Genomic DNA, 144,179 nt, shown 5'->3' on the forward strand with positions numbered 1-144,179 from the left:
TAACCAATGTAGATTTCTAGAAAGTTCTTTATAATCTTTAAGTTTATCATGCTCCCCACTAGCAAAGCTCAGGTTTGTGTATAATGATCATCTTGTACGACTGAATATTTTTTGGTTTAATATAATTGCTTTTGTGGAAAACTAGGCAGAAGCAATTAAAAAATGTCTGGTAGTTCGATGTTTGAATCATTGCAAATAGTCAGTGCGATAAATTTTATCCTGACCTCTATATTGTCAGTTCAAACTCAACTTCAATATTAGTTCAAACTCATTTTTTAAAAGTTTCTTAAGAAGATACTTTTAACTTAAAACACAAATTTTTACCACTTTTTATTCAACTCTTTCAAGTATATTTGAGGATAGGAAATAAATTCTTTAAAAACATAGTTAAGGTACATTCTTAATCTTGTGTGAAATTTTTTTTAACCTCTTATGTAACAAAAAATTACTAATATATTTATGTAATAATTGATATAACATTAAACTTAAACTGGCCTTGACTTTTGATAAAGCATTAAAATACAGTGGATTAAATTGACTCAAATTGGAACAAGAAAAACTTTTTTTTTTCTGTTTCTTTTGGTGATCAGAACGGTTTCTTAGACTTTGATAATTTATTATATACTCATTAGAAAATACAAGTAAATTGTTTGTGTAATACAATTAATGACAATCGTTCTGTATCAGCCTCCCGTTATGATATCAATATCAGTCACTGTTGCAACATTTTATCAAACCCCTTATCTCTATTACGTCGTGTCACACCTGCTTGAGATATATAATAATGTGTATATAATATGGCTTTTTCAATATCAAACACCATATCAACCCTCAACTAATATAATTCCTTGAGCAGAACTCTTGGGATAACAAATGTAATTTGGTGACTTGGGTTGATACGGATGGGATATGGAAAAAGTAATAATGATAACAATAGTAGCAGTGTCAGATCCAGAAATTTTCATAAGGGGGGCCCACTGACTGCCATAAGAGGGGGCCCGCTCCAGTCATGCTTCAGTGGTCCTTAAATAATCAACCAAATTTTTCTCACAAAAGGCCCCCTAAATCCGCCTCTGAATAACTGAAAAAGGTGTATGCTATATGATATTCTCTATGTACAGCTTCTCTATGCAAAGTGGTCTAGATACCTATCTTACACATTACTACAACCTATGGTAATAATCACATCAATTGTCACTTAATAAGAAAATAAGGAGATATGGTATGATTGCTAGTGAGACAAGTATCCATTAAACAATAAGGAACAAAAATGTAAACTTTGGCATGACACGGGTTATGTTCTTCTCATATATTTTATGACGGTATAATACTAAACCCCTAACAGGAGGGATTGTGCCTGATATTCATATGATGAAGACATAATCTTTCAATCAGTTTAATTGAGGTCTGGAGCTGGCATGTCAGTAACTGCTAGTAGTTTGTTGTTATTTATGTATTATTGTCATTTTTGTCGAGCCTGCGACTTTTGTCGCAGAAAGCTCGACATAGGGATAGTGATCCGGCGGCGGCAGCGGCGGCTACGGCGGCGGCGTTAGCTAACTTCTTAAAAGCTTTATATTTTAGAAGGTGGAAGGTCTGGATGCTTCATACTTTGTATATGGATGCCTCATTTTACGAAGTTTCCGTCAGTCACATGTCCAATGTCCTTGACCTCATTTTCATGGTTCAGTGACTACTTGAAAAAAAAGTTCAGATTTTTTGTAATGTTAGATTCTCTCTTATTATAAGTAATAGGATAACTATATTTGGTATGTGCGTACCTTGCAAGGTCCTCATGCCCGTCAGACAGTTTTCACTTGACCTCAACCTCATTTCATGGATCAGTGAACAAGGTTAAGTTTTGGTGGTCAAGTCCATATACTATAAGCAATAGGTCTTGTATATTCGGTGTATGGAAGGACTGTAAGGTGTACATGTCCAACTGGCAGGTGTCAAGTGACCTTGACCTCATTTTCATGGTTCAGTGGTTATAGTTAAGTTTTTGTGTTTTGGTCTGTTTTTCTTATACTGTATGCCATAGGTCTACTTTATTTGGTGTATGGAATGATTGTAAGGTGTACATGTCTAGCGGGCAGGTGTCATCTGACCTTGACCTCATTTTCATGGTTCAGTGGTCAAAGTTAAGTTTTTGAGTTTTGGTCTTTTTTTCTAATACTATATGCAATAGTTCAACTATATTTGGTATGTGCGAACCTTGCAAGGTCCTCATGCCCGTCAGACAGTTTTCACTTGACCTCGACCTCATTTTATGGATCAGTGAACAAGGTTAAGTTTTGGTGGTCAAGTCCATATCTCAGATACTAAAAGCAATAGGTCTAGTATATTCGGTGTATGGAAGGACTGTAAGGTGAACATGTCCAACTGGCAGGTGTCATCTGACCTTGACCTCATTTTCATGGTTCAGTGGTTATAGTTAAGTTTTTGTGTTTTGGTCTGTTTTTCTTATACTGTATGCCATAGGTCTACTTTATTTGGTGTATGGAATGATTGTAAGGTGTACATGTTTAGCGGGCAGGTGTCATCTGACCTTGACCTCATTTTCATGGTTCAGTGGTCAAAGTTAAGTTTTTGAGTTTTGGTCTTTTTTTCTAATACTATATGCAATAGTTCAACTATATTTGGTATGTGCGTACCTTGCAAGGTCCTCATGCCCGTCAGACAGTTTTCACTTGACCTCGACCTCATTTTATGTACATGTCTAGCGGGCAGGTGTCATCTGACCTTGACCTCATTTTCATGGTTCAGTGGTCAAAGTTAAGTTTTTGAGTTTTGGTCTTTTTTTCTAATACTATATGCAATAGTTCAACTATATTTGGTATGTGCGTACCTTGCAAGGTCCTCATGCCCGTCAGACAGTTTTCACTTGACCTCGACCTCATTTTATGGATCAGTGAACAAGGTTAAGTTTTGGTGGTCAAGTCCATATCTCAGATACTATAAGCAATTGGTCTTGTATATTCGGTGAATGGAAGGACTGTAAGGTGTACATGTCCAACTGGCAGGTGTCATCTGACCTTGACCTCATTTTCATGGTTCAGTGGTTATAGTTAAGTTTTTGTGTTTTGGTCTGTTTTTCTTATACTGTATGCCATAGGTCTACTATATTTGGTGTATGGATGATTGTAAGGTGTACATGTCTAGCGGGCAGGTGTCATCTGACCATGACCTCATTTTCATGGTTCAGTGGTCAAAGTTAAGTTTTTTGAGTTTTGGTCTTTTTTTCTAATACTATATGCAATAGTTCAACTATATTTGGTGTATGGAAATATTTTATGATCTATTTGGCAGTCACGCAGGTTTTATTTGATCTTGACCTCATTTTCAAGGTTCATTGCTCAGTGTTAAGTTTTTGTGTTTTGGTCTGTTTTTCTTAAACTATAAGCAATAGGTCAACTATATTTGTTGTATGGAAGAATTGTTAGCTGTACATGCCTGCCTAGCATGGTTCATCTGACCTTGACCTCATTTTCATGGTTCATTGGTCAATGTTTAGTTTACTTGGTTTATGTTAAGTTTATGTGACAGTTGTAATAAAGCTTTATATTTAGGACTATCAACATAATATCAATGATTAGTAAAGAAGGCGAGACATTTCAGCGTGTGCACTCTTGTGTTTATTTTCTTTTGTTTCCTATTCTGACATCGGACTCGGACTTCTCTTAAACTGAGTTTTACTGTGCGTACTGTTGTACGTTTGTTTTTTCTACATTGGCTAGAGGTATAGGGGGAGGGTTGAGATCTCAAAAAACATGTTTAACCCCGCCGCATTTTTGCGCCTGTCCCAAGTCAGGAGCCTCTGGCCTTTGTTAGTCTTGTATCATTTTTAATTTTAGTTTCTTGTGTATAATTTGGAGTTTAGTATGACGTCCATTATCACTGAACTAGTATACATATTTGTTTAGGAGCCAGCTGAAGGACGCCTCGGGGTGCAGGAGTTTCTCGCTGCATTGAAGACCCATTGGTGGCCTTCGGCTGTTGTCTGCTCTATGGTCGGGTTGTTGTCTCTTTGACACATTTCCCATTTCCATTCTCAATTTTATTGTCGAGCCTGCGACTTTTGTCGCAGAAAGCTCGACATAGGGATAGCGATCCGGCGGCGGCGGCGGCGGCGGCGGCTACGGCGGCGGCGGCGGCGGCGTTAGCTAACTTCTTAAAAGCTTTATATTTTAGAAGGTGGAAGGTCTGGATGCTTCATACTTTGTATATGGATGCCTCATGTTACGAAGTTTCCGTCAGTCACATGTCCAATGTCCTTGACCTCATTTTCATGGTTCAGTGACTACTTGAAAAAAAAGTTCAGATTTTTTGTAATGTTAGATTCTCTCTTATTATAAGTAATAAGATAACTATATTTGGTATGTGCGTACCTTGCAAGGTCCTCATGCCCGTCAGACAGTTTTCACTTGACCTCGACCTCATTTCATGGATCAGTGAACAAGGTTAAGTTTTGGTGGTCAAGTCCATATCTCAGATACTATAAGCAATAGGTCTAGTATATTCGGTGTATGGAAGGACTGTAAGGTGTACATGTCCAACTGGCAGGTGTCATCTGACCTTGACCTCATTTTCATGGTTCAGTGGTTATAGTTAAGTTTTTGTGTTTTGGTCTGTATTTCTTATACTGTATGCCATAGGTCTACTATATTTGGTGTATGGAATGAGTGTAATGTGTACATGTCTAGCGGGCAGGTGTCATCTGACCTTGACCTCATTTTCATGGTTCAGTGGTCAAAGTTAAGTTTTTGAGTTTTGGTCTTTTTTTCTAATACTATGTGCAATAGTTCAACTATATTTGGTATGTGCGTACCTTGCAAGGTCCTCATGCCCGTCAGACAGTTTTCACTTGACCTCGACCTCATTTCATGGATCAGTGAACAAGGTTAAGTTTTGGTGGTCAAGTCCATATCTCAGATACTATAAGCAATAGGTCTAGTATATTCGGTGTATGGAAGGACTGTAAGGTGTACATGTCCAACTGGCAGGTGTCATCTGACCTTGACCTCATTTTCATGGTTCAGTGGTTATAGTTAAGTTTTTGTGTTTTGGTCTGTTTTTCTTATACTGTATGCCATAGGTCTACTATATTTGGTGTATGGAATGAGTGTAAGGTGTACATGTCTAGCGGGCAGGTGTCATCTGACCTTGACCTTATTTTCATGGTTCAGTGGTCAAAGTTAAGTTTTTGAGTTTTGGTCTTTTTTTCTAATACTATGTGCAATAGTTCAACTATATTTGGTATGTGCGTACCTTGCAAGGTCCTCATGCCCGTCAGACAGTTTTCACTTGACCTCGACCTCATTTCATGGATCAGTGAACAAGGTTAAGTTTTGGTGGTCAAGTCCATATCTCAGATACTATAAGCAATAGGTCTAGTATATTCGGTGTATGGAAGGACTGTAAGGTGTACATGTCCAACTGGCAGGTGTCATCTGACCTTGACCTCATTTTCATGGTTCAGTGGTTATAGTTAAGTTTTTGTGTTTTGGTCTGTATTTCTTATACTGTATGCCATAGGTCTACTATATTTGGTGTATGGAATGAGTGTAATGTGTACATGTCTAGCGGGCAGGTGTCATCTGACCTTGACCTCATTTTCATGGTTCAGTGGTCAAAGTTAAGTTTTTGAGTTTTGGTCTTTTTTTCTAATACTATGTGCAATAGTTCAACTATATTTGGTATGTGCGTACCTTGCAAGGTCCTCATGCCCGTCAGACAGTTTTCACTTGACCTCGACCTCATTTCATGGATCAGTGAACAAGGTTAAGTTTTGGTGGTCAAGTCCATATCTCAGATACTATAAGCAATAGGTCTAGTATATTCGGTGTATGGAAGGACTGTAAGGTGTACATGTCCAACTGGCAGGTGTCATCTGACCTTGACCTCATTTTCATGGTTCAGTGGTTATAGTTAAGTTTTTGTGTTTTGGTCTGTTTTTCTTATACTGTATGCCATAGGTCTACTATATTTGGTGTATGGAATGAGTGTAAGGTGTACATGTCTAGCGGGCAGGTGTCATCTGACCTTGACCTCATTTTCATGGTTCAGTGGTCAAAGTTAAGTTTTTGAGTTTTGGTCTTTTTTTCTAATACTATGTGCAATAGTTCAACTATATTTGGTATGTGCGTACCTTGCAAGGTCCTCATGCCCGTCAGACAGTTTTCACTTGACCTCGACCTCATTTCATGGATCAGTGAACAAGGTTAAGTTTTGGTGGTCAAGTCCATATCTCAGATACTATAAGCAATAGGTCTAGTATATTCGGTGTATGGAAGGACTGTAAGGTGTACATGTCCAACTGGCAGGTGTCATCTGACCTTGACCTCATTTTCATGGTTCAGTGGTTATAGTTAAGTTTTTGTGTTTTGGTCTGTATTTCTTATACTGTATGCCATAGGTCTACTATATTTGGTGTATGGAATGAGTGTAATGTGTACATGTCTAGCGGGCAGGTGTCATCTGACCTTGACCTCATTTTCATGGTTCAGTGGTCAAAGTTAAGTTTTTGAGTTTTGGTCTTTTTTTCTAATACTATGTGCAATAGTTCAACTATATTTGGTATGTGCGTACCTTGCAAGGTCCTCATGCCCGTCAGACAGTTTTCACTTGACCTCGACCTCATTTCATGGATCAGTGAACAAGGTTAAGTTTTGGTGGTCAAGTCCATATCTCAGATACTATAAGCAATAGGTCTAGTATATTCGGTGTATGGAAGGACTGTAAGGTGTACATGTCCAACTGGCAGGTGTCATCTGACCTTGACCTCATTTTCATGGTTCAGTGGTTATAGTTAAGTTTTTGTGTTTTGGTCTGTTTTTCTTATACTGTATGCCATAGGTCTACTATATTTGGTGTATGGAATGAGTGTAAGGTGTACATGTCTAGCGGGCAGGTGTCATCTGACCTTGACCTTATTTTCATGGTTCAGTGGTCAAAGTTAAGTTTTTGAGTTTTGGTCTTTTTTTCTAATACTATGTGCAATAGTTCAACTATATTTGGTATGTGCGTACCTTGCAAGGTCCTCATGCCCGTCAGACAGTTTTCACTTGACCTCGACCTCATTTCATGGATCAGTGAACAAGGTTAAGTTTTGGTGGTCAAGTCCATATCTCAGATACTATAAGCAATAGGTCTAGTATATTTGGTGTATGGAAGGACTGTAAGGTGTACATGTCCAACTGGCAGGTGTCATCTGACCTTGACCTCATTTTCATGGTTCAGTGGTTATAGTTAAGTTTTTGTGTTTTGGTCTGTATTTCTTATACTGTATGCCATAGGTCTACTATATTTGGTGTATGGAATGAGTGTAATGTGTACATGTCTAGCGGGCAGGTGTCATCTGACCTTGACCTCATTTTCATGGTTCAGTGGTCAAAGTTAAGTTTTTGAGTTTTGGTCTTTTTTTCTAATACTATGTGCAATAGTTCAACTATATTTGGTATGTGCGTACCTTGCAAGGTCCTCATGCCCGTCAGACAGTTTTCACTTGACCTCGACCTCATTTCATGGATCAGTGAACAAGGTTAAGTTTTGGTGGTCAAGTCCATATCTCAGATACTATAAGCAATAGGTCTAGTATATTCGGTGTATGGAAGGACTGTAAGGTGTACATGTCCAACTGGCAGGTGTCATCTGACCTTGACCTCATTTTCATGTTTCAGTGGTTATAGTTAAGTTTTTGTGTTTTGGTCTGTTTTTCTTATACTGTATGCCATAGGTCTACTATATTTGGTGTATGGAATGAGTGTAAGGTGTACATGTCTAGCGGGCAGGTGTCATCTGACCTTGACCTTATTTTCATGGTTCAGTGGTCAAAGTTAAGTTTTTGTTGTCTTTTTTTCTAATACTATGTGCAATAGTTCAACTATATTTGGTATGTGCGTACCTTGCAAGGTCCTCATGCCCGTCAGACAGTTTTCACTTGACCTCGACCTCATTTCATGGATCAGTGAACAAGGTTAAGTTTTGGTGGTCAAGTCCATATCTCAGATACTATAAGCAATAGGTCTAGTATATTCGGTGTATGGAAGGACTGTAAGGTGTACATGTCCAACTGGCAGGTGTCATCTGACCTTGACCTCATTTTCATGGTTCAGTGGTTATAGTTAAGTTTTTGTGTTTTGGTCTGTATTTCTTATACTGTATGCCATAGGTCTACTATATTTGGTGTATGGAATGAGTGTAATGTGTACATGTCTAGCGGGCAGGTGTCATCTGACCTTGACCTCATTTTCATGGTTCAGTGGTCAAAGTTAAGTTTTTGAGTTTTGGTCTTTTTTTCTAATACTATGTGCAATAGTTCAACTATATTTGGTATGTGCGTACCTTGCAAGGTCCTCATGCCCGTCAGACAGTTTTCACTTGACCTCGACCTCATTTCATGGATCAGTGAACAAGGTTAAGTTTTGGTGGTCAAGTCCATATCTCAGATACTATAAGCAATAGGTCTAGTATATTCGGTGTATGGAAGGACTGTAAGGTGTACATGTCCAACTGGCAGGTGTCATCTGACCTTGACCTCATTTTCATGGTTCAGTGGTTATAGTTAAGTTTTTGTGTTTTGGTCTGTTTTTCTTATACTGTATGCCATAGGTCTACTATATTTGGTGTATGGAATGAGTGTAAGGTGTACATGTCTAGCGGGCAGGTGTCATCTGACCTTGACCTTATTTTCATGGTTCAGTGGTCAAAGTTAAGTTTTTGAGTTTTGGTCTTTTTTTCTAATACTATGTGCAATAGTTCAACTATATTTGGTATGTGCGTACCTTGCAAGGTCCTCATGCCCGTCAGACAGTTTTCACTTGACCTCGACCTCATTTCATGGATCAGTGAACAAGGTTAAGTTTTGGTGGTCAAGTCCATATCTCAGATACTATAAGCAATAGGTCTAGTATATTCGGTGTATGGAAGGACTGTAAGGTGTACATGTCCAACTGGCAGGTGTCATCTGACCTTGACCTCATTTTCATGGTTCAGTGGTTATAGTTAAGTTTTTGTGTTTTGGTCTGTATTTCTTATACTGTATGCCATAGGTCTACTATATTTGGTGTATGGAATGAGTGTAATGTGTACATGTCTAGCGGGCAGGTGTCATCTGACCTTGACCTCATTTTCATGGTTCAGTGGTCAAAGTTAAGTTTTTGAGTTTTGGTCTTTTTTTCTAATACTATGTGCAATAGTTCAACTATATTTGGTATGTGCGTACCTTGCAAGGTCCTCATGCCCGTCAGACAGTTTTCACTTGACCTCGACCTCATTTCATGGATCAGTGAACAAGGTTAAGTTTTGGTGGTCAAGTCCATATCTCAGATACTATAAGCAATAGGTCTAGTATATTCGGTGTATGGAAGGACTGTAAGGTGTACATGTCCAACTGGCAGGTGTCATCTGACCTTGACCTCATTTTCATGGTTCAGTGGTTATAGTTAAGTTTTTGTGTTTTGGTCTGTTTTTCTTATACTGTATGCCATAGGTCTACTATATTTGGTGTATGGAATGAGTGTAAGGTGTACATGTCTAGCGGGCAGGTGTCATCTGACCTTGACCTCATTTTCATGGTTCAGTGGTCAAAGTTAAGTTTTTGAGTTTTGGTCTTTTTTTCTAATACTATGTGCAATAGTTCAACTATATTTGGTATGTGCGTACCTTGCAAGGTCCTCATGCCCGTCAGACAGTTTTCACTTGACCTCGACCTCATTTCATGGATCAGTGAACAAGGTTAAGTTTTGGTGGTCAAGTCCATATCTCAGATACTATAAGCAATAGGTCTAGTATATTCGGTGTATGGAAGGACTGTAAGGTGTACATGTCCAACTGGCAGGTGTCATCTGACCTTGACCTCATTTTCATGGTTCAGTGGTTATAGTTAAGTTTTTGTGTTTTGGTCTGTATTTCTTATACTGTATGCCATAGGTCTACTATATTTGGTGTATGGAATGAGTGTAATGTGTACATGTCTAGCGGGCAGGTGTCATCTGACCTTGACCTCATTTTCATGGTTCAGTGGTCAAAGTTAAGTTTTTGAGTTTTGGTCTTTTTTTCTAATACTATGTGCAATAGTTCAACTATATTTGGTATGTGCGTACCTTGCAAGGTCCTCATGCCCGTCAGACAGTTTTCACTTGACCTCGACCTCATTTCATGGATCAGTGAACAAGGTTAAGTTTTGGTGGTCAAGTCCATATCTCAGATACTATAAGCAATAGGTCTAGTATATTCGGTGTATGGAAGGACTGTAAGGTGTACATGTCCAACTGGCAGGTGTCATCTGACCTTGACCTCATTTTCATGGTTCAGTGGTTATAGTTAAGTTTTTGTGTTTTGGTCTGTTTTTCTTATACTGTATGCCATAGGTCTACTATATTTGGTGTATGGAATGAGTGTAAGGTGTACATGTCTAGCGGGCAGGTGTCATCTGACCTTGACCTTATTTTCATGGTTCAGTGGTCAAAGTTAAGTTTTTGAGTTTTGGTCTTTTTTTCTAATACTATGTGCAATAGTTCAACTATATTTGGTATGTGCGTACCTTGCAAGGTCCTCATGCCCGTCAGACAGTTTTCACTTGACCTCGACCTCATTTCATGGATCAATGAACAAGGTTAGGTTTTGGTGGTCAAGTCCATATCTCAGATACTATAAGCAATAGGTCTAGTATATTCGGTGTATGGAAGGACTGTAAGGTGTACATGTCCAACTGGCAGGTGTCATCTGACCTTGACCTCATTTTCATGGTTCAGTGGTTATAGTTAAGTTTTTGTGTTTTGGTCTGTTTTTCTTATACTGTATGCCATAGGTCTACTATATTTGGTGTATGGAATGAGTGTAAGGTGTACATGTCTAGCGGGCAGGTGTCATCTGACCTTGACCTTATTTTCATGGTTCAGTGGTCAAAGTTAAGTTTTTGAGTTTTGGTCTTTTTTTCTAATACTATGTGCAATAGTTCAACTATATTTGGTATGTGCGTACCTTGCAAGGTCCTCATGCCCGTCAGACAGTTTTCACTTGACCTCGACCTCATTTCATGGATCAGTGAACAAGGTTAAGTTTTGGTGGTCAAGTCCATATCTCAGATACTTTAAGCAATAGGTCTAGTATATTCGGTGTATGGAAGGACTGTAAGGTGTACATGTCCAACTGGCAGGTGTCATCTGACCTTGACCTCATTTTCATGGTTCAGTGGTTATAGTTAAGTTTTTGTGTTTTGGTCTGTTTTTCTTATACTGTGTGCCATAGGTCTACTATATTTGGTGTATGGAATGATTGTAATGTGTACATGTCTAGCGGGCAGGTGTCATCTGACCTTGACCTCATTTTCATGGTTCAGTGGTCAAAGTTAAGTTTTTGAGTTTTGGTCTTTTTTTCTAATACTATGTGCAATAGTTCAACTATATTTGGTATGTGCGTACCTTGCAAGGTCCTCATGCCCATCAGACAGTTTTCACTTGACCTCGACCTCATTTCATGGATCAGTGAACAAGGTTAAGTTTTGGTGGTCAAGTCCATATCTCAGATACTATAAGCAATAGGTCTAGTATATTCGGTGTATGGAAGGACTGTAAGGTGTACATGTCCAACTGGCAGGTGTCATCTGACCTTGACCTCATTTTCATGGTTCAGTGGTTATAGTTAAGTTTTTGTGTTTTGGTCTGTTTTTCTTATACTGTATGCCATAGGTCTACTATATTTGGTGTATGGAATGAGTGTAAGGTGTACATGTCTAGCGGGCAGGTGTCATCTGACCTTGACCTCATTTTCATGGTTCAGTGGTCAAAGTTAAGTTTTTGAGTTTTGGTCTTTTTTTCTAATACTATGTGCAATAGTTCAACTATATTTGGTATGTGCGTACCTTGCAAGGTCCTCATGCCCGTCAGACAGTTTTCACTTGACCTCGACCTCATTTCATGGATCAGTGAACAAGGTTAAGTTTTGGTGGTCAAGTCCATATCTCAGATACTATAAGCAATAGGTCTAGTATATTCGGTGTATGGAAGGACTGTAAGGTGTACATGTCCAACTGGCAGGTGTCATCTGACCTTGACCTCATTTTCATGGTTCAGTGGTTATAGTTAAGTTTTTGTGTTTTGGTCTGTATTTCTTATACTGTATGCCATAGGTCTACTATATTTGGTGTATGGAATGAGTGTAATGTGTACATGTCTAGCGGGCAGGTGTCATCTGACCTTGACCTCATTTTCATGGTTCAGTGGTCAAAGTTAAGTTTTTGAGTTTTGGTCTTTTTTTCTAATACTATGTGCAATAGTTCAACTATATTTGGTATGTGCGTACCTTGCAAGGTCCTCATGCCCGTCAGACAGTTTTCACTTGACCTCGACCTCATTTCATGGATCAGTGAACAAGGTTAAGTTTTGGTGGTCAAGTCCATATCTCAGATACTATAAGCAATAGGTCTAGTATATTCGGTGTATGGAAGGACTGTAAGGTGTACATGTCCAACTGGCAGGTGTCATCTGACCTTGACCTCATTTTCATGGTTCAGTGGTTATAGTTAAGTTTTTGTGTTTTGGTCTGTTTTTCTTATACTGTATGCCATAGGTCTACTATATTTGGTGTATGGAATGAGTGTAAGGTGTACATGTCTAGCGGGCAGGTGTCATCTGACCTTGACCTTATTTTCATGGTTCAGTGGTCAAAGTTAAGTTTTTGAGTTTTGGTCTTTTTTTCTAATACTATGTGCAATAGTTCAACTATATTTGGTATGTGCGTACCTTGCAAGGTCCTCATGCCCGTCAGACAGTTTTCACTTGACCTCGACCTCATTTCATGGATCAGTGAACAAGGTTAAGTTTTGGTGGTCAAGTCCATATCTCAGATACTATAAGCAATAGGTCTAGTATATTTGGTGTATGGAAGGACTGTAAGGTGTACATGTCCAACTGGCAGGTGTCATCTGACCTTGACCTCATTTTCATGGTTCAGTGGTTATAGTTAAGTTTTTGTGTTTTGGTCTGTATTTCTTATACTGTATGCCATAGGTCTACTATATTTGGTGTATGGAATGAGTGTAATGTGTACATGTCTAGCGGGCAGGTGTCATCTGACCTTGACCTCATTTTCATGGTTCAGTGGTCAAAGTTAAGTTTTTGAGTTTTGGTCTTTTTTTCTAATACTATGTGCAATAGTTCAACTATATTTGGTATGTGCGTACCTTGCAAGGTCCTCATGCCCGTCAGACAGTTTTCACTTGACCTCGACCTCATTTCATGGATCAGTGAACAAGGTTAAGTTTTGGTGGTCAAGTCCATATCTCAGATACTATAAGCAATAGGTCTAGTATATTCGGTGTATGGAAGGACTGTAAGGTGTACATGTCCAACTGGCAGGTGTCATCTGACCTTGACCTCATTTTCATGTTTCAGTGGTTATAGTTAAGTTTTTGTGTTTTGGTCTGTTTTTCTTATACTGTATGCCATAGGTCTACTATATTTGGTGTATGGAATGAGTGTAAGGTGTACATGTCTAGCGGGCAGGTGTCATCTGACCTTGACCTTATTTTCATGGTTCAGTGGTCAAAGTTAAGTTTTTGTTGTCTTTTTTTCTAATACTATGTGCAATAGTTCAACTATATTTGGTATGTGCGTACCTTGCAAGGTCCTCATGCCCGTCAGACAGTTTTCACTTGACCTCGACCTCATTTCATGGATCAGTGAACAAGGTTAAGTTTTGGTGGTCAAGTCCATATCTCAGATACTATAAGCAATAGGTCTAGTATATTCGGTGTATGGAAGGACTGTAAGGTGTACATGTCCAACTGGCAGGTGTCATCTGACCTTGACCTCATTTTCATGGTTCAGTGGTTATAGTTAAGTTTTTGTGTTTTGGTCTGTATTTCTTATACTGTATGCCATAGGTCTACTATATTTGGTGTATGGAATGAGTGTAATGTGTACATGTCTAGCGGGCAGGTGTCATCTGACCTTGACCTCATTTTCATGGTTCAGTGGTCAAAGTTAAGTTTTTGAGTTTTGGTCTTTTTTTCTAATACTATGTGCAATAGTTCAACTATATTTGGTATGTGCGTACCTTGCAAGGTCCTCATGCCCGTCAGACAGTTTTCACTTGACCTCGACCTCATTTCATGGATCAGTGAACAAGGTTAAGTTTTGGTGGTCAAGTCCATATCTCAGATACTATAAGCAATAGGTCTAGTATATTCGGTGTATGGAAGGACTGTAAGGTGTACATGTCCAACTGGCAGGTGTCATCTGACCTTGACCTCATTTTCATGGTTCAGTGGTTATAGTTAAGTTTTTGTGTTTTGGTCTGTTTTTCTTATACTGTATGCCATAGGTCTACTATATTTGGTGTATGGAATGAGTGTAAGGTGTACATGTCTAGCGGGCAGGTGTCATCTGACCTTGACCTTATTTTCATGGTTCAGTGGTCAAAGTTAAGTTTTTGAGTTTTGGTCTTTTTTTCTAATACTATGTGCAATAGTTCAACTATATTTGGTATGTGCGTACCTTGCAAGGTCCTCATGCCCGTCAGACAGTTTTCACTTGACCTCGACCTCATTTCATGGATCAGTGAACAAGGTTAAGTTTTGGTGGTCAAGTCCATATCTCAGATACTATAAGCAATAGGTCTAGTATATTCGGTGTATGGAAGGACTGTAAGGTGTACATGTCCAACTGGCAGGTGTCATCTGACCTTGACCTCATTTTCATGGTTCAGTGGTTATAGTTAAGTTTTTGTGTTTTGGTCTGTATTTCTTATACTGTATGCCATAGGTCTACTATATTTGGTGTATGGAATGAGTGTAATGTGTACATGTCTAGCGGGCAGGTGTCATCTGACCTTGACCTCATTTTCATGGTTCAGTGGTCAAAGTTAAGTTTTTGAGTTTTGGTCTTTTTTTCTAATACTATGTGCAATAGTTCAACTATATTTGGTATGTGCGTACCTTGCAAGGTCCTCATGCCCGTCAGACAGTTTTCACTTGACCTCGACCTCATTTCATGGATCAGTGAACAAGGTTAAGTTTTGGTGGTCAAGTCCATATCTCAGATACTATAAGCAATAGGTCTAGTATATTCGGTGTATGGAAGGACTGTAAGGTGTACATGTCCAACTGGCAGGTGTCATCTGACCTTGACCTCATTTTCATGGTTCAGTGGTTATAGTTAAGTTTTTGTGTTTTGGTCTGTTTTTCTTATACTGTATGCCATAGGTCTACTATATTTGGTGTATGGAATGAGTGTAAGGTGTACATGTCTAGCGGGCAGGTGTCATCTGACCTTGACCTCATTTTCATGGTTCAGTGGTCAAAGTTAAGTTTTTGAGTTTTGGTCTTTTTTTCTAATACTATGTGCAATAGTTCATCTATATTTGGTATGTGCGTACCTTGCAAGGTCCTCATGCCCGTCAGACAGTTTTCACTTGACCTCGACCTCATTTCATGGATCAGTGAACAAGGTTAAGTTTTGGTGGTCAAGTCCATATCTCAGATACTATAAGCAATAGGTCTAGTATATTCGGTGTATGGAAGGACTGTAAGGTGTACATGTCCAACTGGCAGGTGTCATCTGACCTTGACCTCATTTTCATGGTTCAGTGGTTATAGTTAAGTTTTTGTGTTTTGGTCTGTATTTCTTATACTGTATGCCATAGGTCTACTATATTTGGTGTATGGAATGAGTGTAATGTGTACATGTCTAGCGGGCAGGTGTCATCTGACCTTGACCTCATTTTCATGGTTCAGTGGTCAAAGTTAAGTTTTTGAGTTTTGGTCTTTTTTTCTAATACTATGTGCAATAGTTCAACTATATTTGGTATGTGCGTACCTTGCAAGGTCCTCATGCCCGTCAGACAGTTTTCACTTGACCTCGACCTCATTTCATGGATCAGTGAACAAGGTTAAGTTTTGGTGGTCAAGTCCATATCTCAGATACTATAAGCAATAGGTCTAGTATATTTGGTGTATGGAAGGACTGTAAGGTGTACATGTCCAACTGGCAGGTGTCATCTGACCTTGACCTCATTTTCATGGTTCAGTGGTTATAGTTAAGTTTTTGTGTTTTGGTCTGTATTTCTTATACTGTATGCCATAGGTCTACTATATTTGGTGTATGGAATGAGTGTAATGTGTACATGTCTAGCGGGCAGGTGTCATCTGACCTTGACCTCATTTTCATGGTTCAGTGGTCAAAGTTAAGTTTTTGAGTTTTGGTCTTTTTTTCTAATACTATGTGCAATAGTTCAACTATATTTGGTATGTGCGTACCTTGCAAGGTCCTCATGCCCGTCAGACAGTTTTCACTTGACCTCGACCTCATTTCATGGATCAGTGAACAAGGTTAAGTTTTGGTGGTCAAGTCCATATCTCAGATACTATAAGCAATAGGTCTAGTATATTCGGTGTATGGAAGGACTGTAAGGTGTACATGTCCAACTGGCAGGTGTCATCTGACCTTGACCTCATTTTCATGTTTCAGTGGTTATAGTTAAGTTTTTGTGTTTTGGTCTGTTTTTCTTATACTGTATGCCATAGGTCTACTATATTTGGTGTATGGAATGAGTGTAAGGTGTACATGTCTAGCGGGCAGGTGTCATCTGACCTTGACCTTATTTTCATGGTTCAGTGGTCAAAGTTAAGTTTTTGTTGTCTTTTTTTCTAATACTATGTGCAATAGTTCAACTATATTTGGTATGTGCGTACCTTGCAAGGTCCTCATGCCCGTCAGACAGTTTTCACTTGACCTCGACCTCATTTCATGGATCAGTGAACAAGGTTAAGTTTTGGTGGTCAAGTCCATATCTCAGATACTATAAGCAATAGGTCTAGTATATTCGGTGTATGGAAGGACTGTAAGGTGTACATGTCCAACTGGCAGGTGTCATCTGACCTTGACCTCATTTTCATGGTTCAGTGGTTATAGTTAAGTTTTTGTGTTTTGGTCTGTATTTCTTATACTGTATGCCATAGGTCTACTATATTTGGTGTATGGAATGAGTGTAATGTGTACATGTCTAGCGGGCAGGTGTCATCTGACCTTGACCTCATTTTCATGGTTCAGTGGTCAAAGTTAAGTTTTTGAGTTTTGGTCTTTTTTTCTAATACTATGTGCAATAGTTCAACTATATTTGGTATGTGCGTACCTTGCAAGGTCCTCATGCCCGTCAGACAGTTTTCACTTGACCTCGACCTCATTTCATGGATCAGTGAACAAGGTTAAGTTTTGGTGGTCAAGTCCATATCTCAGATACTATAAGCAATAGGTCTAGTATATTCGGTGTATGGAAGGACTGTAAGGTGTACATGTCCAACTGGCAGGTGTCATCTGACCTTGACCTCATTTTCATGGTTCAGTGGTTATAGTTAAGTTTTTGTGTTTTGGTCTGTTTTTCTTATACTGTATGCCATAGGTCTACTATATTTGGTGTATGGAATGAGTGTAAGGTGTACATGTCTAGCGGGCAGGTGTCATCTGACCTTGACCTTATTTTCATGGTTCAGTGGTCAAAGTTAAGTTTTTGAGTTTTGGTCTTTTTTTCTAATACTATGTGCAATAGTTCAACTATATTTGGTATGTGCGTACCTTGCAAGGTCCTCATGCCCGTCAGACAGTTTTCACTTGACCTCGACCTCATTTCATGGATCAGTGAACAAGGTTAAGTTTTGGTGGTCAAGTCCATATCTCAGATACTATAAGCAATAGGTCTAGTATATTCGGTGTATGGAAGGACTGTAAGGTGTACATGTCCAACTGGCAGGTGTCATCTGACCTTGACCTCATTTTCATGGTTCAGTGGTTATAGTTAAGTTTTTGTGTTTTGGTCTGTATTTCTTATACTGTATGCCATAGGTCTACTATATTTGGTGTATGGAATGAGTGTAATGTGTACATGTCTAGCGGGCAGGTGTCATCTGACCTTGACCTCATTTTCATGGTTCAGTGGTCAAAGTTAAGTTTTTGAGTTTTGGTCTTTTTTTCTAATACTATGTGCAATAGTTCAACTATATTTGGTATGTGCGTACCTTGCAAGGTCCTCATGCCCGTCAGACAGTTTTCACTTGACCTCGACCTCATTTCATGGATCAGTGAACAAGGTTAAGTTTTGGTGGTCAAGTCCATATCTCAGATACTATAAGCAATAGGTCTAGTATATTCGGTGTATGGAAGGACTGTAAGGTGTACATGTCCAACTGGCAGGTGTCATCTGACCTTGACCTCATTTTCATGGTTCAGTGGTTATAGTTAAGTTTTTGTGTTTTGGTCTGTTTTTCTTATACTGTATGCCATAGGTCTACTATATTTGGTGTATGGAATGAGTGTAAGGTGTACATGTCTAGCGGGCAGGTGTCATCTGACCTTGACCTCATTTTCATGGTTCAGTGGTCAAAGTTAAGTTTTTGAGTTTTGGTCTTTTTTTCTAATACTATGTGCAATAGTTCAACTATATTTGGTATGTGCGTACCTTGCAAGGTCCTCATGCCCGTCAGACAGTTTTCACTTGACCTCGACCTCATTTCATGGATCAGTGAACAAGGTTAAGTTTTGGTGGTCAAGTCCATATCTCAGATACTATAAGCAATAGGTCTAGTATATTCGGTGTATGGAAGGACTGTAAGGTGTACATGTCCAACTGGCAGGTGTCATCTGACCTTGACCTCATTTTCATGGTTCAGTGGTTATAGTTAAGTTTTTGTGTTTTGGTCTGTATTTCTTATACTGTATGCCATAGGTCTACTATATTTGGTGTATGGAATGAGTGTAATGTGTACATGTCTAGCGGGCAGGTGTCATCTGACCTTGACCTCATTTTCATGGTTCAGTGGTCAAAGTTAAGTTTTTGAGTTTTGGTCTTTTTTTCTAATACTATGTGCAATAGTTCAACTATATTTGGTATGTGCGTACCTTGCAAGGTCCTCATGCCCGTCAGACAGTTTTCACTTGACCTCGACCTCATTTCATGGATCAGTGAACAAGGTTAAGTTTTGGTGGTCAAGTCCATATCTCAGATACTATAAGCAATAGGTCTAGTATATTCGGTGTATGGAAGGACTGTAAGGTGTACATGTCCAACTGGCAGGTGTCATCTGACCTTGACCTCATTTTCATGGTTCAGTGGTTATAGTTAAGTTTTTGTGTTTTGGTCTGTTTTTCTTATACTGTATGCCATAGGTCTACTATATTTGGTGTATGGAATGAGTGTAAGGTGTACATGTCTAGCGGGCAGGTGTCATCTGACCTTGACCTTATTTTCATGGTTCAGTGGTCAAAGTTAAGTTTTTGAGTTTTGGTCTTTTTTTCTAATACTATGTGCAATAGTTCAACTATATTTGGTATGTGCGTACCTTGCAAGGTCCTCATGCCCGTCAGACAGTTTTCACTTGACCTCGACCTCATTTCATGGATCAATGAACAAGGTTAGGTTTTGGTGGTCAAGTCCATATCTCAGATACTATAAGCAATAGGTCTAGTATATTCGGTGTATGGAAGGACTGTAAGGTGTACATGTCCAACTGGCAGGTGTCATCTGACCTTGACCTCATTTTCATGGTTCAGTGGTTATAGTTAAGTTTTTGTGTTTTGGTCTGTTTTTCTTATACTGTATGCCATAGGTCTACTATATTTGGTGTATGGAATGAGTGTAAGGTGTACATGTCTAGCGGGCAGGTGTCATCTGACCTTGACCTTATTTTCATGGTTCAGTGGTCAAAGTTAAGTTTTTGAGTTTTGGTCTTTTTTTCTAATACTATGTGCAATAGTTCAACTATATTTGGTATGTGCGTACCTTGCAAGGTCCTCATGCCCGTCAGACAGTTTTCACTTGACCTCGACCTCATTTCATGGATCAGTGAACAAGGTTAAGTTTTGGTGGTCAAGTCCATATCTCAGATACTTTAAGCAATAGGTCTAGTATATTCGGTGTATGGAAGGACTGTAAGGTGTACATGTCCAACTGGCAGGTGTCATCTGACCTTGACCTCATTTTCATGGTTCAGTGGTTATAGTTAAGTTTTTGTGTTTTGGTCTGTTTTTCTTATACTGTGTGCCATAGGTCTACTATATTTGGTGTATGGAATGATTGTAATGTGTACATGTCTAGCGGGCAGGTGTCATCTGACCTTGACCTCATTTTCATGGTTCAGTGGTCAAAGTTAAGTTTTTGAGTTTTGGTCTTTTTTTCTAATACTATGTGCAATAGTTCAACTATATTTGGTATGTGCGTACCTTGCAAGGTCCTCATGCCCATCAGACAGTTTTCACTTGACCTCGACCTCATTTCATGGATCAGTGAACAAGGTTAAGTTTTGGTGGTCAAGTCCATATCTCAGATACTATAAGCAATAGGTCTAGTATATTCGGTGTATGGAAGGACTGTAAGGTGTACATGTCCAACTGGCAGGTGTCATCTGACCTTGACCTCATTTTCATGGTTCAGTGGTTATAGTTAAGTTTTTGTGTTTTGGTCTGTTTTTCTTATACTGTATGCCATAGGTCTACTATATTTGGTGTATGGAATGAGTGTAAGGTGTACATGTCTAGCGGGCAGGTGTCATCTGACCTTGACCTCATTTTCATGGTTCAGTGGTCAAAGTTAAGTTTTTGAGTTTTGGTCTTTTTTTCTAATACTATGTGCAATAGTTCAACTATATTTGGTATGTGCGTACCTTGCAAGGTCCTCATGCCCGTCAGACAGTTTTCACTTGACCTCGACCTCATTTCATGGATCAGTGAACAAGGTTAAGTTTTGGTGGTCAAGTCCATATCTCAGATACTATAAGCAATAGGTCTAGTATATTCGGTGTATGGAAGGACTGTAAGGTGTACATGTCCAACTGGCAGGTGTCATCTGACCTTGACCTCATTTTCATGGTTCAGTGGTTATAGTTAAGTTTTTGTGTTTTGGTCTGTATTTCTTATACTGTATGCCATAGGTCTACTATATTTGGTGTATGGAATGAGTGTAATGTGTACATGTCTAGCGGGCAGGTGTCATCTGACCTTGACCTCATTTTCATGGTTCAGTGGTCAAAGTTAAGTTTTTGAGTTTTGGTCTTTTTTTCTAATACTATGTGCAATAGTTCAACTATATTTGGTATGTGCGTACCTTGCAAGGTCCTCATGCCCGTCAGACAGTTTTCACTTGACCTCGACCTCATTTCATGGATCAGTGAACAAGGTTAAGTTTTGGTGGTCAAGTCCATATCTCAGATACTATAAGCAATAGGTCTAGTATATTCGGTGTATGGAAGGACTGTAAGGTGTACATGTCCAACTGGCAGGTGTCATCTGACCTTGACCTCATTTTCATGGTTCAGTGGTTATAGTTAAGTTTTTGTGTTTTGGTCTGTTTTTCTTATACTGTATGCCATAGGTCTACTATATTTGGTGTATGGAATGAGTGTAAGGTGTACATGTCTAGCGGGCAGGTGTCATCTGACCTTGACCTTATTTTCATGGTTCAGTGGTCAAAGTTAAGTTTTTGAGTTTTGGTCTTTTTTTCTAATACTATGTGCAATAGTTCAACTATATTTGGTATGTGCGTACCTTGCAAGGTCCTCATGCCCGTCAGACAGTTTTCACTTGACCTCGACCTCATTTCATGGATCAGTGAACAAGGTTAAGTTTTGGTGGTCAAGTCCATATCTCAGATACTATAAGCAATAGGTCTAGTATATTTGGTGTATGGAAGGACTGTAAGGTGTACATGTCCAACTGGCAGGTGTCATCTGACCTTGACCTCATTTTCATGGTTCAGTGGTTATAGTTAAGTTTTTGTGTTTTGGTCTGTATTTCTTATACTGTATGCCATAGGTCTACTATATTTGGTGTATGGAATGAGTGTAATGTGTACATGTCTAGCGGGCAGGTGTCATCTGACCTTGACCTCATTTTCATGGTTCAGTGGTCAAAGTTAAGTTTTTGAGTTTTGGTCTTTTTTTCTAATACTATGTGCAATAGTTCAACTATATTTGGTATGTGCGTACCTTGCAAGGTCCTCATGCCCGTCAGACAGTTTTCACTTGACCTCGACCTCATTTCATGGATCAGTGAACAAGGTTAAGTTTTGGTGGTCAAGTCCATATCTCAGATACTATAAGCAATAGGTCTAGTATATTCGGTGTATGGAAGGACTGTAAGGTGTACATGTCCAACTGGCAGGTGTCATCTGACCTTGACCTCATTTTCATGTTTCAGTGGTTATAGTTAAGTTTTTGTGTTTTGGTCTGTTTTTCTTATACTGTATGCCATAGGTCTACTATATTTGGTGTATGGAATGAGTGTAAGGTGTACATGTCTAGCGGGCAGGTGTCATCTGACCTTGACCTTATTTTCATGGTTCAGTGGTCAAAGTTAAGTTTTTGTTGTCTTTTTTTCTAATACTATGTGCAATAGTTCAACTATATTTGGTATGTGCGTACCTTGCAAGGTCCTCATGCCCGTCAGACAGTTTTCACTTGACCTCGACCTCATTTCATGGATCAGTGAACAAGGTTAAGTTTTGGTGGTCAAGTCCATATCTCAGATACTATAAGCAATAGGTCTAGTATATTCGGTGTATGGAAGGACTGTAAGGTGTACATGTCCAACTGGCAGGTGTCATCTGACCTTGACCTCATTTTCATGGTTCAGTGGTTATAGTTAAGTTTTTGTGTTTTGGTCTGTATTTCTTATACTGTATGCCATAGGTCTACTATATTTGGTGTATGGAATGAGTGTAATGTGTACATGTCTAGCGGGCAGGTGTCATCTGACCTTGACCTCATTTTCATGGTTCAGTGGTCAAAGTTAAGTTTTTGAGTTTTGGTCTTTTTTTCTAATACTATGTGCAATAGTTCAACTATATTTGGTATGTGCGTACCTTGCAAGGTCCTCATGCCCGTCAGACAGTTTTCACTTGACCTCGACCTCATTTCATGGATCAGTGAACAAGGTTAAGTTTTGGTGGTCAAGTCCATATCTCAGATACTATAAGCAATAGGTCTAGTATATTCGGTGTATGGAAGGACTGTAAGGTGTACATGTCCAACTGGCAGGTGTCATCTGACCTTGACCTCATTTTCATGGTTCAGTGGTTATAGTTAAGTTTTTGTGTTTTGGTCTGTTTTTCTTATACTGTATGCCATAGGTCTACTATATTTGGTGTATGGAATGAGTGTAAGGTGTACATGTCTAGCGGGCAGGTGTCATCTGACCTTGACCTTATTTTCATGGTTCAGTGGTCAAAGTTAAGTTTTTGAGTTTTGGTCTTTTTTTCTAATACTATGTGCAATAGTTCAACTATATTTGGTATGTGCGTACCTTGCAAGGTCCTCATGCCCGTCAGACAGTTTTCACTTGACCTCGACCTCATTTCATGGATCAGTGAACAAGGTTAAGTTTTGGTGGTCAAGTCCATATCTCAGATACTATAAGCAATAGGTCTAGTATATTCGGTGTATGGAAGGACTGTAAGGTGTACATGTCCAACTGGCAGGTGTCATCTGACCTTGACCTCATTTTCATGGTTCAGTGGTTATAGTTAAGTTTTTGTGTTTTGGTCTGTATTTCTTATACTGTATGCCATAGGTCTACTATATTTGGTGTATGGAATGAGTGTAATGTGTACATGTCTAGCGGGCAGGTGTCATCTGACCTTGACCTCATTTTCATGGTTCAGTGGTCAAAGTTAAGTTTTTGAGTTTTGGTCTTTTTTTCTAATACTATGTGCAATAGTTCAACTATATTTGGTATGTGCGTACCTTGCAAGGTCCTCATGCCCGTCAGACAGTTTTCACTTGACCTCGACCTCATTTCATGGATCAGTGAACAAGGTTAAGTTTTGGTGGTCAAGTCCATATCTCAGATACTATAAGCAATAGGTCTAGTATATTCGGTGTATGGAAGGACTGTAAGGTGTACATGTCCAACTGGCAGGTGTCATCTGACCTTGACCTCATTTTCATGGTTCAGTGGTTATAGTTAAGTTTTTGTGTTTTGGTCTGTTTTTCTTATACTGTATGCCATAGGTCTACTATATTTGGTGTATGGAATGAGTGTAAGGTGTACATGTCTAGCGGGCAGGTGTCATCTGACCTTGACCTCATTTTCATGGTTCAGTGGTCAAAGTTAAGTTTTTGAGTTTTGGTCTTTTTTTCTAATACTATGTGCAATAGTTCATCTATATTTGGTATGTGCGTACCTTGCAAGGTCCTCATGCCCGTCAGACAGTTTTCACTTGACCTCGACCTCATTTCATGGATCAGTGAACAAGGTTAAGTTTTGGTGGTCAAGTCCATATCTCAGATACTATAAGCAATAGGTCTAGTATATTCGGTGTATGGAAGGACTGTAAGGTGTACATGTCCAACTGGCAGGTGTCATCTGACCTTGACCTCATTTTCATGGTTCAGTGGTTATAGTTAAGTTTTTGTGTTTTGGTCTGTATTTCTTATACTGTATGCCATAGGTCTACTATATTTGGTGTATGGAATGAGTGTAATGTGTACATGTCTAGCGGGCAGGTGTCATCTGACCTTGACCTCATTTTCATGGTTCAGTGGTCAAAGTTAAGTTTTTGAGTTTTGGTCTTTTTTTCTAATACTATGTGCAATAGTTCAACTATATTTGGTATGTGCGTACCTTGCAAGGTCCTCATGCCCGTCAGACAGTTTTCACTTGACCTCGACCTCATTTCATGGATCAGTGAACAAGGTTAAGTTTTGGTGGTCAAGTCCATATCTCAGATACTATAAGCAATAGGTCTAGTATATTCGGTGTATGGAAGGACTGTAAGGTGTACATGTCCAACTGGCAGGTGTCATCTGACCTTGACCTCATTTTCATGGTTCAGTGGTTATAGTTAAGTTTTTGTGTTTTGGTCTGTTTTTCTTATACTGTATGCCATAGGTCTACTATATTTGGTGTATGGAATGAGTGTAAGGTGTACATGTCTAGCGGGCAGGTGTCATCTGACCTTGACCTTATTTTCATGGTTCAGTGGTCAAAGTTAAGTTTTTGAGTTTTGGTCTTTTTTTCTAATACTATGTGCAATAGTTCAACTATATTTGGTATGTGCGTACCTTGCAAGGTCCTCATGCCCGTCAGACAGTTTTCACTTGACCTCGACCTCATTTCATGGATCAATGAACAAGGTTAAGTTTTGGTGGTCAAGTCCATATCTCAGATACTATAAGCAATAGGTCTAGTATATTCGGTGTATGGAAGGACTGTAAGGTGTACATGTCCAACTGGCAGGTGTCATCTGACCTTGACCTCATTTTCATGGTTCAGTGGTTATAGTTAAGTTTTTGTGTTTTGGTCTGTTTTTCTTATACTGTATGCCATAGGTCTACTATATTTGGTGTATGGAATGAGTGTAAGGTGTACATGTCTAGCGGGCAGGTGTCATCTGACCTTGACCTTATTTTCATGGTTCAGTGGTCAAAGTTAAGTTTTTGAGTTTTGGTCTTTTTTTCTAATACTATGTGCAATAGTTCAACTATATTTGGTATGTGCGTACCTTGCAAGGTCCTCATGCCCGTCAGACAGTTTTCACTTGACCTCGACCTCATTTCATGGATCAGTGAACAAGGTTAAGTTTTGGTGGTCAAGTCCATATCTCAGATACTTTAAGCAATAGGTCTAGTATATTCGGTGTATGGAAGGACTGTAAGGTGTACATGTCCAACTGGCAGGTGTCATCTGACCTTGACCTCATTTTCATGGTTCAGTGGTTATAGTTAAGTTTTTGTGTTTTGGTCTGTTTTTCTTATACTGTATGCCATAGGTCTACTATATTTGGTGTATGGAATGATTGTAATGTGTACATGTCTAGCGGGCAGGTGTCATCTGACCTTGACCTCATTTTCATGGTTCAGTGGTCAAAGTTAAGTTTTTGAGTTTTGGTCTTTTTTTCTAATACTATGTGCAATAGTTCAACTATATTTGGTATGTGCGTACCTTGCAAGGTCCTCATGCCCATCAGACAGTTTTCACTTGACCTCGACCTCATTTCATGGATCAGTGAACAAGGTTAAGTTTTGGTGGTCAAGTCCATATCTCAGATACTATAAGCAATAGGTCTAGTATATTCGGTGTATGGAAGGACTGTAAGGTGTACATGTCCAACTGGCAGGTGTCATCTGACCTTGACCTCATTTTCATGGTTCAGTGGTTATAGTTAAGTTTTTGTGTTTTGGTCTGTTTTTTGTCGAGCCTGCGACTTTTGTCGCAGAAAGCTCGACATAGGGATAGCGATCCGGCGGCGGCGGCGGCGGCGTTAGCTAACTTCTTAAAAGCTTTATATTTTAGAAGGTGGAAGGCCTGGATGCTTCATACTTTGTATATGGATGCCTCATGTTACGAAGTTTCCGTCAGTCACATGTCCAATTTCCTTGACCTCATTTTCATGGTTCAGTGACTACTTGAAAAAAAAAATCAGATTATTTGTAATGTTAAATTCTCTCTTATTATAAGTAATAGGATAACTATATTTAGTATGTGCGTACCTTGCAAGGTCCTCATGCCTGTCAGACAGTTTTCACTTGACCTTGACCTCATTTCATGGATCAGTGAACAAGGTTAAGTTTTGGTGGTCAAGTCCATATCTCAGATACTATAAGCAATAGGTCTAGTATATTTGGTGTATGGAAGGACTGTAAGGTGTACATGTCCAACTGGCAGGTGTCATCTGACCTTGACCTCATTTTCATGGTTCAGTGGTTATAGTTAAGTTTTTGTGTTTTGGTCTGTTTTTCTTATACTGTATGCAATAGGTCTATTATATTTGGTGTATGGAATGATTGTAAGGTGAACATGTCCAACTGGCAGGTGTCATCTGACCTTGACCTCATTTTCATGGTTCAGTGGTTATAGTTAAGTTTTTGTGTTTTGGTCTGTTTTTCTTATACTGTATGCAATAGGTCTATTATATTTGGTGTATGGAATGATTGTAAGGTGTACATGTCCAACTGGTAGGTGTCATCTGGCCTTGACCTCATTTTCATGGTTCAGTGGTTATAGTTAAGTTTTTGTGTTTTGGTCCGTTTTTCTTATACTTTATCCAATAGGTCTACTATATTTGGTGTATGGAATGATTGTAAGGGGTACATGTCCAGCTGGCAGGTGTCATCTGACCTTGACCTCATTTTCATGGTTCAGTGGTTATAGTTAAGTTTTTGTGTTTTGGTCCGTTTTTCTTATACTTTATCCAATAGGTCTACTATATTTGGTGTATGGAATGATTGTAAGGTGTACATGTCCAACTGGCAGGTGTCATCTGACTTTGACCTCATTTTCATGGTTCAGTGGTCAAAGTTAAGTTTTTGAGTTTTGGTCTTTTTTCTTATACTATTATGCAATAAGTCAACTATATTTGGTGTATGGAAATATTCTATGATGTACATGTCAGTCTCGCAGGTTTTATTTGACCTTGACCTCATTTTCACAGTTCATTGCTCAGTGTTAAGTTTATGTGTTTCAGTCTGTTTTTCTTAAACTATAAGCAATAGGTCAGCTATATTTGTTGTATGGAAGGATTGTAAGCTGTTCATGTCTGCCTGGCATGGTTCATCTGACTTTGACCTCATTTTCACGATTCATTGGTCAATGTTTAGTTTTCTTGGTTAAGTCTGTTTCTTAGAAACTATAAGCAATAGGTCAACTATATTTAGTGTATTGAATGATTGTAAGGTGTACATGTATTTCTTGTTTGGTTTATATGACCTTGACTTCATTTTCTTGGATCATGTTAAGTTTATGTAATAGTTGTAGTAAAGCTTTCATTTAGGACTATCAACATAATATCAATGGTTAGTAAAGAAGGCGAGACATTTCAGCGTGTCCACTCTTGTTAATTAAGTCATCTTCAAAAATTGCAAAGTACACTAAATCTAAAAGGTTTTTCTAACATGAATATTTTGTTTCTAGTATTCATGAAATATTTGTTACTGCACATTAAGCAAAAACACTTCAATTAACCTTACAACAATTTTCAGTTTATTGTCTCCTGCGCAACACGTTGCCGGGGACATAGAAATAATAAACCGGGTGTCCGTCCGTCCATTCAGTCTTGTTAGCGCTCATACGTGAACAATTCTTAAATAGGTTTATATCAGCAATGTCTTGGACAAGTTCCAAAAATGGTGCAGATTATTTATTTTAAAAAGAGGTATGCCCCTTGGAAACATTAATTATATTGAAAATTGCATCGTTAGCGCTCTCATTTGTACAATTCTTGCCAGACTTTTATGAAACTTATATCATAGGTTTAAATTAGCAATGTCTTGGACTATTTCGGAATCAATGTGCGAACCAATTATATTTAAAAGAGTTATGGCCCTTGAAAACATTAATTATATGGAAAATTGCATTGTTAGCGCTCTCATGTGTTCAATTCTTGTCAGAATTTTATGAAACTTAAATCATAGGTCTATATCAGTAATGTCTTTGAGGAGTTCGAAAATCAGTGCCGATCGATTATTTTTAAAATATTCATGCCCTTGGAAATATTGATTATAGGGAAAATTGCCTTATGAGCGTCTAATGTGTACAATCTTGCCAGCTTTTAATAAAATTTATATTATAGGTTTATATCATCAATGTCTTTGACGAGTTAAAAAATCAGTGCTGATTAATTATTTTTGAAAGAGTTATGTCCTTTGGAAATATTGATTATATGGAAAATTGCATGGTTAGAGCTCTCTGAAGCCTTCATTTCTCTAAGATATTATTATTCCAGTTTCAAATAATTCCTTGTTTTAACCATAAACCTCATTATTTTAATTATACAAAATTGAACACTTTGTGATTTTAGACTAGATTCAAGTATCTATTAAATAATGTCACCTAGTGCATTGTGTATCTAAGATTGGTAACCAATTTCTCATGAATGGGAAGGTTCTTTTGTTTTAGATCATTCATTTACCATAATGAGAATTTTAAGGGTATTTTATGTCTATTTAAAATTCATGAAGCATGTTATAGGGCTGATTTGTTAATTCTATTGAATGAGGGTGGGCCATACATATACATTTCAGAAAAGTTCTACATGGTTTCCCTTCGGGTATAAAGTTTTACAATAACCTTGGTTAGTAGATAAAAAAAATTTGCAAGACAGAAACATTCTTTTTTTTTTATTGCTGTGACCTTAATTTATTATTTATTGGGATTTCTTTAAGTTAATCTTTGGAAAGTTCATTTAAAGTTCAAAATTCTAATTATATTAGGTAAAAATGTATTTTGAAAATTAGTTCTAAAACATTCATATTTTGTAAGTGTAGTTTTATTTCGACTAAATCTGTTTACATTATATAAACATATATACATATTAATATTTGTGAAAAAGATCAATTCAGAAATGTTGTAAGCTAGTTATCATAAAAGTGGGGGATATAAAGTGACGCACATGGCCATCCATCCCTTAATTTATAACCCCAATAGTGTGGTTTTTTTCCATTTCCAGATGATAATAATATTACAGCTTGACCTAATCTTTTGAAACTTTTACAACATGTTCATGGGACCATTAAATATGGATGAAATTTCATTTTGATGGTTTTGACATACTATTGACTTAATTCCATTAAAAGTAACACAAACCCCATTAAAAACCTGGTGTGAACTGAGGTCCACAGGAGAGTAACCAGTTCCTGCTTCACTCGTCAATTAGGTGCAAAACTAAACACATAGAGCATGAAGATTAGATTGGTTTTTTTTTCAGTTATATGTTCGTAGTCTTGACTCTTGTTTTGTGTATACATATATATTGAAAGTGGATTATAATGCCGAATTGCAGAATTTATCTAGTGCAAAAAGAAGGACAAACTTCTATGTATGTTCCCAATTCATGATATAATAAAATATTCCCATATGATCAGCTCTATATTTGTAGCCAACGGAATATACAATGAATAAGTGTTTTTGTGTGGGAGTCTTTTAAAATGCTATATATATACATGATCTTATAGTATAATCTGCCTTAATCCACAGTAATTAACAGTTATTGATTAACACGGTACCACAATGGAATTACCTTACTAATAAGACAAATATCTCATAAAGTTCCACAATGAAAGTACTAGCAAATAATCCATAAATCCAAAGAACATCTCTTGTATTGGTGTCTATGTAGTCTTTTGGTACTCACTTTGAATATGGGAGATGATGGGATTGATACCCAGCTAGGTCAACACATAGACCTTAAAATTGCTATTTCCTGGGTCTCCTCCATATACGCAGCATTTCATAGTAAAAGCAAAGGCAAGTGGGGTTAGAGTCAAAATAAGTGTATGCACAATCTTACTGCTGACTGTTACCTTGTGAGTTAGCACATTTAAAGCCAAGTTCAACATGTCAGTCTAGTATAAATCAGTGTATATTCATAGCTGATTAACATGCTATCATCCTGATTTATACGCATATAATATTTACCACTAGATGTTTAAGTCCAGCATCATCATTCTAGTATAAAGCTTGGTATTTTCATATCTCATTAAAATCTTATCCTGAGTATCCATGTAATATTTGTCACTAGATGTTTAAGTCAAGCATATCAGTCTAGTATAAAGTAGGGTATATTCATATCTATTTTTAAAAAATCTTATTCTGAATATGTATGTAATACTTGCCACAAGTCATATAAGCATCCTTCAAGAGGGTCCCTAACTTTTATTAAGTGGGCATAAAAGGGGCTAAATAACAAAAAAATTAACCTACAGCAACTTTTCATTTATACCTCTCCTGCTGAGTTAAATTGTTAACTTTTAATCTATCACTTTTTGAAAGGTCAACAATTTGTTTATTTTGTAAATTACGGTACATAAAACCAGACATAAACTTTTTTATGTATCTTTTATATGTAAGTTAAGTATAAATTGTTTATTTACTTAATATTTTTACATATTTAATTTACTTGCTATTAAAGGGTATCATGCATTTGATTTGGCTTTTAATTCAAACTAAGTAAACTAGGGCCCAGTTTTTCATTCATTAAGGTGGTCATGTTATTATTCACAGTTGATAAAAAAGTAGTTTTTAAAAATATCAGAAAAGGGTTTTCTTTTTGTGAGGACTAAATTTTATAACTAAATCTACTTAAAAAAAATAAAAATGGATGATTTTTTTTTTTTTTATAAATTTTTTTTTCTAATTATACTGTAGTCATAATAGAGAAGGGAATCCGGGAATTTTTCACTCTCTGAAGAATTTATGTACTTCATAAAAAAAAAGTTTGAAATAAAAATTTTGGAAAATTATTTTCATTGACCTGTGTTTAAAATAATTGCAAATGGCTGATATTTTTGTTCGAGCATATTGTTTTTATACGACCGCAAAAAATTTTTTGGGATCGTATAATGGTATGGTGTCGTCGTCTGCGTCGTCGTGCGAAGACACATTTGGTTTCTGGACAATAATTTTAGTTTAAATGAATGGATCTCTATGAAATTTTTTAAGAAGGTTCAATACCAGAATAGGGAGGTTGGGATTGATTTTGGGGATGATGGTCCCAACCGTTTAGGAATTAGGGGCCCAAAAGGACCCAAAACAAGCATTTTTCTAGTTTCAGGATAATAACTTGTGTAAAAGTATTTTGATTGCTCTGAATTTGTACCACAATGTTTAATATCACAAGTAAAAGGTTGGGATTCATTTTGGGGGTTATGGTGCCAACAGTTTATGAATTAAAGGCCAAAAAGGGGCCAAAAACAAGCATTTTTGTAGTTTCAAGACAATAACTTGTGTGTGAGTGTATGGATCTCTCTGACATTGTACCACAAGGTTCCATATCACAAAGGGAAGTCTGGGATTGAGTTTGGGGGTAATTGTCCCATACATGCAGAAATGAGGGGCCAAAAAAGGGCCAAAAACCAGCATTTTTCTAGTTTCCAGACAATTACTTGTGTTTAAGTGAATGGATCTCTCTGAAATTGTACTACAAGGTTCCATACTACAAAGGAAAGGCTGGGATTGAGTTTGGAGGTAATTGCTCCAAGGAGGGATTCAAAAATGGTGGGGGGTTCCAATTTTTTTAAGGGCTTCATATTTTGTTTTCAAAATTTTTACAAATTTCAAATTTTTGAAAAGTTTCAAGAAGAAAGAAGAAACCTTAAATTTCACAGTATTGCGCAATAGATTTGTAAGATCTTTGACCACATTTATTTTGTGTCAGAAACCTATTTAGTATAAAAAATTTGATCACAATCCAAATTTAGACAGTATCAAGCTTGAATATTGTGTCCAAATTTGCCCCAACTGTTCAGGGTTCGACCTCTGCAGTCGTATCAGGCAGCGCTCAGCGAAGCATTTTTTTCTAAAAATTTTTTAACATTTCATACCGATATAACATGTTACTTTTATTATTCTCCCCTTAGTTTATTTATTTTGTATTTGCATTGTATCATAGGTCAAATTTATTTGTTCATTGTATGTTCATTGGTGTTAATATGTCCTTTGAGTTAAGCTATTTCAGTTGATATTTTATAGTGTGATTGAGTTAAGCTATTTCAGTTGATATTTTATAGTGTGTCTTTCTATGTTGTGATGTTACACTATTGTTTCATAAAAAGGGTGAAGGTTTGGTACCATTAAAACGTTTAAACCCGCTGCATTTGTTTGCACCTGTTTTAAGTCAGGAATCTGATGTTCAGTAGTTGTCGTTTGTTGATGTGGTTCATAAGTGTTTCTCGTTTCTCGTTTTTTATATAGATTAGACCGTTGGTTTTCCCGTTTAAATGGTTTTACACTAGTAATTTTTGGGGCCCTTTATAGCTTACTGTTCGGTGTGAGCCAAGGCTCTGTGTTGAAGACCGTACTTTGACCTATAATGGTTTACTTTTTTAAATTTTGACTTGGATGGAGAGTTGTCTCATTGGCACTCATACCACATCTTCTTATATCTATAAGCTCTCTGCTGCTCTCTCATAATAGTGTGAGATTTTTGTTAGGAATTGAGATTCCATATCATCAAATTAATATAAAAAGGATGTTTTCAAAAAGTTAAAACTAAAAATGCCTTTTTTAATATATGTATTTCAAGATTTAAATGACATGTAACGGTATGAGATAAGATCATAAGATTACGACTAAATATATATATATATATAAATGATTGGTCATGTTTGGATTATCAGAAGGTCATGGTTCTCTCTGGGCACTCCTGCTTCTTCCAATAAAAACTGGCAGCCACAAAATGGCACAATAGTACTGAAAGTGGTGTTAAATACCAATAAGTCAATCAATCATTCAGAACAAAAGACTATTTATCAATTATGGACTTTTGACAAGGTCAATACGTTATATATATGGACCTGTTCAGACTATATTATATATCATGATTGCTTGTTCTTGTCCAGAGTATACAATATATATTTTTTGCTGCTGCATGATTGATAAGCAGCAATCAGTCAATTATTTATTATTAAAACTTATTTCCTAATATTCATGGTTGAATTTGTTTGTGTCATTCCAGAATATCAGATAAAGGTGGAGGTATCGCTCATGACATTGTAAAACAAGTGTGGGACTATAACTTCACTACATCTGGAACAGACGAGAGGGTCAACACAGGACTGTTTGATGAGATTACAAGTCCTCAACATATGAGTGGTTCTGCTCCTGGCAGAATGCATGGGTAGGTATCATAAGTCCTCAACACCTGAGTGGTTCTACTTTTGGTAACACAGTTGCTAACAGGAATCTCCAAAAAGACAGCACATCAATCACCGACTCTGAACTCCTCAGGAAGGGTAAGACATAAAAGACATGCAACATCACAGCACAACTTTGTACATACACTAAATGTAAAATGTATGTGTATAAATAAAAAGTCCTCAGTGTATGAGTGGTTTTCTTGTTGGCAGAATTCATGGATATGTATCAAAAGTCTCAGACATACAAATTGTTTAGTCAATACAGAATACAGGATTTTGAATCACAAATTCCAGACATACATGAAGGCAGGTGTGTGTATCAAGTCCTAAATATATGAATGGTTTTGGTGTCTCTGGAGTGTAAGGGTATGCATCATAAGTTCTAGACATAAAAGTGGTTATGGTACCAACAGAATCTATTAAAAATCCAAGATATATAAGTACATCAAGAAAATCTCTAAAATAAATCCCTGCCATTAGTCAGCTAGAAAGGGCTTTACAAAAAGTAGAGAGTTTTATCAGATGGCATGGTTTACAGTGAATCATGCCAATACAGGAGAATTGGTTACTTCTAGAGGAGTTGTGTAAAAATTATTTGATTAACTTTTCATTAATTATCATTTTAGAGAAGTTGTGTAAAAATTATAACAAGTGATAAACTTCATATTAATTATCCTTTTTAGATATGGATTTGGGTTACCAGGTTCCAAAGCCTATGTGGAGTTCTTAGGAGGATCCCTAACAATAGAGACGATGCAGGGAATCGGTACAGACGTGTATCTACGGTTACCTCACATTGACGGAGACAGAGATAGTGGACATCGGGAACCATTCAGGATATAAATATTTCATCACATGCTTTTCACATTCTTGGTAACCATGGGAACACATTTAATATTGCTGCTGTATTACTTTTTTTCATGCAAATTTTGTTCATAAACTGTTCATCGTCAATGATTTCATATAGTTTGTATTTAAAAAAAATGCACTAGGAACAAAATGTTCAAGGTAAATTGTAGAAACCTGTAATATTTGTTCAATTTATGTGTTCCTTCAGTTTAATTTGTATGAATATTATAATGAAGCTAGTCGTGATTAGTTGATATGAAAAAAGAAAAATGTAGTCTAATACAATGTTGTCTCATAGTATCACATGTTGATGTCTCAATGTTTACATTGTCCTAAATTGACATCCTCTTGGATCACAACTTATTACACTTTGGGATTTAGTTTGGTGGATATTTTCTGACTAATCCTCCACCAAATCTTGTTCCAGCTATGTATAGTCATTTTTGGAATAATTTGATGCAAGACAAATGTAACCCAGGTATTTTTTTCAGTGCTGAAACTATGTCAAAATGAAAGCAAGGATCATTCAATAAAAAGATATTTTTTTCCTCAATAATTTAAAGAATTTTCTGCTTTGAATACTTCTTGTATTGTCATTTGTAAAAATGTTCCCTTCAAAACTTTTAACCATGTTTTTGTTTTGTTCTTGTGCATTTTCTGCCAAGGTCAGAAGATCGTTTAAAATGGATTAAATACTGGTATATTTAGTGTTGATAATTTAAAATCTAATTATAACTTTGATGATTTGTAACTGTTCGGTCAGTGTAATCATTTTCCGTCCGAAATTCAGTGAAAAAAGTGAATCTCCGGAATTTATAAATGAATCTCATTATAGAAAGAAATTTGAAAAGCTTGGTACTGAAATCCTTTTGTAAATCAGTACATTATTTATTGAGCTTATTTTGTTGTTTACATCCATCATATATATATATAGCTTTCTAACTTTTCATTTATTTACAAGACTTTTTTTTATGCCACTGTATATTTGTCATTCATAAATTCGCATAAAATGTTATCTGATTTTAATGTAAGTTTGTCTCCCCTTAGTAGACCTTGATATAATTTAACTTTTTACAGATGTAAAGATCTTGATCCTTATAAATAAAATTTGCTCCTTATTTCTTCATGAAGTTGGCATTTTTTTTAAGACAATAGCCTTAAAGTGCTGTTGAATTGTACAAGTTTTTACAAGGACATCCTGATAGTGCTTTCAAATAGTACTAGATTTTACATCCGTGTTCAAATGTTAGGTGCTTTGTTTGATGTGTGATAGGCTTAAAGTGTAAATAATCACAATTTTTTTCCCAGAAGGATCATAAAGTTTACTGAATTAGTATGTGTGGAATCTCTTTGAGTTTTTGTCTATTCACTGCAGTTATTTGTTTAAAATTAATCATTTTAGATTCAATATGTATAAAAGTTTATTTATATTTATTTCACATTAACAAATTTTACTTTATACAGAAATAAAGAGTACTAGTTGTATTGAATTTATATTTATTATTTATCAGTCAAATTGAAACTTTAGTTGTGGTTTTAATAAAGCTTAAAAAGCAATGAAGATGAATTTCATTTAATTTTATGTAGCAGTTACATATATTTTCATCCTAAATCATACATATGCCATGAATACTCCAAGTCTTCATTTGCTATTGACGTGTATTTCATCAATGTGTCAATATGTCTGTCTTTAATATTTATATTTGCTTGGTCAAGTTTATTTATAATTTTACATAAATAAGTTAATTTCCTGTAGATTTACACAGGAAATATGTGCTTAACACTTACTTGCTTTGCTTTGATATTGAAGATGAATTTCATATATTGTATAAATGTTAATGTTAACATTGATCTTTGATGGTATTTATGGTATTTGTCTACATGACTATGATTTGTGTTAGTTATAATATATTTTACGAATTTTCAATGTTGGCATATTGTCAATTGTTTTAGTCAGTTATGAATGTAGATTTTGAGTGGAATTATGCCATGAATATAGATGTGGGCATTAAAATTCACATAAAACTGTTGGACAAACAAGAAACCAAATGATATTGTAATGTTATTGTTAAATGTCAAGACTTGTATGAAGGGGGAATCACCACTGTAGCATGAAAAAAGGACAATTTGTGTCAACTCAGTATTTGAAAGGATAATGAAGATATAACTTGATACTGTACAGTGAGATGGACAGGATTCAGTGAAAATTTACAAATGAATTTTAGAATTTGTAATGATAGCACATGTTTATATGTTAAGCCTAATATGTAATGTTTCATTGTTTGTTAATTGTCTGAGGTAAGAGGGACATATGGAATCTTCAGGTATGAATAAACTCCAGCATTTCACTACTTCACTGTATTTTTCTTTATGCTACTAAAATGTACTGCCTTACTGGTCTCGCGGGAACATGCTGGCCTTGAGTGCAGGAGGTCATGTGTTTAATTCCAAGCAATGTAAACCAAAGACTTGAAAATTAGATATTTGCAGAAGAGGGGCCTTTTAGGGTACTGATCATCATTTTATCAAAGTTATAATTTTATTCTTTACCTCATTTGCAAAACATTATCTCATAAAAAGGGTTTTAACTTTTACATCATTGGAGAGTTGTCTCATTGGCAATCATATCAATTTCTTATTTTTATATTCAAAAATGGTATTTGCTGCTCCTTCAACCTAGCACCTGACAGCCAGGATTCTACTTCGTCAAAATTATCACCCCATTTTGTGGTCATATATTGGTATGACGTTGGCGTCGTCGTCGTCCGAAGACACATTGGTTTTCGCACTCTAACTTTAGTTTAAGTGAATGGATCTCTATGAAATTTTACCATAGGGTTCAATACCACAAAAGGAAGTTGGGGATTGATTTTGGGGGTTATGGTACCAACAGTTAAGGAATTAGGGGCCAAAAATAAGCATTTTTGTAACTTCCAGACATAACTTGTGTGTTAGTGTATGGATCTGTCTGACATTATACCACAAGGTTCCATATCACAAAGGGAATGCTGGGATTGATTTTGGGGGTAATTGTCTCCAAATTTTAGGAATTAGGGGCCAAAAAGGGGCAAAAAACAAGCATTTTTATACTTTCATGACAATAACTTGTGTGTAAGTGTATGGATCTCTCTGACATTGTACCACAAGGTTCCATATCACAAAGGGAATGCTGGGATTGATTTTGGGGGTAATTGCCTCCAAATTTTAGGAATTGGGAGCCAAAAAGAGGCAAAAAACAAGCATTTTTCTAGTTTCATGACAATAACTTGTGTGTAAGTGTATGGATCTTTCTGAAATTGTACTACAAGGTTCCATATCACAATGGGAAAGCTGGAATTGAGTTTGGGGGTAATTGCCCAAAACATTTAGGAATAAGGAGCCAAAAAGGAGCCAAAAATAAGCATTTTTCTAGTTTCCAGACAATAACTTGTGTTCAAGTGTATGGATCTCTCTAAAATTGTACTGCAAGGTACCATACCACAAAGGGAAGGCTGGATTGATTTTGGGGGTAATTTCCTCAAAATTTGAGGAATAAGGGGCCATAAAGGGGCCAAAAAAAACAAGCATTTTTCTAGTTTCAGGACAATAACTTGTGTGTAAGTGTATGGATCTTTATGAAATTGTACTGCAAGGTTTCATATCACAAAGGGATAGCTGGGTTTGAGTTTGGAGGTAATTGCCCTAAACGTTTAGGAATTTGGGGCCAAAAAACAAGCACTTTTCTAGTTTCCAGACAATAACTTGTGTTCAAGTGTATGGATCTCTCTGAAATTGTACTGCAAGGTACCATACCACAAAGGGAAGGCTGGGATTGAGTTTGGGGGTGATGAATCATAAGGGGTTCAAAAAATTTGGGGGGGGGGGGGGGGAGGATTTTTTTTTCCTTTTTTTTCTTTAAAATTTTCCATTTTAAATTGGTTATTTCTGATTTATATATAAAAGCAAATAATAATGATATGGTTTGATTAGGTAAATTAAAATTTTTTAAGTTCTTAGACCACATTCATTCTGTGTCAGAAACCTATGCTGTGTCAAATATTTAATTACAATCCAAATTCAGTGCTGTATCAAGCTTGAATAGTGTGTCCATACTTGCCCCAACTGTTCAGGGTTCGACCTCTGCAGTCATATCAAGCTGCGCCCCAGCGGTGCATTTTATTGAAATTGTGAAAATGGAAGCCGTTTTAGGGATGACGGTCATCCCTAAAACGGCTTCCATTTTCACAATTTCATCATGATGTGCTGTCAATTTAGCTTTGAAAACCAATAAATTTATCCACATACATGTAGCTTCATTACGATTCTTACATGACAGTTGTATTTTTTAGGACAAATGTATCTACTATCTATTAAACATCTTTTTATGTACTTAAAGGCTTTTTGTCAACTTAAAACTATTTTTTGATTGGTTGTCAGGGGGAATTTTCGAAAGTTAAAAAAATACTAAAAAATTGATATTAAATATTTCGTGGAAGGGCAGATTAAATATTTTCAGAGGTTGAAGACTTATTACCCTAGATACCACAAAGATATGCATTTTTAAGATCTGCTTGTAAAGTCTGTCGTCAAGAACTCTTAGTAAAAATTTGTTACTCAAACACACCTACTATGACTCATTAGAAAGGTATTTCACTTGACCCATATATTTCATTTTTATACGCCCGCAAAAAATTTTGGTATGACGTCTTCGTCGTCCGAAGACACATTGGTTTTCGCACTATAACTTTAGTTTAAGTGAATGGATCTCTATGAAATTTTACCATAAGGTTAAATACCACAAAAGGAAGGTTGGGATTGATTTTGGGGGTTATGGTACCAACAGTTAAGGAATTAGGGGCCAAAAATAAGCATTTTCTAGTTTCCAGACAAAAACTTGTAGAATGGTGTATGGATCTCTCTGAAATTATACCACAAGTTTCCATACCACAAAGGGGTGGTTAGGATTTGCTTTGGGGGGATATGGCTCCAACCGTTTAGGAATTAGGGGCAAAAAAGGGGGAAAAATGAGGTTGTCCTGGTTAATGGACAGATACTTTAGTACAAAACATAATTTAAAGCAGTTTTCAAGTTGGTCCAAGTTGGGGTCCAAAATTAAACTTTGTTTGATTTCAACAAAAATTGAATGTATGGGGTTCTTTGATATGTTGAATCTAACCATGTATTTTGATTTTTGGGCCCCGTTATCAAATTCGTCCACATTGAGGTCAAAAGGGTCCAAAACTAAACTTTGTTTGATTTCATCAAAAATTGAATTCTTTGGATTCTTTGATATGCTGAATCTAACCATGTATTTAGATTTTGGATATTGGACCATAATAGGTAAATTAAAAAAATTTAAGTTCTTGGACCACATTCATTCTGTGTCAGAAACCTATGCTGTGTCAAATATTTAATCACAATCCAAATTCAGAGCTGTATCAAGCTTGAATGTTGTGTCCATACTTGTCCCAACTGTTCAGGGTTCGACCTCTGCTGTTGTATCAAGCTGTGCCCAGCGGAGCATTTTATTGAGTATTATATCAACCTGTAGCATAAACATAAAAACAAAAGAATCTGAAGCGAGATGATGTATCAAATATATTTGCTTTATATGTTTTCAAGACAAAAGTATTAACTCAAACACACCTACACCTAAAAAGGTGTACTTGACTTTTCTCTTTCCGATGATTGATTGATTGATTGTTGGTTGCTTAACGTCCAGTGGCAAATATTTCATGCATATTCAGGACGAGAACAAGTTCACAATAAATACAATAGGTAGGTTCTGTAATAGATTAAGGGATTATGGTCGGAGAAATTTAGACTGCCACGGGAAATGAGGGTATATTGGATAGGGACAGAAATTTAGCCTTGCAACAGGTCACCTACGGACCCCTCTAAGAGTTGTTGCAAGGGTTCTTAACGTGCAAAGAGCGTGGCACTCTCTTTACACGAGGCATCGGATTTAACGTCCCCATTCTGACCGGACGTGGCTGCAAATTTGTACATCCCGCACAGCCAAACGGACGCCCCACTTTAGCACGGGTTTTACTGCCGGTCGGAGGAAGACCAATGGTGACCATACTTCTATTCCCCAGTCACCCTTGGGGGCTCTTTCCGATGAGTTTATTGCCCATTTTTAGGATTTTTTCACAAAAAAACTGTCGACTGGGGCAGAGATGCAAATTAATGCTTTAAAAAGATCATTCTTCTATCTTTCTGTGGATTATTTTTCGGCAGAATTTATGCTTATGCACAAAAAAGATCCACATGTATTTGTACCTACCACAATCGACTGTTTTGTGAAAATTTGTCTATAATTTAAAAGTTTACAAATATCTCGAAGTACCATACAATACTTTAAATGAAAACATGTATAAAACATGCAAAAAAAATCATAAAAGAGGCACTTACATTAAACTTTAAAGCCCATAGAAGCAAATCTGAACAATTCAAATATACCAACTTGGCCTTTTATGCCTTCTCTAATAAAGAGTTCCATTTCTTTTGTTTAATATCAACTGGATATCAGCCTGCTGACATTAAGGAGTAAGAGCAAGGACTGGTAGACTTGGAATTAGAATGATATGACCTTAGACTCTTTGGATAGGTGCAACATTCTTCACTCAAAAGAAGTACATGAGTCTTTACACAATCCATCTAGAGATAGTTCAGTTTAGAGATAGTTCAGTTTTACTAGTCAGCAATATCAAACAAAAAAACATTTTGTTATATGTTTTATTTTATTTAATTTGAGGCGTCTTATTATCACAGACCAATAATAACAAATCAATTATAAATACTACCAGTAAACATATACATAAAGGTCTCTTCCTAAAAAATTTGAATCCTTGTTTGGTATGGTACATATTGGTGTTTGAAATTAAAAGTCACCAATTACAGAATACTACACTGAAAACAAAATTATTTGATTTGACTCCTGCAAATACATAAGGCTTGTAAGAGTTTGGACAAAATTTTATCGCAACATCTAACTCCTCGAAATATATAAGGTTTGTAACTCCAAATCTATCTTGGAATCAGGACTCCTGGAACTCTACATGGCTTTTAAGAGGCTGTGCAGATTTTTGTCTTGCAATCTTCGCTGATTTGTCAATTTATTCAAAGACCTTTTGCCATCTGCTCTTCGCCGATTTGTCAATTTATTCAAAAGACCTTTTGCCAACTGGTTATTCACATCACACTCCTACTTAACTTTTAACTGAAAGACTTTGGACAATTACTCCAATTTTGGTGTGACAGAGTTTTATAGGCTTTTGGAACTAGGGAAAATTGTAAAAATACAAACAAAAAAAACTGCAAATAAACTATCTTTTTATTATTGAACTTCATACAATAAACAAAAAACTAGTGACAAGAACCATGCTTCTAAATGTTCAAAATCATAGACTTTTCCCAGGATCCAACAACTCATTTTCATGGAAATCTTAGGCATTTCAAGGCCTGGAATAACTTTAAAAAATTCCTGGCTTTTTCAGTTTTCAAGAAAGCATAGAGACACTTCAGGTTAGATTTTTGATACAGCGGCAATGAATTGAAATAAAATGCTCCGCTGGGCGCAGCTTGATACGACCGCAGAGGTCGAACCCTCAACAGTTGGGGCAAGTATGGACACAACATTCAAGCTTTATACAGCACTGAATTTGGATTGTGATTAAATATTTGACACAGCATAGGTTTCTGACACAGGATGAATGTGGTCTAAGAACTTAAAATTTTTTAATTTACCTATTCAAACCATATCATTATTATTTGCTTTTATATATAAATCAGAAATAACCAATTTAAAATGGAAAATTTTAAAGAAAAAAAAAGGAAAAAAAAATCCCCTCCCCCCAAATTTTTTGAACCCCTTATGATTCATCACCCCTAAAACTCAATCCCAGCCTTCCCTTTGTGGTATGGTACCTTGCAGTACAATTTCAGAGAGATCCATACACTTGAACACAAGTTAATTGTCTGGAAACTAGAAAAATGCTTGTTTTTAGGCCCCTTTTTGGCCCCAAATTCCTAAACGTTTAGGGCAATTACCCCCAAACTCAAACCCAGCTTTCCCTTTGTGATATGGAGCCTTGTAGTACAATTTCATAAAGATCCATACACTTACACACAAGTTATTGTCCTGAAATTAGAAAAATGCTTGTTTTTTTCCCCTTTTTGGCCCCTAATTCCTAAAATTTTGAGGCAATTACCCCAAAAATCAATCCCAGCCTTCCCTTTGTGGTATGGTACCTTGCAGTACAATTTCAGAGAGATCCATACACTTGAACACAAGTTATTGTCTGGAAACTAGAAAAATGCTTATTTTTGGCCCCTTTTTCCTAAATGTGTTTGGCAATTACCCCCAAACTCAATTTCAGCTTTCCCTTTGTGATATGGAACCTTGTAGTACAATTTCTGAAAGATCCATACACTTACACACAAGTTATTGTCATGAAACTAGAAAAATGCTTGTTTTTTGCCCCTTTTTTGGCCCCTAATTCCTAAAGTTTTGAGGCAATTACCCCCAAAATCAATCCCAGCATTCCCTTTGTGATATGGAACCTTGTGGTACAATGTCAGAGAGATCCATACACTAACACACAAGTTATGTCTGGAAGTTACAAAAATGCTTATTTTTGGCCCCTTTTGGGCCCTAATTCCTTAACTATTGGTACCATAACCCCCAAAATCAATCCCAACCTTCCTTTTGTGGTATTGAACCTTATGGTAAAATTTCATAGAGATCCATTCACTTAAACTAAAGTTAGAGTGCGAAAACCAATGTGTCTTCGGACGACGACGACGACGCCAACGTCATACCAATATACGACCACAAAAATTTTTAAAAGGAGGTAGAAAAAGTATGTTTACAAAATACATGTGTACAACAAAAATTCCCTAAAAGTAAAATCATCATAAACTATAAAGTATCAACAACTGCTATCGTTAATTATTGATGTATATAAAATATAGTTAAGAATATCAAAACATAACATGTCGTATTAATCTGGAATGAAACATAAGAAGGAAGACCTGCCTCCATCAGAAAGATATTACCGTAAGTAATTTGGTATTGAAGATTGTAAACCTAAACATATCCTAGTGACCTATATTTCATATTGTATAGAAAGGTTTCAATTGACACAATTTCAGAGAGAGTTACTTCCCTTTTGTTACCAGTTTGGAGGTCTAAGTGCACAAATTCCTTCATAAAGTAGTAAAATTCAACTTGTTATACTGACAACTAGACTTTAGAAAAAGTATTTTTCTGAACAAATTTTATTTCTTTTAGCCTTGCTTAATTCATCACAATCTCTTATACTTTGTTGTATGGCATGTTTCAATTTGGTTTTTCGAACAAGAAAATCAACCGTTGATCCCTCCAAAATGGCGGCCAAGAAAAATAACTAATTTAGAACTCAAATTATGTCATTTGAAACTTATCTATTGATAAAGAGGACAAGATTGCATAACCATAGATATGAATATGGAAATGAAATATAGGTTACACTTCTTAGTTTTGCTTGCATATTGATAAACTCCCTCTTTGGCTCAAGTTGGAAAACTATGCACGAAATTGTGGACACCAATACTAAATAAATTTGCAAAAGACTATAAAAAGTAATCATAAAAATATATAACATGATCTCAATAAAGATACAAAACAGAAGCATGATAACATACATACATAAGGTAAATGTTACCTTATAAATCTTACAGAGTACCTGTGTTTTATGCTGGAACTTAAAAATGGTAAATTATTCTGTAGAGTCAAAGAGAGTGGGCGATATGGTCAGGAAAAGTCAACACTTCTAAAGGGCATAACACACTCTGTTCAAAGTGAAAACCTTTAGTTTAGCTTTACTTTTTTTTTGATGCCACATAAACTTCAACCTTTATTCTTTGAACCTATTATTCTTGGCAACGGGTAATCACTAACTGATAAAATTATGCTTGACCTTCTATTTCACAAGGTCACTTCATCTGAACTTTTATAATACACTTCAACTCTCTTGGTTTGACAGTTGTGGTAAATTAACAAAAGGACAAAATTAAGCTTGTATTTTAAGTTCTTTCATATATATATATAGTGTTATGCACTTATATGCTCTAACTACTCTAATTACTCCTGAAAGTAATTTGCCAAACAGCAATAAGTACTAATCTTTCCTATTTTGCTAAGCACTATCAAAATTAAAATATCATGTGATAAATCATGAGATCTGGAATGATGACTGTGTGATAAACGAGACAACAGGACATTTCTTCCTAATCTTTGCCGAGATATGTGGAGAGGAAGCCATCTTAACTGTTTGTAATTGTGTGCAATGTTGGAATGAATCTCCTGCACGATCCGTGATCTTTGTGCATCCACTTATATCCAAGGCAATCAAAGACTGAGTCACAGGGTTGCCTGGCAACAGTAACTGTCGGATACCGTCGTCTGTCATCCTCGGGCAATAGCTGATGTCTAATTTCTCTAGTGATGTTAAATGATTAGGAATTTCTGATAGCGATGTATTAGAAATTTCTGTCCCTGCTACAGAAAGATGTTTTAATTTATGCAGACGACTAATATCTACCATCCCAGGATGTCTGTCTGCTGGTGGACGAATAATGTCCCGAAACTGTTCGTCAGACATCGTTATCCAACTGATATCAAGAGAATACAATAGAGGACAAATAGCAAATCCTAATGCACTAACAACGGCCCACGAACATGACGACAAAGAAAGAGTTTTCAGCTGAGGAATTCTAGCTAACAACCAAGCTAATTGTTTGTGTGTAAGTTTTGATGATTTTAGAATCAATGTAGATGGCTGTCGTTTCACAATGCCAATCAAATGAACTTGATAAATGTATTTTCCGCTGAGATTAATAGTTTTCCATAATGTATGATGCATGCACCATCTATTCCAAGTCTTACAACATCCCAAACTTTTAACTAAGGATGTGGGATTTAGATGAGCAAATATTTTCATCCATATTTCTCTACAAAGTGGATGATTTTTCCCATTATTCATTACAAAGTAGTCGGCTGGTGGAGGTGGGGGTGGGGGACGTATCACATATCGCTTTATATCTTTCAGAGGTTCTATTTTAAGTGGTGGTATTACTTCAGGAGTTATGTCCCCTCTTCCCGGTGCAAACAATTTACTTGGTTTATGCAAATCGTTAGTATCATTTGGTGTACTTTCAATTAGTTTTTTTCTTTTCCTTCCTTGACCTTGACCTCTAAAACCTGATTTTGAAGGTGTATGATTGGCTCCATGTTCAATGTATGAAGTAGAAGGAACATCAACGTCCATTACATTTTCAACCATATCTAATGCCTCTGTTGACAATTTCTTTCTGACTTTTGACCCAGCAGACCTCCTGAACTTTTTGAATCCATAAAGCCGTCTTCCCCTTGGTGATGTAAGAGCCTATAAGTACAAAGATGTGGAGTTAAGACACTGATGTTCCAAGTTCAAAGTTCAAACTAGTTCCTGGTCTGAATTTGTGTTGGATCTTCTCTGTTCAAGTTTCCAAAGGAAATAAACAGCTAGAAGGAAAATGGGAAATAGAAGTCTTTTCATTCAACAACTTTTTTTTCCTTTTTTTTTTTCTTGCCATTTTAGTCTCAAGGTCAAAGGCCATGAGGAAGAACAACACAAATTCAGTTTGAACTATATAAAATTTATTTCATTCAAAAACATATCAAACAATCAAAGTAAAAGAAACATCAAAATGAAATCTTATTCTTCTGATTATCGATCTTAAAATATAGTGCAATGACAATTCTATTAAATTTCTATTTTTGACTCACAAAAATGAGAATTGTGATTGTTTCATAACTTTTGCTTTGAGTGAATAACAAAAGGAATAATAGACTACTTTGAACAGATTTGTCTTTTTATTCTTCAGTACTTCCTATACATTATAAGACAAACAAATTTCAGAGAATTATTTCATTTGATGACGTAATGATTTAAAACCAAATTTGTTTATTTCTTCTTTTTTTGCCATTCAAAGAAATCAAATTAATGAAATAATTGAATACTGTAAATTCAGAAATTTTGCGATGTTTCTGTTATTGTGAAACTTTGGATCGGAAAGGTTTCACGAAAATAAAAAAAACTTGCATTTTAAAATTCTGAAAGCATTATTTGTATGTAGCAATTCCTGAAACAATTACAGACAATCTCATATTTTTATCAATTGTTCCACAATCTCAATAAAAAATGTACACAGAAATTTCTGAATTTACAGTATTTGAAAATGAGTTGATTTACTTTCCACATTATTTAATACATAAAAAAATGATAAAATTTTAATAACTTATATACACAACTTGAATCTGATAGTATGGCATTATACTACAAAATTACCAATTAAGTTATATGCGATGTGATTTATGTAAACCGTCCCGCAGACATTTCCCTCAATAATATTACATAAACAATCATACTAAATGAAGAGGTAGCATTGTGTCAATTAAAGATGAATACTGTTGATTCATTTATTTTCGTGGGTACCAATAGTCGTAGTTTGAGAAAAAAGTATTTTCGTGGATATTTGATTTCATGGTTTTTCCAAAGTCTGTCATGAAGCCTATAGAAATTTGTACTTCGTCGAATATCTGAATTCGTGCTTCACCTTTATTCATGAAAGTTGGTTTCCCACGAATAATAATGAATCAACAGTCCATTAAAACAAACATATTATTTATCTATATAAACATAAAACAGGATACCCAATTAAAAGAAGCCATTTTTTATACCTTTCATTGCCCCAACAGCCCATAAAAAAATGAATGAAACACCTCTAGATAATGCAATGATAGAGAACAGAATGTTCCTTGTCTGCTATCCCTTTCATTCATAAAATGTTCAACATACAAAAATATATGAAGAATCTAACAGAATAGTTCGTATGTTGAAAATATGAGGATCTTTTACAGGAAATTTTGAAAATCAGTGTTTGGTAAATATTACCATCTCTAGTAAAGTGTTATAATAAATTCTAATTGAAGCAATATTTGAAAATTGACTAAACTGTGTTAAACTTTGTTGAAATTTAACATTGGTAACAAAAAAGATCTACTGAAAATCCCTAAAATATTTCATTGATGCATTCAAAATTTTAATGCTAGGAAATAAATTCGTTGTTGTGATTTTAGATTCATTGTTTAAACATTAGAACAGAAAATATGAATTAGTTGAGTATTGATAATTGGGGATAACACTTATTGTTCTGAATATTAATTTTTGACTAATAAACATGAAACATTATGAAGGAAAACAAAATCAGTCAATTTATATTAATGATTTGTACTCTTACAATATTCAATTATGCAACTAATAAAAAAATTGTTATGGTTGATTAAACATTCATACTTCCTTTCGAAATGAAGAATTAAAATAAACTTACCTTTAAAAAATTTCTAATTATATTATATTAACAATAATCACAATTTCTCTTTCTTTTTTTTTTTCGATATGTATAAACAAAATTGGCACATTCAGATATTCATAAACAAAATGTTCTTCAATACATGTATATATATAACTAGAATGATTTTACAACCCTCGTAAAATGAATTTGGAAAATTGGATCTCAAGAGCATAAATTGGGGTAGTTTTCAAATTAATCAACTTTTGTTTCACCTCAAAACTCAATCGTCATTATTCATTTGTTTTTAGGACTGTTTAGTATCCATTTTTTGTTTGTTATCATTATCATTATTTTCTCACGTTACAGTAGGTGCATTTTGAAGTTACAGAAACCTAACCTATATAACAGTATCAAGATATTTTAGAATGTTTTGATGGTCATATGATTTTAAGTTATGATGTATTATGCTCATTGTTTGCCCATTATCCATTTTCTTCGAGTAAAAATTAAAAAAAAACTTACTTTACTAAACAGGTATAATTGGTCTTCTGATCAATTTATAAATTTCATGAATTTCACCTTTTAACTTTGTCACTTAATTTATAAAAAATTTAGTAAACCTTGTCACCGCAATACCTTTTGTATGAAAAATAACCCTCCCCAAAAATAAAACCCAAACAAAACAAAACGAATAGAAAATAAATTTAACATATTCAGAAATGAGATCATTGGATTAATTGATTATAATTTAAATTACTATTCATAATTAAAATAAGTATTAAAATAAAAATAAAACAAAAAAGTATCTGGTTACACAAAAATAATGGTGATGAAATGAAAAAAAATGATTTCAACCGCCAACATATCTTTTTCGTATCTTGCCCTATATCTAATACAAAAAGTGGGAGATTTAGAAAAACGGAAATGAACGCCTTATTTTAATCTTGCTTGTTAATTTTAAACATTTAGGAAGTTTAATATACTTTTTGGTTCCAACTGTTATTTTTCAAAATCCTGGATGTGCCAAAGATTAATCCGTGATTTTTTTTTATCCATACTGGCCTTTATAAAAGTATATACACTGAAATAAAAAAAAATTACAACAGATTTGAGCAGCGATACACGGCAAGTTTTCATTTTCCCCTGAAAAAAACTATGAACATGAATAACGAGCGTCAACAGTAGTCCAAAAATCTACGAGGTGTAACTACCTCACGTCTAGGTCGCTTAGCCATGTGATCTGATGTCATATTTTCATCGCTCAGATTCGGTGACCTTTTTATGGTTCGTCCAGATCTAGTTTTGACAGACTCTGGTGTTTTTGCAACTCCATTGGTTTTTGGGTTATCTCCCTTGGGTGTCCCTTGTACTTCCTCTGACGTTGGTAGAGGGTGATCAATAACATCACCATGGTCGTCAGGTTTGATGGTTTTCTTTAATGGAGAAGCTTTGACATTTGTTACGGACTTCTTCTACAAAAGATAAAATATACAGGATTAACATACATTGCATGAAATCGGTCTCATCTCCAACTTTTTTTTTTAGCAACTTCTTGTTTAGGGCTATTCCATTTCAGTAAATGTGTAAAGGTAGGTAAGGAAGTTGTATTACTCATAATTGGTCATGTGTAATTTATACATGGGTGTATGTCCATTTGAAGTACTTTCGAACCTCGTTGTGTGGAACTCGGTTATTTCAAAAACTCGGCTGAGTGGAAGTAATTTCTCGTTCCCAGTAAAATTCCCGTTTAAACAATGCAAATTTACCTCCGATGAATCGAACTCAGTTGATTCGAATACTCGGTTAAGCGGAGTAAATTTGATGGTCCTGTCAAATAAATTCAAGTCGGATGTATTATGTTACCTAATCATTTCAAAAAAAAAGATTAAAGCTGTGTAAACAAACTTGTTTGTATAACAGTTAAAACGACATGTTTATGGTGACCGGTAATTAACACCTTTGTTGATCGTCCAAGCAGAACTTCAGTGTGTTGAACATATTTCACCTGACATAAAAATGAAACGAATTTAAATGACCAAAGCAGAGATTAAATGAATCTTTAGAATTAAAATTCATTAATTACAATAAATAAAAGGATGAAGACAATTATGATAAATTTATAATAAATGAATGCAAAGCAGACGCCCCGATTCGAGATTTTCAGAACTTTCGTTCCTAGAGTGATTTCATAATTTATAGTGACTGACCTTTGTAAATATTTGTGTTTGTGTATTGATTTTATTTGTGAATGTTTTGTATCTGTACTTGTTGTTTAATTATTACGAGGGACCAAAAAATATGGAGTTTGAATACACAATAATAAAGTGCCATATTGAAAAACACTGTTAAAAAAAAAGCTAGTTTACACAAATCTAATACCGTATTTCGTGCATTCAAAATTTATGACGACAAACTCGACCTCGGATGAGTCGAATCTCAGATAAGTCGAATACTTTTGACCGGTACCTTCGACTTAAACATAACCAGGTTCGACTGTATGTAAAATTACTCATAGAAAGTATGTTGGTTGTAGGGATTTTTAAAGTCACCTCCTACCCCCTCACTTTCATTTAAATGGAATGCCCCTTAAAGATATGTTAATGTTCTGTATATATTTTTTAAAACTAAATAAATCTCATTATCAGAAATAGAGGTGTAAAAATATTTTGCTATTTTGTACACAACAATATGCTGAATCAGCTTTTTCAGTTTTTGACCTGCCAGCTCAGGATGAAGACATGTCACCATACCCAGATAAGTCATTTCTAGTTTTGAGTTGATGTGTCATAGGTTTTACTCTTTACTCCTTTATGCTTGTTGGAGCTGCAGCAAATACTTAATTTCAAATCTTTGGTTGGACAATGCTACCACAGGACCATCATGGAAGTTTCAAGCTGTTACCTTGTGAGCTGGCACGTTAAAAAACATAAGAGTAGCAGAATTTTCAGCAGGAAAACTGACAATCCTAGTCATTAAGTGTGGGTTTATCTTCAGCAGGAAAACTGACAATCCTAGTCATTTAGTATGGGTTTATCTTCAGCAGGAAAACTGACAATCCTAGTCATTTAGGGTGGGTTTATCTTCAGCAGGAAAACTGACAATCCTAGTCATTTAGGGTGGGTTTATCTTCAGCAGGAAGACTGACAATCCTAGTCATTTAGTATGGGTTTATCTTCAGCAGGAAGACTGACAATCCTAGTCATTTAGTGTGGGTTTATCTTCAGCAGGAAAACTGACAATCCTAGTCATTTAGGGTGGGTTTATCTTCAGCAGGAAAACTGACAATCCTAGTCATTTAGGGTGGGTTTATCTTCAGTAGGAAAACTGACAATCCTAGTCATTTAGGGTGGGTTTATCTTCAGTAGGAAAACTGACAATCCTAGTCATTTAGGGTGGGTTTATCTTCAGCAGGAAAACTGACAATCCTAGTCATTTAGTATGGGTTTATCTTCAGCAGGAAAACTGACAATCCTAGTCATTTAGGGTGGGTTTATCTTCAGCAGGAAGACTGACAATCCTAGTCATTTAGTGTTGGTTTATCTTCAGCAGGAAGACTGACAATCCTAGTCATTTAGGGTGGGTTTATCTTCAGCAGGAAAACTGACAATCCTAGTCATTTAGGGTGGGTTTATCTTCAGCAGGAAAACTGACAATCCTAGTCATTTAGGGTGGGTTTATCTTCAGCAGGAAAACTGACAATCCTAGTCATTTAGTATGGGTTTATCTTCAGCAGGAAAACTGACAATCCTAGTCATTTAGGGTGGGTTTATCTTCAGCAGGAAAACTGACAATCCTAGTCATTTAGGGTGGGTTTATCTTCAGCAGGAAAACTAACAATCCTAGTCATTTAGTGTGGGTTTATCTTCAGCAGGAAAACTGACAATCCTAGTCATTTAGTGTGGGTTTATCTTCAGCAGGAAAACTGACAATCCTAGTCATTTAGGGTGGGTTTATCTTCAGCAGGAAAACTGACAATCCTAGTCATTTAGGGTGGGTTTATTTTCAGCAGGAAGACTGACAATCCTAGTCATTTAGGGTCGGTTTATTTTCAGCAGGAAGACTGACAATCCTAGTCATTTAGGGTGGGTTTATTTTCAGCAGGAAGACTGACAATCCTAGTCATTTAGTGTCGGTTTATTTTCAGCAGGAAAACTGACAATCCTAGTCATTTAGGGTGGGTTTATTTTCAGCAGGAAGACTGACAATCCTAGTCATTTAGTGTTGGTTTAATTTCAGCAGGAAGACTGACAATCCTAGTCATTTAGGGTGGGTTTATCTTCAGCAGGAAGACTGACAATCCTAGTCATTTAGTATGGGTTTATCTTCAGCAGGAAAACTGACAATCCTAGTCATTTAGGGTGGGTTTATCTTCAGCAGGAAAACTAACAATCCTAGTCATTTAGTGTGGGTTTATCTTCAGCAGGAAGACTGACAATCCTAGTCATTTAGGGTGGGTTTATTTTCAGCAGGAAGACTGACAATCCTAGTCATTTAGGGTGGGTTTATTTTCAGCAGGAAGACTGACAATCCTAGTCATTTAGGGTGGGTTTATTTTCAGCAGGAAGACTGACAATCCTAGTCATTTAGTGTCGGTTTATTTTCAGCAGGAAAACTGACAATCCTAGTCATTTAGTGTCGGTTTAATTTCAGCAGGAAAACTGACAATCTTAGTCATTTAGTGTTGGTTTAATTTCAGCAGGAAAACTGACAATCCTAGTCATTTAGTGTTGGTTTATCTTCAGCAGGAAGACTGACAATCTTAGTCATTTAAGATTTGCACCTGCAAAGTGCAGGGTTAGAACTCACAACCTCAGAGTTGATATACTTGTGATACAGTAGATATACTACTTATACCCCTTGGCCACCAAGGCCCCTTAAGAATGATACATAAATGAATCATACCTATGTTTTTTGAGATATGGATCTAAATATACTAAAAGTCTTACTTTTACCAAAATTATCTATTAGTGTGGGTTTATTTTCATCCATAGTTTAAAAAAATATATCTCTTTCCACTAAATTTTACCATTTTAAGAGGAGATCTCTGTTTAGAAATCGCTGGTGATGACTTTTTCTCTTTGACTCCTTCAGTAATTTTTCTTTTCGCTGTCAACTTCTTTTTCAGGACATCTTTCTTCCCTTTGTTTGGTTCCTGGTTGTCTGTTGTTACTTTTTGTGGTGATACAGCTCTATCATCATAACATTCCATTTCTAAAGCCACTTCATCTAAATCTGTTTCACTAGCATAGGAGATTGGCGAGTGCTGGAAACAAAATTAAAATCTATTGAAAAAAAAAAATACATACCCTCCTAGACCTAGACAAGTGAAATTTAAACCCTACCCCCTATGTATGTCCATTTATAAGTTTTAGCATTTACTGTAAGAATAATAGTTGATGTATTTCTTTTATAGTGATGTCAACGACTACTTGAGTACTCGAGTATCGCCTGGTACTACCAAGTATCAAATGCAAAAATGATACTCAATTAATCGGTTTCCTGTTAGGACATTGTTTCGTTCTTTCCATATTTTTTTTGAAAACGCCATTCCGAGAATTCAATAGAAATCATTTAATAATATTAGCTTAAAAAACGTTTCGTATGTCTGCACGAATTTAAAATTTAAAATGCATCCGCAATCTTCCAATTTAAATACTTTACGAACAGGTTGCACCAAATTAGAGCAAAATATTGTTCCGAAGAACATAATAAAGTTAAAACGGACAATCGGGCATTACATCAACAACTTCTAATCATATAATACCTTTGTAAATGTGTTATGTTTACAATTATAAAATGTTACTGTTGTTTGATCTGGTTAGACTTTGTTTATTATATTTAAAATTGTTTACTTTATTGGTACATGTAGTGATTGAGCTATTAATTATGGTATCATGTCTGGAACTATAATTATCTACCCCAAAATACTGATGTTCAGGGATTAACGTCAATTAAGCAATGACCAACAGCGCGCGTAAAAGGCGGACTATTGTTTTCCCCATTTTGTAGATATTTTTCCGATCGAGAACTCGAGTATCACTCGATAAAATCAAATGGTACTCTATTAGTAATTTTTCACTGAGTTGACATTCCTAATTTTTTAAGATTATGAAACATGTAGTTTATCTTTAATTTTGTGCATCAGTATTTTCTGTATATATTTTTTTCAAACACTGTTCTGTTAAAATAAATTCAAGATTTCCTTAGATAGAGTTTATGAAAGAAGATAATTTCTTCTTATTGATTTGTTAGTTTCCTATAGATAATGATAAAAAAAAATCAAAAACAGTTACCCCAAACGTGACAGTGATGTCTTTGTTTTTGCTATGGGCGCTCATTATTACATGAAAGGGACATTTGAATAAATTTTGCGCCAATTGAATCTCTGTAATGAGAATTTGAATTTAAGTTCTAGTTTACCATCTGCTCCTTGACTGTAACCCGTTTTCCTTCAGTTTCCTTTGGTGTATTTTTTACATCAGGTATTGATACTGTTGGTGCTGCTATTGGATCCTCATTTTTTACTTCAGTTTTAACCCTAAGCTAAAACAGACATTATATCATTTTAATAAAGTATTCTATTTAAATTTTTAAAATGGGGTGATGAAAATTTAATATGAGAAAGAATGCATGTGTTGTGCTAAGCATACCCCACTTGTAATTCCAAGCATCAGAAAACTAGAAGGTGTCTGACAGATCTCAAAAGCACACAAACATCACTGTTGAGCTGATGACCAAATATGATGACATTCTGTTCAATAGTTTCTGAGAAAAGTGTGACAAAAAATTTAAGTTGATTCACCAAGACTGAGGTTGAAAAACTCAAAGCATCATTACAATATTAAATACTAGCAAATATGCAAATTTTCAATTTCTTTCACTGTGCCAAAGGGAAAACCATAAATTTAAGAAAGAATGAATCATTTCCCATCAATAAAAAACAGTACTTTCATAATATAGTTTTACTTGATTACATTATTTATTATTAATTTGAAACAAGAGTGCACACACTGAAATGTCTCGCCTGCTTTACTGACCATTGATTTTATGTTGATAGTCCTAAATATAAAGTTTTACTACAAGTATCACATAAACTTAAAATGATCAAAGAAAATGAGATCAAGGTCAGATAAACCAAGCCAGAAATACATGTACAGCTTAAAATAATTCCATACACCAAATATAGTTGACCTATTGCTTATAGTATACAAAAAACAGACCAAACCATGAAAACCTTATATTGAGCAAAGAACCATGAAAATGAACCCTGCCAGACAGACATGTACACCTTACAATCATTCTATGCTTTAAATATAGTTGACCTATTGCACATAGTATCTAAGAAACAAACTTAACCAGGAAAACTTAACATTGATCAATGAACCATGAAAATGAGGTCAAGGTCAGATGAACTCTGCCAGACAGACATGTACACCTTTCAATCATTCTATGCTTAAAATATAGTTGACCTATTGCACATAGTATCTAAGAGACAAACTTAACCAGGAAAACTTAACATTGATCAATGAACCATGAAAATGAGGTCAAGGTCAGATGACACCTGCCAGTTGGACATGTACACCTTACAATCATTCCATACACCAAATATGGTAGACCTATTGCTTATAGTATCTGAGATATGGACTTGACCACGAAAACTTAACCTTGTTCACCGATCCATAAAATTAGGTTGAGGTTAAGTGAAAACTGTCTGACAGGCATGAGGACCTTGCAAAGTACGCACATAACAAATATAGTTATCCTATTACTCATAATAAGAGAGAAATAAAGAATACTATAAATCTTAACTTTTTTTTTTCAAGTAGTCACTGAACCATTAAAATGAGGTCAAGGACAATGGACATATGACAGACGGAAACTTCATAACATAAGGCATCTATATACAAAGTATGAAGGATCCAGGTCTTCTAGACTACCTCTTAAAATATTAAGCTTTTAAGGGGTTTGTTAACGCCGCCGCCGGTTACTATCCCTATGTCGAGCTTTCTGCGACAGAAGTCGCAGGCAGGCTCGACAAAAAATACATTGTATTTCATTTTGTAGAAAGTTTTAAATAAACAAAAGTATTCTCTACTTATATTACTCAACTCAAAAAATTTCTTCAATAAATGCAAAATACTCTCAGATCGGTACTCTGTGTCTTTTGTGTTTTTGTTAGTTTTTTTTTGTGTGCTTTGTATCAATCTGATGAGTTAAGCCCTTTTCAACTGATTTTTATAGTTTGTTCTGATGCTGTACTGTTACACCACTGTCCCAGGTTAGGGGGAGGGTTTGGCGCCAGCAAACATGTTTAAACCAAAACATTTTTTATTTGACTGTCCCAAAGTCAGGAGCCTGTAATTTAGTGGTTGCCGTTTTTGTTACGGTATATCATATTTGATTTTTGTTTATTGTTTTGTACATAAATTGGGCTGCTAATTTTCTTTTTTGGATTATTTTACATATGTCATTTCGGGGTCTTTTATAGCTTATTATGCGGTATGAGTTTTGTTCATTGCTGAAGGTAGTATGGTGACCTATAGTTATTAACTTCTACTTCATTTGGTCTCTGGTGGATAGTTTTCTCATTGGCAATCATATCACATCTTCTTATTTTTAGATATCCATGATAGACATATGTATATAAAGATAATGATGAACCATACTTACTTGCTCAACATTAGTAAATGATCCTCATATAAGTCACAGATGATTTATTCATTACCTTTTCGTATTCATTTATTTCTCAATCATAATCATGTTTGTTTCATATACTACTATTTCATATATTCATATTCATGAGTTCATCTGATTTCATATTTCAGTTGACCTGACCTGAAATGACCTGCAATGACCTGAAGTTCTATACATGTACTAACATTTACATGCACGAGTATGTTTGCATGCTTTCACCTGCGAAAAGTTGTAATTCTAAGGGTACTAATTTTCCACTATTACTCTTGGTTCATTAGTCGATGTACAAGGTAGTTAGTTTAAAACTATGGCTGTTATATTTTCAGTTATGAAATTCTGTATGCCAATCATAAGTATTATAGCAGTTGTAAAGGTATTTCATATATGAGAGTGTCCATTTCTAACTGCGACATAAACTATTAATGACGTTACAATTGATTGACATTGTTGTACATTTCCCTTAGAATCTAACACTGATTTTTTTTATCGAATTTCATTTAATGATCCCTTTAGGAATCATGTAAACATATTCAAACATTTCTATTGTGGTAGAATGTATGTGTGTGAGTACATGTTTGTGTGATTACACATTAAAAGTACACAAACATCTACCTGTAGTGGTCCCTTTGATGTATCATGTAAACACTTGGGACATTCCCATTGTTGTCGGATATCTTCATTGATAACACCTTCACTGTTTAAGTTCTCGTACTTCTGATGTAAACAAGGAACGTGGATGATCTCCCAACACAAACTGCACTCCATTAACTGGTTGGGTTCTGGTTGGTCAGCTTTGTTACAAATCAGACAGGTGGCATTGTGTGGTAATACAGGCTGTAATTTGTAAAAATAAAAGCTATTACAAATCAGAGAGGTGGCATTTTGTTGTAATACAGGCTGTGATATGTAATAAATTGCTTGGCTGAGCGCAGCTGATACGACCGCAGATGTCCAACCCTGAAAAGTTGGGGCCAAAATGGACACAGTATTCACGCTTGATACAGGTCTGAATTTGGATTGTAATTAAATTTTTGACACATAATAGGTTTCTGACACTAAATAACTGTAGTCAAAGAACTTCAAATTGGTTATATGATTTGAATTTATATTCAATTTTTTGCTTTTGTGCAATACACTATGCGAATTGACACCCCCCCCCCAAAAAAAAAAAAAATTTTACTCCGTTTTTTTGCGTTTGTGCAGTTGAATATTAACCCCCCCAAAAAAAATATTTGAAGAAATTTTCTTTTAATTTCTGAAATCTGAAATGAGAAAAATTGTCCCCCTTCAATTTTTTTCACCTCCCCCTTTTCCCTTATTCCAAAAAATAATTCTTTCCCTAAAGTTATGGTCAGTATCTCAGACAATCATCATTTCTTAATACACAATTTACAAGCAGTGTAAGGGAGGTAATCCTAAATAGTTTGAGCCATAACCCCCCAAAGTCAATCCTAACTATTCCTTTGTAGTATGGAAACTTGTGGTATAATTTCAGAGAGATTCATACACTTTAACACAAGTTATTGTCTGGAAACTACAAAAATGCGTATTTGGGCCACTTTTTGGCCCCTAATTCCTACACAGTTGGGACCATAACCCCCAAAATCAATCCCAACCTTCCTTTAGTGGTTATAAACCTTGCGTTAAAATTTTATTGATTTCTATTTACTTATACTAAAGTTATTATCCGGAAACCATCTGTCTTCGGATGACGCTGACAACGACGACGACAACGTGATACCAATATACGACCAAAAAAATTTTAATTTTTGCGGTCGTATAAAAATAATAGCTATTACAAATCAGAGAGGTGGCATTTTGTTGTAATACAGGCTGTGATATGTAAAAATAATAGCTATTACAAATCAGAGAGGTGGCATTTTGTTGTAATACAGGCTGTAACATGTAAAAATAATAGCTATTACAAATCAGAGAGGTGGCATTGTGTGGTAATACAGGCTGTAATATGTAAAAATAATAGCTATTACAAATCAGAGAGGTGGCATTTTGTTGTAATACAGGCTGTAACATGTAAAAATAATAGCTATTACAAATCAGAGAGGTGGCATTGTGTGGTAATACAGGCTGTTATATGTAAAAATAATAGCTTTTACAAATCAGTGAGGTGGCATTTTGTTGTAATACAGGCTGTAACATGTAAAAATAATAGCTATTACAAATCAGAGAGGTGGCATTGTGTGGTAATACAGGCTGTTATATGTAAAAATAATAGCTATTACAAATCAGTGAGGTGGCATTTTGTTGTAATACAGGCTGTAATATGTAAAAATAATAGCTATTACAAATCAGTGAGGTGGCATTTTGTTGTAATACAGGCTGTAACATGTAAAAATAATAGCTATTACAAATCAGTGAGGTGGCATTTTGTTGTAATACCAAAAGTAACAAATAGAGTAATTAATATTGTACAGTGGGAAATTTTGGCAATGATTTTACTTTTTGCTAATTTTGTGATTTTGAAAAATCATGAATATATACCTTCGAGTAAATATGATCTAAAAGAAAGAAAGAAAGCAGGAAATGACAATGCAAAAAATGAAACATCAAGAACAGATTTGGCCCTTGAAATCATAAAATTTAGACTTCAAAAAATTAAACCACTTTACAATAGGTATTTTAATTTGCTTGGACGAATCAATGCTGTCATTTATTGTTTTCAGCTTACATTAAAAAATGCAGGTAGAAGACTATATCATCATAAAACTATTACAAAATAGTATATGTATATGCAAAATAGCTAGAATTGGTCCAGGAATAAAATACGGAGGGAGAGAGTTATCCAAACATCAACCAAATCCTTTACCTATCTAGACAATATGTCAAAAAACTTTTACATTTGATCATCTTTCACATTAATACTTACAGAGAGATGCTGCTTGCTCTTACAACACCCTTCCCCCTTACCTAAATAGGTAGTATGTCATAAAACTTAAATACAACAAGAGGATAGTGATGGGTGCCATCACATCAGACCCTAATCAATATTTTTTTACTATACTTACAGAGAGATGCTGCTTGCTCTTACAACACCCCCCTTTTATACCTTAATAGACCATAGGTCTTAAACTTTAATACATTTTGATCATCTTTCACTAAACTTACAGAGAGACACTGCTTGCTCTTACAACACTGTTTCATTCTGCCTGATCCGCCAAACTTCTTCATATCTTTACAGAAATTACATTCACCACAATCTGATCGTGTACATGGTTCACATTTCTTACACCTTGTTCTCCGACGACGAACAACCTCTGACTTCTGTAATTTTCCCTTTGCAGCTTTTGGTGCTTTCTGTCCAGACGAAGTATATTGTTTTTTTGGCTTGATTGCCTGAAGTAGACAACACAGATAAAATAATACTGAAAGTATAATATAAAATGTTGCCTGTCAAGCTGAATATCCTTACCATTCCAAGGCCCTCTTTTTTTTATGAGGGTTGACAGGTAATGCACAAAGTTGAGGTTTTTAAGTGTTTGCTGTTTGTATACATTTCTTTTTGTTTTTCTGGATTCTCTCTGGTGGAGAGTTGTCCACATCATTTGGTCTATGGTGTAGAGATGTCTACGTCATTTGGTCTCTGGTGGAGGGTTGTCTACGTCATTTGGTCTCTGTTGGAGAGTTGTTTACGTCATTTGATCTATGGTGGAGAGTTGTCCAGGTCATTTGGTCTATGGTGGAGAGTTGTCCATGTCAATTCATCTACAGTTGAGAGTTGGTCTACATCATTTGATCTATGGTGGAGAGTTGTCCATGTCATTGATCTACAGTGGAGAGTTGTTCATGTCATTTTTCTACAGTGGAGAGTTGTCTACGTTATTTGGTCTATGGTGGAGAGTTGTCTACGTCATTTGATCTACAGTGGAGAGGTGTCCATGTCATTTGATCTACAGTGGAGAGTTGTCTACGTCATTTGGTCAATGGTGAGGAGTTGTCCACATCATTTGTTCTACTGTGAAGAGTTGTCTACGTCATTTGGTCTATTGTGGAGAGTTGTCTACGTCATTTGATCTACAGTGGAGAGTTGTCTACATCATTTGATCTATGGTGGAGAGTTGTCTATGTCATTTGATCTACATAGGAGAGTTTTCTACGTCATTTGGTCTATGGTGGAGAGTTGCCCATGTCATTTGATCTACAGTGGAGAGTTGGTCTACATCATTTGATCTATGGTGGGGAGTTGTCTACATCATTTGATTTACAGTGGAGAGTTGTCCACATCATTTGGTCTATGGTGTAGAGTTGTCTACGTCATTTGGTCTATGGTGGAGAGTTGTCCATGTCATTTGATCTACATTGGAGAGTTGTCTACGTCATTTGGTCTATGGTGGAGAGTTGTCTATGTCATTTGATCTACAGTGGAGAGTTGTCTACATCATTTGATCTATGGTGGAGAGTTGTCCATGTCATTTGATCTACATTGGAGAGTTGTCTACATCATTTGGTCTATGGTGGAGAGTTTTGTATACATCATTTGATCTACAGTGGAGAGTTGTCCACATCATTTGGTCTATGGTGGGGAGTTGTCCACATCATTTGGTCTATGGTGTAGAGTTGTCTACGTCATTTAGTCTCTGGTGGAGGGTTGTCTACGTCGTTTGGTCTATGGTGGAGAGTTGTTTATGTCATTTGATCTACAGTGGAGAGTTGTCTACATCATTTGATCAATGGTGAAGAGTTGTCTACATCATTTGGTCTATGGTGTAGAGTTGTCTACGTCATTTGATCTACATTGGAGAGTGTCTACATCATTTGGTCTATGGTGGAGAGTTGTCTACATCAATTGGTCTCTGGTGGAGGGTTGTCTACATCATTTGATCTATGGTGGAGAGTTGTCTACAACATTTTGTCTATGGTGGAGAGTTGTTTTCGTCATTTGGTCTTAGTCTATGGTGGAGAGTTGTCTACATCATTTGGTCTATGGTGGAGAGTTGTCTACATCATTTGGTCTCTTGTGGAGGGTTGTCTACATCATTTGGTCTATTATGGAGAGTTGTATACATCATTTGGTCTATGGTTGAGAGTTGTCTACAACATTTTGTCAATGGTGGAGAGTTGTTTTCGTCATTTGGTCTTAGTCTACGGTGGAGAGTTGTCTACATCATTTGGTCTATTATGGAGAGTTGTCTATGTCATTTGGTCTATGGTGGAGAGTTGTCTACTTTATTTGATCTATTGTGGAGAGTTGCCTACATCATTTGGTCTATGGTGGAGAGTTTTTTATGTCATTTGGTCTATGGCGGAGAGTTGTCTACGTTATTTGATCTATTGTGGAGAGTTGTCTCATTGGCAATCATACCATATCTTCTTATTTTTATACCAAGGACTTTTAGCATTAGTTAGATGATTGGTTTCTTATTGTTTACTTAACATCACGTGGCAAATATTTCATGTATATTCCAACTGATCATTTATACAATATCTCATATTTTCACCAGTGTTTTTTCAGTACACCTGTTTATATTTTTTGTGTTTCTTTTTACGAAGACCTATGTATGATAAATTGTACACTGGGAGCTTAAATGCAATCTTATTTTCACAAATTGAAATAAAGCAAACTGTTTGTTCCCCCAGTCAATATTTTAGGTTTACAATTTTTGAGTCATGAACTTTTTTATTTCACATAACTGTATATTTTTGCTAACAAACACTTCAACAAAAACATTAGAAGTAATAGTAAGACTGTCATGAAAAGTTAAGGAGTTTTATGTAAATAATTAGACAGATTTAAAAATTTCACTTTAATATTAAATCCCTATTTTTGTTCTTGCTTGTTCATGTTGATTGTCTGATGCTAGCAAATGTTTACGTACAATTCCTTTATCACCCACTTCAGATCTACCGGTTATACATGATTTCCATCTTATATATTCTCATACCTTCTTTGATGGTGGCCAGTAAGTAATGGCCTCTCCTGTGATTGCAAGCTGTGCATTGTCCTGAAGATGATCTATTACCAATTGCTGCAAAAAAAACATCGCTAAATAACTTGGATAGTTTCAAAGCTTCAAATACTCAAACAAGAAAATATTCAAAATTAGTTCTGCTAATAAACATTTAAAATGTTTTCCCTTTGTCTTTGTTTGTACAAAATAAAAAATATCAAGATGACAAATTTTTATTAAGGGTACCAGACTACCTTTATTACAAAAACACAATTTCTTCTCTGAATAATCTTTCACATTATCTCCCTTTTTAATAATATAATTTCTATCAAAGACCAGATCTGTCAACAGTTAAATTAATGCTTCAAAAGTTAGTAATGAAAATATAACATTATTGAGACAGCAACCTGACAATAAATGGGGAATGAATCCATGGGAAAAGGATGATGCCCCCACTTACATATAACGTTATAAAGGGACATAACTCAAGAACTGTAAAAGTGACACTACCCAAATTTGTACTTGATATGAGTTTTGTGTTAATAAGCATTGTTTATAAGTTTCATAACATTTAGTTGAGGTAAACTGAAGTTAGAGAATGGAAAAGAAAAATTCAGCTTTTTTCAAAGGGGCATAACTCTAGAACGGTAAAAGTGACAGCACCAAAATTCGAACTTGATCTGTGTTTCGTGGTAATTAGCATTGTGCAAAAGTTTCATAATATTTGGTTGAGGCAAACTAAAGTTAGAGAACAGAAATGAATATTTCAGCAATTTTTCCATTTGTACAGGGGCATAACTCTAAAACAGTAAAAGTGACGCCACCAAATTCAAACTTGATCTGTGTTTTGTGGTAATAAGTATTGTGTATAAGTTTCATAACATTTGGTTGAGGCAAACTAAAGTAAGAGAACGGAAACAAACAATTCAGCAATTTTTCCATTTGTAAAGGGGCATAACTCTAGAACGGTAAAAGTAATGCCACCAAAATTCAAACTTGATCTGTGTTTTGTGGTAATAAGCATTGTGTATAAGTTTCATAACATTTGGCTGAAGCAAACTAAAGTTAGAGAACGGAAACTAATTTTGGGACGTACGTACGGACAAGGGTAAAACTTAATGCCCCCTCTGCTACAGCAGGGGCATAACTAATAAAATCACAAAGGAAATTTGTGTGTATAGTCTATTTAATTCAATATTATTTATATTATATATTGTTCTTATTGAAATTAACACATAACAAGTCAGTCATCTTTTAATCAAGTTTTGAACAAGTGGATTTTCTGGAATTGATGTAACTAACAGTCAAACCTGTATAAAAAGGTCACCATCGGACCCAGAGAAAACTGATGTTATAAGAGAAGTGAACTTTGAATTGAGGTTCATAATGCAAATATTTTACTACATTAGGACAAGAAGAAAGTGACATGACAAAACAGGGCTTCATGTAAAAGAAGTGACCTTTATTGCAGGTTTGACTGTATCTAGATTTTCAGTTACTTACTTTTGCATCTCTGAGTACACCCTCAGGATCAATCAGATCTTTTGGGATACCTTTCTTAGATGAAGGCAAGTCTTCCAACCATTCAATCATTTTTTTCAATCCTTTAATCTCCCACTTCGTTAAATGAACATTCTTACGTTCTCGTTTCGGTCGTCTGATTTCAATGGATCCTGACGAACTGTTTGAATCCTCATTCATTTTCAATTTGCTTGCTTTGGAAGTGATTTCTTTTGATACATTTGAAAAATCAATATCACCATGGTGACCAGCAATATCATCTGGTCTTTCATATATTTCAGTGTCTGCAGAACTACAACTATCCGATGTGGATTTTCGTGGTGATTGTTTCAACTTGGTAGCTGATTTTTCGTCATCAGCAGAAGGAGATTTTTTCACAGTTTGGTGGTCTATTCTAGTGAGTTCTATTTTGATACTTTTTGAAATATTTGAAGTTCCAATTTCTGGAGAATTTTTTGATTCCATTTGTCCATTTTCTTGTGAACATCGTGATGAAGGTCGAGAATCATCCTGACAATCTGGTTTCTCATCCTCCTGATTCTCAGATGGAAGCTCAATGCACTGTTTCCCTGTCAGACAGCACAAATATTGAGCCAAAACATACCATGCTATTTCTGCATAAAATGGATACCGAAATTTATGAGGCACCTGCAAGTTAAATCAGTCTTATAATAGAATCACAGCCAAAATTGTAAAAATGCTATGTACAAATGTATCAATTTGATTTGTTACAACATATTCGTGAGGTTTTTTTTATTGTCATTTTGAATCACATCAGTATATACAAGTGATTGTGATTTAAGATTAATATCAAGGTATTATATTTCTCATATGTAAATAGCAAAGAAATCAATACACATATTTTAAATGCAACAAATACCCACAAATTTTCCATCTACCATTCTAACCTGAAATATTTAATAAATAACTAGAGGTTCCAAGGGGCCTGAATTACTCACTTTGATTTTATTTTTACCAAAATAGCCAAAAAAATAAGCTTTTCATCAGAACCTTAGTAATAACATATGAAAAATATCTGGGCTCTCTGTCATAAAACTTTACTCGGTACTCTTGAGAACAAAAACTGTGCTCGAAACACCAAATCCAACATTTTAATGGTTGATTTCTGAGATAATGGTACTCAAAAGATTTATGACTGTAAGCCCTGGTTATTGTTGTTTCAATTGGTTTAGTGTAAATAGAGAAGATCTTTGAAAATCTGACTAATGCACCCCTTTTTTTGGCCAATAAAAGCCATACTGGAACAAAGTCATAACATTTGGTAAGTATCTTCTAAGGAACATGGTTTGTTTATCTTCTCTTGAAAAAAGAAAACAAACTGCAATATCCTAATAAGAATCAATGTAAAATTTGACCCCAGTTTTGGCCATTTTGTTTTTCATATAAGGTAAAAAAAAGAATTAAAAAGGAATTTACTTTAAAGCAATTATTGCAGGATTATCTGAAATTTTTACTGTTTAGCTAATTAAAGGATTTTCTCGCTGTGTTGAAGACCCATTGGTGGCCTTCGGCTGTTTTCTGCACTTTGGTCGGGTTGTTGTCTCTTTGACACATTCCCCATTTCCATTCTCAATTTTATCTTATATGAAACATAAGATTATGTACAATAGTTGATCAGCACTGACTACTGAACTCATCTTGCTGATATAAACTTTTGATATCAATTTCATAAAACATGTGATACTATAAATTCCCCTTGTAAAAAAATGTGATTCTATAAATTCCCCTTGTATAAAAATGACAAGTATAATAGTCTACTTACATGTGTTCTGTCCTCAATATCAGACACGGTTAACTGTGTCTCCATGTTGTAATTGTGCAGAAAATTACCTCCAAACACTAAAGAGTCTTCAGGAGTGTATACTCCATGAATCCAACCTAAAAACACAGAACGTTCAAATTATTCATACCGTAATCAAAATGACATTTAAATATTTATATTTTTTTTAATAAATGAATCAAATGTTCCTTATGAAGTTTTGAGAAATAAGGGAAAAATAAATCAATACCTGTTTAAAGCTTTTAAAAATTTTACAAGATGAAGTATGTTTCTGAAGTTCTTTTAATATTCGCTAAGTTTCCAACATCTTGAGGTGCCTAAACAGTTGAATGGTCTAGCTAGCGCATCTACAGTGACATTTGCCTGTCAACACTCATGGCACAGTGCGTTTTGCTCCAATCTTACTTTCAATGATTGTCAGATTTCTTCCCAAAGATAGGTAGCTATCTCTGATTATGGACCGTCTTCTTGAACAACATAAACTGGTCTTTACAGTTATTTTTTTTTTAACTGTGACAGAAATCCTTTGCAAACTCCCTTTCTGGGAGAAATATCTTTAAACAAATGATTGGAACTCTATGTTTCCAACAGAAATTAATATCATTTTTCTATCACTATTCTACTGTCTTACTTGCAATAAATTGGCTACCACTTAAAACCATAAACTGAAATACGCATATAGTTTCAGTTTCCAAGGTAACTACTTACCTGATGGTATGATGAAAGTGTACCCAGCATGCAGTGTAATTCTCTCACATCCCTCAACCTTGTCTGCCAAGAAAATGTCACCTTGTTTCCCTGACAACACCCAGGTTAAGTAGATTTCCATGTTTTTTGGTGTTGGTGGAATTAACCAAAATACCTGAAAACAGAAACATCTTAAATCCACTTTGTATGTGCTGTTTGTTTTTCAATTACTATGTGTACATGAAGTGGTGTTTTCAACACTCTGTATTTCCATTTCTTTTATTCCCTTTTTTGTACATGTGTGTCGTATATTCACAGACCAAACTTGTGTGAAAAATATTTAAATATAAATCAAAGCACTTGTGATTGCTTTCATTTGGCATTCTGAACTGAAATGTATTATTAAAGCAATGGAATAAATTTAGACAAAAGTTTTCAACTAGAGTTATTTTCCTTTGTCCATAACTATAATTAGAACAGATAGATTCATTCACCATATACTGTATATGCAACTTTAATATAAGATTTTTAATAAAAATAGTTTTTTTTTGTCAAGTAATGTTATTCAAAATAACATCATTTTGTATCTTCATTTCACAGCACTATGTTAGTTAAGGTAAAGATGAGGTCTGGAATAAAGGTAAATATAGCTGTTAAGCCAGTGACAATAGGGTTTTGTGTGCATAATTTACTCGAAATAATTTTAGAATAACTAATCAGAGAGTTCAAGTAAGGATAAATATTAAACTGGTGACCAAACAACACATTAATTCAGGAATGCACACAAGTTAATTATCAGTCGGCGGCGTCCACAAATATTCACTCTGTGGTTAAAGTTTTTCAAATTTTAATAACTTTCTTAAACTATCCTGCATTTCAACCAAACTTGGACAGAAGCTTGTATATGATCATAAAATAGTATCCAGAACTTAATTTTGTAAAAAAAAACATTCTGTTTATCGGTATTTTACTCATAAATGGACTTAGTTTTTCTGCCAGTTAACATTACATTTACTCTGTGGTTAAAAGTTTTTCAAATTTTAATAACTTTCTTAAACTATCCTAGATTTGTACCAAACTTGGACAGAAGCTTGTTACAACCATAAGATAGTATCCAGAAGAAGATTTTGTGAAAAAAAAAATCCTGTTTATCTGTATTTTACTCATATATGGACTTAGTTTTTCTGCCAGTTAACATAACATTCACTCTGTGGTTAAAGTTTTTTAAATTTTAATTACTTTCTTAAACTATCCTGGATTTGTACCACACTTGGACAGAAGCTTGTTTGTGATCATAAGATAGTATTCAAAAGTTTTGTAAAAATTTATTTCCTGTTTTTCTGTATATTACTTATAAATGGACATAGTTTTATTCCAGTTAACATTACGTACAGTCTGCAGTTTTTCAAAAGCATTTATTAGATTCATAAACCTTCTTGGATTTTTACCAAAATTGAACAGAACTTCTTACAATCAAAAGATAGTATCTAGAGGAAAATTTTTAATAATTTTTTCCCCATTTTTGTTGAGCCTGTGACTAACAGCAAAAGTAGGCGAGACACTGGGTTCCGCGGAACCCTTACGAATTTTTCTATATTTGAATTCTTGGATTAGTTATTCTTTTTATTACACTGACCATGGCTTTTTAAAAATGAAAATAGCAAAGATTTGAAAATTAAAAAATTACAACTATTATGGTATTTAAATAAAACATACAACTTGCACTTACTTTTTTCCCGTGTAGTATATGATACCAGACAGAGGTACCACCAAAGTCTACATGGAAATCTGTATAACATCCCTTCACACTCATCAGACAATACCTAAAATCATCACAAAAATGTTAATATACATAGAATGATGGCATTTTTGTTTTTGATACTGACTTTACCAGGAAGAATTTCAAGGGAGCCCGCTAGGGTGAGCTGATAAGGTCAATATCAAAAAATAAAATGCCATAATTTCTCTTACCTGTATGTTTTTTTTTGGTTGAGAATATGAAGAAAAATGAAATAGTTTGTAAAAACGACTTTTACACCTACAAAACATTGGGGTAGTTGTTCGGTTGTATGAATGAAGTCACATGCATTTCATTGATGAAATGACGTGGATGGACTTGAGGACGTGATGTTTCTGCACTGATGCATGACTTCATTGCTTAATATTTTCCAGTATCAAGTCGTGCCAATGATTTCAAATATTAGGCAGTAAGATCAAAGGGAAAATGTACAAACTGACAATAAACAATTGTACTGTATAAATCAGGTCGTTAGTTTTCTCGTTTGAATGGTTTCACATTTTGTCATGTCGAGGCTTTTTATAGTTGACTTACTTGACTATATGGTATGGATTTTTCTCATTGTTAAAGGCCGTACAGTTGCCTATAATTGCTTTTATTATAGTCATTTGAACTCAGGTGGATAGTTGTCTCATTGGCAACCATACCACATCTCCTTATTTTTATACTTGATGAATGAATTTTTGAATATATATATATATCACTCTTATGCTGTGCTGTTTGTATGGTATTAACAGAAGCATATGTGTGGTATTCACCTACCTACCTACCTAGTTCTTTTTATGCCTGGAGGCACATAGGGCAAGGACTAGATATTTTCACCACTGAGACAGTAACAACAAAAATTTTTGCAAAAAGTCAATCTTTGATATGAACTATCTAAATAGGCAAAGAAAAATGTACCTTTATGACTTACTTTTCGAGATATTTAAGTTTGAAATTTGCATGTTTCATGTAAGAACACAAAATTTCATTTTTCAATACTTTTTCATAAACTAATTTTCAAAAGGAAAGAGATATTTTCACCCATTTTTTTTTTAAATGTTCCTTTATTTATAGGCCTTTAAGGAAGTCCCTAAAGTGAATGCTGAATATGATTACTTTTTTGTGAAATCATACAATTATTAGCAATAGAAAGCCATAGACAATTTTCTTCCCTGTACAAATGCATATAGTAAACTTATACAGTGGATTTTTTTCTGGCAATTTCTGTGTAACATTCTTTAAGTAGTATATAGTAGATTGCAATAAAAAAGTTGGTCCACGTGTTAATTTTTTAGCTAGAAATAGAAAACCTAGTTTTTTTAAATGCTCGAAATCCCACTTCCCTTTTTGGTGCTAAATTACATTGTTATGCATTCTTAATGTAACATCGTAGTGCACCTATTCCAGCCATACATCAAAACACTATATAAAATTAATGTCATATACTAAATTCTTGATAGTAGAAATGTTGTCTCCATTTGCCTCAAATTTTAACCTACTTTTGAACTTTTGGGTATTTCATCTTGTCAATAATGTTTGTGGATTCTGTCTGACAGTCTTTGTAGTGTCTTGGCCATACTGTATCCACCCAATCCACTTGTCTGACCTACAAAGAAAGAATAAACAACTTTAGTTGATCCCTATATCAAACAATATGTCGTCATCTGACTTAGAAGCAAGTCCTTTGTCAACGACCATAATTTATTACAGATTTTTTTAATAACTTTTCAGCTGACAGATTCAGTAATTTTTACAAAATGAAGGTTCTGAATCCGACAGGAACTGGCATTCTGATATCTGATCGATATATCTGTATGCAGTTTTTCCTGAAATGGCAATAATTAATCTCACATTTTTGTCCATTTTTCAAAAATTGCAATAATAAATGCACGCAATAATTTCTGAATTACAGTAACATGTTTTATAGGCAATTCTTTCTAAATTCCTTTAGTTATATATCACCCCATCTATCTATTCATTGTTCCTTCTGCAAACATTCTTAATAGGTTAAAAGTGCACACACTGAAATGTCATGCCTGCTGTACTAACCATTGATTTTATGTTGAAAGTCTTAAAGATAAACGTTTTACTACAAGTGTCTCATAAACTTAACATTCTTAAAGATCAGTGACAATGATGTCAAGGTCAGATAAATATTGTCAGACAGACATGTACACCTCACAATCTTTCCATTCACCAAATATAGTTGAACTATTGCTTATAGTACTGTAAATTCAGAAATAAATTCGAGGTTTTTATTATTACGAATAATGCAACTGGTTGAGGATCGCAATAATAAAAACTCACATTCTGATATCTGGTACTTATGTCTTTATACAGATTTTCTTATAATTGCAATAATTAATCTCACATTTTTGTCCATTCTTCAAAAATGGCAATAATAAATGCACGCAATAATTTCTGAAGTTACAGTAGTTGAAAAACAAACCAAAACACAAAAACTTAACATTGACCAATGAACCATGAAAATGAGATCAAGGTCAGATGAAACATGCGAGACTGACATGAACACCTTACTATCATTCCATACACCACATATAGTTGCCCCATTGCTTATAGTATCTGAGAAATGGACCTAATCACATAACTTTAACCTTGATTGCTGATCCATAGAAAGAGGTCGCGGTAAGGTGAACCCTGTCTGACAGACATGTAGACTTTGTAAGGAGCCCATATACAAATATAGTATTCTTATTACTCATAATAAGTGAGAAATACACATGAAAAAAAAAAGCTATAATTTTTTTTCAAGCAGTCGCTGATCCATGAAAATAAGGTCAAGGACAATGGACACATAAAAGACAAGTTTTTGTAACATAAGGAATCTGCATACAAGGTATGAAGCATCCGTCTTTCACATTCTGAAATATAAAACTTTATACAAATAGTTTATGCTGGCTCCATATAGTAATTCCTATGTCTAACATACACTGACAAAAGTCACAGACGAGACAAAAATTATCTTGTTTTACAGTAGACAAGTATTATTATTTTACTAGTGAGGCTCATTGAAATATTTATTGTGAGGAAGATTTCTAAACTGAAACAATTGTTGTAGCACAGAAAATATTGTCTCAACATATAGACAAGGTTAAAATCAGATCATCATCACACTATCATACAGCAGCAAATCTTTAGATGAGAAACAAAATACATCACGATTCTTTCAAAAGAATATTTCTGTATTTAGAATCAATTAACATATACTAATAGAAAATTTAAATCCAACTAATTTCATTACCACAACAATTTATCTTTAACTTTTATGTGGGTCAGTTATTTTCCATGTCATTTAAATATTTACTGATTAGTTGAATCAGGTATAGACATGTCCTAAATAACTTCCTGGTTGGTTGACATTGAAGGAACAGTGAAAAGGAACTAAACTTTTGTCATAACAACATCAAGAGGTATTTGGTTAAAATATTATTTATTGTACTTCACAAAAAAATATGTGTTATTATTCAAACTTATTATCAACTATGGAATCTGTCATTTTCACCAATGATTGAAAATTATTAATTCAAATTATTTTTTTTTTAATGTAATCAACTAGAAGGACAGCTAGTGGCCAATATAACAGGGTGAATGAATGATAAACAAATATAATAGACAGCACTAAACGACAACCATTGAAACATTCTATATGTGTCTGTCCAAAGTCAGGAGTCTGTAATTCAGTGGTTGTAGTTTGTTGTATATCATATTTGTTTTTCGTTCATTGTTTTGTACATAAACCAGGCTGTTAGTTTTCTCAATTGAATTTTACTCATTTGTCATTTCAGGACCTTTTATAGCTGACTATATGTAGTATGTGTTTTGCTCATTGTTGAAGGTCATTATATATTGTGACCTATAATTGTTAACTTCTATGTCATTTGGTCTCTGGTGGAGAGTTGTTTCACTGGCAATCATACCACATCTATTTATTTTTATATGAGACAAAATTTGTTTAGGATTGGTTTGTACCTCTTCTTAGGTTTGACTTATGATTGTCCCTTTGGTTTTTTGTCTCTTGTCTATGCATTAAAGAGATCATTGATATTTCTGAATTTTTTTTTATTGTAGACTAGTTTAACTCCTCATAGTGTCAGCTTGTAGGTAGTCATCTTCAGTTACATAATTTTTTATTCATCCTTAAAGAGGTTGTTGATGGAAGATCTTTGGTCTCTTGTAATTAAAATTTGTCTACACTTTAGACATGTTCAAGTTTGGAAGTTAGTCTATTATAATACTTGTCTATTATTAAAATTTTAAAGACAATTTGTTGACCTCTAGAATTTTCTGTGTTTTATGTTGTTTAGTTCCAGTCTAAATATATTAAAGCCAATATTCACCATTAACTATTTGGACCTTGACATTTATCTTGGAAATTTTCAGGTCATGGCATCCAGTAAACCTATTCCATGTGGTCCTTGTAAAGAAGGAAAAGTAAACACTAAAGCTGACATCTGGTGTTACAACTGTGATGAAGGATTATGTTCAATATGTTCTGGTCATCACAAAAGATCTAAGTTATCACGTGATCATAAGACCATTGATATTAAAAGTTATCACCCATCTGTCCGAGCTATTAAAACAGAATGTGACAAGCATGGTCAACAACTTAACTTGTACTGTCCCAGTCATTTAATGCCTTGCTGTGATGAATGTATTTCCAATACTCATTTAAAATGTACTGGAATAAAAAGTTTAGCAAGTGTTGTGGAGAAAACCAAGATTGAAAAATCTAAAGAATCTGTAGAGAAAGATATCAACTCCATCTTACATCTCTTGGATAAAATGGTAAATAACAAATCACAAAACATTAAAAGAGGAGAACAAGAATATGAAAGCATAAAAGAATTAATTGTGAAAATTCGCAAGAAAATAGATAAACATTTAACCCACCTAGAGAAGAAGATATGCAATGAGGCAGATACCATCTTGAATCAGGAAAAATCAAAAGCAACAGATTTAATAGCTGAGATTGAAGGAAAACAGAAAAACTTAAAGGAAATGCAGGACCACTTGCATACAGTCATACCACACACTTCAAAACTCCAATCATTTCTAGGTGTACATCAAATTGAACAACAAGTACATCAATGTCAACGATATGTTGATGATCTGGAAAATGATGACAGGGCAAAAGAATTCAACATCAAAATGGAGCAAAACAATGAAGTAGAAAAGATAATAAAAAAGTTAGAATCCTTAGGAGAATTAACCGTTGTTAAAACAGATATGGATTTGAATAAAGAAACAAGTGTGAGGAGGGAAGCACAAGTAGAATCACAAGAACAATCCAACATAAACAACATGACCATGAACATTGAGACAAAGATAGAAATCAACATGAAGAAGGCGAGTGACATAATTTGTCTGATGGATGGAAGAGTTATAGTAGTGGAAGTGGAATCAAGTGGAAAAGTTAACCTACTTACTCCTGATGGCAAACTTGAGAAACAGTTACCTATACCTGGTGAAGCCTTCAGTGTCACACAGATCAATCAGGACACTATAGCCATAACTTATCCCTGGGAGACAGCCATTAAGATCTTCAATATGAAGATTGAAAGAGTAACCAAAATTATCAAATTAGACAAATTATGCTGGGGATTATCATTATCAGATAATTCTCTTGTTGTAGGTTTGTATATTGATGAAATCCGTATTATAGACTTAGTAGGAAATACACTGACGTCAATACAAGTTGAGAGTGAATCTTACCTGTATTACCTTGTTTACTGTAATGACAGAGTAATCTATAGTGACATAGTAGGTAAAGCAGTATACTGTGTGGATGAATCAGGTAAACAGATCTGGCAATACAAACAGGATTTATCAGGACCAAGAGGACTTTGTACAGATACTTATGGTAACATTATTGTAGCAGACCGTGACTCTCATAGAATAATAGTAATATCAAAAGATGGAAAGGATAATAAAGTACTGCTAAATGATGGACTGGAGTGTCCAAAATGTATTTGTTTGAATCAGTATGATTCTTCAGGTTTTATTTGTGATGGCAATGGCAAATACTTGAGAAAATTCAATTTATCTTCTGGATGAAATATACACTGAGGAATCACCTGACTTTGATACATATACTACAACTAACAACTTGTTATTTATATTCATTCAATATCATACAGAATCAGTAAACTAAGTTGAGTCTGTCATCAGTTATTTTGGATCATATCCTGTGTTAGATCTCTCCATAATTTTGAACATCTATTCTAGTAAAAAAATGAGGTCCAATTTGTTAGCCGGTATGATGTAAAAACAGTGAATCAAAGAATTCAACGTTAAATATAATAATTCAATTTTGGATGTAACGCGTCTTCTGATTGGCTGAAAGTTTTTTGTTTATCAGCTCATTTTGTCATGTGACCATGACGTCATCAACAGTTTTTCATGATTTACATGAAATTTAGAATTAAATTATAAGGAATGACTGTGCACCACATTTTTGATTATACTTCTTCATAGACAGAAAAAATATAACAGTCATTCCTTAAATAATATAGGACAATGGCGTTGATTAAAAATTACACCACTCCCGACACTTTTGTTTTCCACAGTTAACCCCAGGTTCAATTTTCCAAATGGAAAATTGGCCCCGGGTTCAAATTTCAGGGGGTTCAATTTTCAATATGACACTGGGTCAAATCTGATACATATACCGATAGTATAAGTCACATGTAGTTTCTGGTAGTAGTTATGTCACCGGATATATTTATCCATTTTGTTCATTATAAAGCATTTCATATTATTTGTGTTTTCAGTGTTGTATGTTTCCCATTCATATCATATTCATATTTCATATTCTTGATTCTTGACGATTGACGAAAATAGTTTTGCGCTGCGTATTTTGAAATAAACTATAGCTTTGTACGCTATGTTTTGCTTTGCGTACCGAATATTTAAATTAGTACAATAGAAAGGTAAAGCGATTCTTTATTATTATTTAAATGATATATATATTTATATTCAAATAGCATGAGTTATGCATGAGCTCAAAGCGCGGCAATACTAACCATATATATATTAATACAATTTCACTTTTCGAGTTAGTCACTGGTCATTATTACAACCGGGGAGGCGGCAGATTAAAGTCACCGCTGCAGGTACTTGTAAATTTATTTATTCTTTTAGCTATGTTTAAAATGTTTCAATTAAAGTAAAGTTACTTTAGTATTTCATATATAGAATTCAGTATGGCTTGAAAGCCGCATTTTGGTATGTAAGCTAAAGTCAGAATAAAGCTCCGTTGCATGCAAATATTTCAGTCATATATATTGTTCATATTTATTGGAACATAATTGTAAACTTGGTTTACAATTTGTTTACTTGCAGATTATATAATAAAGTATATATAAATTGGACGACTCATTTAATGCAGAATTGGCCCACACGCATTACCACGACAAGTTTATGGGTTTATGGTGACTTATTCCTCATCCCAAGTCGATGTATTATTGGTGTCCCATTTTTCCTGCGACAGTAAGAAAACCAGGATGGGTTCAAACAGAAAGAGTTTGATAGCAGAGAAATCAGTGCAATTTATAATCAGCATGACTATCAGCATGACCAGCAGATGACAATACGAATACTAAAAATCCAGGCTAAAAATGATGTCCTGGGTGTGTTCTAATTTAAATTTAAATTTGAAAGCAATTTATTAACAGTAGAAAATTTAACTTCATCAACAGATATATAAACCCTCATGTACTTTTGGTCCTAGACGTTTAAACAAGTTTGCATATACTGAAATGTCTTATAAAAATAAGGAGATGTGGTATGATTGCCAACTATCCACCAAGTTGCCTACTTGTTCTTGAATCATAATCAAATAATAATGAGGGGTGAAGGTCAAATGAACCCTGCCATACAGACATGTTCACCTTACAAACATTCCATTCAACAAAAATAGTTGACCTATTGCTTAATGTATCTGATAAACTGACAAAACCATGAAAATTAGCAATGACCAATGAACCATGAAAATGAGGTCAAGGTCATAAGTACTCTGCCAGACAGACATGTTGACCTTTTAATAATTTGATACACCAAATATAGTTGACCAATTGCTTATTGTACCTGAAAACTGAAAAATGAAAAAATGAAAAAAATTAACATTGACCAATGAACTATGAAAATGTGGTCAAAGTCATATGAACCCTGCTAGACAGACATATACACCTCACAATGGTTGTATACACAAGATATGGTTGAACTACTACTTATAGTATCTGATTAACTGACAAAACCATGAAAACTGAAAATTGACCAATGATCCATGAAAATGAGGTCAATGTCAGATGAACCCTGCCTGACAGACAAGTAGACCTTATAATAATTCCATACACCAAATATAGTTGAACAATTGCATAATGTACCTGAAAACTGAAAAAAAAAACATGAAAAAAGTAACATTGACCAATGAACCATGAATATGAGGTCAAGGTCATATGAAACCTGCCACAGACATGTACACCTTACAATTATTCCATTGCTTATTGTACACCAGAATAAAATGCTCTGCAGGGCGCAGCTTGATACGACCGCAGAGGTCGAACCCTGAACAGTTTGGGCAAGTATGGACACAACATTCAAGCTTGATACAACTTTGCATTTGGATTGTGATTAAATATTTGACACAGCATAGGTTTCTGACACAGAATAAATGTGGTCTAAGAACTTAAAAATTTTAAATTGGACATTCACCTATTATGGTCCAATATCCAAAATCTAAATATATGGTTAGATTCAGCAAATCAAAGAACCCCAAGAATTCAATTTTTGATGAAATCAAACAAAGTTTAATTTTGGACCCTTTTGACCTCAATGTGGACAAAGTTGACAATGGGGCCCAAAAATCAAAAAACTAAATACATGGTTAGATTCAGCATATCAAAGAACCCCATATATTCAATTGTTGTTGAAATCAAACAAAGTTTAATTTTGGACCCAGATTTGGACCAACTTGAAAACTGGGCTCATAATCAAAAATCTAAATACATGTTTAGATTCAGCATATCAAAGAACCCTAAGAATTCAATTTTTGTTAAAATCAAACTAAGTTTAATTTTGGACCCTTTGGACCTTAATGTAGACCAATTTGAAAACGGAACCAAAAATTAAGAATCTAAATACATGGTTAGATTCGGCATATCAAAGAACCCCAATAATTCAATTTTTGATGAAATCAAACAAAGTTTAATTTTGAACCCTTTGGACCTCAATGTGGACCAATTTAAAAACGGGGCCCAAAATCCAAAAACTGAATACACGGTATGATTCAGCATATTAAAAAACCCCAAGAATTCAAGAATAAAACCCCATTGAAATTGGTCAAGAAATAAGCAATTTATACGAAGTATCTTCTCTTGCACAATACTGTGCAATTAAATATTTCTTGCTATTGCGCAATACTGTACAATTGACAATTTCTTGCTATTGCGCAATATTGTGCTATTGGATATTTCTTGCTATTGCGCAATACTGTGCAATTGAAGATTTCTTGCTATTGCGCAATACTGTGCAATTGAAGATTTCTTGCTATTGTGCAATACTGTGCAATTGAAAATTTCTTGCTATTGCACAATACTTATTATATAATAATTTACACATCCTGTTTGGTGTGTATCTCCTACCATATCATTATTATTTGCTTTTAAATATAAATCAGAAATAACCAACTTAAAATGGGTTTTTTAAAAGAAAAAAAAAAGGAAAAAAAGAAAAAAAAGGAAAAAAAGAAAAAAAAAGAAAAAAAAAAAAATCCCCCCCCCAAATTTTTTGAACCCCCTTATGATTCATCACCCCCAAACTCAATCCCAGCCTTCCCTTTGTGGTATGGTACCTTGCAGTACAATTTCAGAGAGATCCATACACTTGAACACAAGTTATTGTCTGGAAACTAGAAAAATGTGTTTTTTGGCCCCTTTTTGGCCCCAAATTCCTAAACGTTTAGGGCAATTACCCCCAAACTCAAACCCAGCTTTCCCTTTGTGATATGGAACCTTGTAGTGAAATTTCAGAAAGATCCATACACTTATACACAAGTTATTGTCCTGAAACGAGAAAAATGCTTGTTTTTTGCCCCTTTTTGGCCCCTAATTCCTTAAATTTTGAGGCAATTACCCCCATCATCAATCCCAGCCTTCCCTTTGTGGTAAGGTACCTTGCAGTACAATTTCAGAGAGATCCATACACTTGAACACAAGTTATTGTCTGAAAACTAGAAAAATGCTTATTTTTGGCCCCTTTTTGACCCCCAATTCCTAAACGTTTCGGCAATTACCCCCAAACTCAATTCCAGCTTTCCCTTTGTGATATGGAACCTTGTAGTAAAATTTCAGAAAGATCCATACACTTACACACAAGTTATTGTCATGAAACTAGAAAAATGCTTGTTTTTTGCCCCTTTTTTGGCCCCTAATTCCTAAAATTTTGAGGCAATTACCCCCAAAATCAATCCCAGCATTCCTTTTGTGATATGGAACCTTGTGGTACAATGTCAGAGAGATCCATACACTAACACACAAGTTATGTCTGGAAGTTACAAAAATGCTTATTTTTGGCCCCTTTTTGGCCCTAATTCCTTTACTGTTGGTACCATAACCCCCAAAATCAATCCCAACCTTCCTTTTGTGGTATTGAACCTTGTGGTAAAATTTCATAGAGATCCATTCACTTAAACTAAAGTTAGAGTGCGAAAACCAATGTGTCTTCGGACGACGCAGGACGATGGCGACGACGACGACGCCAACACCATACCAATATACGACCACAAAAATTTTTTGGCGGTCGTATAAAAAGACCAACAAAAACTAAACATTGTTCAATGAACCATGAAATAAAGGTTAAGGTCAGATGAAACAGGTGTGTCGGACATGTACACATTACAATCCCTCTATACACAAAATATATTTGACCTATTGCCTATAGTATCTGAGATACAGACTTGACCAACAAACTTTAAACTTGATCACTTATCTATGAAATGAGGATGAGGTCAGGTGAACCCTGTCTGACAGACGTGTAGATGTTGCAAGGAAGCCATATACCAAATATATTACTCATAATAAGTGAGAAATTCACATAAAAAAAAATATGATTTTTTTTCAAGCAGTTACTGAACCATGAAAATGCGGTCAAGGACAATGGACATATGACAGACAGGAACTTATTAACATAAGGTATCTGCATACGAGGCATGAAGCATCTATGTCCTCTACCATCTGAAATATAAAGCTTTATACAAATAGTTTACGCCATCACAGTCACTGCAGGATTGTTATCACTATGTCTTGCAGTCGCAGGTGAGACAAAAAAGATTCAGTAACTTTTATATAGACTTTAATATACCTGACTTTTAACTTACCAAAGCTGGTGATTCCACATAGTTCTCTAACTTGGTGTGACTAAATTCTAAACTGATGACATTCAGTAACCTTGACCTTTCTGTATTCTCATAATACTGGACCCAGTCTCTCATGGACATCTCAATTCCTTTCTGTGTATTAACATCCATTACATCAAGCATCCGGCGACTCCCTGCAAATATATAATATTCAGTAGTTAAAAAATGTGTAAACTTTCTATTTCTGTTATTTCTATACAGGTATACAAATTGATCATTACAGAGATATTGTGTAAAATCTCTTGACTGATGTAAGCCAATATTAGAATTCTTAAAGATTACTCCTGTTTACATGCACTTGCTCTATCTTTCCCGTAAATTATCTTTTTTAGATAAACATAAAGGTTATCTATGATTGCTCAGTGCATTGGCAGCTTCAATGATTGTTATTAAAGTTTTTGTTTTAAGTTATACAGGTAAAACATATACGTTGGAGTATTTTTACTTTTTCAAAGGAAGAATCTGGTGCCAGTTTAAAAGCTAAATTTCCTCCATCAGCTGTAGATAAATTTCAAATAATTTTTATTTTCATTTTACACAAAATATTAGTTTTACATGAAAATGAATGGGAAGCTGGTCATTAAAGTTGTCCATGACCAAATATTTTGTTTCAGTCATGAGGTAGATAAAATTTCAGCTAATACATGTACAAGGAAAAGTTAGTTTTGAAGACTTCAGGACCTCTAATTATAACATTGTAGAATTTTACTTGGGGTCGCAATTATACCAGATTCCAGATCCTGTTTCTTCAAGAATTTTTGAATTGTTGATTGATTGTTCCTATAAACAATTGTAATTCAAGTGAGAGGTTTAGATAGCTATAAAACCAGGTTTAACACACCATTTCATTTTCTTCGGAAAATGCCTGTACCAAGTAAGAATAAAATGCTCCGCTGGGGCGCAGCTTGATACGACCGCAGAGGTTGAACCCTGAACAGTTGGGGCAAGTATGGACACAACATTCAAGCTTGATACAGCACTGAATTTGGATTGTAATTAAATATTTGACACAGCATAGGTTTCTCACACAGAATGAAAGTAGTCTAAGAACTTAAAATTTTTTAATTTACCTATTCAAACCATATCATTATTATTTGCTTTTATATATAAATCAGAAATAACCAATTTAAAATGGAAAATTTTAAAGAAAAAAAAGGAAAAAAAAATCCCCCCCCCCAAATTTTTTGAAACCCCCTTATGATTCATCACCCCCAAACTCAATCCCAGCCTTCCCTTTGTGGTATGGTACCTTGCAGTACAATTTCAGAGAGATCCATACACTTGAACACAAATTATTGTCTGGAAACTAGAAAAATGCTTGGGTTTTTTGCACCTTTTTGGCCCCAAATTCCTAAAAGTTTAGGGCAATTACCCCCAAACTCAAACCAAGCTTTCCCTTTGTGATATGGAACCTTGCAGTACAATGTCATAAAAATCCATACACTTACACACAAGTTATTGTCCTGAAACTAGAAAAATGCTTGTTTTTTTGCCCCTTTATAGCCCCTAATTCCTAACATTTTGAGACAATTACCCCCAAAAACAATCCCAGCCTTCCCTTTGTGGTATGGTACCTTGCAGTACAATTTCAGAGAGATCCATACACTTGAACACAAGTTATTGTCTGGAAACTAGAAAAATGCTTATTTTTGGCCCCTTATTCCTAAACGTTTTGGGCAAGTACCCCCAAACTCAATTCCAGCTTTCCCTTTGTGATATGGAACCTTGTAGTACAATTTCATAAATATCCATACACTTACACACAAGTTATTGTCATGAAACTAGAAAAATGCTTGTTTTTTGCCCCCTAATTCCTAAAATTTGGAGGCAATTACCCCCAAAATCAATCCCAGCATTCAAACCCTCAATCAGCATCATTTAACAGTAATATCTAAAAATGGAAATTACATAATAAAGGTATTAAAATAGAAAATGACATCATAGTCATGGCTAAAAATAAACAAAATCCTTAATCAGCAACATTTTACAGTAATATCTAAAAATAAAATTCCTTTGTAACCATAAAAGCCCATTTAAATACATCATGACAGATATTAAAATAGAAAATGACATCATAGTCATGGCTAAACATAGCAAAAACCTTAATCAGCATCATTTAACAGTAATATCTAAAAATAAAAATTTCTTTGCAACCATAAAAGTAAAATAGAAAATGACATCATAATCATAGCTAAAAATAAACAAAAATTTTTTTTATTACCAAATTTTAAATGGAGTTTATTAAACTAAAACAATAAATTTGCAACCATAAAACCCCATTTAAACACATCATAAAAGTATTAAATAATTCAACTACATCATAAGGCTATAAAAATAGAAAATGACTTCATAGTCAAGGCTAAAGGTAAACAAAAAACCTTCATCAGCAAAATTTTATATTGGCAAATTTCCAATGAAGTTTATTATACTAAAATTGTTGGCAAATTTCCAATGCATTTATTAACAATAAAGTTATTGGCAAATTTCCAATTAACATAATTTAAAAGCAGTGTAAGTGAGATATTTAAATGAGTTTGAATTACCAACCTTACACTGCTTTTAAATAATGTTTTGTACTTATTTGTCTATTAACCTGGAAACCCTTGTTTTTTCACCTTTTTTTCCCTTATTATTTAAAGGTTTGAGCCATAGCCCTACCCCAAAGCCAATTCTTAAATTCCAATGTAACCTAAATTTACAATATACATAACTTCAATTTAAGTTTTTGATAAAATCAAACCACATCATTATTATTTGATTTTATATCTAAATCAGAAATAATTAACCAACTTTAAGTGGAAAATTTTCACACATCACGCCCCCCCCCCCCCAAACTCAATCCCAGCCTTCAGTTTGTGGTATGGTACCTTGCAGTACAATTTCACAGAGATCCAATTACTTAAACACAATTAATTGTTGGAAACTAAAAAAAAATGCTTATTTTTAACCCCTTTTTTAGCCCCTTATTCCTAAACATTTGAGCAATTATCCCCCAAACTCAATTCCAACTTTCTCTTTGTGATCAGAATTAACCAACTTAAAATGGAAAAATTTAAAGAAAAAAAAAAGGAAAAAAAATCCCCCCCCCCCAAAATTTTTTGACCCACTTCCCTTTGTGGTATGGTACCTTTAAGTACAATTTCAGAGAAATCCATACACTTGAACACAAGTTAATGTCTGGAAACTAAAAAAATGCTTATTTTTGCCCCCTTTTTTGGCCACTTATTAATAAATGTTTTGGGCAAACATTTTACAATAATATTTAAAACTGAAATTAATTTGTAACCTTAAAATTAAATAGAAAATGACATCATAGTCATAGCTAAAAATAAACAAACTATTGGTAAATTTCCAATGGAGTTTATTATATTAAAACAATAAATTTGCAACCATAAAAGCGCATTAAAATACAGCATAAAAGTATTAAAAAAAATTTAACTACATCATAAGGCTATTAAAATAGAAAATGACATCATAGTCAGACTAAAGGTAAACAAAAAACCTTCATCAGCAAAATTTTATATTGGCAAATTTCCAATGAAGTTTATTATACTAAAATAATTGGCAAATTTCCAATTTACATAATTCAAACATAGTGCAGGTGAGATATTTAAATGAGTTTGAATTACCAACCTTACACTGCTTTTAAATAATGTTCTTTACTCAATTATTTGTCTATTAAAATGGAAACCCTAGTTTTTTAACCTTTTTTCCCCTTATTCCTTAAACGAAAAAAAATAATTACCCCTTTTTTGACCCCCCCCCCCCCTATGATTCATCACCCCCCCTTCCCCCCAAACCAAGCTCAATAACAGCCTTGCCTTTGTGGTATGGTACCTTGTAATACAATTTTAGAGAGATCCATACACTTGAACACAAGTTATTGTCTAGAAACTAAAAAATGCTTATTTTTCACCCCTTTTTAGGCCCCTTATTACTAAACGTTTTGGGCAAGTACCCCCAAACTCAATTCCAGCTTTCCCTTTGTGATATGGAACCTTGTAGTACAATTTCATAAATATCCATACACTTACACACAAGTTATTGTCATGAAACTAGAAAAATGCTTGTTTTTTGCCCCCTAATTCCTAAAATTTGGAGGCAATTACCCCCAAAATCAATCCCAGCATTCAAACCCTCAATCAGCATCATTTAACAGTAATATCTAAAAATGGAAATTACATAATAAAGGTATTAAAATAGAAAATGACATCATAGTCATGGCTAAAAATAAACAAAATCCTTAATCAGCAACATTTTACAGTAATATCTAAAAATAAAATTCCTTTGTAACCATAAAAGCCCATTTAAATACATCATGACAGATATTAAAATAGAAAATGACATCATAGTCATGGCTAAACATAGCAAAAACCTTAATCAGCATCATTTAACAGTAATATCTAAAAATAAAAATTTCTTTGCAACCATAAAAGTAAAATAGAAAATGACATCATAATCATAGCTAAAAATAAACAAAAAATTTTTTTATTACCAAATTTTAAATGGAGTTTATTAAACTAAAACAATAAATTTGCAACCATAAAACCCCATTTAAACACATCATAAAAGTATTAAATAATTCAACTACATCATAAGGCTATAAAAATAGAAAATGACTTCATAGTCAAGGCTAAAGGTAAACAAAAAACCTTCATCAGCAAAATTTTATATTGGCAAATTTCCAATGAAGTTTATTATACTAAAATTGTTGGCAAATTTCCAATGCATTTATTAACAATAAAGTTATTGGCAAATTTCCAATTAACATAATTTAAAAGCAGTGTAAGTGAGATATTTAAATGAGTTTGAATTACCAACCTTACACTGCTTTTAAATAATGTTTTGTACTTATTTGTCTATTAACCTGGAAACCCTTGTTTTTTCACCTTTTTTTCCCTTATTATTTAAAGGTTTGAGCCATAGCCCTACCCCAAAGCCAATTCTTAAATTCCAATGTAACCTAAATTTACAATATACATAACTTCAATTTAAGTTTTTGATAAAATCAAACCACATCATTATTATTTGATTTTATATCTAAATCAGAAATAATTAACCAACTTTAAGTGGAAAATTTTCACACATCACGCCCCCCCCCAAACTCAATCCCAGCCTTCAGTTTGTGGTATGGTACCTTGCAGTACAATTTCACAGAGATCCAATTACTTAAACACAATTAATTGTTGGAAACTAAAAAAAAATGCTTATTTTTAACCCCTTTTTTAGCCCCTTATTCCTAAACATTTGAGCAATTATCCCCCAAACTCAATTCCAACTTTCTCTTTGTGATCAGAATTAACCAACTTAAAATGGAAAAATTTAAAGAAAAAAAAAAGGAAAAAAAATCCCCCCCCCCAAAATTTTTTGACCCACTTCCCTTTGTGGTATGGTACCTTTAAGTACAATTTCAGAGAAATCCATACACTTGAACACAAGTTAATGTCTGGAAACTAAAAAAATGCTTATTTTTGCCCCCTTTTTTGGCCACTTATTAATAAATGTTTTGGGCAAACATTTTACAATAATATTTAAAACTGAAATTAATTTGTAACCTTAAAATTAAATAGAAAATGACATCATAGTCATAGCTAAAAATAAACAAACTATTGGTAAATTTCCAATGGAGTTTATTATATTAAAACAATAAATTTGCAACCATAAAAGCGCATTAAAATACAGCATAAAAGTATTAAAAAAAATTTAACTACATCATAAGGCTATTAAAATAGAAAATGACATCATAGTCAGACTAAAGGTAAACAAAAAACCTTCATCAGCAAAATTTTATATTGGCAAATTTCCAATGAAGTTTATTATACTAAAATAATTGGCAAATTTCCAATTTACATAATTCAAACATAGTGCAGGTGAGATATTTAAATGAGTTTGAATTACCAACCTTACACTGCTTTTAAATAATGTTCTTTACTCAATTATTTGTCTATTAAAATGGAAACCCTAGTTTTTTAACCTTTTTTCCCCTTATTCCTTAAACGAAAAAAAATAATTACCCCTTTTTTGACCCCCCCCCCCCCCCCCTATGATTCATCACCCCCCCTTCCCCCCAAACCAAGCTCAATAACAGCCTTGCCTTTGTGGTATGGTACCTTGTAATACAATTTTAGAGAGATCCATACACTTGAACACAAGTTATTGTCTAGAAACTAAAAAATGCTTATTTTTCACCCCTTTTTAGGCCCCTTATTACTAAACGTTTTGGGCAATTACCACAAAACTCAATTCCAGCTTTCCCTTTGCGAAATGGAACCTTGTAGTAAAATTTCAGAAAGATCCATACACTTACACACAAGTTATTGTCATGAAACTAGAAAAATGCTTGTTTTTTGCCCCCTTTTGGCCCCTTATTCCTAAAATTTCGAGGAAATTAACCCCAAAATCAATCCCATCATCGACCCTTTGTGATATGGAATCTTGTAGTACAATGTCAAAGAGATCCATACAATAACACACAAGTTATGTCTGGAAGTTACAAAAATGCTTATTTTCGGCCCCTTTTTGGCCCCTAATTATTTAACTGTTGGTACCATAACCCCCAAAATCAATCCCCACCTTCCTATTGTGGTATTGAACCTTATGGTAAAATTTCATAGAGATCCATTCACTTAAACTAAAGTTAGAGTGCGAAAACCATTGTGTATTCGGACGACGACGCCGGACGACGACGACGCCGGACGACGACGACGACGACGACGACGCCAACGTCATACCAATATACGACCACAAAATTTTTTTGCGGTCGTATAAAAATGGCAGTTGTTTTTCACTTGTTCCATTGATTGATAGCATTTGATTTTGTCAGTTTTTATGGACTTCCCCTTTTTGAATTTGCCTTGGAGTTCAGTATTTATGTTATACTTTTTATGCATTGTACTTTAATTTCAATATAATGTTACAAGGACTTTATTCTCAATTATTGTGCAATCAATCAGTAACACTTACATCATGTAAATAGAAAACAAATGTGACTACAATTTCACAATAATAAATTAGAAAGGCATAAAATTCATCAATTTTTTTCATAAAGTAATTGAGTACATACCCACACACTGCTTGACATCACTGACTTTAAAGTTCTCACTGGGTACCCTGAAAAATACAAAATATACAATGACTCAATAGGTACCCTAAAATATACAATGACAAATTTGTGATCAAATGTCTAATTTTTTATTGTGAGATTAAAAGAAAGTTGTAAATGTCAATGTCTTATTTGGTAAATTTGTGTTGTTGGGTTGCCGACTCACTCACAGTTGCATTTCCTTGTTCAAATATACTAGAACACACCCGCGAAATCGCGCGCATTTTTAGCTTGGTTGGAAGTATGTAAACTATTGTAGGATGAATTTTTGTAAAAGAAATATGTCTGGAGAATTTCAGAAAAAAATATCAAAAGTCAAATAGGGACATGGAGACAGGACTATTTTTCAAGCCCTCTCCCTTTTATTTTCAAAGTCCGTTATTTTTTGGTTTCTGTTATATTCCATTATTTTCCCGTTTCTGTATACTATGAACATACGTATATATATTATAAATAAAGTGTATTTGCTATTAACTATCAATTCTAAGTTTCTTCTCCACGGTGATCATTGCTGTATTATATAGAGAGTCTCTATATATTATAGTAGTATAATCATAGTATACATGCAGATAAACGCGAAAATAATTGTCCTGTCCCCGAGTATTATTAACTTGATTTATTTCACTTGACCGGGCGGAGTTTAACCCATTTGCTCATCATAGACCAGTCCATCTATAGATAGGTGTTTTGGGACAAACTCATCAATGAAGTGTCCAATTATGGTCATTGATCCGGTTAAAATATGTAAACTATAAATGTGTGTTCGCAAAATAAATAATGAGACACAGCCGTTTATTTTCTAGTAAAGCAGAGTTTAAACAGATGTAAAAATTGTCACATTTTTGAAATTGTGGATCTGAAAGTAAAACCATGACGACCGCAGTTGCAAATAATGCATATTTCGTTATTCTATAACGATTTGAAATACTTTTATCTTCCTTTCAGAGGCGGATTTTTTGGGGGATGCCCCCTCCCCCATTTTTGTGGAATTTTTTGTTGTTGATTATTTAGGGAATCACTGAAACATGACTTGCGCGGCACCCTCTTAGGCAGTCAATGCTCCCATTTATAAACATTTCTGGAGCTGCCACTGCTTATATTCCAAATGCTTTAATTATTTTTTTTTTTTGGGGGGGGGGGGGGGGGGCACTGGGATAAGTTGCAAACAGAATTGATCATAATTAAGGAAGGAATAATTGAGTTTAAATATTTTTTTATTTTTTATTTTTATATATATTTTTTTAAATCACGTTTGAAATGAATCTCACAATCAGAAAGGTTTGAAACAGAATAATACAATAGCCGATACTTTAAAATACCGTCTGCCTTAGCACAAACAAACGGTATAAATCTTAAATGTTTTTTTTCGGGGGTTAACACATCGTTCCCTCAGTTCTTTTGTATATCTGTTTGGTGACACTGATAGGTGATTAGCAATCAGTAATAATAATTATAACGGCAATCAACCTTATCACACACATCTTCAAATAGACTGTCCTTATGCAAATTAAAACGTACGCTCCGCCCGATCTGTTGAAATCACATTGGTATACTTATGAAAATTATGTGTAAGTTTACAACCGGTAGTCATATTTGAATTAAAAGTCGGTCTGATGATGGAAACAATATCCGGACGCCTTTATTTTCGTTTTTCTCCCAAAATAACCCAAACTGAATAATCATAAGAATGGATGACAAATGCGACTATGCATGGTACCTATAGGACACAGAGGCATGATGATTAGTTTATTGTGGAAGGAAGAGAAGCGACACACAAAATGAGGTCTTCTCGTTTAAAAGTATAGATACATATATATCATAATGATCCAGCTCCCTCGTAAGAAATTTGTTGACTAATAATATTTAGACCTTTTATAGATAGAAAACAAAATAAGGTGTTGCTATATACAGTCAGGGGACTTACTTAAATGAGTGATTTTTATTCACTGATTCCAGTAACATTGTCTCCACAAATGTTGGAAGTAAGAGTTGTTTTTCTTTAATAATCACCTATTTAAGAAGTTCAAATAAATCACTGGACTAAGTGATTTAATTTTATTGTAGCTTTAAATATAGAATACTAATGATCCAGGGACTAATTATGCTGCTAAAATTATCAGAACCAACATCTGTGTTGATAGGATGACCGGGTCATGTCAGGTGATGACCTTGGACTAAATCTAGGATAATGACATAAAAATCACTTGTCTAAGTATCATATCTCTATTTTCTTCCAAAAAATCACTTCTTTAAGTATTATTATTTTAATTACCCCCACTAACTTCAACACCCCCGAACAGTGAAATTTGGATCGCGAACAGTAAAATTTTATTACATAATCTGTAAGATGAAACCTTGATTTTTCAGGAAAATTACTCCCACTGCTGGGAAAACTCTGCTAAGAAAGTATCAGTTCATTATGTAAAGCCTTTATTATAGCATTTTTTCAACAAATATAGAATTTACAGCTAATTGATTGCATCAAAGGCATAAACCTTGCTAATTAAAAGAAGAAAAAGGTTAATTTTTTCCAATTTTACTAATAATCATGATAATAAGATATAATCTAAACCTATGTGTTTAAAATTTTGGTAAAACTAAAAAATCACAATTTGAGACAAAATTTCAAATTTGCTATTTAAATAAGTGATTTTTAAATCACTTATTTCAGTAAGTCCCCTGACTGATATAAAACAGCCGAAAACAGGGCGACTTTAAAATTAAAATTGTAGTCCAGCTTTCACTGTACACCTGTAGTATAATTTCTAATTATTTTTCTCCTTTAAATTACCTGAGGTACAAAAAAGATTAAATGTCAAAATATACATGAACAATTAGACATTGGTTTTTTCTTATGAATTGTTTCACATTTTGTCATACCACGTTTTTTTATAGCTTACGAAATGATATGGGTTTGGCTCTTTGTTAAGGGCTGTACATTGACCTGTAATTTTGGTCTTTGTCCTATGATCTTTCCATATATTTGGTGGATAGTTGCCCAATTTGCATATATACACAATATATTTATTCATATACATATATTTATACCCACCGTAAACCTAGACCACTCTTTTCATGGAAAACAATTGGTGTCTCTAATCCATGTTCTTGTAGATACTTTACAGTAAAATCTGAAAAATAAAAAGAAGAATGCATCTACTAACCACTCATTTCATATTTATCTGTTCACTGTATCTACATTATTTTCTAACCTTGAGCTTTTCAAAACACCGAGCCTCGCTTTTATTTTTATGGATAAAATTTTTTACAGTTATCCCCACTGTTTACTTACTTAGCTTCTCATTTCATTTCACAATTTGAACATTCTTTATATATGTTGTGGATTTAATTTGATATCCTTAGTATCTGAATTATGTTAAAATGGTAAATCTATGTTACATGTCAGTTAAGGGCTCACCACAACCAGACTTGAAGTATAATTTGTCAGACTTGTTCGGACAATAGGACCTCTTTGGAAGCCATGATCCACACTGTTCACTAACAACCACTATCAGAATTTATCCTATTCTTTGTTATTGTATGTGCCAGGATGTGAATGAAAGTTGTTATCCACACTGTTAACTAAACTTTCCAATCAGAATTTTATCATATTTTTTGTTGCATATTGTGGATTTAATTTCAAACCCCTTTCCGAACTATAAAATATTCTTTTTTGTACTTTGACAACCAATAAATTTTGGCAAAAGGTCCTTTGTTATCAATGTAATAATTTGTTGTTAGCAAGCTCAAACATAGCATCAATAAACAACAATGAATCTAAATTGTCAAAATGAACCACATGAATTAAAAACACACGAACACAATCTGAATGAAAAAAGTAAAATTACATATAATTTATGGCTGGGACATCATCTCCTGCACAAATGACATCTAAACTGAAGCCCTAGATGAATGAAAAAAACGTGTACAACTCGAGAACAAGTCATGATCTATTAGGTACAATGAGAGTTACGTCCAATTGTACCCAATTTTTTATCCCCACAGTGTACCAACCTTCCCCTTTCAATATTTTAACAAATTCTTTGTTGTATTTCGTGGATTTAAGTTTTTCCTCCACACTGTACGTTCTTTTCCCTTCAATCTCATCATCGTCAATACCTTCCTCTGAATAGATCTTCTTTTCTTTCACTCTCTGAAAAAAGAGAAAAATATTATTAAAGATCACTGTCGACAACCTCCTCTCAACTGATCATCTAGTCTTTAATTCTTTGTCAAAGGGAGATAAATACATAATGGACAATTCTGAACAACTTCCTTTAAATCTTTGCAAAACAAAACAAAAAACAAAAAACTGTACGAGTAGTATCAATGCATTGCTTTGGTCATGATGATCTACAAAACAGAAATTTAACTGTTACAGATTATACATGCACCAACCATGATACAGATCTTTTTTTCATCCAGAATGTATGAAATATTTGTCACTGGTCATTAAGCAACCAACAATCAACCAATCCATCAATCAATATTTAACTGAAACTTACACACATCATTAACATTGATGTGTCATTTAGATATTTTGGAAGATAAGCTAAATCATAGTGGCATTATTTTCAAGCAGTAAATGTCTGCTTACTTTGCCCATATATCATGTGTATATATATACTTTTTTTAAATTACAATATCTAGAGGGTGAATGTACAAGAGACAATCAGGATTGATTGATTGAATGATTGGTGTTTAATGCCACTTTCAACACTATTGAGCTATTTTGTGGCGTCACTTTTATTGGTGATAGTAGCCGGAGTGCCCGGAGAGAACCACGAGACAATTAAGAGACATGGTGGTAAATATAAGGAAGATCTGTTGAAAAAATACTTAAGTTAAATTAAGACAATGTAAGAAATGTACAATTTAACCGAAAAAAGCCATGTTAGATTAAGTAATGTACAGTGTAATTTATGACTTTGTTAGACAGCTAATCATTTTATTTCCTTTCTTATCTACGTTATATCAGACATATATTTGTATTATATGTCTCTGGTTATATCTATGATCCTAAATTGGGTTTTGACTACATGATCAAGAAATTAAATGAGGGGCAGTCTGCTTTGAGAGTGTCAAAGAAAATGTCTTTGTACAAAATGTTACTAGGTCCATCTCCAGCTATTTGTTAAAGTTTAACATTGATATCTTGTCATATTATAATTGATTATTTCATATCAGTCATATTCCCCAGGCTGCATAAAACACGGTAACACGTTTTGTTCACAATTTATGTTAATAACTAGAAAAATTCACACATCATGTTACATTGTACACACACGTAGCAATTTCACCTAGAAAGCTGCATATAGTAACATTCAATGTAAAACATGTTTTGAGGAAATTTAAATGTTTACAATTACATATATTTATCTTTAAAATGTAGGTCAAATACTCGGAGTCAAAATCACGATCCATAAACGGGTCAATACTTATATCAACAACATTCAATATGATTGTAAAATCAAACCTTTGAGCCCTCTGTAACTGTGGTTTCATTGAGCATCTTTTAGTTTTACGCCCTCACAAATTTCAATATCGCTTTTCAACATTTACAGTCTTTGAGCCATATTTATACGAAAATATGTACGATCTATGCCCGGTTTTATACACCAGATATTGGTTGATAGTTTGCATGAACTTGTACTATCTATGCACACCATGTGCAGCAATGCACATTCAGTATGCACTGTGCAATTTGTTTACGTCTGATGTGTATTAATTGATGACCTAAATTAACGTACACAGGTAAGCGACAGCGAATACACAATAAATCAATACTGTACGATGTGTATTCAAGCATACTGTTTGTGTATTCAAAATTACACATTAATTTCACAATTCACCTATATCAAGTATAAAATTCCAATAGTTAAATTTTTATTCACAAGATTCCCTAATTCGACAGCAGGTAGAATTACATCAATTCAAAAATATACCATTTAACTGTTTAAATATATAGCAGATATATATACATATATATATAAATATTTACCAAATATATTCACAATAAATGAGACCACAAGTGCTACATTTTTTTGGGGGGGAAAGAGAGAAAGCTTTCGTAGATTTAAAATAAAAATGGCTATTATATCTATGGTGTAACAATGAAGACGATTCAAAAGTAAGTAAACATTGTCTATTACATTACATGTATATTATCCGGGATAAGCAAAGTTAACAACAACACTCATATTCAATCAGATATCATTTATATCCTACAAAAAATTCAGAATTACAATGTATAGTAGTACAGTATCTAATATTTTATAGAAATACAAATCCTTGACGCATCCGAGCCCCCAAAAATCTTGGTTTTCAAATAGTTTTGCTTAAATTGTAGAATATAATGTCAATACAATGTGTATCTCTCTAGATCTGTACATATATAAACAAACATCCCGTACGAAATTAGCAATAAAAATGTTGGTCATGCGGTCATAAACCTAGATGACTGAAAACAATAAACAAACCTGAAAAAATATTTTTAAATATATAATTTTAGCGACCCCGTTGATGACAATAAATAAATAGTATTCAGATTTTTCTGCTGTTGGGTAGATTTTTTTTTTTTTTTTTTTTTTTTTTTTTTTTTTTTTTTTTTTTTTTTATGCAATCTATGTATTTTTTTTTAATTGTTTTTTGTGTAGTTTTCTATTTAGTTTCTTTTTCCTTGTATGCAATTAACAATACAATAATTTTATGTTATCCCTATCCAGCCATGTCATTCCCTCAATTGTATAAAATACCAAGATACCTTGAAGTTCGTGGAATTTGCAAAAAATGTACCTGCCAAAATACAGTAATGTATAAATTTCCGGAAACAATAATAATTGATAAATTTATGTAGCTGTGTCTCTGAATCTTTTTCTTCTACACAGTTTGAAATAGGTGAATAATCAATACGGTACGTTCTTCTCATTGTAGTGATATCAAATTCTAAAGAAAATTATAAAAAACTAAACAATGTTGCAATGTCCAGGTGATTTTATGGATTCTTAAAGGCTAAAATCCAACTTCCCATGATTTTTTTTCTTCTAAAAGTCCAATCTATCACAGTATCAGAGATTCATGTACATGTGGTCTTAAAGACTGCTTATAACTGCAATTTCGATAGGACATTTTAACCAAATCAATGTTCTGTCTGAAGTAAAAACATTGTACCATCTTAAAGATACACATTAATTCACATTTGCCGAAAGAAAGTTGTTTAACGCAGTTTTCTCCATCCCATAAATGTAGAAATTGCAATGATTTTTTTCCCAATATTGACCCTGTGAGTAAATATAAGTGCAAAATTGGACATATTTCTTTATTTCAACATAGCAAATATTTCAAGAAAGTATTGAACCAGCATATAGTACATTAGACAAACTTTTCATTTCTATTACATTTTTTTCTTCTTAAATCATATTCAAATTACTTTTACCATATTTCGTGCGTTAAACGACAAAAATTTTATGTAGCAAAATTTCATTATTGACAGAAAGCTTCTTAAGATTTTGGGTTTCACCCGAATATTGTATAAAAGATATAGTAATGATGGTCGGTGTCGAAATTTTCAGCACCAGAATTCGCAGATTTAAGCATAAGAAATGGCGTTCAATCCCTATCATACTTATCTGTTTTACTGTTGACAGATGGTAGACAGAATGGGACGGACGGAGGTTTAACTTACCTTACATTAGCATATCTTACATATTTTACTTTTTTCTTCAGTAACTGGAATGTCATGAGAAATTATCAACGCTAATGGATGCATGAATTTGAAAGATTGGTTCATTCTAGATTCTGGTAATTTTCTTCTCCACTTCTCCCCTGCCATGTCAAAACACTATATACTCAGTACCTGTTATTATGTATACATGCGTGGAGAAATTTTGCAAATAACATGTCTTTTAGGGTTAATTTGAATAAAGAATATGTATGCCGAAAGCTGAAAACTAACGATAATTTTGCAAATAATGTTACAGTATTTATCCCCTAAATTTTTACAAAATTTGACAGAAAATCGAACATTTGCAGCTTTATCCAAAAACAGCAACATGCACCACTGAATAAATTGTTGCTTAAAATTAAGAATCAGCATATTCTTAGCATGATATAGACAGTTTAATATTCAATTTCCAGTAGGAGATGACAACTTTTCAGCGAGAGAAACAAAACAGAAAAGGACCTAGGGGAATCCAAGTTCATTGCTACATAATTATATAGGTCTCATGTATCTTCTTTTTGAAATTGATTTATATATTCTTTTTAAATATACGAGGTTCTACTGGGGTACCTTCAGTCTTTGGACGATATCTTGTCATGACGCTGTCCTGTTTACCATTTTGATTTAAACAGGCATAACATTGTGATGTCCAACTGGTGTGAAGTCATCAGTCTGGGATCCTGGCTCTCTGACGCGATGAGGAGGTTGGGCCAGGATCCCAGAATACGATGTAAGGTACAGTCTTAACTTGACTAGTTGTATCGATGTAGAGTGATCAAGTTGTTTTAGAAGTTTAATTCACTAAAAGTGAGGATTTTTTTTTCTTGGCCATATATTCTGTGAATATTTAAAATGTAAGAGTGCAATAAAGGATGTCTAAAGAAGGGAAATTGTATACAGGAAATCCTTCGGAAGCACACCAAAGTAAAGCAAAAAAATTCGAGACTTACTTGTAAAACAAAAACTCCCTCCAAAATATTTATCCCTGCACATCGAAAAATGGGGAGAAAATACCAAGGGAGTAATCATAAGTATTAGTCAAAGATAAACGAAAAACTGAAGGCAATTTTGATAAAATATTACAAAACATTACACAATGAAGGTTTACCGGATCCAAATTTATTGTATTTGTCTGAAAGACATTTTTTTTCTTAATTTTGATCAAATTTTTGTTCCTATTTGGAATGTCTTTCTTGTGATGCATAATGTCGAAATTTGCATATATATCTATCGAATTGCGTTTATGACCGATTTATAAGCATTTACAATCCAATCAAATTCCAAACATTTTGTATGTCAAAAATTCACGCAAGGAGCTGTGATATATACATTAAAATTTTCATAAAAAGATTAGTTTTTTTATCAATACTATAGATTCAGTGAACTGCTTAGCCGACCTTTGGAAATAGGTTTTACCAGTATACAAATATTTATCATCATTTGTGTGGTCATAGAACTCAGAATAAAAGCTTGTATGGCTCTTTGATACAGGATTGTAATTACATTTAATCGAAAGCTTATCCATTTAGTTTATAATGATCATGAAAATTGAATTCATATTCTACAAAGTGCAGAAAATATATATTATATTCAATTTATGCACGAGGGGCAATATGGAAATTGCATTACGAGTAATTGCGCTCTTGTAAACTGTGTGAGGTAATCTCTTGTGACAATTTTGCGATTTATAAATTTAACTCAATAAAGTCCCCTGAATTTGTTTTACTTACGGGGTCAAAATCCGAAAGCTGGTAATAGAAAGAGTCTAAATGATATACTGACCTGAACTTAAATGTGTCTCAACAATTTTTCATATTATACTTATATTTACCATAAAATAAGAGTATTATTCTGCCCTTTAAAGATTGTGATTGAAGACTATTTGATACAAAACGGCAACATTTACATGTTTTTGTAAAATTTGTATTGAATGACGGCCATAACCGTATATATCTTTACTTCCTCCAGAATGGCTGGTTTACAATTTTATTATTCAATTTTGAATAAACGATCAAAATTTGCCCGAATCTTTCAAGACAATGATTGCAGTTTGCAGTAAACTTTATTAGCCCCAAAAAACATGTCCAGAAATAAGAAACGAAACAATTTTGTTACAACTTAAAACTATGATAAAGTAATCTTCAGCCGACTGACCGACTTTTTTTGAAAATAGCCATTGTGTCAAAATTCAGTGGAAATTGGTTCGAAACTTTATATAGAAGATTTCTTTATTGGCAAATCAAAGATTATGCCGACCATATTTATTGATAAACACTTAAAGATCAATAAAATGAAATTTTGTAATTCACCCCGTTTTCCATTAAAATTCATCTATTAGTCTAGTGTTACCCCCTTTTAACTATCCTTTTATTTATTTTACTTCTTTTTCTATCAACTTTTTTTTTGAAAATGGACAACAGAATTAAATACAGTATGTCAAATAATTTCGATTGAACATATTAATTTAGGTACATCTATGCTATGGATGCTTGGTTTGTATAGTCTATACATACTAATACTATTAAACCAAATATATATTTCCAAGAGTTTGAGACAACCAAGTTTTGAAAGATATGAAAATGTTTGCAAAAGTCAAAAATCTGGTCTCGTCCTGAATATGCATACAATGTTTGCCACTGGACGTTAAACAATTCGCCTAAATCTTAGACTAATGCGTGTCAGGGTTAACTACACACATATGGACTTACAAAAATTGTATATGTTTAAATAACTTGACGCTACCAAATCAGTTTCTCGCCTCAAAACGTTCTCTTAAGGAACTTTTCAAGAGAAATCAAACGAAATTTTCCAGAAAACGTCACCATGAGGCATTTTTGACGTGTTTCTATTTCTAAGCTAAGTGAACCCAAGACTCATTTGAATCCTTGATTAACTATAAAATGGTCATCTGGAATATATAATGAATATGAATAACTCTATGCGGTCAGCACAAAAAGAAACATCAATTAAATAACACATTCAGCCAAATAAAATGAATTTATATGAATTATTCAATAGAATAGCATATATACTTTATTCCAAATTAATGGGCCCACAAGTGGCACCATGAGATTATATCAATAAACAATTAAACAAATACAAAAGAACAGAACTGAGGGAAATAATTAGAAGATATGCAGATGCTTCCTGCACTGAACTCGTACCAAAGTTAACACCTACACGAATATTGTACAAAAAGTATCAAACTCAGCGATTGGCGTCTTTTCATTCGTTCTTGCGGACGATAACCACAAATGAATTAGTGTGGACACAAAGAAATGTCATGCATGCGTCCGATTTACCAAAAACTCCAATGCAAAAAAGAAACCAAAATCTAGCCATTAAGTTACTGACTTGCTGTTGAAAATAAACAGTGGATGAACCAAGAAAAGGATCAAAATAGATGACAATATTTTCGATTAAATCGGCGTGAATTTTTGTAAGCTTAGTATCTGTTCATAGAACAATGGGACTCTGTATTCTTTCTGCTGAAACTAAACTTATCGTTTAATTGGACAGTTTTAACCAACTTATTTCTCTATCGACAACGTTTCTTACCTTTAATTGTAGAGAGTCCACCCTAATTTTCTAAGGATGACGGCATCTCTGAATAATCCATGCATACTCTAGATTTTACTTCTGATGAAATAATCTTATGTCTTACCTACAGCGACAGTTATCTCCAGTGACTGATAAAGGTTCCTACAAGTCTGTATCTCACCTGAGTGCAAATTATTTTCCCTATGATGAGACGGTCCCATTTACGCAAAACAATGTTTTCAAACGCCAAGCGGTAAGCAGTATCATTTTTTAATTCGAGCCGAGTTTGGTTTAAATTGCTTAGTTATTTCAGTAGGGAAGATTACTCAGTGGACTATTGCTAAGATCCTTGCTATGCAAAAACTTTATGATTTGTTATGCAGTAGCGGGTATATGTGATGCTGGTAAGGTTCGTCAAACTTAAGTTAAATGTGAAAATTCTCAATTTAGGCAAATTAACATTCTCGTTGATGTAACTAGAGGCTCCCAGGAATATTTGCACACCTGGTTAAATCTCGTTTTTCAAACAAGAAAATTTGTGTTTAAACAATTTTGTCTCAATGTTTTTTTTTTTACTGGGAAAACTGTCTGTCTATTATAGTTTCAATATAAAGGCAAACGAGTAAAAATGTGATTAAGGAACAACAACTCCTGTAGGGAGACAATGGACGATTTCAATCTTTTGACTTATGTGCTGATCTCCTGATGTTGATCATTTTCGATGTTCTAATTTTCGTTTGATCTATCACAGGTCAAGATATTAGTTGGTATAAAAATCATCATTTAAGTGAAATATGTCCTTAAAGGTGTCGACTGACGATGCTATGTTGACTCATTGGCGGATCTAGCCTTGTTGATTATTTTTGCTGTTTACAGTTTCTCTCTATCTATATAGCATTCTGAAAATTAATTTATACGGAATAAAAAACAAACCTACCATGAATTACAAAAAAATGAATTACAAAAAAATATAAAAAAACAATTTCAAAATATTATTCATCAGAAATACAATGTCTTTAAAAAATATATAAAGACATAAGTTTAAGGTGGTACATAACACTACAGGGAGATAACTCTTTAAAAATCAGCTGAACGTTTTAATCACGCTCTATTGTTAAGGAAATATTAAACTTCTCAAAGATTAAAATTAGTATTTGTCAAACTGCTATATATCAAATGAAATTTTTCTGATAAAATGTGTAGTTCAAGTTTTTAAATTTTTTATATTTTTGTCAAAGGGTCAAGGTAATTATTTCGTCAAAATTTTACGAAAATTAAACAAGCCAGATTAATTTTAGTCAAGGCGTTTGGTACCACCTTAATTAATTTTCGAAATATCCAATAATGAACAGTAGATTTCAAACTGTATTTATACATAATTTCTTCTCTAAATTTAGAATTTGATGCTACATGTTTATCTATTTTTAAATATGAATCTACTAGCAATTTCTATTAATTGTGCAATACAGCTCAGAATTTGGATTGTAATTTAATATTCGACATCGCATAGGTTTCTAACACAGAAAGAATGTGGTCAAAGAACTTAAAAATTTGAAATTGGACATTTACCTATTATGGTCCAATACTCAAAATCTAAATACATGGTTTGATTCAGCATATCAAAGAACCCCTAGCATTTAATTTTTGATGAAATCAAGTTTAATTTTGGACAATTTGGACCTCAATGTGGACCAATTTAAAAACGGGGCCCAAAATCCAAAATCTAAATACACGGTTAGAATCAGCATATGAAAGAAAGTCCAAAAATTTAAGACTTTGAATAAAACCCCATTGAAATTGGTCAAGAAATAAGCAATTTATACAAAGTATAAGAAAAGTATTGTTTTTGGCCCCTTTTTCCTTAAAGGTTACGGCCATAGCCCCCAAAATCAATCCCAATCTTCCTTTTTTGGTATGGAAACTCATGGTACAATTTTATAGAGATCCATAGGCTTATACTCAAGTTATTGCCCGGAAACTAGAAAATCCTAGTTATTTTTTGCACCCAATTCCTAAACGGTTTGGGCCATAACCCCAAAATCGATCCCAACCTTCCTTTAGAGGTATGGAATCTTGTGGTACAATTTCATAGTGATCCATACACTTATAGACACACGTTCTTGTCCTGAAACAAGAAAAATACTTGTTTTTGGTCCCCAATTCCTAAACAGTTAGGACAATTACCCCCACAATCAATCCAAATGGCTGCGGACGACGGCGCCGACGCCGACAACGTCATAACATTATACGACCTCAAAAAAATTGCAGTCGTATAAAAACGCCAAAAAATGTGAAAAAAATTGTCATTTAAGGGCAGACGTCTAACGATTTCGGTCGTATATATCTTCTTTTTGCTTATCATTTTTGCTGTTAACAATTTCTCTATATCTGTAATAGTTTTCAAGATAATTAACAAAACAAAAATATTATGTTAATAAGGTATGATTGCGAAAAGAATCGTAATGACTTCAAAAATGAACAAAACCCATACCGTATAGTAAATTATATAAGGCAACAGATAATTCACAAAATGTGAAACAATTCAACAGAGAAAAAAACTCTGCTGTTATATATAACAGGCCAAAGCAATGACGTAATAAGCATTGTTAACATTATATAGATAATTCCTTTTTTGAATAAAATTTTTTTAAATGCAGAAATAATAATCAAATCGTTTTTTGTTTTTTTTTACAATTATGACGGTCATGTTTGTTGGTTGCTCGGATCACCGAATATTTGAAAGTAAATACTCTGTGTAGCATTCAGTCCAAGCGAAGTCCCGATTGTCCATGTAGTTAAAACTGTATTAGAATTAATAAAAACAACAGATAACACAAATAGTATCGCCTGGATTTTTTCCAGGTGCAATTAAATTTCAATTAGGTCAGCTCACTGGTCACTTGAAATATGTAAGGTTAACATGGTCGAGTAATAGTTCACTTTCAAAATATGTTAAACCTTTCATGTAAATGGTAACTGAGGAACAGCTAGGTTTCATACTGAAAGTTTAAACCGAACACTGCAGAGAATAACTGAGGTTAAGGCCATATGAAATGTGTGAATGTTAGGTATATAAATGTATATACTTTCCAAGTCAATCCTACTTACCATAAACAAAAGAGCATACAATTGAGGACAAGGCGACACATTGACGATGACCTCCTGATGTCGTTTGGTTATTTGAGTCTCGGGTTGCGGTCTCATTGACATCCCTTTTAATTACTAGCTGACATAAGCTGCCCGAATAACCTCCATACAATTCTTCGATATCCTAAGTTTAAGGTTGGGATATTAAGGTTATTTGCACGCTGTCGTTTGAAAGAGTAATACTACATATACCCTTGTCCCGAATATCGGGTATTTGACAATAAAAGTTTAAGACTGGCATCTCAGGGATTATTTTTATTTGGCCTGAGTCAACTAGTAAACTTGAAATTGTGAGTATATTACTAGATTGATTTGAGCATTAAAAATGTTCCCATAGTCACAAATCCTGAACATCATCATACTCTGCTTGTAAATAAGAGCGCCCTGTATTGACCAACCACTAGCATCCTTTACTTCTTAATTTAAATTTTAATGGTCAATCGAGTTACATAGTTAATTTTATTTTTTTATGGTAAATTCACTGACCTTCGAGGAGTATTTGACAAACTCTATTAGACAAATAGAATAACACCATTAAAAATTAAGTTTATTTTGACAATTTTGAAAATGATATCGTGTTGCTGAAAGGCTAAAGTGACCAATTCATTGCAATAATGTAAATATATTAACCAGCTAGTCCTTAAACACTAAATCACCTGTTCCAAAATCAGGTGACTGGGTTTGAACCCAGAATTGTTTTGCTAGCATTTTATTGACAGTTCCATTTTCTGAAAACATTACAACTCAAACACGATACATGTCTATATATCATGTATAAAGCACAAATCACAAGAAGAATTTTATCAGACAGCGATTCCTAATACTCTGTTATGAAACCGAAGAAAATAGTAGAGCAAACTTAAGTCGAGTCCAGTAAAAGTTTGAAGAACTTTATATTAATACTGAAACGGTAATTCAAATCTATCATTTTTTACACCAATTAGAATCTATAGTGAAATAAATAAAATTACAAATAATATATTTTGGGCGTTGACCCAGGGTGCAGGGCCTCAAAACGGTCGACAAACTAACATGTACTGATAGTAAATCAACTTTATTACAGATCAATCACAAATAGTTCCCATCAAACTATAACTTAAGTGTTGATACCGACGACGGCGTCGCCGGAAAAGCAACACATATGTCTCGCCTTCCGCGACGAAAAGTCACAGGCGAGACAAAAATACGTCATATGAACCTGTATGCTCAAATTATATTAGTAAATGCAGACGATAACAACTTTGTTATTTGTACTGTAGTCTTAATTATTGGTGCTGTTGAAATCGAAAGAAATTTGAAAGACTTGATGACCGGATAAAATATTTAGCTAAAACCACACATATTAAATTGACGAAGTATTTTTATGTTATGAGGATAATTAGTATCATCTTGCAAGTAAAAGACTTTTTTTGGTGTATTTTATCTATACTACCAAATGTTTTTAAGTACAAATATTACAGAAGATGTGAAAAATCTAAGCAAGATGTAGATATTTAATATAAACTATTTAGGGAACGACCATTTAACTGCAAGGGGGTATGGTTTTTTCCTAAAAAAATATTCTGATCCCCAATTTGATGAAAAAAAATATTGTGGTTAAGTAGATGACAAAAAAAAATATTCTGAATCCAGATTTTCTCCAAACCTTATAGTGTTAAATTTTGAAAAAAATAATTTGATTGAAAGCGTCGAAAAACTAAAAAAAAAATTTTTTTTTACTCGACAAAAAAACCATAACCCCCCTCCCCTTGAAGTTAAATGGTTGCTCCCTTAAAAGCAGCAATATTTAACGAAAAGTATATATACACAAGAGTGCACACGCTGAAATGTCTCACCTGCTTTACGGACTATTGATTTTGTGTTGGTAGTCCTAAATATAATGGTTTACTACAAGTATCACAATAACTTAACATGATATAAAACAAGCATTCTGAGAGTATTGCATGGCAATACATAGTCCCCTACCGGGTAAAAATTCATTATACTGGAACAAAATGCTAACTTGTTCTATAACTTGTCATGGTGTAAACAAAAAGTAAATATCATGTCAATATCTTCAAGCATGACTAAAAACAGTGTTGAAACCTGATTATAAGAGTGAATTTTTCAAGTCCAAGGACCATAACTCTGCATAAAATTATTAGACCGAAACAAAAATTTGAACTTGAAATGAAACTTGTCATGATAAAACTATATACAAATTATCAATCAATATCTTATAAGCATGATGAAAAAAAACATTAGATATGATTAATAGTTCTCTAAAATTAGATATGATGTAATACAGTGTATATCTATTTTCAAATTATAATCAAATATAATTAACAGGTCCAAATATTTTATCTTTCATTTGTCACAAACTAATATAGATTTGTAACTTATCTATAAAATGTCAACAACTTTTATCTACCCAATGTATTGTATTGAAATATATACATTAATAAAAATAGATTATTATCTAATTAAAGGATTTCTCTTCATAATTTTTTTTTTATATATATAGCATTCAGAAAATTAGTTTATACTAAATAACAAACAATCTGCCAAAAAATTCTTCAAATAATGTAACAAAAAATGTCTTTTAAAAAATGAGTTATCTCCCTTTGTACAGAAATATGGTTTAACATAGTACTCTAACATTAGATATGGTCCAGAGTTATGGTCCATAACTCTGGACTAAATCATCAGACCGGAACAAAATTCGAACTTGATCTATAACTTGTCATGATAAAACTATATACCAAATATCAAATCAATATCTTCAAGAACGAAGAAAAAAAATGCGGAAAGCTGATTTGCCGGACTGACGGATGGACAGACGGACAGATGGACAGACGGACAGATGGACGGAGTGCAAACCTAAAGTCCCCTTCGACTTCGTCGGTAGGGGACTAAAAAAAATCGTAAGGGTTCCGCGGAACCCAGTGTCTCGCCTACTTTTTCTGTTAATCGCAGGCTCAACAAAAATGAGGAAGTAAATCAATAAAAATATTCCTCTTGATACTATCTTTTGATTGTAAGAAGCTTCTGTCCAAGTTTGGTAAAAATCCAGGATAGTTTTTGAATCTAATAAATGCTTAAAAACTTTAACTGCAGACTGAATGTAATGTTAACCGGAAGAAAACAAAATTTCCTTCTAGATACTAGCATTTGATCATAAACAAACTTCTGTCCAAGATTGGTACAAATCCAAAATAGTATAAGAAAGTTATTAAAATTTAAAAAACTTTAATCACAGAGTGAATGTGTTGTTTCCTGGCAGAAAATCTAAGTCCATTTAAATGTAAAATACGGAAAAAATGATTTATTTTTTAACAAAATTTCCTTCTAGATACTAGCTTTTGATCATAAACAAGCTTCTGTCCAAGTTTGGTACAAATTCAAAATAGTATAAGAAAGTTATTAAAATTTTAAAAACTTTTAACCACAGAGTGAATGTGTTGTTTCCTGGCAGAAAATCTAAGTCCATTTAAAAGTAAAATAAGGAAAAAATGATTTATTTTTTTACAAAATTTACTTCTGGATACTATCTTAATTATGATCATAAACAAGCTTCTGTCCAAGTTTGGTACAAACCCAGGATAGTTTAAGAAAGTTATTAAAATTTTAAAAACTTTAACCACAGAGTGAATGTAATATTTCCCGGCAGAAAAACTAAGTCCATTTATAAGTAAAATACGGAAAAAATGGAATTTTATTTTTACAAAATTTACTTCTGGATACTATCTTATGATCATAAACAAGCTTCTGTCCAAGTTTGGTTCAAACCCAGGATAGTTTAAGAAAGTTATTAAAATTTTAAAAACTTTAACCACAGAGTGAATGTAATATTTCCCGGAAGAAAAACTAAGTCCATTTATAAGTAAAATACGGAAAAAATGGAATTTATTTTTACAAAATTTACTTCTGGATACTATCTTATGATCATAAACAAGCTTCTGTCCAAGTTTGGTAGAAATCCAGGATAGTTTAAGAAAGTTATTAAAATTTCAAAAACTTAAACCACAGAGTGAATATTTGTGGACGCCGCCGACGACGACGACGACGACGACGCCGACGGAATGTAGGATCGCTATGTCTCGCTTTTTCGACTAAAGTCGAAGGCTCGACAAAAATGAGCCAGAGTTAGAGATCAAATGAACCCTGGAAGACAGACATGTTCAACTTACAACCATTCCATGCAGCAAATACATTGTATAGTTGACCTATTGCATATAATAATTAATTAATTGTTTGTGTTTTAACGCCACATTTAAGCACCACTTTTGGGCTATTTCGTGGCGGTCAGTTTTTATTGGTGGAGGAAGCCGGAGTGCCCGGAGAAAACCACCGACCTTCAATAGGAAAACTGACAATCCTATTCAATTAAGATTGAAGTCGAGTGTACCCGCATGAGCGGGGTTCGAACTCACAACCTCAGTGTTGACTGGCTTGTGATTACAGTAGTAGAACAACTTAGACCACTTGGCCACCGAGGCCCCCTATTGCATATAGTATCTAAGAAACAAAGTTAACTAGGAAAACTTATTATTGACCAATGAACCATGAAAATGAGGTCAAGGTCATAAGATACCTGCAAGACAGACATATTCACATTAAAATCATTACATACACCAAATATAGTTAACCTATTGCGTATAGTTTAAGAAAAACAGACCAAAACACAAAAACTTAACATTGAGCAATGGCCGTGAAAATGAGGTCAGGGTCAAATAAAACCTGCTAGACTGACATGTACATCGTCAAATATTTCCATACATAGTTGACCTATTGCATACAGTAGTAGAAAAACAGACCAAAACACAAAAACTTAACTTAATTGAACCATGAAAATGAGATCAAGGTCAGATGACACCTGCCAGTTGGATATGTAAACCATACAATCATTCCATATATCAAATACAGTAGACCTACTTCTAATAGTATCTGAGATATGGACTTGACCACGAAAACTTAACCTTGATCACTGATCCATGAAATGGGGTGCAGGTCAAGTGAAAACTGTCTAACAGACGCGAGAACCTTGCAAGGTACGCCCATACCAAATATAGTTATCCTATTGCTCATAATAAGTGAGAAATTAACATTACAAAAAATCTTAACTTTTTTCAAGTAGTCACTGAACCATGAAAATGAGGTCAAGGACAATGGACATATGACAGACGGAAACTTCATACTGAACACAAGGCATCTATTTACAAGGTATGAAGCATCCAGGTCTTCCAACTTCTGAAATATTAAGCTTTTAAGTAGCTAGTTAACGCCGCCGCCGGATCACTATTCCTAAGTCTCTCTTTCTGCGACAGAAGTCGTAGGCTCGACAAAAACTGTGAAAAGATTATCGGTGCTCTTGAAATCATGTGAAGGATCTGAAGAGATTAATTTTCACCTAATTTTGCATATTAACTTTAAATTTTGCAAGTCTTTTCTTCAATATGGTGTGGCCTTAGCTAATAATTTGCTGTAAACTACAGTGGTCTTGACAAATACAAGACGAAGTATTTTAGGTACATGTACAAAATGTATCTATATTGGATAGTGTCAGTCGTTCAAGTTTCCTAGATCCTAATTAACCCCGGTCTAATTAATCTTGAATATTAAATTGTCTTTAGTTCACTAGTTTCAAAAGATACGAGTCGGGTGTGGGGTAAGTTTGATATGCATTCCTGCTTTAAAACAGTACTTTTATTTGTCAATTTCATGATGATCAAAAACAGTATTTAAAGAAGTGAATTCCAATAATTATACGTATACAGAATCGGTTTTATAGGATTTATTGGACAAATTTCATGACTTCATCCAATTCTAAATAATTCAGAGTTTTACTGGCGGAACGGAAAATGTCCAAGGGATGACCATATTTCTAAATCCCATTCAAATATTGGGTCAAAAATTGGAAGTTCAGAGGCGGATTTTTATTTTATTTGGGGGGAGGGGGGTAAGGGTTAGGGTATATATTATGTTTATTGCATAGACTTTTTAATTTTTCCACTCCTAACGTTGCCTAGTTAGCCCCCACCTCACTTTTCTTTCAAAATCTTGGATCCGCATGTGAAGTTTACTTTATATCATTAACTACTAAAACGATTTTTTTAAATGACGATGATGCGTAAGTTACTAATCAAACAAAGTATAACCGTTGGATAGTATAACGGTTGGATTTAACCATGAAGATGCAATAATTTTGACAATCGTGCCATATGATGTGCCTGCATTGTTACTCTCAGTATGTAGCCCGTCATAGTCCGAACTATTTGTTTAAATCAACATAGATACAAATGCATTTACTATGCTTAATATCTAACCAGAGAAAAAGCTGGTGGGCACGCACAATAATGCTTGTAAATATAAAATAATTAAAATCAGTTTTTGACACAGGTGCTTTTGGCATGGAACCCCTACCCGAATTTTTGTTTTGTTTTATTAAGATTTTTTTTATATTTCCTTTCACATTTTAAATGTTTTCCCATATTAAATGTGTTTTAGTTCTTATCCTTATAATCTTACAATAATGTAGTTAATACGAGCTGCCTCACCAAAATAGGAAATTGTCCTAATGTCATAAACAAATAAAACGATTTTATGAATGGCGACGAGTCGTTATACATTTGCATTCGTAAATCAAACAAAAATTTAAGTTTAAACCATGCATGAAGAAGTAATAACATTGTTAAACATTGGCCTGCATTGTTAACTCCAAGTATCATACGGTGGTTCGTCGTAGTCCAAGCTAATTGTTTTCTAATCTACATGGATACAAATGCATTTACATGCTGAATATAGTCTGAGACGAAGCCGGTGGGTATGCACAAAAATCCTATATATAATTAGCAGTTTTTAAATACAGGCGCTTTGGGCATGAAAACCCCTCCCCTCATTTTTTTGGGGGTGTATTGTTGAGATTTTTATTACATTTTCTTTCCTATTTCAACTTATTTTCTCTTCTTTTATGTGTTCTATATCCTCTCCTTACAATCTTACAATACATGTATCTTTATTGAAGGAGAAAAAGCAACAAAATTATTTTTAAAAGGACTTATAAAACGAATTCTATGACTTTAATCTAGTTGTTCAGTAAATCTAGTACTTATGAATGTGAAATAAAAATACGCGTGAATTCTATTTCATGTTAATTGGAACAATAAATATTCTAGGCGTCATGCACATAAACATATTTGACTGGGAGAATATTGGAAAAAAAGTGACTTTTAAGTATTTCATCCTATTGTAAAATTTAGGGCGCACATCCATGGATTTTCTTTCATTCTGCTCGGACTTGTCGTTTAATTCAGCAAACATGTTGTCTCATTGGCACTCATACCACATCTTCTTGTTTATATATACACTGACGTGTGTGACTGAACATGCTAACTTAGTCAACAGTTCAATCAATCCCCGTCTGTGCCCCATCAAAATATCATAATTAAATAAAACGATTTTCAGGAAAATGTAATAATATTGATATGAGCATGGACCTGCATTATTACTCCGTCTCCGTGTAATCCGTCAAAAAGTACTCTTCATGGGTACAAAGCGATTAATATGCTGAATATAGCCCGAGAAGAAGCCGGTTAGCATGCACAATAATCCTAAACATAATTAGCAGCGTTTGAAATAGGTGGTTGAGGCATTCACCCCCCCCCCCCCCCCCCCCCATTTTTTTGTGTAAAGATCATTATCAAATATTTTTTAATATTTCAACTTATTTTCCTTATTTTAAGTGTTCTTGTTCATACAATCTCACCATGATTGAACTTTATACTTCGTAGTTGTAGTAGCAGCACGTATAAACTGGTTATTGTAAGATTGTAAGGATAAGAACCAAACGCCCGTGATTCATAAGGGAGAAACAAGCCGTCCATTTTTGAAATCAGGAGATATTTAGGTTGGGGACCTGCACGTATTCCTTTAATATATAAAAATTAATTGTCTTGATACGACTATGGGAGGTTAAAATTCATGATGAAAAAAATGAACTCAGGTGGAATTAAAAAAAACATGAAATTGGGAATAATCTTGAATATTATCTGTATATATAGATGTCACACCAGTTCAGAAAGAATGATTTATTTCCATAACAATCAAACGATATTTAACTCGTTTAAGTTCTAGTATTGCCGCACAAAAGTTTAGTTCCAGCGGCAGCGACAAAAAGTTGCAGCTGGAATATTTCATATTTTTCTCAATCTGTAATAAGACATAGATTTTCATCCTTTAAATTGGTCAGCACGAAATGAATTCGCATTCAAACTGACTGGGTTAGACAATGTACAGGCGATAGGGACATGAATATAAAGTGAACGTATAATTTCCGCTGAGACAACTACCCATTAAAGACCAATGATCAAAGAAGAGAACAATAACAGGTTACTGTAAGGCCAACAACAATTAGTAACACCTCCTGTTGTAAAATGATGTGCTAAATATATTTTCAATAAAGTTTTTTAGTACATTTTAGTTTTTTTTGCTTCATGCAACGTGTTCTTGCTCATACATCACATACAAACATCTGTAATGGCAACAGTTCATGAGTACCGCCCCTCTACTCTTTTTTTCCAAATTTTAAAAATATTCTTTGTGACAAAAGGTAAACGCGTAATACAAATATTGATGCGAACTGACTCGAACCACTGTTAATAGATTTCAATATTCGATGTCTTTCATTTTCATTAACTAAAAGTAAACGAATACAATTGCACATCCACCAATCTATGAACAATAACATCAACTTTCAAAGTACCGAATACCTACCCCTACACAAACACTTTATACATACTATATTTTGCAATTCCAAACAAATACGACCTGTCCTGTGTTTCATACAAATTTCAACTGTAAAATTCGCATCAGACAGCAATGGTAAATTGTCATTACAATTTTATTTTCTGTTAGCGAATTAAGAACTCTCACCATGATTTCTGGCATATACTCACAAATTGAAATGATTTACTTACCGGCTACTTTCTAACAAAGTGAGTTTTTTACTCGTATATAATACAAAAATTATATACACATCCCAGAGTCCACTAACAAATGACTAACATATATGCCAAACAAGCATAATTTAAAAATATACTGGACAAATCGTGGCATAAAAACAACTATTGTTTTCATTCATTGACGAATATAACTTCAATAGTATCATGATAGGGAAACACATGATTTTTTTTTAAACCCTCCCTCTAAAAATCTGCGTTTTTTCGCCATCAATGACTGTAAAATTGCACGTAGGCAGTCAAACTACATGACAGCTCTTCAGAAATTGCTTCAAAATCTTTCATTCATAATCAGGAATAAGGATTTCAAATGGTAAAATATGTCCTAATAATTATTTGTTCAAATGGTTTCTACAAAACCGAGATTCGCTCAAGGTAGTTTTCAAATTTCAATTTTTTTCATCACTTGAGCTGAAATCACTCGAAATCCTTTGTCTTAGCTATAGTATAAAAATCAACTTAATAACTGATATTATTATGAAATTCACAGTAAAAACAGTTTAGAAACTTTGAAAATAATCTGTTGTAAGTAACCGAAAAGATAAAAATATGAAGTTGCTTAAAAAAACTGATTAATTCAGAGATTTTCGGATTGAAATCGTGAATTTTTCCTTATGGTCAAGATTTCCACGTGGGTATCGCATGAAAAAGTTGTTTTTCTACCTTTTCATGCAAATAAAATTTCGTAAAAAGTATATAGAAAGTAAGACAATTTATTCATAGAACTTTTAAGAGTAAAATATAATGAAAATAGGACGTCTTTGAACATTTTATTCTTTTGTTCTTATGTCAAGTTTTCACCCGCTCTGAAGTAAAGAGCTCAAAATGGCTGCTCGTAGTCACATTGCAATAAGTCCTAAATTCATGAATAAAACTTCCAACCTACCAAGATACGGCATTCATCACTATGGTCATTCATCTTGCAAATTGCACATTTAGTTTTTTAGGGAAATATATCCAGATACAAAGAAATGGGGGAATCCTTACACTAAGCGATATCGCCGGAGACAAAGTAGTGACGTCACGGCGAATTAAAAATAAAAACATTTATCACGTGACAGATGCCCTTGAGGTCATCCAATTATTGATCGACTTTGTCAGTAAATACAAGTTATAAAAGATGTACTACGTTCCGTATCCGTTCCTTAAGAGGTTTTTTCTATCTGTGATTTTTTTTTAACACCCATGTTTTCGTAGCAGGCGAAGATACCTATTATTTCTAAAAAAAAAAAAAACCAATGGTGTAGAAGGAAATACAAATTTAACTCTGATGACACAGAATGTGTAGAAAACTGACAAATAAACAAAATAAAATGATAGAAACAGGACTTCTGGTGAAGATGACATCTGTTATTCTTTCTTGCTTTCCAAACCAGCTATTATAAAAAATTTCGATGTTAATTAATCAATCGTTAGAAAACACCTTTTTATATATTAAACGAAAGAGGCACAAATTGTACCCCTCAAAACAGTAGGCAACTATAGTTTCAAGTTTAATTACACTCGAGACAGTTCTTACTCTGTAACAGTCTTGAACTGTTGATTAATTCATCATTTTACTTGTAGTGTCTTTTGAAAGGGATTGATACACATAGGCACTTATCTCTGAAAAAATACCTTCACACCTTTATATAGATATATAGGGTTTTTTTTTAAAATGAGACAAAGTTCCTGTGTTTATACGACCAGAGACATATAATATATGTATTTTTTTAAATATTTTTCTTCTTACCTTTCAGCTTTCCAGAACATAGTGCGGCTGTAATATTGATCTTTTGAAATCAAAGATGATTAGGAAAAACTCTGATGGTAGTCAGAGTGCATTGCTACGATTCATATCGCCTGATTTCTTGAAGGCCTTTAATTGATTGCTTTCCCCATTATTTACAACGATAAAAAAAAAAACTGCATATGGTTGTGAATGTGATATGAAACTTCCGAAATTAATAAATTTGATGGGAAATAAAACAATGTGTTTAATTTAAGTTAAAAGCTGGGAATAAACATTACCCGTCAACACTGATCAATCACAATGCCCGTTCTTTTTCAAAATAAACTTCATGAGAAATTTAAAATCTTTTTATGATAGTGTGCTTTTCAACTAGTTTATTATTTTCTTTTCATTAATTTTTGTTAGACATTCAGATTTAAGACAAGTAATTTATCAAAAAAACATATCCCCTTCAAAAGATAAAAGATCACTGCCTAAACGACAACGATAACTGTGGTGATAACGAGTCAAGCAAAACAAAGAAATATATTTACTCAGCATGACAAAACTTACATCTTTCCATTGTATGAATACATTGTGTTGTATGTTTTTTTCATTGTAAAATGTAAAGACATATTAGAGTTATCTCTCTTTATATGAATAGAATATTTTTATTTCCCAAATTACAGGGCCCATTGAGGGCATAAAATCAGATACAATTGATTTACATAATTGGTAACAACAACAATAATAGTCACTTGTAAATATATATTTAGTATATTAGCATTGGTCAGAATCAGAGCCAAAAACCACATATATATTGTGAATAAAAGAATAAAATTACATTATATGCATTCATTCTCAAATAATTTACTTGACTTAGTGTCAATATTCATACCTGATCTCCTTAATTCAAAACAGTCACAAAAATAACAGCCCAGTTTTTCCATAAGAGTTACACTTTCTTGGGTCAAGAGCCATAAAAATTCAGAAGATTTATTTAAATTTTTAAAATTATAACAATTGTAGAAATGTATTGAAAAAAATCTTCCCTTTGAATATCGTAAAGAGGGCATTCTAACAAAAAATGAAGCTCATCTTCAACTTTACCAAGTGAGCAATTTGAACAAAGACGCTCAGATCTATCTATATATTTTTTTGAATATCTGTCTGTCTCAATTTTTAAAGAGTGAGCGCTTATTCTTAATTTACAAATTGACTGTCTTTTTTTAAAATCCTGTAGTTCTAAATATTTTTCTTTTTTAAAACAATTTTTTATAGAAAAATAAGTACCAAGCTTCCCTTTTTTCAGAGTTAATTGTTTGATACTTCAGTCTATTCCAAAATGTTAAATAACTTTCACATAGTTTATTTTTAACATACTGACATAAAGAACCAATTGATTGTGACAGGTCTGGTGAACTGACTCTTCTCCCTATGCATGTGCTCTGTTAGCGTTTATCAGTTTGACATTTGCGCGAAGGATGAATGAAATCTGTAAAATTGTTTGTCTGTCTTCAGTGGAGTAGTTTCATTAAGTTGCCTCACTAAATTTTTTGACCACGAAAAACGAGAACATATACAACGTCTATTCTGTCGAACGGGTTGAAGATGGTTCAAAACATTTGACTTTCATTTTACCCAATTTTTCGAGTCGTTCTTTGCATGAAGACAGATTGGAAGCATTTAGTCCAACTTTGTTTCAATAGAAAAAGACCAACGTAGATATAAATATCTCAATTGTTTAAATCAATCTGATCAAAATAAAGATCCTGTGTCCAAGCTTTGCTTACCGGTACAAGGGCTTACCGGTACAAGGGCTTGAACTCGGACATGACAGGATCTGTATTTTAATAAGATTGGGAAAAATATCATACTTTGTTAAAAACAATCTTAATCAGGAAAGAAGTTTTGTCAAACTAGCATAATTCAGATGTTTGAATTGTTTAATTACCAACATATTTGTGACGATAGATTGGTTTGTAATTCAACAGATAGTTTGTGTTTCTATGGGATCCAACCGTTCTCCTTTTTATAACGATTTTTTTTTAAATTACTCATATGTGGCAGACTTCATTCAATTACTCATTTCGAAGAATGAAAATAAGCCCGTACAGTCCTTTTACGTCAGATTTATCCATAAAGATAACGTTTTCTCATTGAATAACTAAAAGTTTGCTGACTATGTTGATTGCAACTAAGATCTATCTATTCTAAAATTGCTCTCATTCGTTCGTTCGTTCGTTCGTTCGTTTGTTCGTCCGTTTTATAAATCATACATGTGAGACGGCAACTGTTTTGGAATCGAATGACAGGCGTTGTATGCAAACCAAGAGACGCCTGCCGTGCCCTGTCGACGTACGTTATGTCACAGCCAGGTTTGAGTTCATACGATTCCGATTGTTTTACTCACTTTTTTTATTGATTAGACTTAATCAAACTTAACATTACATTCATAGCATAATTATACTGGCATAATACCTCCATTGGTGGACATGTTATTGTGAAATGATGTTCATCATCCACTTCAGTTTTCATAAAGAACATTTTTTCATGTTCTGTAGGGATTTCATTGTATCATTTCTCTTGAACCAACACCAATTGACTTATTCTTTTTTTAGTGTATATATATATATACAAGTCTAAATTGAAAACAACGTTCAAATCTATGATTGCGTTGGATAAAAACCGCAATTTTTATACGTGTGCATGCAAAACAAATTTCTTGTTAGAGGGGTCTACATACAGCACAAACAACATTTTCCAAAAGACCAAAAAAGTGAAAAAGTATATTTTAACAAAACATATATTTCTTCATTCAAGTCAATAATCAATGTCATTCAAGCTTACTTTTATCTTTTATTTTCCAAATTTGTATGTTCATTTTAGCAATCATCAATCAGTCAAACAATTAATTAACTAATTAATCATCAATCAATCAATCAAACAATCAATCAATCAATCAATCAATTGTTAACGGTTATTATTACAGTGAAGTAGCTTTTTTTCAAAACCATTTGTAATCTCAATTACATAGTTTGCCATTTTTTTTACGCCCCTGTATATTAGTCATATAGCTTCTTACGTATTTAGGTATCTGTACATCGTTAATGTTTGAGCGTTGCTGATGAAGGTAAGTCCAGAAGGCACTTCGATCGCACGAAATTTTTGAAGTGGTATTTTCAGTTACATGGTTAATTCACGCAGAAATCACATATTTTGAAAAAAAATTCTTTGATTTTCACATACGACAGAAAGATACAGCCATTTTGATTTTACTTGTTGATCTGATAAAAGCAGATTGGAGTTACAAACAACATACTTAATGTTCCTGGCATGAATATGCATGTAATATTTGTCACTGTCAGTTTATTATTATTAGATCCATCCATGGTTAACTATCAGCCCTGCGCCATAATTATGTATACTTTAGTTAGATGAGATGCAATGTCAGTTAATAAATTGGGTCGAATCAAGAGAGAGGCGAAAGATACCCAAGTGATATTCAAACTCATAAGTCGAAAACAAAATGACAATGCCATGGCAAAAAACGAAAAACTACAAAAAACAACAGTAAAAAAAAAACACAACATAAATTACTAAAGAATGAGCAACACAAACCAGATCAAAAACCGGGGGTGATGTCAGGCGCTTCGTAAGGATAGTCTAAGCAGATTCTGCTCCACATGCGACATCCGTCGTGTTACTCCTATAAAATACCTTGATAATTTAGATAATGATTGTACGTAAGCGAATTATCGGGAAAATATTCCAAATCATAATGGTAATATAAAAATAAGGAGACATGGCATGATTGCCAATGAGACAACTATCCATCAAAGTTCAAATGAAGTGGATGTAAGCAATTATAGGCAATCGTTCGGCCTTCAACAATGAGAAAAAACCCTACCGTATATTCGGCTTTAAAAGGCCCCGACATGAAAAATGTGAAAGAATTCAATTGAGAAAATCTAACGGCCTAAATTTATAATAATTAAAAGAATTTATGAAGAACAAATATGACAGCCATGAACCAATGACAACCACTGAACTACAGGCTCCTGAATTGGGACAGGCACATTCAAAATATGGCGGAGATAAACATATTTGCTGGCACCAAACCATCCCTAACCTGGGACAGTGGTGTAACAGTACAACATAGGAACAAACTTTAAAAATCAGTTGAAAAGGGTTTATCTCATCAGATCGATACAAAGCAGAAAAACAACTGACAAAAACACAGATCCGACGTGGCAGAGAAAATCCCCACAACAAAAAGACCCTAAGTACAGGTCTGAAAGTACTCGTAGTTACTGACAGCTAGTTCAAATGCAATAACAACTAAAAATTAATCATGTTCTCTCAGATATATATATATATATATATATATATATATATATATATATATATATATAGTTATGTTTTAATTTTTCAAAAACAAAATCAATGGTAAAAACTAATAAAACAAAATTCAAAGATTTACTACTGTGTTGAATTGATAACCTTTAAGAATGAGTTTATTCAAAGTAGTTTACTTTACATCTTAGTTTTAGTTTACATGGATCGTATCTAAATTTACGGGATTTATAAACAACATCGCCGTAAAAATTAGGATGTCATATCCAGTTTCTAATCAGAATTCTACACGAATAGCCAAATCTCCTCACTAAATCTTTGTATCTATGACAGAATTTGGTAAAGGTTTTAATTAATTTGTGGTAACGAAATCCCTGACCTAATAATTTATCAGTTATACATAAATTACGTTCATTGAAATCTAAAATGCAACTACAGACACGGACATAGCGAACAAGGTGTGAAATATACACACTGTGAGAAGGGACCAAAAGGAACATCACCGTCCAAATAGGGAAAATTAACAATCGCGAACGAAAAATCGTTTGTTTTCGTAAATTTGTGTATAGAGTTTCCCGTGTTTAACTGCAATATTCAAAATCTAGAAAAAAGACAATTATTGCCGTCGGTATTAGAGTTATCCAAAGTAAGTTCCTTTAGGTAAATTTCAGCAGTAAAAGTAGAAAATTCTTGATTATTTAAAGCAAAAATATCATCATGGTAACGGTAAGTGTTTTTAAATTTATCATTTAAATGTAATTAGACGTAAAGATGAATTTGGCCATAAACTATGGAAAGCCTCAGCTGTCATATATTAGAGATTTACAAAACGTTATGCTGAAGCTTAAAATGTAAAGTTAAGACAGCGTGATGTTGAATTGAGTCACCAAAATGCTAACTCTAAATTACAATATGTTAAGTTGAATTTGCGCAATGTTGACTTGCAATGACAAGTGCTTTAGTTGTGAAAGTATAATGATAAGTCACGATGTTGTGATGATATGCCAAACACGCGTAACGTTGGGTTTAAAGTACATGATGTAAAGTTGACGTTGCATGATGTTAGCTTGCAGATTGATACTGCTCAGTCATCCACATCGACAGCTATGATAACAAATAAAATGAATAGCTAAAATGTATGGTGCTGACTTGTTATTAATAAATGTTGAGCTGAGATAGTACGATGTTATATCATTGTGATATTACGATTGGTCTATCATGCAATCTGTTGATTTAAAACACCATGATGCACAGTTGAAAGTACATGATGTTAAGTTAAGATAACACGATGCTACACCACTATATTGAAACGAAAAGTTTACCATACAATTTGTTGACTTAAAACAACACGATGCAACGTGTTAAGCTAAGATGCTCACCGGAAACTACAGGACGTACAGTTGAAATTTTGTAATGCTAAGCTACGATAGCACGATGTTATATCATTATAATGTCACAATAGGCTTATTATACAATTTGCTCATTTAAAACTACACAACGTACAGTTGAAAGTACGTGATGTTAAGCTAAGATAGCACGTTGTTATATCGTTAGAATGTCACGATAGGCTTACCACACGATATGCTCGTTTAAAACTACACGACGTACAGTTGAATGTACGTGATGTTGAGCTATGATAGCAATATCTTATATCATAATAATATCACGATAGGCTTGCCATACAATATGCTCATTCAAAACTACACGACGTACAGTTGAAAGTACGTGTTGTTCAGCTACGATAGCACGATGTTATATCATTATAATGTCACGATAGGCTTATTATACAATTTGCTCATCTAAAATTACACCACGTACAGCTGAAAGTAAGTGGTGTTAAGCTAAGATAGCACTTTGTTATATCATTAGAATGTCACGATAGGCTTACCACACGATATGCTCATTTAAAACTACATGATTTTCAGTTAAAACTAGGTGATGTTATGCTAAGATAGCATGTTGTTATATCATTTGAATGTCACGATAGGCTTACCATACAATATGCTCATTTAAAACTACACAACGTACAGTTGAAAGTATGTGATGTTGAGCTATGATAGCACGATGTTATATCATAATAATATCACGATAGGCTTGCCATACAATATGCTCATTCAAAACTACACGACGTACAGTTGAAAGTACGTGTTGTTGAGCTAAGATAGCACGATGTTATATCATTATGACGTCACGAGAGGCTTATCATACAATGTGTTGACTTGAAACTACACGATGTAAAATTGAAGTAGTTTGGTCTTGACTTGAAACAGTAAAATGTTAAGTTATAAAAACAGAACGTAAAGTCAAAATAAAACAATGATAGGATGACATATACTTGTGCAGAATTGAAGATTTTTGGTGTTGACTTCGAATATAGTACAAATATTAGATCGTTTTATGTTAAATTGAAAGACAATAATGATGCGTAAAACATTACAGAATTATGTGAATTGAAACTGCAATTCTATGGAAAAGAATGAGGGACAAATCCCCAGGATTTTTTCTTCTTCATTTGCAAGTTCGGAGGCAAAATGATATACAAAGAAAGTTTTCCATAAATTCATAAAGCAAAAGAATTACCCATCGCTATATATTACACTTGAATATAGTTTTGCCGTATATTTTACATGTTTTGTTTGGATTTTTTTTTATGATTAAAAACCAGACTTTTTTTATGAATTTAAGAAAATATTTATCTATGTTGTGTGTTAATATATACAACATAATATTGTGCTTATAAGACTCATGACTGTGAGGGTCAAATTTTACTCATATAAAATCACATCTATGTAAGAGTTAGCGGAGAATTTGTATTTACCACTCCCGTTTTCCACGAAATAAAACATAAGAATCTGGAGTCTTAATCTTAAAAAAACAAAGATCAACTGATATGACAAATAATACGATTATAGCGCAGGACTGAGAGGGTCAGAGCTATATCAGAATGTGACCCCCCGGTCTTGTTAGAGGTATCTGAAAATTTGAATTTTCTTTTCCATGAAATAAAACAAAAGAATCTGGACTTAATCAAAAGCGATGCGATTACGATTTCCATAGAATGTCAGAGACAGTTTGTCGACTAGTTCGTTGAAGATTCGGCTAGGCAAGTAAAGTATGTCTTGTAACAAAGCAGGGTTTATTCATATTCATATCACACTTACATGTTCTCGTCCTGATATGCATGTAATATTTGCCACTGTACGTAAAACGCACCCCTTTCTCCGAAATAAAACCAAAAAATCTGGACTTAATCAAATCCGATGCTATTTGGATTTCCATAGATTGTCAGAGTCGGTTTGTCAACTATAGTTTGTTAAAAATTCGGCTAAGCAAGCAAAATATGTCTTGTACAGAGCCAAGATTTATTCATATTCATATTACACTTACATATTCTAGTCCTTATATGCATGTAATATTTGCCACTGTACACTAAATACAAATACATTTTCATCAATTCTTTTTATGAAAAGGAGCCTATCTTAAGCACGTTCATCGATTTGACATCCTGTAGTTCATGTTTTTTTGGGATTTCCTCGAAAATTATAACACATTCCTTCTTTATTTGCAAAATCGCCAAGTGACGGGTGGCACATATGAAACAGGATCTGCTTATCCTTCTGGAGCACCTGAGATCACCCCTTTTTTGAGGGTTTCGTGTTGCTCAGTTTTTGGTTTTCTATATGTTGCGCTTAATATACTGTTGTTTGGCTTTTGATCTTTTTTCTCTCGTTTATTTCGGCTCATGAGTTTTTATCAGGACATTGTCAGTTTGGTTAAGATTTTTACTATCCCTTTTGTATCTTTCGCCTTCTTTTATCCATTTTTGTGTATTTTTTTTCGATTCTCCCCTCCCCTGAACAGTATAATAGATAGATAAATGAAAACAGAAACCCTTTTCAACAAAAGGAGATCTACAAGTAACTCGACGTGACCGAAATTGTAAATTTCTTCCTCATTAGACATATTGCCCTTAGGGTAGATCGAGTGTCTTCCGCCATCTTAGGGAGCTACCATGTGATTTTTATTGGGGGCTAGAATGAAATTTGAAAAAAGGCAGGACAGGAGTTTTGTGTAAAAAAAAAACAGGATGAGCAACTTGGCAAAAAAAAGGCAGGATGACAATTTATGTAAAAACAAGAGGCTCTCAAGAGCCTGAATCGCTCACCTGTATTTCAGAGGAGAAGATTTTTAAATGTTAGCAAACTTGATGAACAAATTGTGTAAAATTGTCTTTAAAGGGCAATAACTCCTTAAGGGGTCAATTGACAATTTTGGTCATATTAAGTTTTTTGTAGATCTTACTTTGCTGAACATTATTGCTGCTTACAGTTTATATATATCTATAATAATATTCAAAATAATAACAAAAAACTGCAAAATTTTGTTAAAACTACGAATTCGGTGGCAGCAACCCAACAATGGGTTGTTCGATTCGTCTAATAATTTCAGGGCCGATAGATCTTGACCAATTTAACAATTTTATTCCAGTCACATTTGCTCTAAAAGCTTTAGTTTTTGAGATATAAGCCAAAAACTGCATTTGACCCCTATGTTCTATTTTTAGCCATGGCGGCCATGTTTGTCGATGGATCAAAACTTCGGATACAATATATAAACTAGATACCCTAAGAAACATTTAGTTAAAGTTTGAAGGTATTTGGCCCAGTAGTTTCAGAGGAGAAGATTTTTGAAACCGACGACCGACGACGGACGCCAAGTGATGGCATAAGCTCACATGGGGCCCTTCGGGCCCCGGTGAGCTAAAAAGTCAGAATAAACTAATAAAAAAAAAGCAGGACCGAATAGAGTGAAAAATAAAAAAGCAGGACAGAGATTACAACTAAAAAAAAGGCAGGACAAAATTTTTCGTCCTAACAACCCCCCTCCCCCCCCCCCCCCCCCCCCATAAAAATCACATGGTAGTTCCCTTAGATTCTCATATAGCTCAACACAATCGGTCTAGATCTAAGAAAATATACCCATTTTGAGAGAGGAATGTTATTCATATGTAGTACTTTTCATCTTGATGAAGAAAATTATGGGACTTATATGATTAAAACGGCTATTTGTTTTTGAATAAAAGAACGTTTTTTGCATATGTTTTTCAACTTTTCCATATAGGGGAGATAACTCGGATAACATTATTTTTTGTCGTTTTTTATTTTTTTTAATTTTTTGCCATGGCATTGTGAGTCTGTTTTCGACTTTGAAATGCCTTTGGTATATTTCGTCTATAATGATGGAATGTGTAAGGACTTTATCTATTTTGTTTTGTAGACAGAAAACAAGTCTCGTGATCCCAATTTTTATTTTTATTTTCTAACATTGAAGTCTCCATGTATAGTTTATACAAAATCTGACAATACTGCATAACCTGTAGCGTGCAAAATGCTCTGTGGCCCAAACTTTTTATTATGTTTTTCCAAAAAGAATAAACTACATTTTGGCAAATAATAAACCGATTTTAATTTAGACCACACTCATGAAAACCATAAGAGAGAGAGAGAGAGAGAGAGAGAGAGAGAGAGAGAGAGAGAGAGAGAGAGAGAGACTGTTGATACCAAAATAATTCATGGACTTTAACAATTTTTACAGATTTTTGATGTTTTTCTTTTTCTTTGAAAACACATATAGATAGAGAGAAGCTGCAAAGAACCAAGAAAATCACTATGGACAAGAAAATAAGTGACGGAAATCATTAATTGGCTTCTTATTATAAGTTATAGGGGTCATTAATGACTTTACCAATTTAAAAAAATAAAATATTCTCCGAGTGGATATATACATAAACCTGGGTACTATCTTACTGGGTGCTGGAAAAATGGTTGGCACTGCTGTAAATGATGTATTTTTTTTTGAAAGTTGACGATTTAGACTGGAGGCTCTAGGTCAAATTTCATATAGACTTCATGTATGAGCGAAAAGTATACAACAGAATCTACCATACTTTATGTTTGGGTTGGCCCCATGCAGTAGGATTCTATCAACTATCAATTCTTTTTGTTTTATTTCGTGGAAAAGAAAATTCAAATTTTCAGATACCTCTAAACAAGGCCGGGGGTTGGGGTCACGTTCTCATATAGCTCTGACCCTCTCAGTCCTACGCTTTACCGTATTATTTGTCATATCAGTTGATCTTTGTTTTTTAAGATTAAGACTCCAGATTCTTATGTTTTATTTCGTGGAAAACGGGAGAGGTAAATACAAATTCTCCGTTAACTCTTACATAGATGTGATTTTATATGAGTAAAATTTGACCCTCACAGTCATGAGTCTTATAAGCACAATATTATGTTGTATATATTAACACACAACATAGATAAATATTTTCTTAAATATTGTTCATAAAAAAAAGTCTGGTTTTTAATCATAAAAAAAAATCCAAACAAAACATGTAAAATATACGGCAAAACTATATTCAAGTGTAATATATAGCGATGGGTAATTCTTTTGCTTTATGAATTTATGGAAAACTTTCTTTGTATATCATTTTGCCTCCGAACTTGCAAATGAAGAAGAAAAAATCCTGGGGATTTGTCCCTCATTCTTTTCCATAGAATTGCAGTTTCAATTCACATAATTCTGTAATGTTTTACGCATCATTATTGTCTTTCAATTTAACATAAAACGATCTAATATTTGTACTATATTCGAAGTCAACACCAAAAATCTTCAATTCTGCACAAGTATATGTCATCCTATCATTGTTTTATTTTGACTTTACGTTCTGTTTTTATAACTTAACATTTTACTGTTTCAAGTCAAGACCAAACTACTTCAATTTTACATCGTGTAGTTTCAAGTCAACACATTGTATGATAAGCCTCTCGTGACGTCATAATGATATAACATCGTGCTATCTTAGCTCAACAACACGTACTTTCAACTGTACGTCGTGTAGTTTTGAATGAGCATATTTACGGAAGCGTATATGTGCCGTGTCTTTGTGAGTTATTTTCTCCGTTTCACGAGTTAAATATAACGAGTTGCTGACTTACTTCTCAACAACCCGACTTATAAAATCGCACGTTAGTGTCTTAAAACGCAGTATTACAAGTTATATATTACACGTTACGAGTTTGTTTTTTTAACTTCGTGCGATATCAAACTCGTGTTACTCATTTCGATCGCGTTATGCGAGTTTTTCTTTGCCAGTTTGTGTGTTTTTATAACCCGATTACGAGTTGTAGAACTCGAGTTTGTTTAGCCAAAAACACTAACACAAGTTCCGTAACTCGCCTCAATGCAATGTTTGGCGCCTTTTTCATTACCAAACTGGAGAAGCAATGGCGGAGGTGCGTATAAAATATTTCTGTAGAAAATTTAAAGCATAACAAATGTCTGATGTGGGGTTGGGAGAGTGGAACCTCTTTTTAGCTCACCTTTCCTAAAAGGAAATGTGAGCTTTTCCCATCACTTGGCGTCCGTCGTTGTCGTCGTCGTCTGTCGTCTGGCGTCTGGCGTCGTCGTTAACAATTTTTCAAACATCTTCTCCTCTGAAACTACTGAATGGATTTGGATGAAACTTAGCATGATTGTTCCTGAGGTTATCCTGCACAAAGTTTATGCTTCGATTTTTGATCCGTCAAAAACATGGCCGCCGTTACTTAAAATAGAACATAGGGGGTGAAAATATCTCAAAATTATTAGGTTAAGATAAATTCTGGCAATTTCAAAGTGTTAAGCATGATGAGAGCTACCTTTGTGCAGATTTTCGTGAAAATCTGTCGACTGATGTTTGAGTTATTGTCTTTTTTGACATTTTTCGCTATTTTTGATGTTATTATAGATCTAAAAAATCTTCTTCTCTGAAACGACCATTCAAAATCAAATGAAACTTAGTAAGATTGTACCTTAGGGTATCCTACAAAAAGTTTATGCTTGGATTTTTGATTGGTCGAAAAAAATGTCCGCCATTACAAAAATAGAACATAGGGGTCAAAATTCTGTTTTTGGTATTTTTTCCTGAATTATAGAAGAAAAAGAAATGAAAAGAAGGTAAACATGGTATCCTGAGTTGAATGTTGATGATGAAAATTTGTTTTGGGCAGCCTGCCATTTTCCCGCCATTTTTACACTTGCTCGGATTTCAATGATATTTGGTTTATATAGTAAACATGCACGGTGAAACATGGTATCCTGAGTTGAATGGTGATGATGAAAATTTGTTCTGCCATGGGTGGCCATTTTTTAAATGACTGCCATTTTCGGGCCAATTTGTCCATTACATGGTATCATTTATAGTTGAATGGTGATGATGAGAATGTTGTATAACCATGATTAAACTTCATTATATGTTTTTTAACTCAATTTACAACAAACATTAATATATAAATTTAGTTTATAGGGCATTGTTTACCAGGTGAGCGATTCAGGCTCTTGAGAGCCTCTTGTTTACAGTCCCTTTGGCGGGTAACCCAAGACGCGTCACTGAGTTTAGCACTAGCACTTAGCATTTACATGAAATGCAAAGGCTTTAAGATTAACTTTTTTACCAGCCAATGAAACAAAATTATGCATGGAAAAAGGTAAATGCAGATCAAATGTTATTTTTTAGGCACTGGCTACGTTATGTCGTAAAAAAACAATGGGGGTCATTTTTTTTTTGGGGGGGGGGGGTAATTTTTTTTAACATAGTGCCGGAAAAATAGCCACGGACTTAATTATAGGCACTGGATCCCCTTACGTGAAATCGCATCGTTTTCCGGTATGAGGACATATTTTGCGGATATCTAAACTACGTAAGATTAGCCTGGAGACTACTATTACGTGAACAATATTGTTTTGCTATATAAAGAAAATTCGATTTTATTTTTATTATGACATTTTTTTAGGAATAGATTAAAATGTTCTACTACAACCACTGTAATAGATTACTTGCAAAATAAATTAATAAAACTCTCACTAATCTGAGTTATGATTCACTTGCCACTGGCCTTAGTCCGAAAGTTGTAGATTGATTAGAGTTCACTAAGAATATTTGAACTTGACCATTCATTATTATTTCATTGGAGATAAAAGGCGATCCTTGTCTGCTTCGTATATGTAAGAGAATGATAATCCCTTTCTTCATGAATAAGTACGAGCGTTAGCGAGTACTTATCATGAAGTAAGGGATTATCATTCTCTTACAAACTTAGAATATTGTAAAGTGCTCAAGGCTCAAATGATCTATTCAAGAATTAGTTTCATTGTCAGTGCAATGTTTATAATTGATGCATGACTTCCTTTTTCGGCATGTCATTTATGGATAAGTTTTAGTGATGTGAGGACTTTCTTATCATTTGGGAAATATTTAAAAAAAAATGCGTTATAGATATTAGGTGACACAACCGTAGAAAGAAAAGGTATGAATTGTATGTTTCCTGATTGTGAGTATGAATGTTAATCATGTAATATTTTAGTGAGGAATTATCCTGTTTTATTTACAGTTTAAATCAATTAATACATTAGAGTTACAACTAAATTTTATTTCACAGCCAATAATTTGGTCCGGCTTTTTACATCAAATACTGTTTCATTATGTCAGGGAAATGCTAAAAAATAATGCCCTTAAAAGTTTTTAATATGTTTAAAATTTAATTCCTGTTTTTTATCGGAATAATTGTATTGGAAATAACTATTCTCCCCAACCGCTGATCAAGAAATCAAAGTTTTGGAAAGCTAAAGATTTAGGTTATTTTTTATCTGAAAGATTTTTTTTCTTTTTTTTTGCATTGCTTTGGTAATGTTTAATTTTATAGTAATTTGAAGTTATTAATATTTTCATAATAAAATTCACGGTACCAATTTTACTGCACCAGTAAACTTCAACTTATTTTGAGATTTTTGTTTGTTTCACAATTCAACTTTTAGTCAGTTTCAATCACTGTGTGATAAAACCTTTCAATCTGATAAATGTGCTTCGGGGCAGTTGTAACTCATTTATAGAAACTCTTTGTTTTGAACTGTAAATAGACCCAAATAATAGGATAATCCCTTACTAAGAACATGATTTACATTCATTCTTCACAATTAAGAGGCATCCAATTCTACAATTTCATTGGTCGAGAGCACTTTGCTATATTCTAAAAGTTGGTATTAAATCATTGCATATAATTTTGAACCATTCAGTCTTATAAATACCAATAGAAAGCATGAAATCAATAAAAGAAATGGCAATTAGCATGGTTTTGGACGAAAATGTGAACATTATACGTATAAAAAAATTCTGGCATGACGGTTGCAAAAAAAAATAATTTCAGTGCTCTGTTTGCAAACAAGATTTGCATGCATTTGACAGCATGGCCTGTGATGTATGCCTAGAATGGTTCCATATGAAATGCGTCGGAATGCGAATTCCACCCCCAAAAGCCTATCAGACCTGTAGACAGCTAGTGTTATGCCAATTAGTGACATATCTACACATTTTATTTTATTAAAATACATGTATATAATTATTTGTACTGTTTTTATAATTACATAACAATAATTTAAAATCTCATTTCCTATTTCATACAGCAAAAAACTATTTTTTCACGTAATAGTAGTCTCCAGGCTAATCTTACGTAGTTTAAATAGCCGCAAAACATGTCCCCATGCTGGAAAACGATGCGGCTCTTATTCTCATTCTAAAGTACGGTTTAACAAGCTTAGCATTCTTGCTCCCCTTACGTTATTTCACGTAAGGGGAGTCAGTGCTTTAATTATATCCTTCTTAAAAAAATTCGGCGGGAGGTCTTCAGGTGAAACATACTAATTAAGCGCCTGCTCCATATTATATTTGTAAAGTTACTGGTCAAGATATAAAAAGTTCTTTATAATTGGATGCAAAAAGAAAAAAAAACTTTAAAATGGCGACCGGTACCGATATACTGTAATTAGACCGACCTATGCTGGATAGTAGACCCCGAGGTGTTACGATAAGATTTCCCGCCTAATTCTGGAGACATGGCAGTAAGTAAAAAATTAAGTCTAATCTATGAACTCCCCTGTATAACCCCTTCTTGCTATTTTTTTAAGTGAAATAATATCAAAACAGAAAAAAAAAAATACTTGAAAAAGTTTTGTGGACATTTATTGTTTACATAAAGTCCTAAACAACTTATACTTCCCAAAAAAACGCGAGCTTGGTCAGATAAGTCGAGCGCACCCTAGAAAGTGTACTTGAATAAGTCGATAATTGTTTTTCATTTGTCTTTTGAGTCGATTAAAGTGGGCCCTATTTTCAACCTAAGTAAACTTCGGCCCTAAACACGGACATTGGGCGACCCTTGTAAACAAAAGAAAATGTTTTCAAAGATTGTGATTCTGGTGATTATATAAATAAAGAAAACATATGAATATTTTATAGTTTTCAGTACTAAAAAAGTAATCTTGCAGCTTTTGGTTAATTTTCCAGGTGCAGAAATTGTAAAATTTTATTTTTGCCCTGGGATTCTACAACGTTCATATTTTTTTTATTTTAAAGTTAGTTTTAAAATGGGCTTAAACTTTTAAGTAGGTCACACCGTTTTTTATCTTCTTTAATGCTGGCAAAAAAAAATATTTCCCAAAAAGTCATTGAAAAAAAATACTTCTCAGACACTCGTTTTATATAAGAACCCTGTGCATTTCATCAAGATTGTTTGTAATAAATACAACCAAGAACCCCAAGAAAGTCATGTGGCCTGAAGATCAGATGTTGGAGAAGCAGAATTACCAAAAGTATTTCATGTAACCCTTCCGGATTGTTTGTAAACAAAAATACAAGTAAAGCAATTTATTATTATTATTATTATCCAGTGCCTTTTTCCAATCTTCCAAAATTTTAAGTAATGTTGACTGACAGCCATAGCCTGATCGAAAAGCCGCAAGGAAATGGTCAAAAATATCATCAAAGTATTTAGTGAGTTGATTTTCTATGGCTGTTTCAAAAATTTTTGATATAGCAGGTAAAACGCTAACGGGTCTGTAATTACCCTTTTCAAGAACACTGTTTTTCTTATGAACGGGTGCAACTTGGGCAATTTTTAATGAGTCTGGAAAAATAGAAGTGGATACTGATAAATTTACAAGCTGTGTGATAGGTTTAATCACAACAGGCTTAGCAGCATGTAAAAGTTTTGGTGAAATACCGATCTATACCAGTAGCCTTTTTAACATTAATTTTACCAATTCTTTTAGAAACAAATGCTTCATTTACAGGCTGAAAAATTAGTTTATTTGATGTTGACCCAGTTGAGTATTTGTTAGAAATAGCTTCTATACTTGGATGTTTGTCATTAACCTGAATGTTGTTGTCACCGATGTTTTTTGCAACATTTACAAAAAAGTTATTAAAGACTTCAGATATTTCTTGAAAAAAAATACTTCTCAGGCCAAAATAAAAATATTGTATGTTTGCCCAAACGCGACCGACCCAAAAAAAAACCGCCGACTCAAATTCTTTTTTTGCCGTTTTTTTGAAGATTTTTTTTTTTTCGGATCTTTTTCGTGTCCGCTCCGTCATCGTATAAAACTTAATGTTCGTCGTCTTTGCGTTTGAAAGTAACTGTGAATAAGATTAAAAGAAAGCGTGTAAGAGACGCAGTTAATCGATATTCGATGTTCTCGGTTTTTATCTTCTGATTTAACGAACGGTTACTTCTGCTTTGGCGCCGGCTACTTCAAAATTGTCAAAAATAATATTTTCACAAAGTTTTCATTTTTTACCAAGTCGATGAAACATTGATAATTAAAGAAATTCAGACATAAACGATTCATTTTCTGAAGAACAGAGATTTAAGCATTGACTTTACAGTGTGAAGCAGATTATTTAATAAAAAGACAACTTTTTATCACTTCATTCACTTCCGGTACTTGTTACACGAGATCGTACATCAAACTAACTTTCGGCGACAAAATAATTTTGATACTTCATTTGAACGTGATAAAAATTGCCTCCAGTAAATGTTTAATCCATTTATTGCATTAAAAACGTTATATTCCTTTCCAAATAGCTTGTCAAACATCGTTTATTTTTGTAAATTTTCTTCGTCCGCCATTAACTGTTTTCTAACTACGGATCGGAAACGGACCAGCTATGACCGAAATCCGTATTTTTACAATAATAACTACGGACGCATGAATGGAACAGCTGACAAGGAAATTGGTCCCAAATGGAAAATTTGCGCATTCCACACGCATTAACAGACTATTTGTTAGATTTACTTGATTTATGTATATAATTCCATATATATGGATTGTTTCAAAATATTGATTAAACTTGCTTAATTAACTCTGGGACTATAATACTAATATCAATATATATGGCCCAGCTTAACTTTGTATATCTTTTGATGAGAAACACTGAATTTCATAAACATGATAAACAAGATAGTTTTTTAATTGAATTGTGATTTATATATTATAATTTCTTTATCTTTTTGTCATAAAAAAAAAAATCTTTTTAGTGCTAGATATTTAGTTGGTAGTTTCTCACAAGAACCTAAACTTAAACAACTTTGAATTTGAACTTTTACTTTAATTGTATACTCAGATATGAATTGAACAATATAAAAAGAACATTATTTACATATGACCCTTTGTACTATATGTAGTAAAAACCAAACATTGTAGCACAGTGTGCAAAGGAGCACTTCTCCCTATCAGTTTCAAAAAGAGAAGTCACTTCTCCCTATGAATCTGAAGTAGTGTGAGCCCTGCATGATTATGCATTTAAGGATGTACTTAGGTCAGGTTTTGGAATTTCTGTCAGATCTTTGGACTCTGGTTTTTTCCTACGATACAGGATAAAATATTTTGCCCCATGACCCCCATTTTTATTCCATATATAATACATGTAATACTTCAATTAATAGCTCATAAAAGGTCATATACCAAAATTTTTAAGCAGATTGTAGATTTCTTCTCTTTCCATTAGTTTGCTTCTTAACTTAAATGCTCTTGAAGTCTTCTGACTTATAGTATCAATTTTAAATTCTACATTTTTCTAGTTTCACCAAAGTACATCCTTACTGAGAAATAAAAAAAATGTCTATGGGTTCGAATTATTTGAATAATTGCATGTCTACAGTTAAACTAAAAATATTTTCAACTAATGAGATCAAATTTGAATCTTTTCCTGAATGATCACCATGTCTTACAGAGTCATCCTTCATCATTTTCCTCAAACAACTTCAACTACTTGTTGTTATAGTGATAATAATATTTATGTGATCAACTTTATAGAAAATATGTGACCATCTTGCTGCTCATTTACCTTATCATCATTAAAAAAAATGGTGTTTGATTAGGACTAAATTAGAGTTCAGGAGCCCCCAGAATGCAGGATTTTTGCACCATTTTAGAAAAAGAAACTTCGCCGTGATAGGCGACGAGCAAGCTCGTCGCACCGGACGTCTATGACGTCCACAATCCTTGCCTGCTACTTTAATTATTAATCCTGCTACTTCAAAACCTAGTGACATCCCTGTAAAGAAGTAAAACATGTGAAAATGGCAGACAGTTTTTCATGGCTTTTGATTGTCTCTACAAAGGTTTGACGGGAAAAAAAGATATACTGTTATAATATTTTCATGCAAATTCTGATAAAAAAAAAGAATTTGCCTACCTACCTACCCACACCCAGTCATCATGGGTCGGGTTTGGGCAAACTGAAATATTTTTAATTGTGGCCTCAGACACTCATTTTATATAAGAACCCTGTGCATTTCATCAAGATTGTTTGTAATAAATACAACCAAGAACCCCAAGAAAGTCATGTGGCCTGAAGATCAGATGTTGGAGAAGCAGAATTACCAAAAGTATTTCATGTAACCCTTCCGGATTGTTTGTGAACAAAAATACAAGTAAAGCAATTTATGGCCTTAAAAAAACATGGCCGAAACAGCTACATTTAAATAAAATTTATAATTATGACATTGAAAGCAACTTTAAACATTTCTAAATCAGATTAACATGCAGTGTTGTTTTTGTTCTAACTATAGAAACTTAAATACACATCATTATATACAGGTGTGCAATCCAAATGAATGAAATAAAATTTGGTCGAAAATAGGGCACGGTCGAAAACAGGTCCTCTGACGATATATATATATTATAAACAATTAAGAGGCTCTCAAGAGCCTGAATTGCTCACCTGGTAAACAATGCCCTATAAACTAAATTAATATATTAAGGTTCATCTTTACACTTTGTCAAAAATTGCTGTGTTTACATCATAAAATTACCTCTGAATACAGAGAAAACTGTACAATCTAAAAAGTTTTAAAGCCTGGCAGCACCTAGATTTATATATCTTGCATTCATTTTGTGATTTAAAATGTTTAAAACTTTTATGAATTTTGCTGAACATTTTCCTTCCTTGCCACAGAAGATATGATATGATATTTCTAATTTTTATGCCAAATTAGAGTTTTGACCCCAATTTCATGGTCCACTGAACATAGAAAATTACAGGTTAAAGTTTTTGGTCAGAAAATAGGTTAAAGTTTCTGGTCAAGGTAGTTTTTGAAGTCCAATCAACTTGAAACTAATAGTACACATGTTCCCTATGATATGATCTTTCTAATTTTAATGCCAAATGAGAGTTTTGACCCCATTTTCACAGTCCACTGATCATAGAAAATTATAGTGTGAGTGGGGCATTCAGGGTTCTCACTAGGAAATTTTTATGGTGAGTCCTGGGACTGACATCACTTTTGAAAATGGTGAGTCCCAGCTGATTCTGGTGAGTCCATGTAGTATACAATTCATCATCTATAATCATGAGGCTGAGACGGTTTATTCACCGAATTGCGTTGATAAAAATTGAATTGTTTTTATAAAACATTTGTGTACAATGAACACATTTTTATACGACCGTCTAAGACGGGACGTATTATGGTATACGGTTGTCCGTCCGTCATCCACACTTCGGACAATAACTCAAAAACGCTTTCACCAATTTCCATGAAACTTAAGTGAATTGTTTATATATATTGACGTAAGCTCCCTTTCGTTTTTTTTTAATTTCAGATTTGACGTTTTGTAAAATAATTTGTTTATTCATAAAAAAGGGGGAATTTTCAACAATTCGAACAATAACTCAAAAAGGCTTTCACCAATGTCCATGAAACTTATGTGAATTGTTTATGTCTATCAATGTAAGCTCCCTTTCGTTTTTTTTAATTTCATATTATGCTTTTGGGATTTATGGGACTTTATTAAAAAAAAAGGTGGGATTTTCAAGTTTTCGGACTATAGCTCAAATTCCTTTTAACCTTTCCTCACGTAACAATAATACAACATTAGGGGACGACCATTTGATATTCTGGGGGGGGGGCCAGGAGGATTTTGAAAATAAATAACTCAGCCTTGATAATCACAAAAATAAATGGTTTGTTCTGTGGTAGTTTGAAAATAAATTACCTGACTTGCAATGTATTGAAAATAAATAACTCAGCAGGTCTAATCGAAAGTATGAGATGGCACCAGATTCTTCATAAATTCATCTTTTTTCCAAAAAAAAAAATTGGGAAACACTTCCCATATCTTTTAATAATAAAAGTATAAATATTATTTAAATATACTTGAAATGTCAGAAAATTGGTTTCATTTAACTTGAGGTTAATTGTCTCAGGAACACTTACCTCACTTTTATTAAATCAGGGCCGTAACTACATTGAGACAAATGCCTCGTGTAGGAAATTTCAAAACTAAACGCTTGTCTCCATATCAAATTGTGTTCACCGTGAGTGCCTTGCAAGAAGCAAGTTCTGTTCTCCCTCAGACGTAGCCCCTGATTTTTCGGGATCAATGTTTCTTATTTATTTGTCTTTTGTTCATTGATTGCCCCTCTGTATTCTGTTAGTGTTGCATTCATTTTGTAATTTAGTAATTTTATTATTAACTTGATCATGAGTTTAAAAAAACACAGCAGCCACAGACTTAACTATGTGAATAACATTTTTGCTTTTAATATCATGCATATTTGTCTTTTGATCTTGTTCCTAGAAACTTAAGTCTTACACTGAATCTATAAGGTGATTTTGCTTTGAGACCAAAATATTGTCATAAAATTATTAAAACAGAACTTGCATTTTCAGTTTAAGAAAGGGTCTGGGGAACACCCAGAAGGCATGATTTTGCATCATTTGTTCTATAGCTTCTTGGGCCTTCAGCGGTTCAAAAACCCTTCAAAAAAATTTTGCCTCGCTCAGCTCGGCGAAACATGTTTGCCAATACTTTTAAAAGAGCCTTATTACTACCAAACTTTAATACTGTGTAATATGCATTGGGGGATATAGAAGATTCATTTCTGCAGAGGATAATAATTAATTCTGATTAAATGGTACATAATGACTCGACTATACATGAATTATTTATAATAAACAAATAACTTAAAAATTGTATGTTTTCGAATATTATAAATATAGTTGTGAAAATAAATAATCAGTCCCTTGCTTTAATGAAAATGAAAAATCTTGCTTAAATAGTGCAGAAAATAGATAATCTGTCCTCTTAGTTTACAAAAATAAATAACCGATCCAAAACAAATCCTCCTGGCCTCCCCCAGAATATCAAATGGTCGTCCCCTTAGGATTGATAGGAGGAAGCTCCCTTTCAAATTAGAAAAAAATGGCAATGTTGTTTCAGAGTAATTATATAGGACTTTAACCATTTGAATTATGGCAATTTTTCACATTTTGCACATTAATTTTACTCTAGTATTCCTAAATTGATTTCCTTGAAACTTCAAATTATTGTTGGGATTTATATTATGAAGCTCCCTATTGATTTTTGATTATTTATTTGTTAACTTGTTCTGGAGTTACAGGACTTTAACTATTTGAATTTAAGAAAATTATTCATGCCTTCTTTTCCAATTTCTATATGCCCAATACGGGAGTATCATGCGCTCTAAGGGCAGCTGTTTATTGTTTTTTGTAATTTAATATCTCCTCATACAGTTTTCAATTCAGATTCTAATTCAAACATCACTAAAACAACCCGGCTGTTTGAGGCTTTGACCCATTTTTATGACATTAAAATGCATTGTAACAAATTATTTCACATTTTATTTTTTTTGAAAATATAAAAATAATTCCTTTATTTTATGATTTACAAGAAGGAAACATATTACTTTCTTCCCCTTTTGCAATATATAAATTAATTCAATGCTCACAAGCCATTTTATGCTATTTTAATACCCCACCTACAATAGTAAAAGGAGCATGGACATTCGTTTATTTGTCCGTCCGTCTGTCCTGTGTCCGGTTAAAGTCAAAGTCAAAAGTAGTTTTTGATGAAGTTGCACATTGTTTCTCATGATATGATCTTTCTAATGTAGAGTTTTTATCCCAATTTCATGGTTCATTGAACATAGAAAATGATAGTATGAGTGGTGCATCAGTGTAGTATGGACACATTCTTGTTTATTTTCAGTCTCCAGATCGGGAGACAATTTCATATATGTGCTACTTCCTGTTCAAATGAATATCTCCTGTTCGGGAGATTGTCTCAAGTTTGGGAGATTGACTCAAGTTTGGGCGATTATGGCTCCTGATTGGGGAATATTACTTAGCTGACCTCACCGATCCACCAACAGAAATCTTGGGTCAGGTGTGGGGAAACAAACGATTCTTTTAAATGCAGCCCTAAGATTTTAATGAAATTATATGCTGATTGTTTCAAAGTTTTGGTTATTATCTTTCATACTATTATGGTTAAATTCAACCCTTAAGGGGTTACTGCCTTTAAAAGACCCTTTTCTCAGTTTTTAACACTTTAAACATCATAAATTATATAATCATTATTATCAATGAGATATCTGCGCAAAATTACAGGTGAGCCATTTCTCCTAAGGACTTTTCCAGGGTTATTGTATGGGGGAAAGGAAGGCACTCTATTAAAATTTGGTAGGTGGTGGTTCTTGTAGAAAGATTGCCTGAACAATTAAAAGAAATATCCAATAAAAATATATGTATGGTGGGTCAAATAAAAGTGCCTTCTGACCACCCCATATATTAATTTCTGGAATAGCCCTTGTTCTTAATAATCATCTTTATCATGATTTAATTATCTATTGTAGAGTAAACAGTCATTACCTGTAAAGGTTTTCGATAATAACAGAATAATAAGAAAAGGAATTGTGGCATATTCGTTTCCTGATTTAATAAATAAATGTAAGTATGATTATCAGACATTAGAAATCATATATAATATATATATATACCTTGTCATAGTACTGTGTCTCACTTACTTGTGGAACTTAAATCTTGGAAAACATGGTCAAAGTAAATTGATGTTTCAAAGCAATGTTTTACCAGTTTAATATTACATGATTTACATCCAATGATTTGGAATCTCTAATGAATCACACTCCAGAGTTTTCACAAAATTTAAAATAAATAAATACATTTATCATATTCTTATAGAAAATAACGGTATAATTTTACCCCTTGATAACACTGTTTGCATAGATATTTATCAATAAAATCTTAAGAATTGTCTTTGCCGTGTGATATGACTTTTGTTATCAACTGCTTCTGGTTTATATCAACTGTTTCCGGTTTATATCACACGCTAAATCCATTTTTTCCATTTTTGTTTTTTAACAAAAAAGAACATTTTCAATTTTTTTCTCTTGATTTTTTTTCAAATATTCTTTTTTCTTCAAAATTTGATTTTCTTTCAAAATTTTGTTCAAAATTCGTTTTTTCAATTTTTTTTTCATTTTTTTTTTTCAAATATACTTTTTCTTCAAAATTTGTTTTTCTTTCAAAATTTTGTTAATTTTTTTTTCATTTTCCCACCAAAAAATTAACATTAACAGAATTTCATATTATCAAACATTTAACTAGGACATTCGAAACAACAATATTGAAGTATATGATAAAAAGATCATAACATGTCATTTTTTATATCAGACCCCTTATCAGCCCATGGTCAAAATCATCCCTCGAGCCTGAAGGCTCTCGGGCTGATATCATGACCTTGGGCTGATAAGGGGTCTGATATGAAAAATGCCATGTTATAATCTATATGTATCACAACTAGTTGATTTGCATGCATGTGACCCTTTGTTTCTGACCCTAGTTCTAGGTCAGAGGACTGTTAATTTGTATATAGTGGCCATTAAAGTGAAATTAGGCGTTAAGCTCAAATCCTATGCAATAGGCTAACGCCTAGATATTTAGTTATTGCCTGAATATCCAGGCAGTAAGCTTAATGCCTGAAATATGATGGAGTGTTTTAACCTATTGCTAAACATCATTTCAGGTAATAAGGGAACTTGAGATTTTAATTTTTAGCTCACCTTTCCTAAAAGGAAATGTGAGCTTTTCTCATCACTTGACGTCCGTCATCGTCGTCGTTAACAATTTTTCAAACATCTTCTCCTCTGAAACTACTGAATGGATTTGAATGAAACTTAGCATGATTGTTCCTTAGGGTATCCTGCACAAAATGACTGCTTCGATTTTTGATCGGTCAAAAAACATGGCCGCCGTTACTAAAAATAGAACATAGGGGTCAAACAACAGTTTTTCACAAATATGTCAAAAATCATTAGGTTTAGCCAAATTCTGGCAGGTTGAAAGTGTTAAGCATGATAAGAGCTACCTGTGTGCAGATTTTTGTGAAAATCTGTCAACTGATGTTTGAGTTAATGCCCATATTTGACATTTTTGGCTTTTTTTTATGTTATTATTTCAAAAATCTTCTTCTCTGAAACGACTATTCAAAATCAAATGAAACTTGGTGAGATTGTACCTTAGGGTATCCTGCAAAAAGTTTGTGCTTGGATTTTTGATTGGTTGAAAAACATGTCCGCCGTTACTAAAAATAGAACATAGGGGTCAAAATGCTGTTTTTGCTGTTTTTTCCTGAATTATAGAAGAAAATGAAGATGAAAGCTACTTTTTAGGTAAACATGGTATCCTGAGTTGAATGGTGATGGTGAAAATTTGTTTTGGGCAGCCATTTTTAAAATGTTAAAAATGGCTGCCATTTTCCGCCAATTTTACACTTGCTGGGATTTCAATGATATTTGGTTTATACAGTAAACATGGTATCCTAAGTTGGATGGTGATGACGAAAATTTGTTCTGGGTGGCCATTTTTGAAATGGCTGCCATTTTCGGGCCAATTTTTACACTTGCTCGGATTTCAACAATATTTGGTTTTTAAAGTAAACATGATATCCTTAGTTGAATGCTGATGATGAGAATGTTGTATAACCATGATTAAACTTATTAATATGTTTTTAGCTCAATTTACAACAAACATTTTTATATTAATTTAGTTTATAGGGCATTGTTTACCACGTGAGCGATTCAGGCTCTTGAGAGCCTCTTGTTTATCAACTGCATCCCCAAAGGCTGAAGCAGTTCTAGGAATCGGGTCTCTCCGTCCGTCTGTCTGTCATTCCGTAACACAATAAGATATCAGCTTGTCATGGCAACTCCTCTGAACTTACTCAACATTAAGTCCTCTTTGAACATAGAAATTTTCTGAAAATCATCATGTATCAGCTTAACTGTCATCACAACTCCTCTGAAACTACTCAACAGAAATTCCTGAAACTTGGTGTGCAGTAAGAAAATCATATGTAGTTGTGCATATTATCAGGAAATTTTTATTGAAGGTTTGCCCCTTTGAACTAAAATAGAAATTTACTGAAAATCATCATGCATCAGCTTGTCATCACAACTCCTCTTAAACTACTCAACAGAAATTCCTGAAACTTGGTATGTAGCAAAAACATTATATGTAGTTGTGCATGTTATCAGGAAATTTTGATTCCTTATTTTCTATTGGAGGTTTGCCCCTTTGAACTTCGAAATTAACTGTAAATCATCATGTATCACTCATGCTTGTCATCACAACTCCTCTTAAACTACCCAACAGAATTTCAAAAAACTTGGTATGTAGCAAGAACACCATATGTTGCCTTGCATATTTTCAGGAAATTTTGATTCTTTAACTTTTATGGGAATAATTTTCCATAGTTCCATATATCTACCTGTAACATTTATTTCGTCGCATTTTCCTGAGCAACTATAAATAACTGTTGCAGCACGACGCAGGTCCAGACATTGATAGGTCTAGCTTGTTACAAATACATATTACATGTCCGAAAAAATCATGATGTTCAATAATTTAAAAATTAGATTCCAAATATTGATATGAATTAATTTTAACAGATGTTGGTATTTTCCGTATTCAAAACAGAATTATCTTGCATTTTCAGGATTCAGCCGTTGATTATAAAAGTTGATTATTAAATGCGTATTTATTTTTATTGTTTCATTTTTTGGTCAATTATTTTATTTATTTATTTTATAAAAGAAGTAATAGATCAAAACATATTTTATTCATTACTTTTTATAGATTCTAAAGTATTTCTTATTGTTATATTCTATTTCATTTCAGTTAAATTTTTACTTAATATTTTTAGGCACAAAAATATTTTTACCAGTATATATATACAAGTTTAAGATTTTTAGTTAGTACTGTTTTTTTATTAAGATTTTTAATTTTTTTATAATAATGTTCCATACCGTTTCAAATATTTTTTTCTCAGCAAAATTTTAAATACAAAATTATTTTTGCCCTTATTTCTATATCTTCTAATCTTTCTGATTGTCCCTGTGTTCCTAAATTAACACTCTAATTCACCATCAAAACAACATGAACAATATCTATTCAATAAATTTTGTATGCATTCCAGGAATAGATTATTTATCAAATGCAGGCATTCCTGGAACACACCTGAGCATTTACATTAACTGGTGGTCACACATATTTTTGATATGTATGTAAATCCTGCTAAAATAACAGCTGAAAATGCAAGAAAAAACGGAAACTGCAATAATCTGTGCCATACATGTAGCTCCACTCTATCTGGGAACAAATATGATCTTAACACAATTTCAAAACAAAGTTTTTTTTTTTGGGGGGGGGGGGGGGGGGGGGTATATAGGAATCACCCTGTCCGTCTTTCCGTCCAACTGTCTGTCCATATGTCTGGTAAACGCAACTCCTCATTAATTGATGGACCAATATTGGTAAAACTTCACACAGTTGTAGTACACAACCTGAGGATGTGCATGAAGGAAAATATTTGAAGGAGAATATAAGAATATTAAAATTTACTTAGTTAAATATAGCAATAAATGGCAAGTATTGTAAGTAAGGGCAACTTCTCCTAAACAGATTAATTAATATTGATGAAACTTTACACTGTTGTTGTACACAACCTGTAGATACATGTACATGAAGGAGGATATTTCTGGTAAGATTTTTTTTCAAGGGAGATAATTGAAATTACTTAGTTTAATAAATATCACAAATGTGGCATTAGGTCTTGTAAGCACAACTCCTCCTAAATGACTGTAGCAATATTTATTATATTTTACATAGTTCCAGTACATCACTCAGACCAGAGAATGTGCATAAATGAAGATATTGTTGGTTTTAAATATTTAAAGGGAGATAATTAACTTACTTAATATAGATGTATTTATTTTTTTTTTACACACTGACTTAAAATATGCAAAGAGAGATAACTCTAATTACTATTAATTTTAAATGTTCTTCCAGTTTAATATAGCAATATGTAAATGTATGTGCATTCCTTTTATTTAAAATAATTAATAGTAGTTCATTCATTCTGTGTCAGAAACCTATGCTGTGTTAAATATTTAATCACAATCCAAATTCAGAGCTGTATCAAGCTTAAATGTAACAAGTTTTACCTTTCTAAAAAGGTAGTGAATGCTTCGTAGTATCATAAATTACATGTTCTAGTGTGTTTTTATGTTTATATATTATTACAGAGAATATTTTAATTATTTATAAATTTCATTTCAGAGTCATTTAATGCGTATAATCTATAATTGTTATCTTTTAGGGGGAATACTTTTAAGATTATCTTTATCAATATGACAGAGCACCCGAACAAATTTAAATTTAAAAAAAATACCAGTCTAAATTGATATGGGTTAAACATGAATAAAACAATTACATAAAGGTTGCATATGAAATTCATTCAATATTTATCAGACCCGAGAAAACGTATCAGTATATATAACACTTCTATTTATATCTCACCCATATTCATTTGGACTAATGACATCTGTATTCGCAAAATTCGAATTTATCAGGTAAAAGTAATACCTATACGCTTATTAGGCGTTCCATAAAAAATCTTGATATTTTTGCGTTCCATATATATATGTTTATTCTATTTATATCTCATACAGATACAAATACAAGTGGTGCGTTTTGTAAACATTGAATCTTGAAATAAATCGTGTATATTGCTGATTTACAAAGCAAAGGGTCGTGTATTAACAATATTTATTTCAATATTGAATTTTAGCAATTAATATATATGCATCATAATCATTTAAATGCGAACACGAATTACCAACTGTTGATCGGGACTATAAATACGCATATTATTTTTTCATCGCACGGGAAAGTCCACAATTATTTTTCTAAATCTAGCCAATGGCTGTTGCTGTATCTCGACCCCATCATAAGGCAACCAATCAGAATGCATGTGTGATACATTATAATTTCAAGATGGCGTGGATATCGCCCGAGATTAAATCTTCGACCTTTCGGCCGAAGCAATAACAGTAGTGTAGTAAATATGCCTTCATGAGATGGGGGCTATCCTTAGTGAGTTGACTCACAGTTTTATGCTTTAATACTATTTACACTCATCTGTGTCCACTTTGTTCAATGAGTTCTTATATAAATGAATTATTTTTGTAATGATTTTGATATTTCAGGTAACTGACATTTTAGTTGCTCTTATTTGTTTGAAAAGGGTGTATATAATATATGATCGATTAACTTTAAAAAAAAAATTAAAAATGTATACAAAATGTACTGAAAAACATAAAAATTTGAAATCAGAACAAATATGATGAGAGACAATATGCTATCTGTAAAATGAAAAAAAAAACAATCGAAAAAGGGAATATAGTGCACTGATGATTTTGATACAAATATGGCTGGTTATTAATTTATAACAATTACAAAAAAATGTAAAGCCTTGTATTCAGTCAATACAGGATTATTTGATCTTGGACTTCGTCTTCAGTCAATATACTTCTTTCAGGTCAATATATCCTAAGTGTATCGACCTCATACAACAGCTATAATTGTATATAGATTAACTTTAAAAAAATCTTTAGTGCTTAGGCATTAACTTATTGCCTAGGATTTAAGCTTAACTATCATGCCTAATTTCACTTATTGCCGCTAACATATATATAGTATGATATATTGATAAATAAAAAGTCCTTGGTACAGAAAATATAGTTTGAAAATAAATAACACATAAAAAATCACATTATAAATCCAACATTGTTCCTGTTAGCGCTTTCACCCCATTTCCTATGGTTCATCAGTTAGTCAGAATTTCAATGAATCAGGGAAGATCGATATATGGTCATGATGGTGGATACTAGGTCAGGTAATGGGCAAGCAATATATGATTATTCATTCAGATTTGAAAAGAATAATATTTTTGTTCAATTTCCTTTTATTTAGGCCAGGAAAAGTTTATGGAAGGAGATTCAACGACATTCAGTCTAGTCCTGGACGCAGATGGAGTCGAAATAGATAATGATTTTTTCAACAGTTTAGAAGGAAATGTCATCCTCATGCTACTTAAAACAGGGGAGACCTGGGAACCACAAGGTAAGACTACGTCATGCATGCATGTACTCATTGGCTCATATTAAAAAAAAATTGGTCCCATATATAGCCAGAAACTGCCATAAGAGGGGACCCACTCCAGTCATGCTTCAGTGATTCCTATATAAGACTAATTAAAGCCCTGTGTATTGATAATTTGTATTTTTTACTCAGGCCCAAGGGGGGTCTTTGTACTCTATAAAGATGCTCAGTCTGGTTTGCATAAAGGTTAATCATTTAAAATTTATTATTTCAGCATGACACAAAACAATGTTGAAAACAGTTTTTCGTGTTTTAATAAAAAAAACTTCTTGCTAAGCAAACAATTTTAGTCTAAACTTCTTAATATTTCTCATCAGGCATTAATATATACCAGTCAAAAAAGTCATCGCTAATTGATATAGTAGCTTGTGAAAAGAGACTAACCGGAACTAAAATAACCTATCATCTTCATACATTTTTAACATTGTCTTTTGTATGTAAACAGAAGCAGTCCATCTGGTACCCTGGCTCATTCCAGCTAACCATGCAGGAACCCATGCTTGAACAGCATGATTTCCCAGTTAGATCAGTTATATATACAGAGAACCTTTAAAAATTTGTCAATTGCCTTACACATCCAAAATATAAGGGGGAAAAGTAAGGAACTTCATGTTTTGATATTTATCAATTGAACCTTTACCAATTGTTATAAAATTTTGCCATTCTTCATTATTAGTTATAACTACTAATAGCCTGAGTTTCTGACTTTTTGTCACATGAATCTTATTTTAATGTATTTTGTGCAACTTAAGTCCCACTTTGTCCCATGAATCCCTTTATTTTCTATCATCATAAAATGCCCCTTTAATCTTTATATGCAAGAAGGGACAACATTGGTGTCAGTTAGGTGCTTTATAAATGAAATTAGACTATTCATTTATTATTTTTTTATTGTAGACAATAAATTCAATAGACATGAAAGAGTAACTTTAAAATCAGAAGGTTAGTACAATTAACTAGTAGACATGCTCAAATAAAAGGTTATTAGTCCCCTACCAACGAAGTCCGTAATCAGCTTTCCACACTTTTTATTTTTTGTTATGCTTGAAGACATTGGTTTGATATTTGATATATAGTATAACCATGACAAGTTACATATCAAGTTCTAATTTTGTTTCGGTCAGATGATTTTTTGCAGAGTTATGGCCCTTGGACTTAGAAAACTCACATAAGTAATCTGTTTTCCATATTTTGTTTTTTAATGCTTCAAGATATTGACTTGAAATTTGGCTTGTAGTTAAACCATGACAAGTTAAAGATCTGTTGCAAATTGTGTTCCGGTCTGATGATTTTTTGCAGAGTTATGGTCCTTGGACTTAGAAAATTCATGCAAGAAATACATTTCCACTATTTTTTTGTCATACTTAAAGATTTCCATTTGATATTTGGTTTATAGTTTTAACGTTACAAGTTAAAGATCAAGTTTAATTTTTTTTTCTGATCTGATGATCTCTCTCTCTCTGCAGAGTTATATGATCCTTAGACCTAGAAAAATAACACGATTAATCAATTAAAATTCTGCATTTTTTTTAGTCATGCTTGACTATTGTCATATTGATTTGAAATTTGGTATCTATAGTTTTAACATGACATTTTACACATCAAGTTTGAATTTTGTTTTCCGGACAACAAATTTTAACTGGTAGGGGACTGTGTATTGCCATGCAATACTCTCAGAATGCTGGATACTATCCATGCTGTTCTGTGTCCACACTTGTTCTTCTTTAAAAAACAATTTAAAAGGCCAGAATTAAAATATTGTTTGTTTTCCCAAATTAACTACCTACAGTAGCCATATGATTTAAAGATAATAAATGATGAACATGTTATTAATTTGTTGATGTATGGCAACTCAGGTAGATTATATAGTTACCAATTTAGTGTCTGTATGATTTGAACCATTCAACCAAAGGTTTTCAGGTTATAACATTTTGTTACTTTTGATGAAATGGTGGCAGAGGTAAAGTTGAAAATACATGATTTTCATTTTCACTGTTCAGGAAATTTTGAAAGATTTAAAAATGGCATTTCCAGTCGTGTCAACAATAACTCATTGAACCATTCAACCAAAACTTTTTAAATCTGATATGTTGTTAATTATATAATGACAAAATGAAGGTCAAGTTTTATAGATATATTGTTGATTTTCATTTTCACCCTTCATGTTCAGAAGCTATGATCAGCTATGGTTAATGAAAAAAATAGCATTTCAAGTCCTGTCCAAATTATATGCCATAAGTTCATCATTATTCTAATATGA

General features: G+C 33.7%; 3 protein-coding genes and 1 long non-coding RNA gene across 5 annotated transcripts in view; 3 read left to right on the forward strand and 1 right to left on the reverse strand.

Annotated features, from left to right (window-relative positions):
• Nucleotides 1–33,435: 33,435 nt before the first annotated feature.
• Nucleotides 33,436–36,816, forward strand: LOC127712149 (uncharacterized). The gene is made up of 2 exons (XR_007986969.1): nt 33,436–33,597; nt 34,300–36,816. It is a non-coding gene; the product is annotated as an uncharacterized LOC127712149 (long non-coding RNA).
• A 4,946-nt stretch (nt 36,817–41,762) lies between these two features.
• On the reverse strand, nt 41,763–111,178 carry LOC127711141 (lysine-specific demethylase 2A-like). Of its 2 annotated transcripts, none has more exons than XM_052217091.1 (17): nt 111,039–111,178; nt 90,764–90,902; nt 89,802–89,880; nt 86,711–86,757; nt 79,609–79,781; nt 69,713–69,819; nt 68,160–68,253; nt 66,452–66,605; nt 65,726–65,841; nt 63,925–64,590; nt 62,416–62,499; nt 59,642–59,869; nt 57,131–57,352; nt 54,245–54,367; nt 52,851–53,087; nt 49,036–49,296; nt 41,763–45,873 (listed from the first exon to the last, which is right to left on the reverse strand). In XM_052217091.1, the coding sequence occupies exons 1-17, from the start codon at nt 111,069–111,071 to the stop codon at nt 44,662–44,664; spliced, it is 3,975 nt and encodes a 1,324-aa protein (XP_052073051.1). In that variant the 5' UTR covers nt 111,072–111,178; the 3' UTR covers nt 41,763–44,661. The 2 variants fall into 2 exon arrangements, with proteins under 2 accessions (XP_052073051.1, XP_052073049.1); XM_052217089.1 differs by lacking the exon at nt 111,039–111,178 and adding an exon at nt 92,226–92,501.
• LOC127711142 (uncharacterized) lies at nt 71,553–75,604 on the forward strand. Its single transcript, XM_052217092.1, has 2 exons — nt 71,553–71,644; nt 72,615–75,604. Exon 2 carries the CDS (start codon nt 72,618–72,620, stop codon nt 74,286–74,288), a length of 1,671 nt encoding a protein of 556 aa, XP_052073052.1. The 5' UTR covers nt 71,553–71,644; nt 72,615–72,617; the 3' UTR covers nt 74,289–75,604.
• Nucleotides 111,179–134,433: 23,255 nt separating the features above from the next.
• Nucleotides 134,434–144,179, forward strand: part of LOC127712951 (uncharacterized) — a 15,443-nt gene continuing 5,697 nt past the window's right edge. The window contains exons 1-3 of the mRNA XM_052219536.1: nt 134,434–135,346; nt 141,731–141,880; nt 142,817–142,861. Of these exons, the coding sequence (XP_052075496.1) occupies nt 141,745–141,880; nt 142,817–142,861 (181 nt within the window). The 5' untranslated portion in view covers nt 134,434–135,346; nt 141,731–141,744. The remainder of the gene's footprint in view (nt 135,347–141,730; nt 141,881–142,816; nt 142,862–144,179) is intronic.

The sequence above is a fragment of the Mytilus californianus genome, unplaced genomic scaffold (genome assembly GCF_021869535.1).
Source record: "Mytilus californianus isolate M0D057914Y unplaced genomic scaffold, xbMytCali1.0.p SCAF_8, whole genome shotgun sequence".
NCBI lineage: Eukaryota > Metazoa > Mollusca > Bivalvia > Mytilida > Mytilidae > Mytilus > Mytilus californianus.

What these genes read in the sequence shown, in the direction of transcription:
- LOC127711142 (XM_052217092.1), top strand. Translation starts at nt 72,618, where the DNA reads ATGGCATCCAGTAAACCTATTCCATGTGGTCCTTGTAAAGAAGGAAAA.
- LOC127711141 (XM_052217089.1), bottom strand. Translation starts at nt 92,261, where the DNA reads ATGCTCAATGAAACCACAGTTACAGAGGGCTCAAAG. An exon ending in ATATTGAGGACAGAACACAT is followed by an intron (nt 64,591 to 65,725) that starts GTAAGTAGACTA and finishes TTTAACTTGCAG; the next exon opens with GTGCCTCATAAATTTCGGTA. An exon ending in CATCAAAGGGACCACTACAG is followed by an intron (nt 54,368 to 57,130) that starts GTAGATGTTTGT and finishes TGTCTGTTTTAG; the next exon opens with CTTAGGGTTAAAACTGAAGT.